This window comes from Scomber japonicus, chromosome 19, assembly GCF_027409825.1.
Source record: "Scomber japonicus isolate fScoJap1 chromosome 19, fScoJap1.pri, whole genome shotgun sequence".
Lineage (NCBI taxonomy): Eukaryota > Metazoa > Chordata > Actinopteri > Scombriformes > Scombridae > Scomber > Scomber japonicus.
The window spans coordinates 14635851-14758567 of record NC_070596.1 but is presented as its reverse complement, the minus strand read 5'-3'; the positions used below and the strand labels follow the sequence as shown (position 1 = coordinate 14758567).

General features: G+C 39.0%; 4 protein-coding genes across 6 annotated transcripts; 3 read left to right on the top strand and 1 right to left on the bottom strand.

Moving 5' to 3' along the window:
• Positions 1 to 7400: 7400 nt before the first annotated feature.
• On the top strand, positions 7401 to 12370 carry slc2a11l (solute carrier family 2 member 11, like). Of its 2 annotated transcripts, XM_053339973.1 has the most exons (13): positions 7401 to 7546; positions 7812 to 7910; positions 8050 to 8210; positions 8336 to 8460; positions 8679 to 8808; positions 9447 to 9595; positions 9722 to 9909; positions 10842 to 10952; positions 11198 to 11299; positions 11446 to 11521; positions 11622 to 11749; positions 11901 to 12128; positions 12166 to 12370. In XM_053339973.1, the coding sequence occupies exons 1-12, from the start codon at positions 7523 to 7525 to the stop codon at positions 12120 to 12122; spliced, it is 1515 nt and encodes a 504-aa protein (XP_053195948.1). In that variant the 5' UTR covers positions 7401 to 7522; the 3' UTR covers positions 12123 to 12128; positions 12166 to 12370. The 2 variants fall into 2 exon arrangements, with proteins under 2 accessions (XP_053195948.1, XP_053195947.1); XM_053339972.1 differs by having other exon boundaries at positions 11901 to 12370.
• A 707-nt stretch (positions 12371 to 13077) lies between these two features.
• On the top strand, positions 13078 to 20690 carry nt5c2l1 (5'-nucleotidase, cytosolic II, like 1). The gene is made up of 18 exons (XM_053339941.1): positions 13078 to 13227; positions 14436 to 14509; positions 14707 to 14824; positions 15191 to 15286; positions 16017 to 16108; positions 16279 to 16336; positions 16428 to 16521; positions 16660 to 16713; positions 16793 to 16876; positions 17008 to 17043; positions 17327 to 17434; positions 17530 to 17596; positions 18005 to 18175; positions 18263 to 18314; positions 18529 to 18589; positions 20042 to 20218; positions 20308 to 20386; positions 20488 to 20690. Exons 1-17 carry the CDS (start codon positions 13157 to 13159, stop codon positions 20377 to 20379), a joined length of 1485 nt encoding a protein of 494 aa, XP_053195916.1. The 5' UTR covers positions 13078 to 13156; the 3' UTR covers positions 20380 to 20386; positions 20488 to 20690.
• A 16038-nt stretch (positions 20691 to 36728) lies between these two features.
• On the bottom strand, positions 36729 to 66462 carry sppl3 (signal peptide peptidase 3). 2 transcript variants are annotated; one of them, XM_053340692.1, is made up of 11 exons: positions 66012 to 66462; positions 52207 to 52284; positions 49133 to 49239; positions 48904 to 49023; positions 48109 to 48187; positions 47118 to 47230; positions 44841 to 44947; positions 42977 to 43140; positions 42275 to 42462; positions 40239 to 40348; positions 36729 to 39838 (listed from the first exon to the last, which is right to left on the bottom strand). In XM_053340692.1, exons 1-11 carry the CDS (start codon positions 66035 to 66037, stop codon positions 39767 to 39769), a joined length of 1164 nt encoding a protein of 387 aa, XP_053196667.1. In that variant the 5' UTR covers positions 66038 to 66462; the 3' UTR covers positions 36729 to 39766. The 2 variants fall into 2 exon arrangements, with proteins under 2 accessions (XP_053196667.1, XP_053196668.1); XM_053340693.1 differs by having other exon boundaries at positions 49151 to 49239.
• Positions 66463 to 93064: 26602 nt separating this feature from the next.
• On the top strand, positions 93065 to 103503 carry gnaz (guanine nucleotide binding protein (G protein), alpha z polypeptide). The gene is made up of 2 exons (XM_053340694.1): positions 93065 to 93787; positions 103159 to 103503. Exons 1-2 carry the CDS (start codon positions 93065 to 93067, stop codon positions 103501 to 103503), a joined length of 1068 nt encoding a protein of 355 aa, XP_053196669.1.
• The last annotated feature ends 19214 nt before the right edge of the window (positions 103504 to 122717 follow it).

Sequence of the window (122717 nt, the reverse complement as noted above, 5' to 3'; positions counted from 1 at the left end):
AGCATGATTTATTTAGCTGAGTCATATAGACACTGGATACTTGACTTGAGTGAGAAACTTGCCCTCCAGCAGCATGTGGCACCTGTTTTCACTCCAGTTTCTCCTCTAGTGTCTCTGATACCTGAATCCAGAGGGCTTTTAGTTGTGTCACACCTGACAGAAGAGCCATTTGTGTTGAGCTGGAGATTTACTGGCAATCTGGTTTAAGTGCCACGCTCAAGGACATGGCAGCACGATAGACAACGCAGGGTTTTGACTCTCAAGTTTCAAGTTTATTTCCATGAGTTGGATGATATATTGCTGCTATGTTAGTTCATTTGGAAATATGTCATCAGGAATTTGCAGCCTAATTAGTCAGTCTGTCTTGTTAGATCATACACAAATGCTTTATGGACAGAAGACTCTGAGGATAAATGCATCATATAAAATGAGATGGTCACAGTGTGACACCAAAAGACGAGAAAAATGTGACTCCACAAAAACCTATTTTATAATTATTATTTTTATTTACATCAATACTGGCACTTTGAGGACAACTTTGAGAAGCTCTGTCTCTAAAATGTGTGTGCGTGTGTGTGTGTGTGTGTGCGTGTGCGTGTGCGTGTGCGTGTGAGAGAGAGAGAGAGAGAGAGAGAGAGAGAGAGAGAGAGAGAGAGAGAGAGATACTTTTGGAAAGGTGCAAATTCAAATGATGGTTACAAAAGTGTCTATTACTGACACACACTGATACTCTGTGAACACTGGTTTGTTTCACACAGAGTGGTCCTAGCTGAGGCGGTCGTTGGGGCCATGGTTCCAGGTGCCAGGGTTACTGGGTAATACTCTACCCGTAACCCTGGAACTTTTGAGTTCTAAACCTAACAGGACACAACACACAAAGTCTGGCATTTGCTACATTTCCTTCCTCTTTGATCTCTTCCATTCGTCCATCACATTACCCAGTTAGAGGTGAAAGTAGGCTTTTCCAGGCTCATTGTCATGTAGATAATTCCTCTTTAATAGTTATGTTTAGCTATGAGCTTTATATTAAAGGATCAGTTCACACTTCATGTCTCTAAACAACACTGATATGAATATATACTGTATACTAAAGAGCAATTGGTCACTTCAATAATTTTAATAAAGAGTTCACGTCCTTCCTCCAAATACAGTTGACCTTCCACGTGAAATGCATTTCAAACGTATATGGGGCTTTGGTTAAATTACTTGGTAACATCCCACAAGGGAGAAAGGAAGTTCATATTAAAGTCTGACAAAGATCAGATACAGTTTACCACACTTCATGTGCAGACATGAAAACGGGTCATGGGTGAAAAAGGTGAGAAGGATACGACCCCTCTAGGGAGGTTAGGGCTTGAAAGCATCAATCTGCATTTTGAGAGGAAATTCAAGCAGAACTACAACCCGACCCCGGCTAAGCGGCAGAAGACGGACGGACGGAGGACAGTACAGTTTGATGAAAGTGCAAAGATTAAAAGAAACATGTTCAATGTAAATTGAACACCAACACCAACACAACATACAACTAGTTTACTAGTGCACAAGTGTGGATGTAGTAGTTGTTGGAAACTCCTGTACTTGCACAGGATTCACACTGACTGATAAATTCAACACAAGACTCTCAGCACATGCAGTGTGAGTGTGTGTGTGTGTGTGTGTGTGTGTGTGTGTGTGTGTGTATTATCAAAACAGTCTACACTCAGATATGCAGAAACACTTCAAAGAATAGCAAACAACCTGTTTATAGAATCTCCACAATATCAAACATCCCAACAACAAATGTTTTCAGAGTCATAAAAAAAACACAATTCACATTAACACAACACACAACACACACACACACACACACACACACACACACACACACATTAGAGTAGCTCCCTTATGCAATGACCTTTTTCCTTTTTCCTAGCAAACTCCTCCAAAACAGGTCCAGGTAAAGTCCAGGTCTCTGACAGGTTCAGACTCTGTTGCCAGTAATGATAAAAAGGACTTCAGGCTCATTTTTTATTCTCCCCAAATGAGAAAATGAGCTCTCCCCCTCACAGTTTGTCACCGGCAACGTGAGGAACATCCTCAAAGCCACATAAACATTAGGGAAGACTAACTGCACTGGCCAAACTTCAATCTGGTTTTCAGCATGTTTGAGGGTGACTTGTCTGTTTCAGCCAACATGAAGCCCAGGATCGGAACTGCAGACACGTAAAACACGCTGTTCCGCCTACGGGACGGACCGGATGTTAGGAGGTAGCGACACGTTCTTCTGAATGTTTTAAACACCAACCCTTAAACATATATATTCATGCCGTACATTGTTAGAAAGCTTAGATTGCCCTGATTCAAGACCACTCATGAGTTATATGGTTGCTCACAGCCGTAATAGTATTAGCGGTTAGCTCGGCTAGCCCCTCAGCTAAAGTAAGCTAACAGCTATAATGCTACATACCTTCAAAGTCTTCCCTTTATCCACAACGATCATCTTATGACTCAGGACTTTCTGTACAGCTCGCCAAGTATCCATTCTGCTGAAATATGAAATCCGTTTCCAAAAAACCGGAATACTTTCCTCAATATGTCCATGTATTTAGTCCAACATGTAACGTAATACACGCGGAACAAACCATATACGGTCCGTTTACATCATTTCCTGACTCACGCGTGCATCTGTGGGACACGTGACTGTTTCATACGACACCACACACCAGCAAATCAGTGCTTAGGATGAGGCAGCACATGTCTCCAAAGCCAATGAGGACATGTATCCGACGACAACGTGGGTGACAATAGGTGCGTGTATTAATCGTCTATCTATGCTATTAATGAGGTGAGGTCCACTTACAAGAAGGAAAAAAACACCAAGTGACGGAGGCCTCTGGGTATTTTTTCTTCTTCTTGTCCTTTTTTCTCTCTTCCCAATTCAAGGCTCTCGTATATCTCCAAATCACAATCACTTGCCACTTGACCCCCCCCCCCAAAAAAAAAAAATCTCATCGGATCTGCATGATTCACGTAGGTCATCTATTTTGGTTTCAAAACGGCGAATTTCGCCGAAAGGTGAGTGATTTTCATGTCTGCATGTGAAACACAGTTCAAGACTGATTATAAAACTGAACTCTGGATTGAAAATGAATAACATTATGATCAATATTTTCAGCTCTAGAGAGATTCAAATGCAGATAACTAATCAGATTTTTAGTGAGCAAAAGGGCTTGGGAATGATCCACTCCAAAAAAAAAAAAATTCTGGTCCTGGTGGACCTTTTGGAATTTGGAGTTTGAGTTTCAAAGAGCTAAAAAGAAAACTTCAAGAAGAATTCTTAAGTAAGAAATAAGTCCTGTCCATATGCGTGTAATGGGAGAGTTTATACAGAAGTCATGATTTGTTTAATCTACATGGCTTTTATTTTATCTCTTCTAATCTACATTTGATATTTTAAATTAACTAGGACTTGTATTCCTGTCCAGTTGGGAACACTTAACCATTTTTCAGCAGAGAGGAAACGTTGTGAGGGAAACAGTTGATATAAGTCACCTTGCCTTGACTGGAGTTCACACTCACATAATGAGAATATAGTGAGTGTGTGCCTCAACCTGAAAAGCTTCTTGTAAAGTGAACCTGTGACTCATTCATTATTCATCGTGATCAAGCGTTACCATGACTCTCTGTCTACTTGGGAGGACCTTACGAGTTTGGCACGACTCCTTCAGTGTCTGTTTCTGCTGCCAAGTGTTTCTCTGATGGCCTGAAACAAACAGTCCAGCCTTTGAGAAACATGTAGTGTTTGATGAGAGACACAAGCTGAGAATATCAACTGTGCTACTGCCACCTCATGGCAAATTTTAAGTCGACACAACAGACTCTGAGAGTGATGGAGGGATGCTGTTTCTTGGCCAGTTTGGCTGATAATGTGCTTTACTGATTAGTCACAGCAATGGTTTTGGCATTAGGTTTGACAGGAAAAGTACTGACTAATTTAATTTTAATTAATTCATTGTCACATCCAAAAGAATTTGCTTGTTCATTTTGGTTCATAAGTTTTCACTTCTTCTTTCATCATCTTTCATGCAGAGCTTTGTCATACTGAAAGATAAAAACAACATAATAGAGTCAGTGCATGTTCATATATAGAAAATATGGCTTGATTGAGCATTATCCATCAGTTACTTCTACTTTTACTACATTGTGCTGGATATGAATATACTTTGGATAAAAAGTTTGCAGAAATTGTGTTTAACAAGACTTTATAAATGCCGGGATAATGATAAATGTCTTTATGATAATTGTAATGGGAAAATGAATAACAGCTCTAGTGAAAATGCTGAAGTAACATTTAGAATTTTTCTTGTCTGTCGTCTAGAAGAAAGAAGTTTGAAAGACTTTAGTGGGCTGACTTCATTAAAGGCATAATTTATTGTTGCACTTTCATTACGCGGGTGGGCTCTCAAGAGAGAGACTACAATAAGCAAGCTTACAGTCTACAGTCATTCAAGCCTTTGCAAGGCTGTGCTAAACGCCAACGGCAGGATGCTAACCCGCTGATGTTAGCTGATGTTTAGCGGATATAATATTTACCAGGGTTGCCATTTTAGTTAAGTCAGGTGATCATCAAAGTCAGGTTTCACCCCCTTGGGAAACCTACTTCACTACACAACACACACCCTCTGACCCCTTACCTTAACCATCTGCCTGGTTGTGTTATATAGATACTGTGAGTCTACAGATAGACCTACTAGCGGGACCCTGAATGTTTGTATGGAATATCATGACAATCCATCCAACTTTTGTTGAGATATTTCAGTCTGGATCAAAGTAGTGGACCAAACAACTGTCATCTTTAGAGCATCGTTGCTAGCATGGTAAAACAAACAATCAAAAAAAGGAACAGGGAGAGGTTGAGCCATTCAGACTTTTCAAAAACACCTTCAAAAACACAGCATGTATTCAGGCTGTAGCTTTATATTCTTGGGTTCACATTCTACACTTGCATGCGAATTACACATGGTCTTTTTACTCTGATTATGATAACTATTTTCTTTGTAAATGGATGTTTTGAAATGCCTTTAGTTTATATGGAAGAAATAAAAACAGACTTTTCTTGATGATCTGATGCAAAAACAATACAGCTCAGATATTTTACATGGTAACAAATTAAAGTGTACTATTAACATTTTTATTAACATGAATTTTTGATTAATTCTCATCTCAATTTTTAAGCATTAAATCTAAATTGTCCTGTATCATGTTGCCACATCAGCAGCCCCCTGATAGTAAACATTGGGAGTGATTTTTCACTAAAATGCTAATATAAGCTGTAGCTGTTGTGCAGCATTTAAGTGCTTTTTAATTCAAATTTGTATTTAAAGAGGAGCAAAATGTTATTAATCTCCACAGTCCTTACTGTATTATTTCTAGGTTACCATGATGTAAAGCAGTCCACCTTTCGGTAGGCACACTGGAGCATTGTGACGGGCAGGTGGCTTGAGCTGTAGCTGCTGATTTACAGAGAAGAGCATATACAACTCTGTGTTTTGCTCACAGTGGGTGGTCTGAAAATAGACTCCCAGCTGCTCAAAATAACTTCCATTCAACAATAAAGTTGATAAAGTTCAGCTGATTCACAGTTGTACAGCTGGTCTTTGTTTACACTGTTGTTACTGAGGAGACCTTTGTAAAATGTCTAGTGTTGGGAGTGTGATACAACTGGTGTCATTTTGTCCTGCATTAGATGGCTACATCTGCTTCATCTGAGGACAGAATTGTTTTTCAAAAGTAGGACAGGGGTTTTTATACTCTTTCCCCCTCCTCTCTCTGTTCTCAGTGGCTGTAAAACCAGTCATCCTTCTCATCCACCTTCATCAGATGCAGTATACTCCATAGTTTCCATTTATAATCAGTACCTAGCCACACTTTTTCCACCTCTGACACAGTAAAGCACATCTTTATATTCCTCTCTCAGATCTCAGCATCATAAATTTCCTCTCTTCCTCCTATATTGTTTCTCCCATTGTTACTCTGAAAGAACAGGGTAGCACTTTTTGGCTCATTCACCAGGGTGTCTTCCGTGCGCCTCATCAGATGACTGAAAGAATTCAACCAGCCGAGCACTTACACATCATTTACACAGTGAGCAAAAGTCAGTCTTAGAGTTTAATTAACCAAGAACATCCAAAAGTAAAAGACAATACACAATGGCTCCTTTGATGTAATGCTTCTTTCCTTTGACCTCCAAAGAAACAATCATATACATGACCACACTGTCTCTTACAAGCCTTTTTTAAATCCTTCTTTCTATCAGTACATATGTGGATGCCTCAGTGATCACTCATTATTTCAACAATATTGCACAGTGCAGAAGCATGGGTGCGGCATCATCCATTTTTATTTGAGTTTGCGTTACTCTTGTGTATAAATTGAAACAGATGGTATGTAAAATGGCTACGGTGCCTCTGTTTTTATGCAGTGTCAGCCATTATTGCTTGTGTCAAGCTGTAAATAGAGTCTCTCTGGCAGCTGCAAGGCTTTTCATCTCTGCAGGAGAAAGGAAACAGTCCTCCTGACAGCTTTTTAGAAGTTTCAGTCTCTCAGTGGTCTGTCTGTCTGGAGGGTGTCATCTGAAGCCGCCGCCTCCTGGAGATGATGCAAGACAAGCCATCACCAGCTCCTTCCTGGAGGTCAGCTGTGTGACATCTGCCTGACATAGAGTGATACTGTGGGGGGGGGGGGGGGGGGGGGGTTCTGAATCGAGTTTGTGTGTCTCATTAGAAGCAGGTTTAACTCTCATAGGCTGCACATGAAGGGACGTGTCTGATTGCAACGATTTGGTATCACACCAAATCCACCAACAGGTTTTCAGCTGGTGATGATGTGTGCACGGTTATCGGAAGAATTCAAGTGTTTTAGCACTATGAATCGGTCAACATAATGTATTTTCTCACTGTAGACAATAAACCAAAGAGGTCAGTTAACCAGTAAAAGGCTGTTGTAAGGGTTGGGGGGATTTCTTAGAATTTGTGAGGGATATTTTTCGTTGGACCTCTTTGTTCACACCTACTGTACAGAATGACAATCATTACAGATTAACAGTCCACAGGAGCTTCACTTCACATTTTGGAAGGTCTTTAAGAAGTCATGTAGCCTAAAATATTTAAATATGGATGCTTTATTTGCTTGATTGGAATATTAGAAAATAAAATATCCTCAGGAGTTTCAGGTTTTATGGGGAATTCACAGTCATGTTGGAGTTTTTTTTTCTTTTCCCTAAGCTTTCAAACAGATTGCAAGACAATAAATAACTTTTTTAGCACTGTCTGTCTGTCCAAAGTCTGTCAAATCATTGGGCAAATTCCTTAAGCAAACACAAATAGTATCCTGAGACATACACAAACAGACAAACTGTGGCATTTCCTCTTTGGCCTCAATAAAAAGTTAATCATTTCAGTGCAAAGTTACATGTCTGCAGCACTGTCTTAACATGTGAACCATTTGTACAGACTTCGCACATGAAAACAACAGAGCTCCAGCCATGCTACAATACCTAACACTCCTGGTAGGAAATATTTAAGATTATTTTGTGTCCACCTCACTTTTTTTTCTTTATAAATACAGTATGTGAATGCCAACTTTAGGAATAAATGATTGCTGTAGCCTGCAGAATCAAGATGAGTATTCAGCATTAATAATTTAACATATAGATGCTGACAAATGTAACCTTTAGAACATGTGATAATGAAGATGAATTTGTTGATCCAACATCTTTGATTTTAAGTAAAATATATTGTCATTAAAACAGTTCATATGCTAAATCTCTGCAGCTGGACTGTCCTGTTGTAATCGCTGCTATTTTTATCTCTGGCATCGGTGGGACATTTCAATATGGTTTCTGTATATCTGTGATGACCTCTCCCTCTCCTGTGAGTACAACTACTTCACAAATTCATGTTAAAATGTCAAAAACTTCTGAAGCCGTGCGAAAACAAAACATACATCATGATGGCATGAATGTATAGAAAATGAATATTGAATATTGAACTGTACTTGTGATACTTGCAGTTTATACAGGAGCTGGTGAACAAGACATGTGTGCAGAGATACAGACTCTCTTTGCAGCAGTGGCAGCTCTCTCTCATCTGGTCTTTCACTGTGTCCATTTTCTGCATTGGGGGATTACTTGGGGCACTGGTGGCTGGTCCACTGATCGCAAAATTCGGCAGGTCAGTGAACACAAACAGAAAAGTAACAATTAATTAAGCATCTTAAAAGAAAAGTAAAATAACAACCAATTTTTCAAAATGGCTTAAGACTCTAACATAGATGTCTCTTTTTCCCTATCCCACAGAAAAAAATGCCTTTTATTAAACAACTTTGTGGCTATAATTGGAGCTGTGTTGATGCTCTTGAGCAAAACAGCCATGTCCTTTGAGATGATCATGGTGGCACGATTACTTTATGGCATCAATGCAGGTGAATCTACTATATGAAGAAACTCATTTAATCTCTCTTTCTTCTTTAATATCCTCATAGATGGCTGCTCCATCACTCTTGGCTCCCCCATTTAACCCTACAGACAATCGATTTCTATTTGTGACTATAATATTTCAAAGTTCTTCAGGTCATTCATCATCCTGTTATTGATCATTATTGACTCTCAAAATGTATGATCCCCTTGTGTATGCCTCTAGGAGTCAGTCTCTCAGCTCATACACTGTACCTCGTCGAATGCACTCCCAAGAGGCTGCGAGGGATGGTGGGAGTGACCATCGCTACCTTCATCTCACTGGGGAAGTTCTCTGGTCAGCTGCTGGGGATCAGGTGAGGTGGCCAACGTCATAGATACTGTGCATAGAGTTAAGGAAAGAGTCAGGTGGTGCTGGGGTCAAATGACAGCTCACATGTGAACAGAGCTCTGTGGTGTCTTCTTTGTACATATGGGCAATATGGATTAAATCTTTAATCAAAATATATGTAACGCACCACAATATTTATACAAATGCAGTTCAAAGTGATTTACAATCAAAGAAATGATATCCACCAAGTGCTTCTCATCATAAAAGACATAATTGTAACATAGAAAAATGTACAAAAGATGAAAAAATAAAACACATTTAATAATATTTCATATATAAGATGAAATAAAGTGAAAATATTATACATAGAATGTGTACTTCAGTAGTGGCAATTTGAGAATTAGTAGCACCTATATGTCTCTGAAGCCATAAGCAAACAGAAACTCCCTTTTCCCAACGGACGCTTCTTCTACCACTGGTTAGTATTACTGATAAGAAATGATGACCCAAACTGCAAAAATAAGATCCTAGCTTTCATAAAACTTTACAACATTCATGATTTCAAACAAAACATTTTACCAGTTAGTGTTTGTCTGCGTGCCATGATATTATACTGTGAGTGCTACACTGCTGCATAAAGTTAACTTGATTTTGTCCTTGCAGTGAGTTACTTGGGACAGAGGACAGGTGGCCCTGGTTGCTTGGTTTCAACGGTTTCACTGCGTTACTTCAGCTCTTCACCCTGCCCTTCCTGCCAGAGTCTCCCAGTTTCCTGCTGCTCGACAGAGGAGACCGCCAGGCCTGTGAGAAAGGTGCGAGTATACATCTTTTGCTTCAGGGGATCCTCTGAACTTTCAAGTTTGTAATATTATGCTTGTTGTGATGTTCAGTGGTTTGATCACTCCTTAAATCTGCTGCATCTTCATGCTCTCCTATAGCTATAAAGAGGCTATGGGGCAACAAGGACTACAGCAAAGAGGTGGAGGAGATGTTGCAGGAGAAAGCTGCCCTGCAGAGTGTTCGCAGCCTCTCAGTGATAGAGCTGATTCAGAACCAAACAGTCCGCTGGCAGCTCCTCACTATCCTCGTTGCCTTCACCACGCTGCAGCTCTGTGGCATCAATGCCGTGAGTGATATGTCATACACTCAATGCTGTTCAGCAGTTTGGTGAAATGTTTACTGCACTTTGGGATGAAATGCATTTTTTTTTTTGCATAATTTGACATTTCACTTCTTTTTTTAGACAATGATGCACAAAATCAATAGTCAGCAAAAGGTCTGCAAAACATGAGACTTATTGATTGTGTCCAACTAGCTAAAGTGTTCAGTTTTGAGGCTTCAGCATCCACAGATGTGTCAATATATTATATTAGAAGTGTAGATACAAGTTATGAGAGCGTACACATGAAGGGCTGATTTTGGCCATATTGAGGCTGTAAATTTAATTATTTTGCATTACATAGTATTAATTTACTTTTGTAAACATTAAAGGCAAATAGATGTGCTGTAGTGGTGTGCTCAAAGAGAACGTTATAGTGTGTATACAAGAAACAGATACTGTTCCTCATGATGAGATAAAATCAGTTTAAATAAGCTAATTTTAGGCACATGTATTTCAGAGCAGGTACACATACATTAATACATAAATTTTGCTTTTTGAAAAGTTTTAGCAGTAGTAGAGTTTATTTAAATTCATCCCCAGGGGGCAATGAATGAGTTTTGATTGGTGATGTTTAATAACAGTCCAACACAAAAGGACCAACTAAGCTCCAGTTAGCATTAATGCATTTTCCTTAAAAGTCCCTCTTTCCAGTCAAATCAAACCAGACATTTAAACATACTGTTAAAATGATGAATGTATTTAATTTCAAAGAGAAAAAATAAAAACAATATCAACAATCCACTCCCTCTCCCTGCACTCAGACCTACCTTACATGCTATATTCAAAACTGTGCATGTACAGTAGGGCTTATATTTAAAAATGTCTTTAACTTTGTGGGTTTATGAATAGACATGTAATATGGCATGTCATCTCTATATTCAAATGCTTCTCTCCAGGTGTACTTTTATTCTTTTGATGTGTTTCGTGCGGCAGGAATCCAAGAGGGTCAGTTACGTTATGCTGCCTTGGGAACAGGGCTGTGTGAGCTGTTCACCTCTATAGCCTGTGTAAGTCCTGTTTCACTGATATCTAATCATCTTTTCTATGGCCTATTAGCATCAGTGAGTTTTGAGAATAATATACTTTACACATGCTCACACATTGTAAAAAAAAACATCATGCTTTCTTAAAATGTGCCCCCTTATAGTAATATGAACCATCAATGATGTCTGTCCCAATGCACAGTTATACCGCCCCCATGTGGTCGCATAATTCAGTGCAATCATTGCTTAATATCCTTTTGATTTTGCAGTTCATGTTAATTGAGACTACAGGCAAAAAGTTGCTGCTGTTCAGAGGATACATGGGAATGTCGGCTACGCTTGTTCTCCTCACCATCACCCTGTACCTGCAAGTGAGTCACCACACCCCCACCAGTTGCTGCTGCTGGAGGCATGTTGCTGCACATTTTGAGGCTTAAAACATGTCACATCTTGAGAGACAGTAACTCAAGCCACTCATAAACTCATGTATAACAGATATTTTTTTTGTTTTCCTCAGAGTCAAATCTCCTGGATGCCGTACTGCAGCATGGTCCTCATTTTCTTCTTCATAATATTTTTTGCCAGTGGACCTGGTATGTTAATCACTCCAGATCTTATCAGATATTTCAGTTTAAATAATATTCATTTTTTGAATGAATAGAGGTGATATCTCTATGTGTTCTTCACCCCCAGCTGGAGTTACAGCTCCTCTTCCAGGGGAAATGTTGACTCAGTCGTTCAAATCAGCTGGATACACCATAGCTTGCACCGTCAACTGGACAGGCCTGTTTGTGCTAGGGATGCTTTTCCCTGTCTTAGTGGTCAGTACATTATTATCTTTATCAGATTTCAAACTACAGGACAATAGACCAACAATATAGGTGACACTTTGGTGCAGATATTTATTTGGAATTAAATAAAATGCACCATTCAGACTGACTCACACATTTGTCTCAAACGCTTCCTTTCCAGGAGAATCTGGATTACTTTTGCTTTCTCCTATTCCTGTTTTTCTGCGCCACCTGTGGGCTGTATGTGTGGTTCAACGTCCCTGAGACCAAGAATCTGACAGCGCTGGAGATTGCTGCAGAGTTTCAGAGGATGCACTGCAAATCTGAAAAGTCACAGAGGGAACAATCCACTGAACAGACAGAGACACCTAACAGCATGGAACTATATGAGACCAAATTATGATATGTAGGCCTACAGATATATAAGCTGAAATACAGTACACTGGCAAACATGAGTTTATACCAGTTTATATCACACTGACAAGATTTAAAGTGTATTACTAGCTGAAAATATAAGATATAACTGATGTAGTCATACAGTTTAAATGTTTCACCGCTGCAACTGCATTTTGGTGTTTTGTAAGTCCACATGCACAACATGATAGCAACTATAAAGGTGTTTATGAAGTTAGTCTTGTGAATAATGCATTACTGCACCATGAGATTAATAAATGTTGCTTTACTGTATTTTATATTTACAATTTTTAATTTTTTTTATTTTTGCAATTTGAAGTTTGAATGTACGAATAATTACATGTGTGTGGTGTTATTTCAGTGGTAAATTTCTGTATATTAACTTTAAAATGTCCAAAGGCTTATATTGACTTCAGTGGACAGACATCCTTGTAGTTTAAGACAAATTTTAGTCACTGAAGGTTTCAGTGAGGCCTCGGGCTATACAGATACACATCACAACATGCACTATCCTGCTGCAGAAACTTCATGCTGCATGGAGGACCTCAAGTTGGGGTCACAGTGTTCATCTATTTTAAACTTGGAAACGTGACAGAAATACGCCTACAGTAGTGTAACTTTTTGGTAACGACACAAGTCAAATCAGTCATTTAAATATGTGACTGTTTTGTTTTGATGAGCTCTGGTGGGGATGACATCAGGGATCTCCTAATTACGCAGCCACGCCACATGTGTGCTGCCCTGATAACACAATCTGCACGCTCAAAGCTAAAGAACTCAGACAAACGCTCAAGGCAAGATGCGTGTGTCCTGCGGCCGTTTACGTCACTAACGAAGAGATTCAGGCTGCAAACAACAAACAACAGGAACAAAGGTCCTCCCCCACAAAATTTGAGTAAATTTGGCATTTTAAATGCGTGTCCGATGAGCGGCAGCCCAAAAAACTGCTGACTTGTAGACTGCAGAGCAGTTTTGTGATAACTTACAGGAGAGTTGGACATCAGCAGCCTTCGTTTACAGACAATGGACGCAATGGACACAGAATCCAGCCTCTCTTCTGATCAGCCCAAGGTGACGAGAGGCTTTAACCAAAAGTGAGTCAGTTTGTTTTAAGGTAATATTACAGACACACAAATATACTTCAAAATGTACAACAGCACGATGCTGCTGTGCTTCCAGCCTTAAATTCTTCACATAGTAAGAGTATGTGAAATTTTGTCATTTAATTTTTTTTTGAAAGAGCAAATAAGTATTTAATTTTTTTTACATTGTATGTGTAATTACTTCATCAGTCACAACACCAACTCCACTTTCTATATTAATTTATACATTTTTATTAACATATCATTATTTTAACTATGTTGACATAATAATTACAATGTAGGCAATATGTAATTAGCTATCAACTACCAGAACTGTCTGACACTCCTGACTTACCAGCTTTTATTGTCTGAAGGTTTTGCACCATGTCACTGAATATTTTAATCAGTAGCTCCCCTCAACAGTAAGCCTCCTGCATCAGACACACTCATCTCTCACCAGCTTTTATTTGCCAGAACGATCTCCAGGAGAAAGATCCTCAATGCTAAGCAGAAACACGCTTAAAAAAAATGAGCGCTTACAGGTAAATTATTTACAGCAACCCTATATGTGTGAACTGTCAGAGAGGGTTAAGCTTGGAAGAGTTGCAGATAGGCCTCACTGTCAGGGTGTCACTGATAAAGAGCATCTGGGGCATGTGACACAGGAAACCATGGACAGCTTACACCAGTGAATACTACAGTCTCTAAGAATTACATCATGGATGCTTTTTTTGGTTCCCTGGTAGTAATTGACAGTCATTTAAACAGAGATCGTTGAGATTGTGATAACAAGCCTGCACCCAGCTCGCTGAAGGCAGTTGGAGGGCAGGAAATGAGGAGGTGCCAAAAGATAGAAGAAGTTAACTGAGGTGTGAATTCAGGTAAAACTCCAGAGTTTGTGAAATGTTCAATAAAAGCAATAAATCTTGGCTTTACATCAAACAACAATAATAACAAAACATTCGCTTCACCCTAGATGACTTCTTCCCTCTAACCTAACATGAACATAACTTCTTGGTTGGACTGATGCAAACTAGCTGATAAGCAAAGATCTCAGTGTGTCATACAACATGCTTAACCTTAAGAAACCTCACTCAGACAATACACACACGTGGATTGTGCAACACATCAGCTCAGAGGTCTTGTACTCCAACATCTTTTGTTCTGCTGTAATGAGCCTGCAGACTTCAGCTGTGTCGCTGTATCGTTTTCGATCATAGGGTGTTCGTCAACAGAAGCCTGACACTGGAAAACATCAAATGCTATGGCTTCGACATGGACTACACGTTGGCAGGTACGACAAAAAGACCTTTGTGTGCCAACTACTGTCTCATCTTGAGGAGCCTATTTGTGCTGTCTGTTCATATATGTGACATATTATGGTTATCACTATATATTCTAGCTTCTGAACTTTTCTCCTGAACCAGCTACACCAGAATAACTGGCTGTATGCTAATGGTTTTCTGTGTGTGTATGTGTGTGTGTTTGTAGCTTATAAGTCTCCTGACTACGAGAGCTTGGGCTTTGAGCTGATAAGAGACAGACTGGTGTCTATTGGTTATCCTCATGAGCTTCTACGCTACAAGTATGACCAAAACTTCCCTACACGGTTAGTTCTTCACTCTGCAACTGAGGATCAATGCCACAATAAGGAAATCAATTAATCTGTTAACATTAAAATTGAAAGTTCAGATGTCGGATGTTTATGGGCAAGTTGTTTCAATAATTTAATAAGTTTTATCTGAAGATGTGAGGTATAACCCATTGAGATAAGCCATCTTGCTTCAAGGATGACCTCAGGCAAAAATAAATTTCTACTATGTGACAAAAATATTAGTTCTGTTAAGGGACGTTTAAAACAGTTCAGTACAAACACCAATGTTGCTTCACATTTGTCCTTTCCTTCCTTTGTATCTGCTTCAACTCTCAATTAATTTCATGTCTGAATAATCTCTTTTCCTTTTTTTACCCTCAGTGGTTTAGTGATTGATACCACATACGGGACTCTCCTGAAGGTGGATTCAAATGGGAATGTTTTGGTCTGTAGTCATGGCTTCCGCTTCCTCACAGGGTAAAGGACTTTTTAATTATATTTTTTTTAATTTTAAAGTGGTAGTTACACTTTTTTCGTGGCAAAAATCTTCAATCAGACATATGATTTAAGTAAATGAAATATTTCTGCAACCACTGGTTTTATGTCAAGAAAAAGAAATCAGAAGTCTATGATTCACCTTTTTTTCAGATATATTGAGTGCTGTACATTCAAATGATATTTATACTTTACTTTACTTAACTTACAAGTTAAACTGTTACAGTATCTTGGATCGACAGGAAGACAGTTTTGTTTCTATTCAGTGATTGATTGGAGAAAAAGTCAAGAAAACTAAAATTGCTCAACATTCAACTATTCACACACTGATAGCAGAGATTGCCATGTAAAGTGCTAAGCTGATCATCAGAAGATCTAAATTCACACGCACTTACGGCACATCCTTCAGGAGCAATTTGGGGTTCAGTATCTTGCCCAAGAACAATTTAACATGGAGAAGCTGGGGATCGAACCGCTGATCTTGTGATTAGTGGATTACCCGCTCTTCCTCCTGAGTCACAGCCAGTAACAATGACTGCAGCATGACAGTCACCTGAGATGAGCCGGCTGAATGGGGATGACTTGTTTGTGGATTATCACAAGATTTCACACAGTAATTAACATCCCTGAAATGTTAATGACTCTAAGTTATTGGAGTCTGTAAACTTGTATCTGGATCTGTAATACTCACCTGTATGATTGTGTTTCACAGGGAAGACATTCACAACTACTACCCCAACAAGTTCATTCAAAGAGATGACACCGACCGTTTCTATATTCTTAACACTCTCTTCAATCTTTCAGGTTAATATTTACTTTTACTTTTTGTTATTGACTATAATTTGTTTTCACAAAAGATTTCACAATTACCTTTATATATTTTAATACGTTTGTACTTTACTTATGTGAATTAACAATAAACATTCAGTTAAAACATATAATAACTATTCATTTTGTTTCCGTGCACTCTGCAGAGACTTATCTCTACGCCTGCCTTGTGGATTTCTTCACCTTATGCAGCAGATACAAAAAGTGAGCCATAATGTGATCATTCCTGTCTGCTCTTTTTTCTTCTCTTGAACAATTAACTTATTCTCTTTCTCTACTGCTCATTTTCTTCCAGCGCTCTGAAGGGTTACCATCACGGCGACTTGTTTATGTCTTACAGAAGCATGTTTCAGGATGTCCGGGATGCAATGGACTTTATTCACGACACGGTGAATTGACAAAATATTTCATATTCTGGCTCACTTTTTTATAAGATAAGAAATATTACAGATATGTGTCCATCTTGATTCAGGAACTTTGTCTGTACTGTGTAGTAACTGTTACACTCTTATGTGTGTGCTGTGTAGGGGATCCTGAAAGAACGGACAATAAAGAATTTGGATAAATACGTTGTTAAAGATGTGAGTATACACTGACAGGATTGTGTATAAAAATGTCTCTTAGCTTGAATTTTGAATAAATAAATTTTTTTCTTTACAGCCAAATATCAGTGTACTCCTGACTCGGATTGGAGAAGTGGCCAAAGTCTTTCTTGCCACCAACAGTGACTATACCTACACTGAGGTGAGCTTCCAAATTGACTTAACACTCAAACTCAATTTACATTTACATTTACAAATTACATGAAAATGAAGGAACACAACCATCAAAATGACCAATATTCTAAGAACTTGTTTCTTTCCTTCTTCATCGAGGCCATTATGAAATACCTGCTGGAAAGCGGCACTAAGGTAAGCCAATTATATTCAGAAAGTTTACACTGAAAACAAACAAAAATGATATTTACTTTCACACTTAATCAATTTCCCTCCTCATACTTTTCCAAGTATTTTAAATCCTGCTTTGTTTACACCAATGTATACTGGCTTGCAGTCTTTGTCTTCAGTGATGTGTCTTTCAGTACTTTACAGTCATGCGTAGATCAGTGGAGTAGTATGAAATGTTAGGTTGGACTATGTACGACTATGGTCCTTTAGGAGAGTCATGAGAACTTAAATTTATTCTTAATTCCAGTCTGGAAGTCCGAAAAAGTCCTGGCGCTCCTTCTTTGACCTTGTGGTTGTGGACACCAGGAAGCCACTGTTCTTTGGAGAGGGGACTGTGCTGAGACAAGTAGACACGGTATGAACATGTTACTGATACTGTTGTTTTAAATACTGATGTTGAATCACAGCATGTTTCACTCACATACAGTATGATATATTTTTGACATACAGGACACAGGGAAGCTTCGGATTGGGACTTACACAGGTGCCCTCCAACATAGTACAGTCTACTCTGGAGGTGAGATTCCTAGTTATGTCTTTTCTTTCAGACATTATTGCATTGTTTTTACAAATTATCACATAATATTTACTGAATTCATAAATAAGAACAGAACAAGAAGTTTAGAGGTTTAGGAGTAGCAACATTGCTCACTACTTTTACTATGATTAGGTTAAAGTAGTGTAACGTGTAGTCGCAACTGTGAAGAGTTTTGATCAGTTTAAAGAGTATAAATGTGTTATAATTACTGAAAAAAGAGAATGTCTATCTTGGTACAATTATTTTAGATATTAGGTGATTTTGATATGTGGGTTAGGGTTTAGGGTTAGGGTTAGTGATAGGACTGTACCTTAAGATTATGTAATAAAAAATGTAATAAAACCAATCTCTTCATCCCTTTTATTGTGAATCCATGTCTGGTTGCAGGATCCTCAGACATTATTCGTGATCTGCTGGAGGTCAAAGGTAAGGATATCCTGTATGTTGGAGACCACATCTTTGGCGACATCCTCAAATCTAAGAAATGTCAGGGCTGGAAGACATTCCTTGTTGTACCGGAGCTCACCAAGGAGCTGCAAGTGTGGGAGGAGAAGAAAAGTAAGAACAAGAGTTGATATCATCTTTCTGTTACTGTGGTTATTTTTGGTGGATTTTGAAGGTTTGAAGTCTGTCTTTGTTTTTCAGATTTGTTTGAGGAGCTAAAACGTCTTGATGTCATCTTAGCTGAGCTTTATAAGTGAGTCTGTGTACATCTGTACCTTTTTCTTACATTATGCTTATATGTAGTGTTTAAAAGCCCTTAGTACACAGTTAATTTGTTTATTCTAAAATATTTAAAATATAAATATCTGTCAAATGATTGATAGTTAAGTCATGAGTTATGAGTTAGTTTAACTAATGTACATGAAACAGTAAAGTGGTAATTGTTTTCTGTGTTTTGTGATCTGAAGACACATGGACAGCGGCAGTCGAGAGTGTCCTGACGTCAAGGCCATTCAGAGTAGAATGAAGGTGAGCTCTACTTTTTAAAGCATAGTTTCATGCTTTTTAAGAAGTTTTAAAGGGATGTATTAAAGACATTTTTGTTTGTATTATGAGGCTCTGGTATATCTTTGCATGATTTACAGTGAAAAATACAACAACAACAAAAAAAAAAAAATCCTTATTTTTTATTAAATTGACACATCCCGTTAGTTCAATCTTTGTCGGAAAAAGGATGTTTGAGCTGCTGTCTCTTTACAGTCCCCCTCCCCATGAGCCTGCTCTGTTCTGATTGGACAGCTACCTGAGGTGACGTAAGCAAACAGCAGTAGTAGAACTTCTTTTTGTCATTGTTTACTTAATCTGTCAACTCTCCTACATATGTTTGAGCCTGAATCATGAGGACGCAATCATGAGCATGAAGTAGAAGTAACAAGTAACAAAATGTTCAGAGTAGACTGAAGCTGTGGCATTTAACTTTCAGGCAGCAGTTTTACACACGTTCACCTCCATGTTTGGAAATGACAGAAAATCTAATCTAGATTTATCTAGAATCTAATCTAGACATCTAAGCAGGTAGCTCTTGGTCTGAGAAGTGAAGCCAATGCAGAAGTGCCTTAAACCTGCATTATCCCTAATGACCAGCAGAGGGTGACTCTACTGGCTCTAAAAAGAAGGCCATTTGTAATAAGGTTTATGGGAAAATTACTCTACTTTTCACTTGATTTATTACCCCAGTAACAGTTACCCAATGGGTTTATGGCCTCAATTGCTAGTTTCAAGTCTCCTTCAATTCAACATGATGTTCATTTTGAGTAAAATAGATGATAAAGCTTGGTATGCTTTAGGGCTACCTTGTGATTAGCAAATTGCTACCATAGTGTTGCATGAGGTGCTGTAGTTGGCCCCTGGGGAGCTCCTCCCTAGCTCCACACTCCCATCCAAATATGATCACCTCTCATCACCACTGAAAAAACAAAACAAGATGGCGATGGTTAATATGCCAAACTCAAGTCTTCAAAATGGGAGTCCACAAACCAATAGGGGATGTCACAGTGGCTACGTTCATTAATTTTATGCAGCAAAAAGCATGTTATGTCCCCTTAAAGTTAAGAAATGGAAGCATCAAATTGCGTTGCTGGGAACATTAAAATTCCTTTAGGACTTTAACACACAACTCATGAAGGTGATGGTTTGATTATCCTTTCAAAATCTACCTGTTTCTCTTCATGTTAATAGCTCATCAGTGCAAAGAGAACTTAAACAACATAAAATTATGGGACATATATGTAGGTCTTACTAGGAAGCTCTTGGTATGATGCCGAATGTGTTCATTGCACCAGAATAATAATGCAAAACTTTTAGAAAGCCATTTTGCAACAGAGAAAAAACACTAAGCTGAGGTGTTTCAGATTGTTGCCTTGTCTTAATTTAATCTGTACAGGCTTTTCTTGCTGATGTTTTGTTTGTGTGTTTCTGCAGGTGCTGACTTACAGAATGGACTTGTCCTATGGCCAGTTGGGCAGCCTCCTGCGCAGTGGCTCCAGACAGACGCTGTTTGCTAGCCAGCTGATGCGTTACGCAGATCTATACTCCTCCTCCTTTATCAACCTGCTGTACTACCCCCTCAATTATCTTTTCTTGGCTCCTCCAGTGCTGGTCAGTCCTCTCAGAAAAGAAATCTGTGTACTTTCATTGTTCATCACGACAGCCATTGTTCATCTTACTCTCACTGATAACTCTTTCAGATGCCCCACGAGGCGTTGTCTCAAAACACTGCTGAATTCGGTCCGAGAGAGTTCAACCATGCTATCAACTAAAACTAAGGTTGCATTATTATCATGATGAAATATTGAAACTGTACAGGATTTTTATTCTGAATTATAGAGTCACAGAATTAAATTATTCACATTTCTTCTTTCTTTCAGGAGTGCTAATGCAGGTGCCTGAGATGAGACAGAAGAAGACATGGCGATGCCTCAGAGAAATCTTCTAATGTGCTTCTACTTGTCATAGACAGTGACCTGTCTGCACCTGTGCAAATATGAAGGGTTTGTTACAGCCTTGATGTGCCTCCTTTACAACAAAATGTGAATTATTGCTCCACCTGCTGGATGCAAATTGCTGTGCCATGTTTTAAAAAAATATATAGAAAAAAGAAAGTATGTTTTGTGAGTGAGTGAGTGAGTTTTAGGATTCAAAGGAAAACAGATTCAGGCTTACTGTATATATGTGTGAAAATGTGTCTAAATCTGCTTTTACATGTGTATCACAGCTAAGAGTAGAGTCACATAGTATTAGTGGCTTTTTAGATTGTCCAGTAGATTACACAGTTTTCATAATGACTCTTTCATGACTCTTTCTTTTGTAGAATATAGCTATAATAATAACTGTTCACAGAGAGGTCTGTGAATCAGGCTAACATATTGATGTTGAATTTTCAAATTCTGCGAGCACCAAACTAAATTTTACTCTCCTCTATTTTCAACTAGAAGTACAAGGAATTACTTCTTAATGTCCATTTGTGTCGATTGGGTGACTTCACCCCTCAAGGTTTTCCATTTGCACTACATCTCTAATCCACTGGATGGCAATGAATCACCTCTGCAACTAACTCTCTGCAGCAAACAGATCACTGTGTGTGTGGCCAGAAATTAGCCCAGATAATGTTTTATTTATTGTCAAAACGTTTATTTACTTTCATTTTTACAAAAGAAGTAAGAACGGTGTTAACAGTTAAATATGTAGTCCGTTTTTTTTGGCTAATTTATTGATCACACATGGTATATACATCAGATCTGCTGATAGTCAGGGGCATGGTTTTGCATTGTCTCCTAATGCAACACATCTGATTTTGCACTTGCTATGGTTGCAACAGATGTCAATATCAGGAGTTTATCAGGATCTTCATTCATCAGCAAAAAGCATTTAAATAATCAACTCTAACATGTACTCATACAAAAAGAGAACCTGTTTTAGATAGTTACTAGAAACTATGTATCTCTCTCTTGTTCTTGTCTTGTTCAGACAAAGAGCTTTATCGAGACAGAGCTGGGAGGGAGATGGGCTCCTCCTCACTGTATGATAAGAGCTTTTCTTTTCATAGGAAATGATGGTCTTGAGGGGTTGAAATGTGCCACAGCAGTATGGTTTGTCTCCTACATGCCACTCAGGAGAAAACTTTCAGTCTACAGATCGTATTCATTGCTCATATAGCAGGTGTCTCATCTCTGATACTGATATCCACACAAAGGAAGAGATATAAAAGTGAGTAGAGGAGATGAAGATGAAATGTGTCACCGATCATTATGAAGCTTCCACTAATATTTAGAAACAGTATAAACTTTGGTGTTAAACCATGGGAAGGAAAACAGAATAAAATCTTATCTGCCAGATCAAGTATCTAAAAAGACTTTAAAGACGATCTGATATCTGTTCAAATAATTCAGGAACATTTGGACATATAAGCACATAAGAATCTATTATTTTCTGTGAGTGAAGTTTCATTTGATTTCAAGGCACTCACAGTGGGATGCTGCATTGTTTTAATCTCTCAAATTAAACTTGTGAGGCAAGAACAAATTAGGATACACCCACTTAATTTATTGGCACCACCTCCTTGTAAACACACACACACAACACACACACACACAGGTTTCCTAGATGATTTCATATCCTGTATTGGGGCTATTTCAGTCGATTTGGATTTCCTTCATCATTGTCTGCTTGTCACCTGGATTTATTGTTTCATTTGATTAAGATTTATTTTCTCAACCCTTGCTTAAATTCACAGCTTTTTTATCTCTGCTTCCTGCTATTTGATCTGGTGTTTTTATTTTATTTTCACCACACACATAAACTAACCATATCCTTTTCTGACATTTGATGTTTAACAAAACATGTATCTCCATCTTTAATTTGATATAATGCCTCTTTAAATAAACTTTTATTGTTTCTCTTTTATTTTTCATTGTATTAATGAATAACAGACAATGAATGATTGTGTCATCAGTAGCCAGACCTTCGATCCTGCACTGCAGCTCCTGTCCTTTGGATGGCATTAAACTGCCAATCTGCAGCAGACTTGACTGAAAAGAAAAAGCACATGTGGAGAAAAATGATCATCAGTCAGACTCTAACTGCTGCCTATTTGTGTGAAGCTAGTCAGGCTATTTATATTGGGGTTCTGAATCTTCCACAAATGCTTTTTTTTCTCTTTGCCTTTATGTCTTTTATTTGGGTGTTGAACCTTTGACAGGAGAGACCTGGAAATGGACTTTTGGTCACACACTTATCCTGACAAACATACACTCACATACACATACACAACTTTTTACACTCTATAACCCCCCCCCTCTTCTTCCCCCCAACACAATAAACACCATCATGCATTGTGATATAAGAGCTGTCCTCTCTCACAGAAGGACAAAGAGGTGTGGAGAGTATCAGTTTCTCCTAGCTGCTGTTTAAAGTTTCACCCATATGTCACACTGCAGAAATATCTGTTTAAATATTTGAATCAACTTTTTATCATGATATGAACACCGAGGAAGCGATAGGAAGTTGTTTAGGTTGTTTCTGAACATGATTTCAATTTGATTATATCACAAAAGATTTTTACAAAGGACATCACAGTGATACAAATCAACCCAAAAACTGTGTATTCCTGAGAGAGAAACTGTAGGCTCCATGTCAAAAATATATATCAGCTATCAAAGTAGAAAAAGGTGAAACACCATCAAAACATTCAGTATCTGTTAAGCTTCATATTTTATTAAAATGTCAGTGCTGATGCTTCGGCCGAGGCCTCCCTCTGTAACTTTTATAAAGGTGTTTGTATTTAAATGCAAAAGGCATACATTTTAACAGAAGACAGCGTTACACTTTGTTAACCTTAGACATGTATTTAAAAGCTGTTTCATCACATCAAACAGACATTTGATTTCATTTTTCCACAGTATTTGGTGACTTTGGAAACTTTGTCATTATAACATTGCCTGCACATCATGAGTTTACAAGAATTAATAAATGTTTTATGAGGTTATGGGATTTAAAAAAAGAGTATTATTACATTATTTGAGTGAAGCTTGTTTTTGAGTCAAAACTTGTATTTCTGATCTAACCCTATTTAATGAAGATGTTGGGTTAACGCAACAAAATCCACACCTCTACTGTACTATATTTGAAACAAGCAGTTTGGCAGTCTGGTAAAAGATCTATTCATTTTTTGAGATAAGAGTGAGATAAGGTTCTTGTTTATTTCACTTTATTGTATATTTTTTTATTGTATGTTTTCTCATTTTTAATCCACCAGACTGGCTTGCATCAAGGTGTCAGAATGGCTTTTTCAAGCCTATATCAGATTTTTACAACTTATAGCCCATCAACTGATTTCTTTTAATAATTATAGTTTTCTTTGTTTTAAAAATTGTTTTTACCAAGAAAAAAATAAGCAACAACTGAAAAGCTTAATTTAATTGTCTTTATTGAAAGAGAAGGTGACAGACAAATAAAATAGCTTTCTTTCATCAGAAACATTTTTATAAACCACAAAAAATGTGTGAATAAAACACAAATACATTTATATGTGTTTATTCCATGTTAATGTCACAGCTTTTCTTTTCTTTCCAACATTTTTCCAACAAATTCTTAAACAGTGATTATAAAAAAAAGCTTTTTCAGCAGGAGCATAATACAAACACACCCAGTCATGAGCAGTAAAAGGAAAAAAAACCCAAACCATTTATTTTATGTGTAGCAGTTAGAGTAAGTTGTGTTTGGTTGTATTTAATGAAATGCAGATGGCATTAACTCATTGGCTCGTATTCTGTGTAGTTTAATCTGCACTGTGGCTTCTCGGCCTCACATTAAAAGCTGCTCAAAAAAGCACCGCTGACATGTTGGGTTTCATTGCAGGATACTTGCTGCTCTATGCAGTCAGATAACTGCAGAAGCACCACCGTCCCCCATTCCACACATTCCAGGATTTCCCAGCAAGCATTGCAAGCAAGCCTAAACAAGTCACGTTCTTTACTCAGGGAGAATTTCACACAGTCAAGTGACTGAGGTCTCCTTTTGCTTCACAAATTCTACTTTCCCTTCTGTGTGCAATCACAAAAACACATTTTAACATTTGTGTCACCTCTCTTAAAATTCAAATCTAGTTTTTTCCCCCCAGCCAAACATATATGATAAAGCTTTACCAACAGTCACCACACTGGTGATTTCACCTGAAATATTGCGTTTCAGCAGGGTGTGTCCCAAAAAAAAGAAAAAGAAAAAAGAAGAAGCAAACACATTTCCTTTCTGTTTTTAATAATAACTTATGTCCTTGTGCAGCAGCTTGTAACAGCAACTGCACTGTGTTTAAACATTTCCACCCAGAGAAGTCTGCTGACAGTCATCAAAACAAACAAACCTCTTAACTGTCTCTTACTTTAGGGTTCAAACATGAGGCACACACCGGAGCTGTGACACCTAATGTCAACACAACTAGAAAGAGAGGAGAAGGCAAACGCGAGAGGGGGGGGGGGGGGCAGAAGGGCCTACATTCCTCCCAAACGTCCCCTTCCCCCCATCGACCTGCTACCATTGAGGATGCTCAAAAACACACATCAGCCTCTCCACCCTCCCCCTCCCTCTTTTTTTCCCCCCTCATCTGCTAATTTTACCATCAGCACATTGATACTGTGTCACAGTGTTTGGTGTGACGACAGAACAACACACAGGTAAAGAAGAAAAAAAACCCTGGCAGGTTGAGCCTCTTTGAAAAAAATGGATTTAACAAAGAATTCATTGACTGTTTAAACTAGAAAAGATAACAGAAATGTATTCATAATACATTTTTATTTTTGTAAACTTTCTGCCTTTGTTTCAATCCATTTGCTCTTTTGGTGTCTTTTAGGGCACAAGTGTTTCTACATGTTTCATAATTAGCCACTTTTTTCATGACATTAGCTGTGATGTAAATGAAAAGGTGGGGGAATGAGGATTTTCAATTAACTGTCAGACTAGATGGACAAAAATCTATATTATAGTTTTTCTTAAAAAATAATTATGTAAATTGTTTCCTTATTTCTGTAAAACTAAATAATACACCAATGTGACTGCACTTCCTATACTTTATATTTAGGTCATAAGAACTCATGTGGGCCTACAAATGTGGGTAAACTCTCTTCTGTAAATACAGTACTGGGTAAACAGTTTTAGGAGGACCTGCTCTCTCCGCCACCACCTGCTATCAGACATCAGTCCACTTCTACACAACCCCGGTTTGAAACGAGCCCTTTAGCACCAGTTAAGTGTGCGCTGAGGCCAAATGCTATGACAATACTATTGCACTGCTAGAATGGATGGTACAGTAGTGCAACATTGTCAAAGCAGCTGACCTCAGCATGTGTCAGCACGTGGACATGGGGACAGCCATTCTTCACTGCCAAACTCAAATTACATTTAAATAAGCAACAATGCTGTTTGTCTGGATGGACTGTTGGATGTTTAAAAAAAAGAAAAAAGAAAAAGTCGGGCAATGAAATGCTCAAATTAGAATTTATCTGATTCCTTTGATGTCTGACTGATAATGGCTGTTGAGTTTGGGCCATAAACTAAATACAAAGTTCATCTTTACACCTCTTTTTCCCTCCTATAAGTACAGACATACATACACACACACAATCACATTTACCCTCATAGCTCCATTTGCAGGTTAAGAGTTAAGGCAGTAAAGGGAGGTGTGGGTCTCTGTTTCATCAGCCAATGCCCTTTTAATATTGCACTGCTCATCTCAATGTCCAGTAGTGCAACAGAAAAAGGGCAGTGGACAACAACATGGACACCATCAGCCTCCACTGCACATACTGACTCAACTATTCACCTTTTTAACCCACAAAAAGATCACTAAAAGTACATTAACAGTCATAAAATCTGGGCTATAACCATGTGCTCCTTTATTCTAAAATCTGTCTCTAATAAAAACTGATATTAGAAAAAAATCAAGCAAACTGTATTATAAAGTTTATAAACTGTTAACATTGTAGTTTCTGCACAAAACCAGCCTTTTAAAGTGAGATTATTCAGTACTTATTGTTCATCTGTGGGAAACAAAAGTTAGGATATCACCGTTTTGACAAAATAACTTTTCTGATTAGTAGAGTTAAATGAACTTCCTAAATTAAATAGCATTGGTTACTCTCACCCTGGGAGAATGGGAATTTCCCAGCATGTGGGCCCATACCATTCTCTCCAGTGAATGACATGCATTCAAATTTTGGGGGAGAAATGGGAGGTTGGAGATAGAGGGGTGACACACTCCTAAAGCTTTAAGAGAGCTACAGGCTATTAAACCCACACATCTAAACTAACAAATGCATTCCAGTATTTTATCATTCTTTCTTTGATGTTCAATTAGAAAATAGACATAAGGAGGATCCAACGAAATTAATTGGCTTCTTTAAAAGAAAGAAAGACAAACTTTACACTAAAAAAGTTGCTTTGCTCCACTACAGATAAATTATTTAAGCTTAAACTGTAACAAATTCTACCATAAAAGCAAAGTAGCTCCTATAAGTTTGCACAATTACTGCGTTGTTACACAACATACAGAATCTATACCATTAAAGGAAAAGGACGCTGGAAATATCTCGAATACCGTGAAGCCTTTCTCAGGCCGGATCCATCCGATTATTCCGATTAAACACATCAAGGTGTTCTTGTTAAGGTTTTTTTTTTTTTTTTTTTTACCTGTTCTTGAAAGCTTTACGTTTTCTCCGCCATACATCTGTGTGAGCGGCCTATAGGCCTCCTTAACGTTACTGGGTCTGCTCTGCAAGCCATTCCTGCCAGCTCACAAGCCAACAGTACAATACTGACGACTTGTTAGATTGCACAACAGCCTATAGGCTGCACACGCACGCCAGCACCGTGAAAATGTCCCCCTCGGAGACCTATTACACTACGATAACAGCCCAATAAGGTGCAGGGCGCGTTTATCTCTCTGCAAGGCGTTAAATATCGTCCTGATCAAGTTTTGAAGCGAGCCTCCAGATGCGCAGCGCACGGGATTGACTCAACTCTTATTGGTGTTTTCCTCCCTTAAAGTCGCATAGGCCTAAAGAAACACTCAATCTTCGCATCTCGGCCTTTGCAACTTCCAAGTTTGCGCTCAGCTCCTGACAATTTACGCAAAATCGGGCTACAACTCACAGTGGACACCCCTCCACCACCACCACCACCTCCTCCTCCTCCTCCTCTCTCTCCACAACCACCTCCTCCTCCAAAATCATGAATAGTATCTAGCCAAGGGAGGGACAATCCGTTATAGGCAAGAAGAGAAGGGGAAAAAAGTTGTCCATAAAACAAAGAAAAGCAACCCCTCTCCACAAACCACACTTCACGGTCCGCCGCTTTGTGGATTCACGCCGTCGTTCCTAAAAGAAGAACCGGGAGCGAATAAAGATCAAATCTGCGCAGCTTGAAGATTGAGAAAAAAATCGCAAGTCTTCCATGCACAAGCACACGGCCTCGCAGATCCGGACTCCATCTTTGACTACTTGACATTCACAGCCTGCCGGAGCAAATTCCTCGTTTGCATGCCTCCCACTGATTGGCCTCTTCTTGCGCTAGTCTTTGCTATATGATGAGCCATTGGTTTGGTTTCGGCGTGTTCAACATTTCCAGCGCGCACGGGATTGGCTGCACGCGGGGAAGCGTCACAGCGCACAACGAATACCTGATTAAATGTGTCCCATTCACAAATTTCACATCATCTCTCCTCGCTGTATCTGGATACGTGATCACTAATTATTTTATGTACTTTTTGGCGCAAAACCCCTTTTGTGCAATCACAAAGAGGATTATAATTAGCCTTTAATTGGCCTCTGGAGGGACAGTAATGCTATTCATTAGTTCAAATACTGACTAAGTCTGGTTTATCCAAGCAGCACGCACCAGGCCTGCACTATTGATCACTTTTAAATAATCGATTTTTATATCAAATTAGACATAGATATAGCTCTTAATTCCGTTCTGTGCGCCTCTAATTGGAGACTTTAAGCAAACTTTTCTGAAAACTACAATGAAAGTAAAGTAATAAAAGCATAAAATAATCCTACATGTTCCTCAAATATCACCGTTTGGGACAGAATATGTGAAATGAGCATGTATCATGTAGTTTGAGAGGGATCAATTGTTGGATCAGATATGGTTGCGGGACTCGCACGCAGCTGGAGGCGGACCCAGTGGGCGCCTCGGCCCCTTGCGAAGCTTTGATTGACGCACAGAGAGGAGTAGCGGGCTGTGAAATTTGGCATTCCTGGCCAGAGGAGCTGAAATAATGGCATTATCCAGTGGGAGAGGGCCCACTTTTTACTCCCCACACACCCACCCGACCCCAGCCCACTCAGAAGGGATCTGATTGTGCAGCCAGTCGGCAAAAAAATGTTTGATGTAAGGCGGGGCATGATGGATCCGGTGAAGGTTTGGAGCAGTGATGCCCCCTCTAACTCTCTGAGAGGCTTTCCGGTGACTCTCCTCAAACTGGACAGAAAGTGTCCTGTCAGAGGTTCTCACACAGAAGTGAAGCTCATATCTGAAAGTGGACACATGGAGTCATTTTGTTGTTGATCTAATTATAACTTCTGATTTCATAACTCCTGCTAAACTAAGCTGAAGTATCCCTTTCCTTATTCTTTAACTAAACATAAAACAAATAGAGAAAACGCATGCATAACAATTTCCTGTTTAATTGATACAACAGTTTATTAATCTAAAATGTGAATATGATGATAATGTGATAAAAATACACTGATGATCATTATTTAGAAAAGAAGAGAATGAGGTGCTCTAATGTGGAAATAAAGTGAATTTAAATGTTGAATCTGAGTCAAATTAAAAGCAAGCAGTTGAGAGATTAAGTTCATTTGATCTCAGATTGAAATACAACAAATTAAAGAAGTATTTAAATTGAGGAAATGATTCAGTGTGAATTTAGGACTGGATTAAATATTTGAAATCTGATTTTAGAGAGACAAAAAAACAATCACTGTCTACTTCAACATGATTCCCAGTTTCATCATGAAACTACAAAATGTTTAACATGTGTTTAGAAGTTCTTTTTAAAGCAGAACTCTTTATTTTTGCTGCTTTTCCCTTCAACAGCACCTGTTTGTTTAAATCATCTCACTGTAGAAATAACACAGAAGGCTTTAAAACTACTGCTGTACCAAAAGATACTCAAAGATTTCACACCAGATTTTTACACTTAAAGTATCAATTCATTTATATGTTTGTATTTTTAACAAAAAACATCTAATCAATGCAAATAAAAGGATTATTCGCTTATGTGACAAAATTGTATTCACTGAATTAACAGAAATCCTGAAATCAGTCCTCAGTACTCTTATTTATTTTTGGTTTCTTGTGTGTCTTATCTTGTCTTTCTATTATTTTGTGTATTTAAGGATGTATTAAAACATGAAGTTCAATTGTTTTTAATTCCAATTTAATGTTTTCCATTCTTTAAATGAAGAAAAAACCCAATGAATTTCAATAACTAGAAATCAATTGATGGCAAAACATTGGAAATGATTAATTCTGAAAAGTCCAGAAATCCACCCTAGAAATACTCAAAAACTATTTACTATGATTATTTCAAATACATGTTTTCTAATTTAAATACCACATTTGGCTTTTTTTTAATGAACTTTCCTAAATTCAAACATACATCACAACTGTAACAATTTAGAAATAATCAAATAATCAACACAGTAATTGCAAAAGTTATGACATCAAGTGTATTTTCCTGTTGTTAAAAATGCAACTTGAGCTAAAACAGGCCTTTAATCTGAATATTTATTTATATAAGTAGTAATACAATTCCTACCATATCTGATCATGAAATACTGTAAGTGCTCTTTTAACACATTTCACGTGTATTCCTGTAGCATAAAGAACTCATTTTAAACTTCCAAGATCAGACAATTTCAACCAGTATATCTAAAATAAATTGTAATGAAGAGTTTAAACAATTATGGTTTGTAAAAGTGTTTCTGTTTGGTTGCATTTAAAGGTTTTTACAAATTAAAAAAACAAAGACAGCAGCAGCTCAGACATGTAGGTTTAATCTGTAGGAAAATATAGGAGGAGCTCTGCAGGTTTTTTTTTTTACATTTTTACTAAATGTGAGTGTTATGAAGTGTGCTTTGTTGGAAGTAGATGAGGTAAACAGATCAAAGAAAAACAGAGGCAAAAAAATAAATTATAAAATCAGTTTCATGTTTTGGAAAATCTTCTTAAAATGAGCCTGAGGGTTAAAGTGCCACAAACACTCACTCCCTGCAGCATGGTCTGACTTTAAACTGTGTGAGGTGTCATGGGGGCTGAGAAAAGCCTTTTAAACATGGGAGTTATTGTTCCCCCCTTTTTTTTCCAGCCTCCCATCCTCCGAAAATGTACCTCCTTTCTTCCTCTGCCCTTTAACCTCTCCCAACCCCCATCCCTCCATCTCACATCTCTCTTCAGATTTCCCCTCTCTCATCGGCCGGAGACCAAACAACCGTGATGGATTGTCATTGATAATTTCCCACCCAAGAGAGGGAGAGAGAGAGAGAGAGAGAGAAAAAAAAGGTTAATGGAGAAGTTTTGGCAGCGTGTGGATGTATGTGGGGGGTGGGAAATGCGTTTTCTGCTTCATCTTTTTCATGAAGGAGTGGTAGTAGTAGTAGTAGTAGTAGTAGACCCCACCTCGAGCACCAAGCCCCTTTGCACCATGTCTCTTCCAAACAGGGCTCCCCTCCCCTCTTCTCCTCTTCTCTCCTCTCCTCCTCCCCCTCTGCCTCCCTCTTGAAACAGATTCTATGGACTGCATGCATGACATTCCAGCTGTGTGGGTGGCACAGTCTTTTACAGCGTCTCCAACAGTACACAGGGCTCCTAAAGCACAACAGCAGAGGAACCTCGACCCAAGATCCATCTCCAGATCTTCGCTGAGGCGCTTGGGTGTGTTCTCGATTCTACCTGTGAGACTTACTTACAAATACTCATGTTTTGTTACTTAAGGGCTCAAAGGATGTGTAAGACAAGAAGCCACTGAACAGGATGTTTCTTTACTTCTTTGACTTTAAGCATAATGTCTGCAACATCTTTAAACACCTCCAAAAATATTAGTATAGTTTTGATACTTTATGACTTTTCCCAATTTCACAAGAATTGCTTAGAAATTGAACTGATGAGATGTTGCAGAAGTCTCAGAGCCCTCACATCTAAAAATAGTTATTTACAATAGATTTGAATATGGTCTTCATCTGTGATTGGTGTTGACAGTACAGTTCAAGCAGCACAACTCCTCCAAAATCCAAGCTAGTCTATTCGGATTTCTGTTATTGAGTTTTTATTAGAGTCTGTTTATAGTAGGTTTATTTAAAAAAACATACCGTACATCTCTTTGTCTGTTAATTACTTTTGTGGTAAATAACAGGAATATTGTTCATGCATATCACATACAACATATCAATCATGAAATAATTCCTTATTTGGTCAAACAGTAAAAAAAAGGGGTGATTAGATAGTTATGTCCCTATTTTGTCACGTTTCAAATGTGCAAAGGAAATTGTTGCCACTTCAATACCTTGCTACACACTAGTTTTAAATAAGGCCAGACGTCAAGAAAGTCAATTCAACCTTTAATTAAAGTGCATAGACAAAATTGTCGAAACTTACTTTACAAAAAAAAACCCAAAAATTAATTCAAACAGCAGCAGAACTAACACATTTAGTAGATTATTGATTTAAAGAATCGTAGAGAAAACGCTGAGGACAAAACCAAGAGAGTGCAAAGAGAGGATTCAAACACACAGAGTTAAACTGAACGGATGGTTACAATAAGTTATACATATAGGACAGAAAGGACAGGTGAGTTTTAAATCTGGACTTAAAGGTTTAAAAAGAAGGAGAAGGTCTGGTATAAGTTAGAAGATACCAAGAAGGAGAAGGAAAAATATTTTAAGCAAGAAAAGTGGTTCATTTCACTATTATAATTTCATTTTTACACATACATCAGTTTGGTCTGTGAGATTCCAGAAAATAAGCAACAGTAACAAAGATTAAAATGTGTCTTTTTGCAAAATCAAATTATGGAAATTGTTGAATTGTTGTATTAACCCTTCTGTTTTTAATCTTTTTTTTGCATTAGTTTAATCTTTAAACTGCTGTGTTTCTTACAGTGGACAGTGATAATTGAATTGATATTTTTGGCCACCATGTTCCTCCACCTATAGAAGACCCGAGAAGCAACCAATAAAAGAACTGAACAAACTCAACTTCCTCAAATCGACACACTTCCACTTCCACAACATCCGCCATTAAATCAATTAGTCATGATCCCAAAGGATCACTGCAGAAGTTTATTGAAGCTCTGAATGCTGATCTCCTGTTGGGAGACATTGATTTTTAACCACCGACGATAAACAACAAACCTCATAACTCACAGCTGCCCGATGAAGTGTACACCGAGATTGTTTTTCTCCCCACTTTCCATCGGGCGAGTGCATGAGCAGAGTCCAAAAGGATGAAGAAAAAAAAAAAACTCAACCCCATTAACTGAACTTCAGAGGAATTCCTCACTTTACATATGGAATGCACTTTAGGTCAAAGGGCAAAGGGCCAGAGGGGAATCCACCCGCGCCCAGGCAGGCAGGCCTTATTTAAACAAGCCTGGAATGCCTGGTTGGAAGAGAGCAGAAAAAGAAGGGGAAGGAACCTCTGCCATTAACATGAGCAGGGGCCACCGCCAGTAAATACCAGCACATTTTAAATTACCTGCACTGGCTGACTTCATGTGCTACTGACTCTGAAATTTATTATGAGCTTTTCCCACTTATATTCAATAGGGAATCTGGGAATAGATGTCTTCCACTTTAGTAAGAGGTAACATCAGTGTATGTGTTAAAATGTGTTGTGCAGGTACCTGTAAGTGCAGTCAACCTCTTAAAAATTATACTTTCCCCATTTTTCCTCTCATGTAGCTTTCAGGTTGAACAAATGCATTATGATTTGAGTCATATATATTCTTTAATGGCTTCTTCTACTCATTGATGTTTTTGTGAAGTTTATTTGAAGTGAAATATTCAAAAAGAAGAGCCTATGTCTTTTATGGCTGCACCAGTCCATAAAAATGGAAATATAATAGATCGTTTTATATAAAATATCCAACAAATTTACACCATGTTTGGTATATTTAGCAAATTTGGGATTGTCACTAAAATTTAGGATAATGGCATGAAGGTTTTAACAGTGTTTTGCTGCACGGCACAAATTTGTACTGTCTGATCCACTTTTTCTATTCATGGGATTTAATGGTAAAAAGCACACAGGAATAATGCAATTTCTTTGTTTATTTCATGTTCAGTTTCACATAATATTTGAAGAAATGTTCTCTACAATGTGAATCAAAAATGTTGCTCTTAAGTTGTTAATTGTGGAGTTCATATCCCTCTAAATTAAAGGCAAATAGATCATTCCTGCAGCAGTTTTGATGGCTAATTGCGGTTGCTCTATCACCTTCCCGCCTGTAATTTCAGGATCAATACTAGAGGACCCTATGAGCTCCTCTAAATACAAAACCCTGCATTCCAAGCGTGGGCCAACCTCTCCGTTTTTAGGACCATCTCGCCAGAATTTCCTACAAATGACATGCTACAATCCCCATGGCCGTGGTGGAATTCTGTTCACTTCAGGGCTTCAAAGCTGCAGAGGACTCGTTGGTCAGTCTGGCCAATAGGTGAAGAGGGGTGGACCCTGCCTGCCTTGACCTCACCGACCTTCCCCAACCCCAACCCCCTCCAACCATCCCACCCAGTGTCCTGCTCCTCATCCCCCCACCTTCCACCTCATCCATCCATCCAGCCAATGTGAGCAGCCAGTCAGTCACTAGGTCAGACTGTCTGTCTGTCTGTCTGTCTCTTGGAGTTTTTCTTTGCAATTATGAGCACAAAATATTGAAATTTGGAGTTGAAATTTTCCTCTGAGCACAAACCAAAGAACTCACCTAAGTTGAACTTCAACAAGAGGAAATAAACATCAAATTAAGATCAGCATTCATTTTTTTTCATTTAACTGGCTGCTCATTTTGCAGAGGAGCGTCCTTCTTTAGGCGTTTCTCCATTCCTGCCTCTGTTCATACACAAGCATTTATCCTACAGTTGTCATTCTAATACACCTATTGTCCACAGACCTGTTATCACTGAGCAACTGAAGTGGATCAGACAGACAAAAGCCTTCATATCCACTACAGACGAGTACAGCACAAACGCAGAGAGAAGAACTCAGCATTTCTGGATGGTATCCCCGTCCTGCAGCAGCATCTCTATAAACTCTTGACTCAGCGTCTTTGGTCTGTCATTGAGGCAGCCATTTTCCCATGAAGGCTCACGAGATCTCTCCCCGGTGCCCTGCAGGAACCAATTACCTCACTTTAATGAGAGCACGCCTTTCATTTCAGTTAACAGCCCGATCAAGGAATGATATCTGTCTTTTATTGTTCTGATTCTGCAATTTTATAAAGTGTCACTGCTCAAAAAAATGAACTTTACACAGTTGTGGTTTGTCTGCGTTCAGATACATTTAGCTGTTAAGACACAGCTATGATGTTTAAAGATGAATTATTTGGAAGATGAGTTTATAATATTGAATGTGATGTTTATACATGAAGTGAAAACATATTAAATGTGGTGTGATTGAGTCTAGAAACTACACCAGGCCTTTCATAACTCTGATTTCTCTGAAAGGGTTTTCAGATATTTGTACTGTGTCGCCACCTGCTGGAGAAGACTGAACACTGATTTATGCAAATTGCCAATTCAAAGCATCACCTTCCCAAACAGCATTTTAAGGCTGGTAGGTAATGTTTCTTGGCTTCTACAAATTCCAAAAAAGCACAATATTTCTCCTTAAGTGTTATACAAGAGAAAAACATGGTTCTAATTTCAAATGCCCGCAATCCTGGTTGATTTAAATGACATATTTACAATAAACACATTTATTTAACTTGTAATTATAAGTCAGCTCTGTGTGCGTGTGCTTAAAAAAAAGGAAAAAAAAGAAAGACTAAATTTCTTCTTAATAAACCAGACTTGACCCAGAGATTCCTTTTTGCAGTACATTTTGTGAAGTTTGGATATTATTTTTCTGGACACAAAATGTCTAATAAAATGTCACAGTACAAAAAATAAGAGTAAATGCCAATTTCAAACCACTTTAAAAGAGCCTACTAAGGGGGTATAAAATGGTACTTGAGAGTTAGTCAAAGTTTGTAGGAGCCACAGAAAAATTCTACTTACTATATACTGAATTTTTGGCAATTCTTTGAATATTATAGAGAGCAGTATAAAATCAAATACTCCTATTCTGTTGTTGTAGTCAGATGAAGACGTAGGTGTTGGGGAAAAGATGATGTAGAGTTCATGTAGCAAGTCATTTTCTACATGGGTACGTAAGAAGGAATTGCTGGGTTTAACTCACCAACTCGTTGTGTAACTGTAATATGTAACAAGTACTGACTTAAGGAAGTGCCCAAACATTTTCACAACACAATAACTGTTTCATTTTTACTGTTTAAGTTCAAAAATTAAAAAGGAAGTTAACCATTTGAAGAAAGGCTCATTTTAATGTCTGCTAACTGTTATTGTATCTTTCTTTTCATTTAAAAAAGGGTGCACACTTTTGTGAATAACAGTACCTTGTTACCAAATGAAACTGAAAAAAGATCCATTTATAACTGGATTACTGAATAACTGGAATTTTCTCACAGATAAAAAGGCAAAAGCATTTCCACAGTCTGAGATTCAGTTCACATGCTCTTCTATACATTTTCTTATGTTTGGGAGCAAAATAGCAATGCTGCTTGTGCTTGAGACATTTTTAAAACGGAAAGTCTTAACTACAAACTGCATTATGAGAAATGTGAGATCCAGCATTTTTGGAGATTTATGCTTACGAGAGATTAAAAAGTCAGGATATCTCAACCTCTGCTGCTTCCATTGTTCCTATTCTTTTAGAAAATCTGCATCTCATATGTCCCCCTAATGCTGTACCTCAAAGTACAATTCCGACTTACTGGAGAACCCTTTAAAAAAAAAAAAAAAAACACCAAATAAGCGTGGACACAGTGGCATTACAGTTAGAGTCATGTTTATTTACAGCAGAATCCTGAACGAGGAGGGAAAGAACGGGAGAGGGCAGAAGGGAGGGGGGTTAAAAGGAGACAAAGTGTTTTAGATTGAGCGCTTCAGGATTCATGTTTCACTACACAGTTCTTAAATTTATTTATTCACCATTTTTCTATACAGAATCCATTCAGCTGTAATGTCGATGCACCAACAGAGCTGGGATCCTCTGCTGGAGGGGAGAAGAGGTGGAAAGAAAATTTAAAAAAAAACTAAAGCACTAAAGAAAAAAAAATGTACAAAGGGGTAAAAAGAAATCCATTTTCTATAAAAAATGAAACTTTTTTTGTTGTTACCACCATGATCGTCATCATTTATATATGTATATATACACATATACGTATATATATGTATATAAATCTATGTATTTTCTCGCCATGTCCATGAAGAGGTGAAGGGAGTTTGTGGTTCCATTAAGTCCAAGTTTGGACGACAGGCAGGCTGGATGTCCCGACCTGTACTCAGGTCCTAAAATTCAGCCTTTGTGAATCAGTCAGAGCTGACCAATCGCAGTCTTTCTGACCTGACAAGTCCCACCTGCTGACACTGCTCTGTGTAGGCCAGCTCATAGGTCCAGTGCCTTGGTGTCGGCCAGCAGAGATTCAAAACTGCAGTAGCCCTGTTAATGCAGTCTGAGAAATGATACACTTTACACTTAACATGCACGTCCAGATAGTAAAAAACCAACAAAACAAAATTAAAAAGCCAGCAAACCGAGTCATCCGTACATCTCTCTGACTTCCTGCCGTGCGATCACTCATACTTCCAGTATACATTAGATATTAACTGACAAGCACCACAAAACAGTGGAAGGACAGAAGTAAATAAAAAAGACTAAGACTGTCAAGTACCAAATGATGACAGTAAAAACATACTATGGGTTAGCTTTAATTCCTAATTTCCATTTTTCAATTTCTGAAGGGCATAAAGTGATTTTCTCCCCTCCCTGGGTCCAAACAGACTGTTATTTGATCAGACACACACACACACACACACACACACACACACACACACACTTAATCATCCACTCAGACAACCTTCTATCTGTAATTACACATGACCACAGAACATCTTCATATCCTACTGACCCTCATCTTTTAGGCTTCGAGTTCAAAATTTCACAATAGTCAGGTCTTCATGGACTGAGGTGAAACACTGACATTTACAAAGTTCAGACGAAGTAAACATGTGCTGTTTGTTTCCATTGACTTTTGTCAAAATATATAAAAACTGATCTAATGTCATCGTGCTCAGACATTTGTGGACTCGTGAAAGATAAAAAGTTTTGTCTCTTACAATAATTTAGGGTGCACAACAGAAATTCAGTAGAAAACCCAGCTTGATGCATGACATGTTTCGTGATGAAAATAACACCTTAAAATTAATTCAACATTCATTTATTTGAAACCCCCCCCACCCCAAAAAAAACAAACACTGTGTACATTTTCACCTGTCTGCAAAAGACTGATAAAAAGATGAATTGACCCTTGTTGAAAATGTGTTTTCAGGTATTTACTTCACAAGATTAGACACAAACTGTTTCCATTAGACATATCATGTGTATCATGACAGTTTGATCCAACACACTCAGTGGTCAATGGAAACCTGACTATTGTCACTGTTTTCAACATGTTCATGATGTGAAATTAAAACCAGTTAAAACAAAACATCTGTTTCGCGCTCTCACACACACACACACACACACGCACGCACGCACATACACACTCACACACACACACACACTAGAGCAGGAAACTAACTTCTTCATCAACCAGCCATGATTTTTTTTGTTTTTATTTTTTCCAAAAGTCCTTTAGCTGCGTTTCCATCACCAGCTAATAAACTTTAGAAAACAACCTCCGAATGATGGATGATCGCTGATCAACTCGACACAATTGGCAGCCTAAACTTTTACCAAAGTTTGGCTGCTGGCTGGCTTTAGTTTCCCGCCCTAATCAACATGCTCCCGAACACAAATACAAACTCAAGATACCGCAAATACATGTGTACACATATATACAAATAGAAGCGCCCCCTTCAACATAAGGGGCGGTTTAACAATTTATAATGCATCATTTCTGTATATGCCAAGAATAAAACTTTTCTAAATAAAATACATAGTTATCTGTGAGGGTGGGGAATGGGAACAGCAGATGAACAGAGAGGAGGAGGGCGGGGGGCTCGCAGGGAGTGTCAGAAGAGGAGCGCTGGGGAGAAAACATGGTGGTGGGATGATGGACAGATGAAGAAAGCGGATGGGGGGAGACGGATGGAAGGGGGAAGACTCTTCTCCTTTTCTGTGCTGCTGTCGCTCTCGAGCACTGTCCTGTGCCTCTGCAACACTCCACCTCTTCTCTGTTTGTTGTTTAACTCGTTCCATAATAATAATATTAATAATAATAATAATAATAATAATGATAATAATAATGACCACGACAATGCTAAAAAAATATATATAAACCCCAGCCATGTCTCACAACCGTAAGTCCACAAAAAGGGGGGAGGCCTGGCTCTCGAGTTCATCTGAGTCGGTGACAAACAGGGATGCAATAGGAAATTAAAGACACAGAGAAAGAAGGAAAACGCAGAGAGAAGAGGCCTGACGAAATGCAACGGGCCGTGAGAGGGGAGTGGTAAATGAGAGCAACTATAGAAGAGAGCTGAAGAGGAGGGAAAAGGAAAAAAAAGAAGAGAGGGAGGGGATGTGGAACAAAAACAGCACAGGCAGGATGTGCTATAATGAAGAGGAAATAAACAGAAAAGAGGAAGCGGAGATGAAACGGGGAGGATGCAGGGACCAAAGATGAGTCGTGTTGGGGCGTTGTGATCCACACACTGGTGTCCTTCTGAGGGTTTTCACAGAAGATTGGCGGAAAGCATGAACAAGTGATGACAACATGGCCTCACTGTGAGTGCGCCCTCTCTCCTTCCCTCTTATTAAGGGTAAGGATCCGCAGTCCTCCCTGCACTGGTTGGTTATTCCCAGAGTGCATCATACCTCCAGGAAGCGGGAGCTGCTGGTCTTGGCGTGGAAGGGCTCGGACCACATGCGTCGCAAATCCCCCTGTGAACCACGAAATAATAAGAATCTCTCTCATTTATATTTGTGTGGATATTTTTTCATACTACTTGCTGTAAACTTTGTTTTTAGGTTTTTAAACTTAAACAACATACATACATACATACATATATAAATAAAATCATCAAGTAAATAACACCATTTGAAGCAAGAATCATATATACACTTTTATCTCTGGTGAAACAAAATGTAAAAAAATGTCTGGTTTATTTTTTACTGAGGAAATCGGATCAGTCGACCTTTTAAGAAAATAACTATTCAATAGTCCTTGGTTCAATTTTTCTTTACAATCGTAAAATTCAAGGAAACTGCTGAATTTTGCAAAACTGCCCAAACTGAACTTTCAATCTCTGGCAAATGAGTGTTTCGTGTGCTCTCAGTGTACCTTCAGGTAGGCCATAGTGAGCAGAGGCAGCAGGGTGAAGGGCACCAGGTAGAGCAGAGCTGGCTGAGCAGCACGATGGATCCTGGAGGCCACAGTGGCGGTCAGCAGACCTGAAGACACACATCAACCACATGTTAATGTTACAACAAAATACTGAAAAGAAACAGATGAGACACCTGAGATTCAACATCAATATTCTGAAAGATTATACCTAAAAATATGTTTAGATGCTTAAAAGTTTAGAAATTATTAGGGATGTTTGATATTGACTTTTCTGCCGATATCAGATATTCCGATATTGTCCAACTCTTAATTTCCAATACCAATATCACCCGATAACGATATATGCAGGCTTTTTACACCAAAACTGTTGGGTAACAACATAACTTATCTCCTATTGTGGGATTAACACATTATGCCTAATTTGATTGTGATGCCCCACTGGATGCATACATAAATGCAACATAGCTTTCCACATGTAAACACTGTCTGTGCAAAATAAGAGAACAACTTCAACTAGGGGTGTGACGAGATCTCGTGAGACGAAAACATGACGATATTTCTTGTCGGAGTGAATTTTGTCTCGCGAAGCTATAATTAAGGGGTACACACACACACAAAAAAAAGATGATCGGTTTTCTATCGCTCATTTGCACTTCACGTCTTCTTTTTATAATGTCACGTGTGGATCATTAACCTTGTTGCAGCTTCTACCTGCTGAGAAGATCTCAGTCAGATGTATGAGGAGGAGAGGAGCAGGTTGACCTCAGGTCTCTACACTGAGAGCCTGAGGTAGGAGGAGCGGAGGAATCTAGCGCACCTATGGAAGTCTAATGATGAGTCACACTACCAAATTATAACACAATTTATATGTTGTTCTACTTTTGTATTTATGTGATACAGGATTTGTGCAATTTACTTTTATTTCTGTGTTTTTTTTATTAGCAATATATTATAATATGTGATAATTGGATTCTTTATTTAATTTATATGTATATATTAGAAATATTAGAACTTTTTAGTATTTGTGATTATATCTAACATTTGTATGAGTTGTTATTTGCATAAATACCATTATTATCCATCTATAAAATGTCTAAATGGAGAAACCTTTTACAGTGCTGCATACTGCATGATAATTATATATTAAGAAAGTAGAACTAAAGTGATTCATTACAAGATGATTAGTTAAAACATTTCAATTCAATTTCCATTTTGTGGATTTCAAATAAAAGAAGTCATGTATTTCCTCATTGAAGTTTTCTTAAAATATAGTTAAAATCTCGTCTCGTCTCGATCTCGTGAACCCAATATCGTGTCTTGTCTCGTGAGCTGAGTGTATCGTCACACCCCTAACTTCAACTTAAGTTATGGAAAAAAGTGCCAACATGGCACTGCCATATTTATTATGCTGCTTTGCAGTCATTGCAAATTGCAAATGTACTATCCGTAGGTCACACTTGGAAATAGTTCCAAACCACAGACATAAGCCCCGTTTCTGGAGGCGGGACCTTTACAGGAACGTCCTCTCACTTGGTCCTCTCAGCTGTTGTGTCTCTGTCCTGCAGTGGAAACGGGGCTCATAGCAGAGTAGGACCCACAAAGGACCCACCGGACTCTGACGGTGACGTCACAGACACAACAAACATAACAGAGAAAATGACAACAAGGAGGTAAACCTTGTTTCTGGTTTGTGTGTTCGTGTACATGACGGTGGACGCTATGAACTATTTAGCCACGGTTAGCGACCCATGAGTCTAGCGTGTTGTTGTTGTTATGCGTCATCAAATCATCGCGCGCCGGTAAACGTCCCATGCTGCGTTCATGCAGACTCGGAAATGCTGAACAACAGAACAAAGATCGGTTATAAAAACCCAATACCGATACTTCCAGATATTCAATTTTTAAGTAAATATCGTAATATCGGCCCTCCGATATTATCAGACATCCAAAGAAACGATTCATCTAAAAAGCACCTCACACTGAAACAAAACACATCTTGATCTTTCACATCCGTCCATTGATTCCTTGCTTACCCACAAAGTATCCAATGAGAGTGCAGTGGAAATAGGAGACGCGCTGCATGCGTCCGGACATGTTAGGTCCTGGGACCTCCCCATTTGCTTGTTTCTTGTAGTTGTCATAGCGCAGGACGAAGCATAACAGCAGCCCCGGCATCACAATGTCTCCTATTCCCAGCATTGAGAAATGACTTCCTGTGGAACTGCAGGGAGAGGAAAAGATGAAGAATTGAGTTTGTAGCTAGTTTGTAGTGTACATCATGTATGTCATTTGTATTTTAATACTTATTACTGATGAGGAGTCAAATTTAAATTAATTTGAGATTATTTAGGGAGTTTTATAGACATAACTGACTTGTGTTGCATTAAATAAAAAGCAAAGATTGATCTTCTGCTGACCTTAAATATCTTCAATCAAATTTTATGACACATCAAACGTGGTCGCTCTGAACCAAAGAGCTGAACTGATTTGTAAGAGCCATGTCAATAGCTAAAGTGCTAAAAACTCAATTTGAGACACAGCAGACAGAGTGATGAAGTGAGCAGCTTCAATGACTTAATAAAAGGACGAGTTCAGAGTGGAAGTGAAAGCTCACGTTTCACAGCACAAATGCGCAGAAGGTCAAAAACCACACACAGTCATCCTTAACTGGTCTACACACACATACACACACATACACACACATACACACACCACATACACACACATACACACACCTGGGAAAGACCAGTTTGCCAGGTAAGGAGAGGCGTGGGACGTCACGACCCATCCCTGGCCCCAGGTGGAGCTTCCTGGACAGAACGTCTATGGGATTTTCAGCAGGTTGGGTGGCAACTTTGACCATCACATTACTATTGAAGATGTAGGCTGAGAAAAACACCTGGAGGGAAATGAAAAAGTACAATTGAGCCGGACAGGTTACTACTTATTTTATCTGAATAACTGCTGTATTCAATTTAAAATCCTTAGCAGAAAATCAGGAAAATCTTGTATTTTGAGAGGCTGTAAAATATTTGGTATTTAAATGTTTCTGCTGCTACTTGTTTATCTGATTTCACAATAAATTCACTCACTGCTTCAAACAACTTGTGTTCTCAAAGCATGTAACAAATAATTATTCATCTGATGTTTGTCTATTATAGCATCATTGTGATTATAAATGGTAAGTATCAGTTGAGAAATAACGTGCAAGGCAAAAAGTGTGTTAGAGGGTTGCTAGGCACCCGAAATGTAGATGGGTGCAATGAGTGCAAACAGAAAATGTACTGAATGGGGGAAGTTGGTGTTGTTTCATATCACAGTATAAGTGAAAACAAGTTATGACTGCAAAAACGCACCAGGATCCAAATAATCTGCCAAGCAGCCGAGACTTACTGCTGTCACAGATGATGAAGAGCTCAAACAGACGGTCAGAAAAATGCTAACCATAGAAAATAATTGCTGGGAACTGCTTCAAAGAGCCTACCGACAGAGTGTGAGTGTGTGACTGATAAACAAGATACACAAATGTGGGGATTTACACTCTGCTTTAATGGAAACATTTCACTTTTACTAGAGAAGAGGCCTCAAGGACGATTAATTGTATCTCTGGGAAAACTTTCCCAACAGGATGAGGGTGAAAGGGTTTTGTATTTTTCCAAAAATAGGTTCTGGAAAAGCAAGATTTTTTTTGTGAAAGGAAACCTCAGAGAAATCTGGCAGTTGTTACAACATGTGGATGAAGACGCTTGAATCTGGAGTTACCCACCTTTATTATTCTTTATTAAAATAATAGAGGCAACGTATTTTATGAATAAAACAGATAATACATATGAAGCGGCCATGTGCTCTAGATTCTCCATGGAGGGATACACAGATCAAGATGTAAACTGATCATTATTGTTCAATGGTTTCATTAAATGATGGAAAATACAAATCAATCATTCCTTGCATGTAAAAATGATCATTTATGAAATGCACTTTTGGTGTTATGTGACCGTTGCAAGAATATAGTCTAAACCTGCTCTATGTGAAAAGCCTTGATTTCGTTGATTTGCTGCTATATAAATAAAACTGAATAGAACTGAATTGCTTTTGTGCTGATCCAAAGTAGTGACAATGACAACTGAGACTAACCCTAACCCAAACCACAGCTAAAGCCACCAGTGGCAGAGAAATACAACAAGTTTTACAAGTTTTCTCAAAGGAAATGGTTTATCTAGGTTTGAGCTCAAGGAGACTGCTGCTGTCCTTTCTACTGTTATCTAATTCTTTGTTCTTGGCATATGATCTGATTAATTTTCTTGAATTTCCTGTTGTGGTTGTATTTTTGTAGGTAGTTCTCTTTAATTTGTTCAGCCACCGTGGTCATCCCAGCTATCAGTGCTAATAACCCACTTTCTTCCTAACAAGCTGCTGCTATAATGTGAAATGAATCACTTCCTCAGCAGCAAATAACTCAAGCTCACATGAAGGCCCACAGGTGTTAAAAACAAATGTGAAGGCTTTAATAAAGTAGAGGAATGTTATTAGTAGATGGGGGTTTTTTTGTAAGTCATGGCAGTGTGTGTGGTTGTCAGTGGTAATGCTGGCATTTCTTACCCAGAACACATCATAAATGAGCAGTCCTGACAGCAGCAGGCAAGACACCTTCAGACTGGGAAGCCGCACAAAGGCGATCATGGCGACACACAAGCCCATGGCTAAAGCTGCGAGGAGGAAATAAAACACATGATGGTTAAAAACACACTTCAACATTTAGCAGAGAAGAGTAGAAACAGCAACATGGGAATGGATTTTTAGCAAGTTCATTTAAGAAACATTAATTACTGCGGACACAGGGATAATTAACTAGACTATGATTACATTTCTCTGCTCATGTCCTACTTCACTTTTGGGTGCATGAGGTGTGGCCAGATAAGAGACAATATGGTGGAGATTGATATAGGAGCATGTTAGATTATACACTTTGTTTATTATAATGAATGTCTAGTGCAAAAAAAAGTGACATTATTTTACTGATTCCAAAGCAGGGACACAGAATCAAGGCTTCATGGAAAGACTTTATGATCTTTTTCATTCAATATGGATTCTTCAAAATCAGTTTTCCATTCAAATCAATTCTCAATTTAAGCTGCTACCAGTTTTATCCGTGTTTTTTTCATATTTGATTATTAAATGTTGCATTTTTCTCAGGGCTGCGTCATTCATGTCACAGAGGATGTCAGTAACGTATTTAAAATTACTGAAATTAACTGGATCACACACCCACACCCACACACACACTCCTCTGCTTTGTCAGTGTTTCACTACGACACCAACTGTGATGACGAGCAGTTAGCTTAAATGCCAGTTTTGTTTTCAACAGCCGTTGACCAACAATGAGAGACTATTCCTGCATTAGCATGCAGTGTGCTCCAGTAAAAGCCTGAAAATAGTGTTGCTAAAAGCTTCAGATTGTATGAGTCATGTCAAGTTCCTTCTTCCCCAGGAGAGGATTAAAGCTGAATTTTGTCCAGACTCTCGCCTTTATCGAATGGTATTTTTCCTACTGGCGTCACAGTTAGCAGCTACGCTTGCACTACGTCATCCCACAAATATTAATTCATTTTCACGAACAGACCAGTTCTTAAATCTTTTCACTGGCTTCAGGCACAGCACAGAATCAATTTCAAGATTCAAACTTAATTGTTTGGCTCCCCAAACATATTACTGACCTGCTCACTGACTGCAGTCCAACCAGACCCTACAGGTCAACTGGTTGTTATTGTTTAACTGCACCCAGAATAAGATCCAGGTCCTCACAGGGAGCTTTTAGTTACTTTGGTCCTGCTCTCTGAGACAAACTACCTGATGAGCTGAGATCAGTCACTACTGTGACTACAATTATAAGAAAACTTAAAACCTTTCGGTTTTCTAAGGCTTACAAAAAAACAATTTCTTATCTCAGTGTGTGTGGCTTGACAGATGATTTAGTATCACTACTATCATCAATATCATTATTATTAATGTATGTGTGTGTGTTTGATTTGTTGTTCATTTTTAATTGTTGTATTTCTGTATTTTTAAACATTGCTTTAAAACGATTTTAAAATGTTGATCAATTGCTTTTATGCTGATGTTAAGAAGTATATAAAAAGTGCTATGCAAATAAGATTGACTTGTCTAATAGTTGCCTACTTTCATGATTAAGGCTGTATTCAGACCAAATCGGGAAGTGCAGCTAAACACCGGTCCACTCATTCATTTGAACTGGGGGAGTGCGTTTTGACCAGCCTGTGGTGAGAACCCTGAGCCAAAGTCATCTTCTAGAGAACCACAACCCGACATCACGCTGCAGTGGCCAATCACAGTTGGCGATAAGACTGATCAGAACTGTAAAGTTCTGCCACGTGGGAGGACATAGATGTTACTAGGAGGACAGGAGGGTATTTCTCTTCGTCAGGTAACGTTCAACGTAAAGTTAGACTGTGCTGTCAGCTTACAGACTCATTTTAAAATGATCAGAGAATCAGAGAGTGTGCAGCTGTGGTCAAGCAAGCTAGAGAGTGAATGAAGAGAGGGAACAGTGGTGGTGAGAAAACCTGTGAATCAGATCAATAAACATCATTTTCTGATTGCTTCACAGCGTTTACGTTCTAGAGCACAATCACGCCCAACACCTCTGCTCAACCTTGTAGTGGTCCATCGCATCACCTGATTTGGTCTGAATACGGCCTGAGAGACCATTCTGGACATATTTTTCAACATTTCTAGTTATTGTAACGTAAGTAATGTGAACCACAAACAATTGAGAGGAATTTCATTATGAGCACTGAACTCTGGTGAGTTAAAAACATGCAGACACACTGACACAACAGTCATGACAGAGTGACGCACCGTCCATGAGAAGCCAGTGTCCAGTCAGCACCCAGATGAGCACCAACATAACCGAGAGGGAGAAGGACAGGAGCTCTGCCAGAGTAAAACGCCCACAGCAGCCAAACGAAATCCTGCAATAAGACACAGCAGAGATGCAGTGATTAAAATCACTCAGAATAATCAGAAGAAAAGTGACACATATGAGCAAACATTTCTGGGTTGGTATACAGTATATTTTAGAAAAGATGCTCAGAAGTAGTGAGTACAGCCTTCATTTGAAAGCATGTCAAGATACAAAATAACAAACAGGGCAGAAAGGGGTATTTGGGTTGGAGGTGGGGTTATTACTGGCTCTATAAAGCAGACAAAGGTTTACTGAAACAGGATAGTAATCTGTAACTAGAGAGGAAGTGTACAACATAGTTATTGAGTAAGTGGGTTGCGTTGTCAGTGATTACTTGTGCTTTATTATTGTGACTGTGTCCAGACACCTGAGCTGAATGACTTTCAAATGGACACAATCCAAAGCATTGAACATGGCAAACAGCTTTCAGCTTCATTGGACGAAATAAATTACATCAGTTCAAAAAACAAACTCTTTTCATTTATTAAATGTGCTGCAGCTTTCAACTACGTAACCTGTAACATCATCCAACAAACATAAAACAAGCTACTCTGCTCAGTCTTACGGATAAAAAAAGAAAAGAAAAATTAAGTTAAAGTTAAAGGGCAATTTCAGCCAAAGCACAAGATACATTTTCCACTTACCCCTGATGGAAATGAGCCATGCAGATAGCTTATATTATATATAAGTTATAATTATATAAATATAATTTTCAAACTCAAGTGAAATCCACATTTTACTGAGACTTAACCATTATTCAACAATTCTGCTAGGCTGAATCACAGAGCGTAATTAACATTTACTCAAAGACACACAGAACAGCATGCAGCAATTTGACCAACAGACAGGATTTAAAGACACAAAGAATCCACATGACTTCCTTACTTGTTCTGTGGGGAGCAGGGTCTGGTCAGATACTGGCACATTGGCAACAAGAGGAATGCAAATGCAATTGTTGCAAGAACTGAGGACAAGAACAAAGAATTACAGTTAGACCAAAAGTCTAATACTGTCAGCTTTAATGGGGCAGCTAATGATCTTTACAGTTTCAATAACCAATGCAGAAAAGAGGCCTTCTCCCCAGTGTGCAACTGTCAGAAAGACTAAGGGCGGAACTAAGTTCATTATTGTTGTTTACCTCCTGTTTGTTTAATGTGTTGCACCCTATGAAGTCTGCTAATATCATATTTTCCTAATGTGTGTTCATGAAAGAAAAGTAAGTTATTTTATTGTGTGCTTATTTTGCTGTGACACGTTTATTGATTAATATAACTTTGAATATATTTCAGAGTAATATCGCTTATTAGCAATTTACATGATAACATTAAGCCACTGCATTTTCCTATACATAACAATGTTACGTTCTTAGTGCTATAGTAGCAATACATTCATTCTGTAATTAGTGATGCACTATTACATCGCTATGAGTCCCTCTGATGTATATTGACATCTAGTAATGTTTACTGAATAATTATGGCTGACAAGATATCCTGCTCTTAATTTGTTTACATAAATGCTGCATATAGTGAATCTCATGTAGGCCATTTGTTGTGTTTGTTTACAGACCACATCCACTCATCCATATGTCACCTGCATCTTTTGCTGACGGAGAATGATTGTTAAATATTCAAACCAGTCCCTGACTCTTGTTTTCCTGTTGTGTTGAAGAGCGATAGTTACCTGCTGTGCAGATGGTGAAGACCACCTGAACTGAGTCAAAGAAGAAGAACATGACAAGCAGAGATACAGAGGCTCCTATGGGTAGGAACAGTGCTTGTGTGGAGTCTATAGTCTGAATACCTGCAAAACAAGACAGACATTAACAAATACTTCAAAGTAATGGCTTTAAAGACGCCAGTAGAAGTAAAAATAGATGAGTGAAAAAATGCTTAGTAAATTTAAGACTTGCCATGTGAGTAACACTCACTGTTGTTTGTGTTGCTGTTATTGAAAGACCCCGTCGTGGGGTTACCATCTTTATCCTTCTCCTGGTTCTCACAATCCATGTTTAATGACCTGCAGGGAGGGAGGGAAGAGAGAGGAGGAGGGAGCAGAGAGCAGAGGAGTGTGTTGGGTATTGGACTCAGGTATCATTAATCAGAATCTCAAAAGCATGCAGGCTGTTGATGTGATGTATTGAGCTTAAAAATACAACCGGATTTTGTCGGTGACTGCGTTATAGACAAAGACTTCTGACCTGTCGCATTGTTTTATTTCTTTAAAGAAGCTTGCTAAAACTTTTCTTTCTTTTAAGTGTTGAATTGAGTTGAAATAATTTATGCACAAAGGGAATAAACATCTAGAAAACTTCATTTGGGTGAAATGGTGAAAAAAAAGGCTAAATTTGCAGAGTGCTGGAGGTCTGTGAACTTCAGCTGAACTGTGGCAATACACTGAAACCTCAAAGCGTCTCAGTCATGTCAGCCCACACAATATTTCCATTTAGTTGCAGCTTTTTTCCCTCTACGACATCAACAGTGCTGAACACGGTCATAAAATTGGTCATAAAAATAAAATATGTTCATAAAAAGTAAGGTGACATGCATATTTCCATCTTAAAGACTTTATTCATACATTTTGACATGTCACAGAGGGAGAAGCACAGGTGTAAATAATAAAGTTAATTAGGCTGAATTCCATTAAGTTGCCAGTAATATGAGTGCTGGCTCACTGTTACTGGGAAACTTGGACTACACTTGGACTACATCCACACTAATATGTTTTCATTTCAAATCTGCAAATTAAAATGAAAGCGTTCTCTGTCCACACGAGTGCTTCAGTACCGTTTCAGGAATAATCTCCGTCCGTACTAATATGTCTGAATACACATATCACATGACCACCCCTGTACACTGGGCATGCGCGTGCAGGGGTAAACAGGAAGCAGATTGTCTACTCTGTGGTTGGTTGCTTAGCTGCAGAAAATACTACAGAGGAAGAACAGCAACAGTGAAAAGTAAGACCAGAGATTTATTAGTTTGGTCCGACAACCAGGAATTATTAACACATACAGTATAAAGGTGGAAAACAGAGAAGTCTCTGTTTAACACAATAACAGAGTTTTCAAACTGAAACGGGGTCAGAAGCCTTTTCATAAGTCTGTTTTAAGGGTTTGAAGATGCCGTAGTGTGGACGCTAGATGTAAGTGTAGCAAAAATTGGGCATTTTAAATGAATGTAGCCTTGAATGGAACAGAGCCATTGTTTATAGTATTAGTAACACCTGTGCTTTTCCTGCTATTAAAGCGCCAAAATATCTGCTACTGGAAAGGCCTGTGACTGGTGATGTCTTGTTTAAAGTGCAAAGATGAGAATCCTTCAACATCACGCTGTAAATGATTTTATCTCCTGACAGCAGCAGCCTCAGACTAGAATGAACTCCACCCAACAACCATAATGCACCCCGGGCAGCACTGGTGGGTTTTCTCCTGCTATCATACAGTTTGCCTGCATCATGAAGTGAGGACAGAGCATCATACTGGAACTGGCCTCTCTACCTCTTAATATGTGGTTGACAGATCTGTGTCAACAGATACAGGTACAGTTTTCCTAAGAGGGAGACACTTGATTGATTATGTATCTTAATCAATAATAAATGGATGCAAAACATCAATTCAGCCTGAGAATAAATCTCCATTGAGCCATTTACCTGCTAATGAGGCTCCTCTAAAACAAATGCTTTTTGGCCAATTTCCTAATGCAATTCAATCCATCAAAACACCATTAGATGAGGGGCTGCAGATTTTTTTGGTGCACATAATGCACTAAAATCACGTTACACTCACTGTTCACAGGGTTCAATTGGGCTGTGAGAGTGCTCAACACTGCTGAAACAAGTATTTATTTCTCCTATTTACCAGAAGATGTACATTTTTACCAGACTGAACCCTAGGAAATTGTAAATAAATCAAATGAATGATTTTCACGTATTTTCAATAACATACTTTAGGTTCATAAATTCTTGGAGCTTTGGACCAAAATGCAAAATTGTGACTTGATACTAGGGCTGCACGATTTGGTGAAAAAGTCATATCACGATTATTATGGAAAATACTGCGATTACGATATGATAAACAAAATGGTACCATGAGTGCATAATTATTGATGATTTTGAGAATCTAACTTACCAATAGAAAGGTGAAGTTAACGTCCATTGATTAAGCTCAACAACTTGTTAATGCAGTTATCTGTTGTAATAACGACCTGACGCTCCTCACACATGCAGATAAGCCCAAGGCTATTTTATCACTGGTGTGCTAACAGAGTACAGGGGCATCATGTCTTTTGCCAAGGAGTATGTTATGGACTTGGGTTGCATTTTGTTTTGTTGACAGTCATCAGTCTTAAGTTGTCTCTTTATTAGTTAGCGCTTTAACTGAGATGCATTCATATTTTTCTCTGTGCTGTTTAAGCTGCTGATATAAATTTGTTGTGTTGCTGCGTGACGAAGAGACTTTAATTACAGATGTTTTACAGAGTACCTGTTTCTGCCCAATGTCACTGAACTTGAATCCAATGTACCTCCATAACAGAGGTCGCTTTTTCTTTTCCAGTTCAGCGTTGGCTGTTTCATTATCATCCTTTTCCACCTGGTCTGTGGTCTGCACACTGGCAAGTCATGTGACCATGCACTCTACACGCTTCACTGACTACACAGAGACTGAGAGCAGTCTCTGAAGTATCTCCGCTCATGGCGTGTAGATGAACAAACGTTTTCACGCACACATTTAAATTGAATTAAATTTAAAATGTCTCTTTTGCGGTTAAAAGTCTGTTTTGCGGTTTTTAATTGCACAAGCTGATTAATCATGCAGCACGACTTGATACTATAGGGCCAAAGCTTATTATTATTATGGGATAGGAGAGCCTGCTGTATAAACTATTATTTAAGAAATGATGCTTTAGGCTGTAGGTCTTGTTTATGTGACAAGCCAGATGTGTTCTGCACATCACTGCCCACTATCCTGGACAGATGATTACTCACCTGAAGCTGCCATAGACGATGAGAAGGATAGAAATGAGGAAGGTGGACACCTGGCTGGAGTCAACTAGGGAGTATGCCCTGAAGAGAGAGAGAGAGAAATACAAACATGACATTAGTGCCAAAAAAGTAGCAATTCATTCAAAATGCAATTCATTCTTTGTTTAATACTGGTGACACAAGTTTCCATTTCCATCTAATGATACCATATTGCTGATTCATGACAAGCTGAAGTGAGTGAAAAACACATTTTTTGTTTGATTTCAAAGCCAATCTGATACGATCAGATTTCCTGTTATCTCTCAGATCATATTTTTTATTTTTCTGCACGTTTCTCTGACTGGAATTGCTGCACTCACGTATTTTAACCTAAAAATGTTTAACTGAGGAAAACTGCACAAATATCCCTTTACTGGAGTATAAAGGTTGTTCTCTTTCTTCTTATTCCACTCCATAATCCATTCAGCTGAAGAGTGCACAGCCACAGAAGCATACAAACCATCACACCGAAATCAAAATCCACAGTTTTGTACCACTATGTTGTGGAAAATGACAACAAATGGAGAGAAGTATTCACCTGTGATTTCAATCTCACATTGGTTGGGGTAGTTTTATCACCACCAATTTGAATCTCTGCAGACACAAAAGTCACATCTCCCCTCACAAAGTAGACAGCGAAAAGCACATTGACAACCACAACTGATAATTCGGGGGGAGTGCAAATTTCAAGAAATCTCAAAATGTACAAGCGTGTATACAACCTTAAGTGTTAAGAAACCGAGAAGTATATCCTCATTATATAATCAGCACAGTTCAATACATCCCAATAATCTACATTATGAAGTCTGAAGGATTTAAAAATCTCCCTTGTTGACCATCTAAGAGAAAACCTAATATATAATGTGAGAAACATTTGAAATACTGAATCACTGCACAACATACTGATTATGCCTCCTTCATAAAACACTGCTGTGTAGCAGAGAGTTGAACATCGGCTCTTTTAATTACACACAACAAAGCGAGAAGAAATGAGGGGTGAAACAGTTCGATAGTAAAAATTAGAATTGCAAATTTTCTTGTGTTTAAAAAAAACCACAGAGGACAAACAAGTTATTGATTATGGAAATCAATAAGGCAAATGTGATCTATAAAGGTCACAACTGTGGTAAGGTAGTGATCTTCTGAGACTATTGATTCAAATTGGGAGCAATATTATTCTGTGCAATACGCTACATTTTGAAGCACTTTTTGTGATTTTGTGTTGTCGTGTAGGTTTTGTTTTTCTGTGCTCATTAAGTATTGTTGTATATGTACAGATGCACCTGGCACTTTTAGCCCAAGACAAATAAGTTCGTCTAAAACAACCGAAAACAACCATCACATTTCTTTAAATTTAGAGGACAGACATAAACCAACATAAGAAAAGCTGAAATTTCAACATACATATTATAACAACATCTGAGCAATGCGGCTGCCAAGACCGAAAATAGAAACTATAATGTTACTACAGGACATTCCTGCAAAAAGATCTTTCTTTTTTTTTTTTTTTACTATCTAGCATTGCAAATAAACACTTAGCTTATGTTGTTAAATGGTGAGTGTAGACTGAACCCACTACTGAAATGATGCCACTGGAGTAACACAGCAGACTGAATCTTCCCTGTAAAACATCTAAATACCCCTTGGCCTATATTCTCTTGTGCTATCTGTACATGTTATTGTGTTTTGTAAAAAAGGCTAGACAAATTTAAGAGGAGCTGATCAAGGACAACATAATGAAAGTCTTTGTGTTCAGGGTTGCTGTTTAAAAGTAGCTGTACACCTCATTTTATACTGAATATTGAATGAAGAAAGATGAACTGCGCTGTCTCGATGAAGGACGAGTATGACTGAAAAATGTTCCACGTGGAGCTCCTGAGAGGTTTGAATCCTACAATTTCAGCATAAAGCAGCAGTGTCTGTGTTTCAGACAAATGTGTCTAGTTTGCAGACCGATGCTACAGCTGAGCACCAAATTGTTCCCATATCAGTGATCTGGGGCCTTCACATAGTCTAGACTTGACATGCGACCTTATAATGCAAGCCTTTTTTTTTCTGGGGAAAACACATAGCTGTTACTGTGAGGAGCCACCTTCAGTTGAGAGGTGCAGATTTGACCCCAATCCTGACCCGCCTGTCTCCTGTCAAACTCTCTGGCCATGGGAGAGGAATGCAGCCTGGAGTTACAAAAACATGCTCTGTCCCCAATAATGTCCTCATCATCAATGCTCTACATGAAGTGCTGCCATCTTTAACTGCATTTAAGTTCCCCCAAATTTCATGAGTGTGTTAAAATGCACCAATGCATCTAACACTGAAATCTATTAGCGATCAGCATATCAATCTCTTTGGCTAATTAGTTTTATTATCTCCAGCAGGCATAAGCTTAGAGGAGATTAAGCGTTTGATTGTGTGTGTGTGTGTGTGTGTGTGTGTGTGTGTGTGTGTGTATCTGTCGTGTGTGTGTATCTGTCCGCAGCTAATCTTGCATACTATTGGACACATCAGCCTCATATTTTTTGTCCACATTTGTAACTCTGAGCTCACAGACCTGTTGTGGCTGAGGTGATTCACAATAGAGCTGGGCAATATGGACAGAATCAAATGTTGCAGTGCTTTCACAAAATATTTACACAATTATATTTTTTGATCAATAATCATCAGTAATGTGGATATAATGACTAAATGGATAAAGGCAGATAATAGAAAAGTCTGTTAAGTTCAGAAAATTATATCAATTTACTGCAATGCAGCCTTTAAAAGCAGGAAAAGACAACATTTATGCTATATCCCGATATGAAAAATCTAAGACAATATCTATAAAATATCACAATATCGATATAATATTGATATATTGCCCAGCCCTAATTCACAATTTTTGAAAAACATATTTTATAATACCATTCCTAATGAGCCTATCATAAAACCTTTGTAATTTCTGCTACTACAGCATCAGGCTAAAAACGAGGTTTACCTAGTCTGTTTGCAGCCCACATTTGAGCTAAAACTGACATCTATGGAAAGTTTTGGTTTAATCTTGAACCAGAGCATCTGCAGATAATTTCTAAAACAGATATGTTATGAGCCACCAAAGTTCAGCACCATACAAGATTAAAAATATTTTATTATCTTCAACACCATCTTGACAGTGAAGGAAACACACCTGGCTGAGTGCTCTCTTCTTGTTCAACATACTACACAGATGCTCTTCATTTTGTCTTTCAGTGGTACGAAATCAACTGTGGACTGCATCTAAAATCACTTCCTATAATCTATCTACTGCACTACATTTACCCACCACCATTTTTAGAGTGTCTGAATCCTCTGTAATGCTCTCAAAAAAAAAAAAAAAAGCCTGCATGGCATCACATTTTTTGACAATCCAATGTCGATGTGTCGCATGTGATGAATGCAAAACATGACTGGCTTTGATTATGCCAAAAGTTAATGATTCATTACGCTGGGCCAATATTTGCTTATTGGAGAGATATTGTAGCAACATGTACGCTGATAAGTAATAGTAACACACCTTTACATTCTCTTGAACAAGAAAGTGTGTCCAAACTGGGGCTGTAGCAGGTGCTTGTACATTAATGGAGGGGAAACACAGCTATGGTATATAGACATATGTGGCAACACACAGGAAGCAAAGATGAAACATTGTCATGAACAGAGCCTGCTAACTGACTGAATGACATTTAATAGGGCACATGTTAAAATGAAGACTAGAAAAGCCAAAAAACAAAACAAATAACCACAGACAGCAACTCAATTCTTACTTGGTTATTGTGGAACAAATGCATTGCAAACACAAGTCAGTCAAAAATACAGTTGGCATGATACATGTTGCAAATGCTTATCTACATTAACCATATGTTGCTGATACATCCCCACTTAGCCAGGGCTGCACCACCAACATACAGTTAATATAAATAAAAAAATAAATATAAAAGACTGTATTTCAAATTTTAGCTCGTGTTGGCAAAACTTAATCACTTAAATCTTTGTGTTTAGTGTAATATATTGATAAGAATAGATTTGAATGTCTATGTAATCACTAGTATAGCTAAGATATAAATCCACAAAATATTTATGAAAAGAAAGTTATAATACATTAATACAAAGCGTGGCTATAGAGCATGCCCATAGAGGGTAACATGTTATCACCATCGTGGTGTGAACAGGACTTGTAAGGTAATAGATTCATTCACGCTGATAAGATACACTAAGAATGTACTAAAGGTAAAATATTATTTGTCGAGTGGCCTGGCGCTGCAACTGAAATCGGTGCCATTCTGCTGGCGTTCGCTGAATACTGTTTCAGTTTAGGATCTCTGGGCTGCATTACAAGTTTTCTTCTGAGTAAAACAGCCCTTACATAAAAAGACTCAGTGCTTCAAATCATTATTCACTCTGATGTACATATGACACAGGAATTCACAGGCTTCATTGTGATGTTGAGGGTGGGGGGTGGGGGGGCAAGAATCTCCTGTCTCTTTCATTCATTCAGTAGTAGGGGAATGACTACAGGGAGTGTATAAGGGGAGGGGTAACATGTAGTTCACTGTGGAAACAGGACACCAGGACAATGCTGCATCTTGTATCTTTTCTCTGTTCTTGTTTGTCCAATGCAGGTCTCTGCTTAATGACTGAAAAACACACTATGAAGGCATCATCTTTACACATGCGTCAATGGGGCCGGGGTATACTTGACCCAAGATGTAGGTCATAATAAATACCTAACATTGTAACCAATCTAAATATGACACCCTGCTCAGGTGAGTTTCTTGTTTGACCTAAATGTGTTAAATGTGTTACCAACAGTTTGACTTCAAGTGTTCAGAAAATGATTAAGACACTGACCTTGTTCTTCCACACACACACACACACACACACACACACACACCACACACACATGATGTCACTGCCCCACTGTCAACACATAGACAGCTAGTTGAATCTACCACGGACCTAATTCATATTCTAGTATCGAACTGGTCCGTCTGAATTCTGCGCACAGAAGCCTGTAGAACATGGGTGCGATAGATGAATGGAACATTTAAAAACAAAATACAATCCCGGACTGTTGAGGGCTGGACGGCCGCCCAAAGTGCCATAAGACGTCCTTGTTCACTGACAGACAGACTAGGTTTTCAAATAACACAATTCAAATACTGACTTCCATCCAACTGCATGCATGACTTGACCACTAAGGGCTAGGTCACTGAGCGACAATGAAGACTTTTGCAAACGCTGCCTCTGCCTGTGAGGCGTGGCTGTTTGAGAGTCCAAGCATTATTACTCGGGCCCGTGCGTGTACACACATGCAGACACATCTCTCCAAATGTGAAATGTGAGCCCCTAGCACAGAGCTATCTATCACACATGTATTTATGTTGTATTTACTTGTGCTGTAGTGTACACCAGCTTACACAGGGTGGGGTTGCCCCTGGACCTCCAAGTGGGAATTAACATTTATCTCTCTGTCTCCACCTCTGATCCAATTATGGATTTAATGGGCTAAATCCCTCAGGAACAAGGATGTAATTTTTGATCAACTGTGACCTTTTTGCCTCCATTAAAAATAAGTACACCTCCCCTGCGTAGCTGCTCTGGTGTGTGTTTACACCCTTCTGAGGCATTTCTTTTTATTTGTTTGTATTAGAGCTGATAAGGGATAGACGCAGAAAAGATTGACGTGGAGAGCATGTGAGGTCCTGGATGGGGTTTGTCCACAATGTTACATTAACACGGTCCACGTCTATGCTCAGAGTCACAATGACACCCTGCAGCACCATGTTTTTAGACTCTTTTTTTAAGGGGGGGGGGTCTTCACCAGCTACTGGTCACACTTATCAAGAGTGAGGTCCAGATCTAATCACTTTATACATTTTCTCAGAGCAGATTAACACCATCAGCTTCAAAATTCAAGACGGGTTGGACTATTGTCTCTCTAAATGAATTGAAGGGATTTAGGCCTTTACGTTCTGAAGGCTAATCTTTGGACACAGGCAACAGGTGCTTCAGTAATCCGTAAGATTCAAACAGGTCATTGTGTGCTCTAATGCTGATACTGCAGTATTAGTTGTGTTGATAGTCATACTATAATATCAGGATAATCGTGCAGGTGGGACAGTGTTTACTATAATTTTGTTCTTACTACATTAATCTAATGCTGCTGAACACTAGATATTACTGATAGTTCAGTAAACAGTAGTTAACATTTTAAACATCCTTGGCTTCATGGGTTGTGGGGATGATTTGTTGATTAGTCAGCGTCTAGAAGGCAGAGCTTAACTCAGATTTACATTGCAGATAGTCTAAATAATAGGATTTTTGGATTAGATCTTAATAAAAGAAAAGCATTCCAGATGTAGAATGACATTTAAACAAAAAAAGAAAGACATTAATAAAAAATAAAAAGACACTTGTAGATGCAGTCGATACAAATATGCAGCCAATGTTCGGTATACATTTCCTTATTATCATCCTTAAGTTTTTATTTGATAGTTACATTAAATGCGCACATTGAAATTTAAACCTTTAACAAACTTTTAAAACGATTGTGATCTAGAAACTTGTGTGGTATCAGAGAATAAATACCTTTATTAAGATATATTTAAGAGACAACAGAAGAAAAATAATCAAATCTCTTCTTGTTGTTGGCAAATACTTAACTAATTACTTCAGCATATTTCCATTAGCTAACTATATAACACAACTTCAGATGAACAAACAAACAAAACACACAACTTCAGCCACATTTGTGAGAACCACAATAAACTGAACATTTTTCATGCTGCAGTGATGTTTGTAGAAGTTAGCTTCAATAAACCGTGATAAAAACACTGAGCAAAACTGCTTAAGTGCTCAGTTTATGCTTACGTCTCCACACATGGGCAGTGATACCTACAAATCATTCTTCCATATCAGCAGAATTAACTGTGAAACATTTGTGTTAAATAAGTTATTTAATGATCAGTCAAATTACTGGAAATGAATCCATTGTGGTGAACAGTTAAATATTCAAGTCATACCACAAAAAGACACTGCTGGTTGCAACTTCCTGTGTGTAATTGACACATTGTATAATAAAAGCTGTGAACCAAGAATAACCTCATGTCTACAAAACACTGGATATCACTAAGCCACTTTTTTTACTTTTGATTTGATATACAGGGTTGATGTTGCATTAACACACGAAAACAAGGTTAGTAGACAGCCTACATCTACACTCATGATCAAAAATCTCATAAAATGTTTGGTTGACAGGTATAAATGTTATACCAATACAAGCTGAGGAGTATCAGGCCCAAACTGAGCTGAGAGCTGGATCATAAAGCCGGGCGACGCCTTTGTTCACATGTTTTATAGAGAAGTGTTATCTTCTACTTTACTTCTATGATTCCTTGCTTGTCTTTTAGGACCTTGCAAGTAATATCTCCTTATTGGATTCTGATATACATGATTATACTCGAGCTAGCCCGGTACTATAACTCGCCATGCAAAGGATGGCCTTTGCTTCACGGTAAAGGGATGAGAGAAGCTCGTACTCTGGAGAGGTCAGCAGTCTCCTGGTAGTCATTTCATGTTATTCTTCAGGAGAGAATTTAAATTTGACACTTCTGTAAACAGACAAGTTTGCATTCCCATCTTAATGACCCCAAGCATTGCTCTATTACCGCACCACTCAGAAAAACTACAGTTGTGGTGTCGCTTGACCACAGCACACCAGTAATTATTCAGGAATAACGTACACCAGATTTACCATTCATTGTTGCCATGATTGGTATGCTCCCCACTACCCTCCCTTGCCACATCAAAAAAGTCAAGTCTTTCTGAATCGTACTCTAAACCCTCCTCGGACATCTGTTATGTGCACTTGCCACATCCCCCGAAGACAATATAGATTGGCTGTTCAACAGTACATTCACTGTAGATGCTACAACATACCACAGGCACACAGCAATTTGGGCAAAAACAATGGCCTCAGCAAAAGAATTACGCAGATTGAGGGCAATATTTTATGGTGTTTCCCTGTGACTGCAAACTTTGGCAAAACTTAATGGTTAAAGACATGTTTTCACTCCTTTTATTAGCTAGTTAAAGTTATGCCAGATACAAAGATAGACAGAAAAATGCCACACTGATTTTGACACATGCCTTTTCAGACACGAAAAATTAAATACTATTGGACACAATGCACAGGTCTGCTCTCACCTAATGTGTCTGTGTGACTGTGTATCGCTGTGTGTACCTCAAGGAGACACAATTTCACCTCAAATGTGATTGTGAGAAAGCTCTGAATTACCAAGTGTGCATTGTGACACAAAACTGAAAGTGAGGAAGAGAAACTAGGAGGGAACAACTTCAGTGACACAGATGTGTACCAGTGTGGTGATAACAAAGTCACGTATGAGTGGACCGCAATCAAGACGGCAAATTTACCAGCTGCTGTTAAAAGTGGCTTCAAGATACGACTTGTCAGCTTAGAAACAAGACAACCTCAGGGTTTATATTAGCAAGCTGGCTATCGCAAGGCTAAACAGGGCTTGTTGCTGTTTGCTCATTAGCAGTTTATCCGGTACAGTACGGACAGCAACTAGATAACTAATTACACACAAAAGAACATGCAAATGTGTTAGGCTTTACACGATCAGGATTTTTGGGGCCGATCACCGATCCGATCGCATCTTCTTTGTCCACGCTCCATTTCTTAAATTCGGCATGCTCCTCCTCGTGTTCCCTATCCAGGTAAATTTGTGGTGTTGAAACATTTTGCAGATGCTTCCCTGAGGTACTTTAGTGTTGCACAGATTGCAAATAGCTTGTGTTTTATCTGTCTGCCCACACCACCGACATGTTTGTTTGAATCATAGACTGTATCCGACAGCTAATGATTCAAGATTCAAAAAACTTTATTGTCCGTCACATCGTGACAGGGCTCGGATTCAAACAAACATGTCGGTGGTGTGGAACTTCTTCGGAGTAAATGAGACAGATAAAACACAAGCCATCTGCAATATATGCAACGGGAGCATCTGCAAAAAGTTTCAACATGACGAAATTGATCGGATCGGGGAATTAAGACATTACAGCCGATCTCACTAATTGCATAAAATGCAAAATATCAGCGTAAAGCCTAAAATGTGTAAACACTGCTGAGCACAGCAGCCTATGCAAAGCCTGTATACACGTCATTATAGGTCTGTGTCTTCAAAAGACCTTTAAAGTCCATGTAAAGTAAGAATAAATATGTGTTCTGAGTTTGACATACCACAGATAAGTGTGTTGTTAACCACCCTGCCAAATTTGAATGATTAAAAAAAAAATCGCCAAATATATGAAATTAGGCTTCAAAGTTGTGTAAAACTCAGCGTTTTTCTCTGCTACCAAACGCTGTGAGAGTGCCCGCCGAGTCCGCTGAAACCACGACCCCTACCAAGTGTCACCTGTCAATCAAAGTCACCACCTCTACCCGAAACTTGGACGCTACGTCTGAGAGCTTTCTGCTGCTAGCTCGGCGGCTAACTCAGCTAACTGGCTAACTGTAGACTGACTTTTTAGAAATATTTATGACCTATTTAATGTGTTTAGAAGAAAATGTCTGAATTCACTTCACACGGTCTTTAATCAAATACATATACAGTTAAAGTGAGATCCCGCACAGAGCACTTTCGAAATTGAGCCACTCATCTTCACATTTGATGAGCTCTGTGCAAGATCTCGCGCGACCACATGGTATTTCAGTGATAGCGCGAGATTTCAACAATGTCTACAGCTTTAGCACTAGCAGCAGAGTAAAAGCCATAAGGTATGTGTTATTTTAATAAACTCCTGGTGTACTTACAAATGTTCCAATGCATGGATTTATGGGTAAAGACCCTTTTTGTACTACACTACTGTAGAAGTTTGATAACAATCCAGGCATTATTAGTGGGTTAATTTACGAGATACACTGTTGGTTCCATTAGCGCCAGTACTAAGCCATTCGGCTGATAGCTCTAAATCCACTAATTTGAGGCAGTGTTTAGATAGACGTAATGGTGCATATGACACTAGGTCGAAATTACGCCAAACCATCGCTTTAAGTATTATTGACACCTGTTGTTGCTTTATGTAATGTAAATTGTTTTGTTTTTTTCAAATGCTCATTAAAACTATGCAGAGGTAACAACTCCATTGATGTCTGCTCTCAAACTAATGGGAGTTGGGATTGTATTCAGGGTACGAAATTATCATCTGCCAAGCGCCAAATGCAGGTAGGATTTCTGTTTGGTGAGTAAATCTTGGAAGGCTATCTGCCTCACTGGTAGATAAATGTTTGAACCAAAAATATTTATGCAATAAAATATCTACCAAGATGGCCCGAAGGAAATTACTATCATTTGTCCATATTCAGTGTAGACACTCGCACCATACTATGTGTTTTTTACAAGCGTCTAAACAATACCGCAAAACTGCAGGAGTGCTTAAAGTAGTGTGAAGTGAAGGAGCGCCAGCCACATACTGTCTTGAGCGCTCCAAGCTTTGCACACATGTGATATGACACCGTCATACGGAACATGGGGTACTTGACATCGCAGTTCTCTACTAAACTGTCACTTGCCGCCAGTCTGCTGCTAGCTACTGTTAATCAAATATCTGTTATGTGGCGACATTTACAAGGACTAAGTATATGTGACACATAAAAGAAAATAATTTCGGTCAGTAAAAAATATGCTAGGCTGGTCGATTTTCTCATCTGACGGCCCCCCTTTGGCAGGTGAGTCAAAAATTTATTTTGGACAGTGGTTGCATCCAGCGGTTCAGGATGTGATGTATGGAGTTTGTCTAGCTGCTCCTTTCCTGCTGAACATTGCCAGAGGTGAGGGAAGAATAACAAAAACAGACAAAACGGGCAGAAATAACACTTCCAAATATGTTTACTGAAGGTGGACTGATTTGTGCTACAAGGTCAGCCTGACTTAAAGCTGCAATATGTAGGCTACATTTAAAATACAGAAAATACGGCAGGGCATCAAGTGTAATTTTGGTGAAACAACACTGTCAACCTAACAGAAGCAACACCATCCACATTTTTCAACCAGGCCAAAGCAGTGTTTCCATAAACTCCAGCATACACACAGAATAAAATAATATGCTTTCAGCCTTGTCTTACAGCCTGCACATTTAGAAAAGCACATACTTGCTCACAGCATCATGACTCACCTTAAAAAGATTGAAATTTACGGGAAAATATTAAGGAGCAACTAGTCACATGATACTGCTATAAAATTGCAGGTGCCTGTACGTTAAGGTGTCAGCACAAAAACCTGTGTGAAAATTCACACAAAAACAGTTGTGAGTGAGTTGAGTGAGTGAATGAAAGCAAATGTAATTTTTCAGTTTGATTGCAAAATAAAAATGTTGCCAAAGTACACAAAACAGCTCTGATTCAGCTTTAAAATCCCTGCTTTTAGTCATTATTAAATATTTGAAGTTCCTCAGTGATATTTAGGCAATTTTCTACGCAATAACTGCGCAATGTCTTTTGTGCTTAGCTTGCATATTAACACAAGCAGCTGCACACTCAAATTTCATTCAAATAGGATTAAAAAAAAAAAAACTAGGTTGGGGTTAGGCAATTTTAAAGGAAAAAAACAACAGTTTGGAAAATATGTTCACTGTCCTAACAAGCAGTCAAACAATTTATCTTAATTGAATGTCTATATACTCAATGCTAAGAATGGTCCAAGCCTACCTAGCACAACACAAACGATTGGATGATGAAGGCTTACAGGGCTATAAGACGACTCTGATGCTGCTGGAAGATGTTTTCTTTTTGTTTTTATCATTTATAGTCACAGATCACATGTCCATACCAAGTCTAAATGAAGTGCATTTAAGTTTTTGTGTCCAAAGAGATTGTTTCCTGTAACAGACTTCCATCAACTTGGCACGAGCAGTTTGATTTCATGCTAACTATGATCACAATTGTCCTGGTTTACATCCTTTCCTATCAACAAGCTTAGTTATCATGACGCATGACAAACATTTGATTACTACCCCCCCCGCCCCCCCAAGAAAATATTTTCATATGAATAGGACTTTGCTTATGCTTTATAATTCCTCTTTGTCATTAGAAAATATATCCCTGTAAAGAGGTATTGCCTCAGAGAAGATCAGATTATATTTAGATCAACTCTGTTGTGGATTTTAGACATAGCCCTCTTTACTCAAATTTGTATTTCAAAACAAACAAATACATGTGGACATCTGGTGATCTCCATCACCTATTACTCCAAATGAACTAATTTGCAATGTATTACAATGTAAGCAGTCACCGGATCACTGTCTTTCAGTGTCCACCTCAGACAATCCACTGAGCCTCACTAAAAAAGGTAAAACTACTAAAAAGTCAACTTTACTAAGCTACTTTTAACTACATTAATTTAAAAGGAGAACAGGAAGGAAACATCAAAACCTACTAGACACATTTCCTAAACAATGGTTATCTGATTAAAATCACAGATTATGCTACTATGTGTTTTCTGCATGCTTAATATTCATAAATACAAAGTAAATCATAAGAGTTCCTAACCTTACAGAATACAGGCCCAATTCGAGATAAAAAAAAACAAATGAACTGCTGTATCAGTATACCAGATTAATTAGATTAAGTTAATGTGTGAATTAACTATAGTGATTAAAGAAACTTTGGTTTAATCCTACATTTAAATATTTTTTTCAATGGTTGGCCTTCTTCTCCCTAAATGTACAGCTTTGTGACAAAATGTTAATTAAAACCATAATGACACAAAGCCACTTAGCTGGCCAAATTAAAACACAGCATTTCCTCCAATGAAGCCAGTCTACTCTCTGAGAGCCATTTATGCGGAAAATTCACACAAAACGAGGATGCTATTCTAAAAAAAACAACAACCAAAAAAGGCTCATTAAAGACACTCAGCCAGTGTTGCTGGGATCAAACAAGCATAATTTAGCTCACATTAATTAGCTAGGCCTCAACAAAGTCAGGTCAGTTTCATTCATGGGGACAACGCATTTCAGTGATCACATCTGCTCTTGTCTGGTTTCGTTTCAACACACCAAGCACTAACATGCACCTATAACGTTAACCTGGCGTCTGCAATGATGATTTAACGATGACTTATGACAACCTGTCGTGTGTCATAATGCCAAACTCAACCTGTAACTGGCATTTTAGGAGCATGACTGCGATGCCAGTGAGCTAGCTTAGCTCCACGGCAGAGCCTTTGTTATTGTGTGCAGCAGCGGCTCGACGATGAATGCTAGCCATCTTAAATCAGCTAACGCTAATTTGTTGGCACAGCTAACCTCCACTTATCAGCATGACGCCGTCATGCAACGTTGTTCTCAATGTGGACAATTACTGCGTTTTTCTCACAAAATAAGGTGTTGATAATATGAACGTAAGAATTAATTACCACCTAGCTAGCCCAATAAGCTTAACACGGTTAGCACAGCATCAGCTGGTGAGGCTGATTAGCCGCTGCTAGCTGAAGATAGCTGTTAGCATGATCAGAGCTGCAGGGGGGTGGGGGATACTGTCTGAGTGACATTTTGCTCTCTAGACTGTGTTAAATGCACCAGAAACGTCGACATGGAAAGCACAGTGTGTCTGTGAATTGTCTTACATTTACATTAATTGTTTTAGCGCCCTATATGAAGCAGACTTGTCAGTAGCAGCAGCTAACGTTTGGTAGCCGCTGCTGGTCGGTAGCGCGATGTCTGTACGCACTCACCAGGATGAGTAGCCCTGCTCCGCCATATCGCCGAAAACAGTGGGCTCCGCGACAGATTCAGGTCCCAGTGACAACCCGTTGGGACCTCGGGAGACGTTTTCTGCTTTTCCTTCACAATCCGACGTCCTAGCAGTTACTTTTAGGTGACAACATGGTGACACATCCCGGCGGCGGCGGTAGCTAGTAACCACCAGCTGAATATCTTGCAATTGAAATGGGAATGATGGTCTGCTATCGTTAGGTGGACAAGACAAAGCACCCCGAGAAAAAAAACACTGATGTTATTTTCGTCGGTGTTTGCAAATGTCCTGCCGTCACCCCAGCCGAGAAGGCTCGGTCTTCCAACGATGCTACACCCACTGTAAATCCATATTCAGCACGATGTGTCCAGTATACAGTCGGATATTCCTCAGGTCTGCACCCCTAGCTGTTATGGAAGACGTTCAGCTTTGTTTTCTATGGCGAGTGTCGCGGGGACGCGCACAGTCGCCCTGATGTAGAGGTTTACAAGTAGGACGCGCGCCGAAACGCTTCTGTGCACTGAAAATGCTTGCAACCGCTTCTCTATTATAACATGTATGTTATGTAGGCTGTGAAAATGATTCATTCATTCACTGCCAAATTATTTCATGTAATTACGACACCGAATTTTAAGTATTGACGAAATACTGAAAAAAAATCCCACAAAATTTGATTCATTTAATTTATAGTTACATTGACCATACAAATAAATTTTTGGTCTTTTTAGATATCTACAACCAAAGATTTATTGATGAATAGACCTAAGGGCCTCACCCAAAAAAGGTGGTTTGTGTACAATTTGTAATATGTCATTTTAAATGAGTCAATTTCAGACACTGGATGATGAAATGGGGATTTCATCATCATTTGCTGGCAGTGAAACACAGTAAGACACCATTAAGACAAAAAAAGTAAATAGAAAGTATTATTGTATTGCAATAAGTCAATCAATTAAAATCAAATATGTTGAGCCTGCTGACAAAAGATGCTGAATCCAACTGCTGGATATCTTTCCTCTCTGATGGAAATAAACTCTACAGCAGCCAGGACTATGGATATGATGGATAGAAAGGTAAACAAGTGTTCCAGTGCTGCCAGAGCAGAACCCTCATTAGTCTGGTAATTGCAGAAATTGTTAGATTGAGCAAATGGGACTAATTTTTCTATTTGGGACACACACACCAAGTTAAGATAAATGTAAAATGTTGGAAAACCTGTTATGTATAATTTTGGATTACTGGTTATTCCAGTTTACCCCTTCTCTCTTGCACTTCAAAAGCTTTCATTGAGAGTTCTTTTTGCCAAGCACTGTTATTGCATTTATAAACACGTAACAAACATCAGAGGAAAGACCTGTCCTAATTGTGAACATAATGTACATAAGACCAATTATCATCCTGTTTCATGACACTTTGATCAGCTGTGCCTACAAATTTATGTAAAATAATTATACAAACATCATTCCTCTCTTAGACCAGTTGAACTGAACCCCCATTGGCACCCCGTGAGGCTACACTACAACCCATAATAGTTTTTAGCCATGCTAGCACTGTTTCTTCAGGGATGACAATGTCAGTTGTGAAGTTGATCGTTCAACCGCTTTTAGTCCAGACTTAAATATATCAACAATATGACATTTACCATGAAATTAGGTTCAGACATTCGTGGTCCCAGGAGGGTAGATGGTGATGGCTTCTCCTCTAGTTTCAGTATGAGGTTGACATTTGTGGTTTTGAGTGAAACATCTCAACAGCAGTTGGACTGATTTCCAGTCCAACTGGTAAGATCAAATACCTGAAAATGTGCTAAGTGAATTAATTGGTAGTCTGTCATGTTTGAGTTTGGTGTTTGTTGTCTTAAAAAGGACAGGTCAGAGGGGTCCACATAACATTAGGATTCATTCTCAAAGTACTATGAAAATCTACAGAAAATTTCAGCCTTTTTGTTTTATTTTCTTATAGGTGACAATTTAACCTGGGGTGGGATTAAATTATAGTGTCCAAAGAAATGCTGTATGGGCCTCATGGATGTGGTCGATAAATCTGCCAACTAGCTTTGAATGTTTATTATGTTCATATATGTTGGTGTGATAGTGAACAATAGGATACATTCTCATTGACTAAAGGGTTGGTCAGGGGGAGATTTTGACCTAACAGTAACATTGGACGAAAGGTCATGTCAACGAAATCATTTTGAGCCATCCACTTGAGGCTTTGAATATGGTATTCATGCATAATTTCATGGAACTCCGACTCGTAGATTGAAATATATTTTTTGAGTGTTGGATGAATGAATACACAGCTGCTACTTACTACTTACTTTGGTGTGGTAAATAAAGCTGTGACATAGTGCAAATCAAAAGAAGCCTTATGTTGCAGTGATGCATGCTTGACAGAAGTGGAGCATGAGCCCATATGGGGTTGGTCAAAATGACATAGTTAAGGCTACTAAGGCCAGACACCAAAAAAAGCACAGCTGCGTCGCATATGGAAACAAAGTTGGCACTTGACCTGACATGAGCTTTGTGAGAATATACCCTCATTCCACAATATTTACTGAGATTTGTGACATAAATGTGGAGAGATTTGTAAAAATGCTGCAAATCATGCGTGATCATTTTCCTTTTTGTTTGATCTAAATTGACCATTATATGTAAGATCTTTTTGTATAATACACTAGTCTCGTCACACATATACATGACTGTGGGCATAAAACTGCAAAGATGTTATAGTAATTAACCATCAGTCTAACTGACAATGAAAAATCTGTTTTTTTATTTATTCTATTACTCTATATTAAATATACGTATTAAACTAATATAAATATTTGTACACACCATTTTAAGTCCAGTAGAATAAACAATTGTGGTTGACAATAGAAGACTTTCCTATTAGGGCTTAACTGATGCCAGATGAGACAGTGTCTTTCCTGTAGATGGAGATGGCATTAGGGTTTAGAAGGGGTCAACAGGATTTCCTCTAGCCAAAGAGTGCAGGGATTACAAAAGTATCCAAAGAGCTGTGTTTCTTACAGATTACACACAATCTGTCCACAACAACAGAGCCACAAATTCACAAGATACAGGAGCAGAAGTAAGCAAAAGTTTTTCAAGAACAGTGATGGTTTTTGTGTAGCATCCATCAACCTGCACTCAAAAAAGTGCTAACTGATGTTAGTGACAGTTTAGCCTTCCACGTCTGAAAATATGGCTTCCTGTAGTTTTTGTACACTCTGTTGCACACTCAGTTTAAAAACTCTCTATGCCATATCAAATCATTATTGACTTCAGGTGGAGAGATTTCCTCATTTCATCAGGAGATGCAAAAAGGCTTGTTCAGAAAAAGAAGATGGCCCCTTGTGTGGCATTAGAAAAATTACATATATATTGCGAAACTAACATTTAAACATTTAAGGAAATACGGGATTCTTTAGTACAGTTTCTTAAAAGGGAAGAAACTGAACTTATATTGGCAGAAATGGATCATTATGATCCCTAAGAAGAAAAAAAATCATGTACAGAGATGTAAATAGATCCCCACCCCCCTCTCCCCTGAGATATTGTATATTTTCTTCAAGAAATATGTGTGTATGCGTATATGTACATGGTTATGTGTATGTGTGTGCTTTGATATGTTGTGTTTCTTTTGTTTTTGTCCTTATCTTGTCCTTTGTCTTTCTTATCTAGTGTTTATATATTAGTTGATTTCTTGCTGGTATGAATTTTGTATTGTTTTGTTTGGAGGAGTCTGAGAGGAGGGTTGGTATGAGTGGGGTTAACGGGATGATATAGTTTAGGCTGTACTGTATTTGTATAACTTTTATGGTTCATTCATTCATTTCTCTGCCACATATCTCTTTATGTTCAAAATAATTAAAAAATATTCTAAAAAATGAAGAGCATGAGACATCTTCTGAGACGTCTTCTACACTGAGCTGTTCTAAACAGGAATTAACTACTAGCTAACCTGCTGCCCACCAGCAACATTCAGTAAGCCAATGGACAGCTAAATGTTCTTTGATTTTGTAATAGCAAGTGCCACAAAAGTAGTACTACTTAAGACATCACAGAACCTCTAAATTGTGTAATTTAGTGCACGAGATAACCATGTTGTTTCGGATATTTTAAGAACTGGATTAAAAGCTCTGAGAGGAGCATAGGCCTCTAATACTGTAGGTATATCTGTGGAAAGTGTTTGGGTGTATTCTTAGAAGTCAAAACTTTAGAAAAAAAGGAATATCAAAAATGCCAGCAGGGACTATTCATTCATATTCATTGCAACTGCCGCCACATATCTCTGCTGGATCCAAAAGCAGTTCATAGAAGTAGTTGAGCAGATACGCAGCTACACAAAATTGGAAGCTACAAATTAGATTTCACTGGTGGTTTAAGCATCAGCTGATCTCAACCGAGTACTGAAGACTGAGGGTAAGCAGCTGAAAAACAAATTCACTCTTCTGACTCCCACCATGTCTTCGACTATGACTTCAATTTGTGTACAAAGAATATTAAGGGTTACTGTAGATCATGATTAGGGATGTTTAGAAAGTATTAGAAAGTATTATTATCCTTTCTTGTGTTATAGTTACATAAATGTCTTTCCTTGACTCAGTAAGGGATTTCTGGAATGCATGTGATGACATATTTTAAAAGCTTGGTTGTGCACAAATGTCATATTGATGTCAGTTATATAACAATTACAGAAAGGTTCTGCCTATAATGTAAATAACAAATAAATGAGGTGTAGACAAGGGCAAATAAGCTGAGTCACTGCTTTGTATTAAATTCACTAAAGATAAGCATGGGGTGTAGCCATCAATGAGTAAATGAACGATTGACCTAAAAATCAGTCATCGTGCATTGGCAGTGTAGTACATAAGCTTGGTCACTAGATGTCAGTATTTATTTTGAGAACAACACAGGGGACATGCACACCAGAGCCAACAATGCAAGAGCAGACACTTGTGAAAAATGAAAAATCATTTATATTCATTACCAGGTTTATTCAGGTATTTCCACTTAGTGGAAATGTATTCACCTCTTGCTATATTTCCATGTTAAAGTACGTATTCATTGTCCATCCTATCCATTGCTCAGTGAGGTCCTGTTTTGATAATTTGATGAGGCTGATAAAAGTCAAGGTATGCAAAGATTCTCAATGATAAAACTTATAATATGGAAATATTTATAATATTTATTACATATTGATTTAATGTTAGCAAGTGGCATAGTAGCATGCACTTACTTTTAGGGTTATATTTTTTGTGGAGGACTTATGAAGGGATGGTGGTGGGATGCAAGAGGCTTTTGTTTCTGGTTTTAGACTGAAATAATGTGGGCATTACTTCTATGAAAGGTTTAGCTGCTACATGTTTATCTAGGCTCACACGAGGAGTATATTTATCTACTTTCATGCGTGCATACTATAAGTGTGTTGCAAATGTCACAGGAAATACACACACCTTATTTTCACATTTTATACTCAAGGATAATGATAGCGGTGATATTATCGCAAAAGATAGCCTTAACTGTCTTTAGTGGAAGAATGGAGCTCATATCACATATCAGAGGTTGCACATCCTGTACACAGACCAGCCCTGCTAAATGCTCCATTTCTCTAGCTGATTTAAAGCACCTGATTACACTTCTGAACTGATTAAATGTGGAGACTGAGTACACTGTCAGTATTGTTGTAGATCTGCAGAGAGCTCCAACCTCCAGGTCATGTGGTTGTGAGAAGGAAAAACCTTTATGTACTATTTCTGTTGGTTCTGCAAGGCTGTATGCTCTGTGAATTACTCTTTAAAAGGATCCTAATCTGACAATGTGGTATAACCTTTCCACTCAGATTACAATCTGCGCACACTGTGTGTTTTGGTGGGAATGAATCATTAAAAGAATGCAGTGATTAATTAATTAGCTATTCCAATACTTACTAGTGTTGCTGTCATAACTTTTTATCACTGTTGTACCTTATAGCACTCATTCCAAGTCAGTAATGGCCTTTTTTAATTTTACAAAAGTTGGTTCCTTTAAACAAAGCAGTGAAAGTGAAAGCAGCAGGTGTGTTCTTATTGCATTGCAGTGGCCACTCCAAACATATCCTCAGGGCCGGATGTTCAGACTAAAATGTGGGTTTGAAGCAGAAATCGCTTTGGCAGAACACTGTTTATGGGTTTGTTTCCTGTTAGATACTCTGTGCAAAGCAAACCTTTGAGGAAGTCTAATTTTCCTACTGCTTTGTGCCACAAGTTTGCCAGGTGTATTGTGACATGCCTCCCACTCATGCAGGTATTATCCCTGGCTGTAGATCACAACAACAAAACACCAGTGACACAGATTCCATGCTTGCTGTCAAGGACACTACTGACAAAAGCAGAAGCGACTTTCACTTCTCTGTACCGTACCCCATTCTCAGCCGCAAATGGCTTTACACTGGCCTCTTTTCCCATAGCAAATAGTAGTTTGAGCCTATCCAAAAGAAAAGTAGTCATAACAGATAAACAGTCTTATATGGTGACTGTTGCTTGGTAAGTTTTAAAAAAAGAAACTCATGTTGCAGTGTGTAGTTGGCAGTTGAGACAGGAACTCTGCAGCCTCTCTTACCCCTTCCTCTCAAGCAGAGTCAGGGGTGAATGCCTGTTTGAAGCTCTCTCCCTGGGCTCCAGGGTTCTGTGGGATCCGGGTGTGCTGACACTGTTAGCACGCCTGATATGAGAGCCTGATCAAAGCTAGCTCATTCTGCCTGACCGATTTCCACAGGATTAAGGATTAGGGAGACAGGAAGCTGGGAGAGGCACAGAGACAATCTGGGAGAGACAAAAAGGGATGGTGAGGGTTATGGAGAGTGAAAGGGATGGAGAAATGTTGAAGGAGATGGAGGGGTCATAACGCACTGGCAGGGAACATCTTGAGAAACAAAAGACAGGAAATAAGGGCATGTCAGTGCAGCAATTTACAAAACAAAGAAATCAATACATCAATAAGTAGACCACAAAGATCACATTAAATAGAACAATATAAAATGCTTTGCTGACAGTGAATTAAAGGCAGTCTTTCAGCTAGAACACGTCTCACCAGATCTTGTGGGAGCTCAGACAGTAAAAGCTCAGTCACCTCTAGGACCAGGCTGTGCTGCAGCTTGTGTTAAGTCTGATACTGTGTGTAGCCAGGAGGCAAAACCTGCTGTGCTTTAATAGTGAAATCTTGAAATCAATTCTAAGACTAACAGGCAACCAGTGTGGATCAGCTTAATGGGGGGTAAAATGATTCTTTGGTCTTAATTTGGCAAACAGCCTCGCTGCTGCAGTTTTACAAACAGGAATCTGATTTAAACAAGAATGGAGGAAACTACAGAGCTTTAAATGTAAAATGAAGAAGTGGATCATTTTTCTTACAGTCCTAATAATAAAGATGTTATTTTGAAAGTAGCTTTCACCTGAAGGAAGTGAAGACTGAGCTGCTGTTTGACTTTTATCATCGATGCAGACATCAAATTCAAAGGTCACATCATGATATCACAATCATGAAAAATATTCTAGTCATGTCTAAAGGGCCTTTAATTGCTACGGGAAAGCTTTTCAAGAGAGTAACTGGTTGTTATTTGGCCTTATCATCATCAAAATCACCCTCATCATCACCTATACCTACCTATCAGCAACTTGACTGATATTTACTTTGTATTTATATCAGCCAATTTGACGTGCAATGATGCAGGAGAGGACAAAGATTGAAATCTTTTCAAATGCATCCAAACATGCATCACTGTAATTCTTGTCAGTGTTTATTGTCACATGTTTGACATTTGAAGGTGAAATGTCAACAACAGCTGTTGAGGCTAAATGGAAACACTGACCTATTTCACGACCAAAATGTTCACTTTTTACGTGATGTCTCATCTGAACTGACTCTTTCTTTGTGTTTTGTTCTGTGTCATGTTGACTGCCAGTTGTTTAAATTTGATTGGTTCAGACATCCCAGTGAGGGGTTTTGGTGGTTTAGTGGCAGGTGTTTTACAATTTGCTATTGTTGTATTGTCTGTTGTTTCTGGTAATTCATCTGTTTCATTTTTGAGATGTCCAAACAGTTCAATCTGTGTTGACATTGAAACTGAGAGCTGATACATTTCTGCAGAATTAAGTGACTCTTAAAGAGGAAGGGACTGTTTGTTAAGATGAGTGGCTTTTCAAAGATTATAAGTATACGTCGAATGGACATAAAGAGATGCGATGAGAGGGAAAGTGACGGAGAAAGAATGAGGACAATACACCACCTGCCTGCCTTACTGGATTAAAAGGGCCGGATGACAGGTCAGGCAGAGGCAAAGTTGTTCACCCCCACCAGATGTGCTCTTCCACTGGCCTATAGCCGATTAATTATCTCACAGTTCATGACACTGGGGTTGGTGTGCAGGCAATTACATTATACTACACACCCTGAGCAACCTGATCTGGGGATTTTTTCCTGCTAGACATTGTGTGCTTGTATATGTGCGTCTGTGTTAGGAGGAAGGGTGGATTCTCTTTACACACTGGTGGCATCCATAATGACAAAGCGATAATTCACATCATGCTCCGGTAAGACAATCATTATGTTTCTGTTTGTTCACGCATGTGTTTTTGGTGGCTGCAGTCAAGCAAAACGCTTTTTAAATTTTTTTTTTATCTTCCCAGAGATTAACAAGAAGTGGAAGAAACACATAAAAAGAACCACCCATTCACACCCTGTGGCATGCTGCCTCATTTGCCTGAGCTTCTATCAATTCTTGGTTATAGCCAATAGCAATAAAGGAAGTGGTCCCACTGTCACAGAAACAGTTGGCACGGAAACAGCACATTACACCATCGTCCAATCCCCCTCCCATTCCTTTGTCGTCATTTCTCTCCTCCCCTCCCTTCCTCTCCTCTCCTCTCTGGTGCCCTCCTCTTCTCTCTCTCCCTATCTTGTATGTTTTTTCAGTCATCAATGAAATCACAACCAATCCTGCTGCTGGCCTGTCTGCGAGCACACAATATCTCAAGAAACACATCTACACATTATATCACCTTTATTCTAGCCCATAGGGTTCAGTTGCCTTAATAGTCAATGTATATCTTATCATCATAACATGAAATAAAGATACACTGGATGCTGTAGCTCCTCCATCAAAGCCTGTTTCTCTCTCTCTCTCTCTCTCTCTCTCTCTCTCTCTCTCTCTCTCTCTCTCTCTCTCTCTCTCTCTCTCTCTCACTCTCATGATTTAATCCTGACCATTTCCCCCTTCTCTCTCTATCCCAGCTGACTCCTCCCTCCATTTCTGTCCTGCACTCCCTCTCTCTGCCTCTCTGTCTCTGACACACTCAAACACACACACACATATATACACGCCCTCCACCCCCATCGCTGCAGTGTCTCAACTGCCTTGGAGCAAACAAGAGAGGATATAGAACACAGACGTTAATAAGACAGAGAAAGAGGGACACAGAAAGAGAGAGAGAGATGTACATGTGTTGTGTGACCCTGTGAATATGAGGAAGATATGAAGATGAATCAGCAGGACTAAAGGTGGATTGCTCAGAGCCTTTCTCTCCCTGCAAGGGCTTGTCTGCAGTATCCTTTGTAAATGGATGCTGGCTTGTGAACACGGTAAGCCTGACTACTCTCAAACAGACACACAGCTTCTTCTTTCCTTTTTTTTTGTAAACACAAGGCTAGCCTGCTTTGGATACAGAGAAGAAGCAAGACGCTATTTCATGATATGATATGATGATATCTGTGGGGTTCGAGTGTGTTTTCCTGGTAAAATGGGGAAGGTGATGTTCAGAGATGGCACCAAGGCAGGCAGCTTGTCCAGTCCCCTCCTCCACCCTGCTAGCTCTGTGCCAACAGACTGTGCTATCTTATGCTTGCTTATATTTGACTCATCATCTCCCCAGAGCATCCTCGATACTTATAGAGCGCTTTTATCTGAATGCAGTGCTTAGTTCATTTAATTACTGTTTGTAGAACAAGTGATGCATCAACGATGCGTGTGTGTGTGTGTGTGTGTGTGTGTGTGTGTGTGTGTGTGTGTGTGTGTGTGTCTGTGTGTGTGTATGTGTGTGTATGTGTGTGTGTGTGTGTGTTTGAATGTATATCTCTGTGCTCTGTTCAGGCCATAAGCTACAAAATGGGAAGAGGTAGATGAGAGAGTAAAAGCAGCATCACACACAATCAGGTGTTCAGTACTTAGTGCTGGCTTTACGAGACATTGAATGTGAATGTGCAGTGGGAGGTGTACAAATCCTACTGCGCTTGGCTCTGCAGGCACTGGGATAAGCGGGCAAATTGTGGCCCGACAGCGGCACAGGAACGTTGTAGGATTTGCCAGTAAAGCTTTCTGTCTGCTATTCTATGGGGAAATTTACATCGACACTGATTAATAATTTAAAACTGGATTCATTTGTGTCCAGCTGTTTATGTGTGTTTATGATTGTAAATCTTAACGGGGAGGGAGGCAAAGAGACAGAGAGAGAGAGAGAGAGAGAGAGAGGGAGACAGAGAGGAGCACGTTCATTACTCAGCAGGCAAAACAAGATGATTTGTGACATTTTCTGTCTCAACAATCTGATATTTTTTAACAGGGTATTATTGTAGTTTTTTTCAATGGGGGTTGGGATCAGTTGTGTAGCATCAGGAGAGCATGTGTATTTGTGTGTACTCTATGTGTGTTTGTGGTACATGCCTGAGAGAGAGAGAGAGAGAGAGAGAGAGAGAGAGAGAGAGAGAGAGAGAGAGAGAGAAAACCAGTGCAGGGAGGGGTCGAGGGGCTAGGGGGGTTTAACAGTAGGGAGGCAGATGGGGCAGAGGGGCGGAGGTTGATGCGGTAGAGAGCAAGAGAGAGAAAGAGGGAAAGAGAAGATTTGGAACAGATTGGATGAAAAAGAGGGGGAAAAGACCGTGATGATAATTTCACGGTGGTAGAAAGACAGCGCTTTTCGGAGCATGTGACACAGAAAGAATGCTGGATGTGTCTGTGATAGTTCCACCGGCAGCAGCTCATACAGAGGCCCTCAGACATCAGCGAATCAGGGCAAAAATGGTGGATTAATCTAACAATGCCTTGATATCTTCAGTGCTACTGATTCCAAAATGAATCAGGAATATCACATTGATACTTTTGCTGACCCCCCTTTAATGTTGCCTGGTTAGGCGTTGTGAGAAAAAGCAAAACTGGATCAGAATATTGATTGCTGTCATAGTGTGATGCTGATGGATTGCAATAAACCTCTATGGGTAGCTGTGTACATGTTTAACATTTAAGGATTCAGATGGAGTCATTTTTGCAACATACAAGCCATTTTTCAGATTTTTTTTTTTCAGTATGAGAAACTTGTCATTGTGTCACTATGATGCAACTATTTCATTTACTTCCTGTCATGTTAACACCAGTGACAAATCAAATTAATAGTAGGTGACTAAAAACCGTATAAATGGATAAAGCATTTTGATGTTAGTAAAATCTTTGCAGTACTGGTTTCATTAAATATTTAAGAAGTCTGAGTTGTGATTTAAGGAGGTAAGAAAAGCCTGCAGATTCCTAATTTTTCATGATACCATCACAAGAGAAGATGCAGGTCATGTTGCTGCTATGTCAGTTACTGAGGGGTGCACGGCAGTAAATGTTGTGCATGCATACAATATTTTCGGGGATGCAGACAGGTAAGGGGTAAAAAAGGTGAGAACAAACCAGCCACAACTACAGTGTCCAGGGATATATTTGCTTTATATGCTCATTTATAGTTGCTTTAAAGTATATTTGCATTTGCCTGACAACTAATTCTAACAGCCATAATGGGGTAAAACAACCCTACGTAAAACACTAAAAACAGACGTGGGAGCTGAATACATCAACAAGACAAAAACAATATGGCAACAACAAGATCAAAAAGTATGTTGGAAATCTGCTTATAGTAACTTCTTTATTATCATTCTTTCACTATCTGGTATTTAATTGGTAAAATTCATAAAAGGCTTATATCTAGTCTACATGCATAATTAAAAATGCTAGCGCAAATTCAAACATTTGTCTTTGTTAACTATAACTGAAATAAAACAATAACAAAAAAACAATGGTATTACCATAATACATAATAAATAAAGGTGTCTGTTATTGCTCCTAATCCTACCTAATCTTACCTGTATCCTGGTGTGAGGTTTGAGGGGAAAAAAGCAGTACCATGGAAACCACTGACTTAGCACTTGTAGAAATCGAACAGTTTGTCATTTTACTGTTGTTTATTGTTTTGATGTAGTCATAGTCACTCAGTAGACACCCTTCAAGATGTGCCTTAGAGGTTCTTGGGGTCTACATGAGTACAAGGATCCAAACCACATAATTGGAATTCTGTGCTCCAAACCGATTATTTGTATTGCAGAAGTTAAAATGAACCAATTCTCTTCAGATCTGCACAAATGACGTAGGTGACTTATTTTGATCTCAAAATGGTGAATTTCGCTGAAAGGTGAGGAGTTTGCATCACTGATTTAGCAGAGTGTCTTTGATAATCCTCTCAATATCAACCACTACAGTCTCAGTCTCTGGTTGGACACCATTAGAAGACTAACCCAGATCACATTGACTATGACAAAAGCTAATCAGACCTGCAAGCTGCACTAACATCTGATTCCTTTTTCATTTCAGCTGTAAAATTCTCACTTCTGCTCTGTGGCATGTGATGAAATGAGTGTCCAAAGCATGGACGATGAGGTCTAGTGTGAAACATATAGGCTAATCACATGCTTACCTAATGTTGTTGGGACACACACAAACACGCACTGAAAAATGTTGCCATAATTTTCAGAATATTTGATCATAATGTCATCAGAAATAGTACTGCTCCTATTATTGTGATGAGGTATTTTTAAATACAAATACACAACCCTCAACATGAAATTTTAAATCAGAATACACATCACATAAATGAGGCACAAGGCCTCATCTGCACAGCAAAAATGCTTTTTTTTTGTGTTTTTGCTGAAACGGTAGTATGCAGTGTGCTGCCACTCAAGTGACCTTTCTGCATATAAAAATGGGAGCAATAGTGTGACAAAACCTATGTTGAGTTGACCTCCTTCCACCTCTTTTGTTACTTGCTACATCCACTCCACTGCGTGACATAATGGCAGGGGACAGCAGGGGCAGACTTGGTTTTAAAGTGACAGTGGCTGTTGAGGTGGCTGCTCATGCACTGAGGAGTCCAATGTCACTGTCCAGTGCACTTTCAGCCATCTTTAACTATGTAGGTGAGCACACCACTGATTTGGACAATTAAACTCAGCTCTATTACAATTTAGCATCGAGAGGGCCAACTGTAGTTCCCTTAGCAGTCCACTTAATAAAATGATTAATCTAAGATGTCATTTATGTCCTGGGGAGGGAGCAGCAGAATTATCACATTTGCAAGCATTCACATGAAAATTTGATCTTTAACAGCATGCACAGGCAATGAAATATCCTACGAATCCACAGAGGGAATATGTGTCCTTATAAGTCCAGGTCTCTCAGTTGCTTTGTCACTCTGTATTTTCAGACAGGGCAATGCTCTGATTCAGCTGGCTCAGCGTTTGTGTTTGTTTTGGGTCTTTAAGCCTTGCCAGGTACTGGGACAAAGTGTCATCTCCACACAAACGGCTGTAAGACACTGTTTGGCAGCCAGTTCTCTCAGAAAGGCTGATGTAAGTAGACAGGACTAATAAATGACTTAGAGCCTTTAGAAATTTGGCTTGAAATAGTAAAAATGCATAGGTGATAGAAGATGAGTGTCTCATTTAGCATCCACAAAATACTGTGAAAAATAACCTTCATAAGTATTAGAAAACCTCGTTAAAGAAACTCAGCTCATTTTGCTGTTTAGACCATTTCTCAAGACTGCGTAGGTGCGGCAGATCACATTTTGATTGACATCTCCCTTGCTATTGGTAGGTACTGCAAGTTGGGCGGTGCTTGGTGTTGGCTCAGCCTTTTTCAACATGGTGGCCAGGTCAAAAACATTCTCATATTACAGCTAAACATTACACTAAAATATATTTCTGAAAACATTTGAGGCAAGAAATAAGCAATGCAGTAACAGAATCTTGACCGTTGGATCTTCTGATATGAATCTGATATTTGCTCAGCACTCCCTAGATTGACAGTTGGATCTGAGGTTTGTGAGCCATTTGTGAGCTATGTGTTCAGTAGCTGCTTTCTCTGTGTTTCAGAATACATTGCTGAGAACATGAAGTGAGGGGTGAGAAATGCAAAATGATTGATTCATGGAATTAATTGCATCATTTTTGTAATAAAGCATAACCACGCCCAATCCAAACCTAATATCAGGAACGTTTATGAACACCTAACTGATAATATTTAAAATTTGGATCAAAACTAATCTCTAACGCTAATGTGCATAAGACCCTAAATTACATGTTTAGAAGACTGTGGTGGATTTGGGTTTCCAGTGGGTTTTAACAGTAAAGCATCCTCGAGGAACGCTGTTGAATCAAACACAATCTCAGGGTGGGGCTCAGTGAATGAGTAAGGATTAAGTTATCTTTTGGTGTTACATAAAACAACATCAGCTCAATTCATCCCTCTCTTTCTCTTTGCCCTCCTTTCTAATCTATGCTGGTAGTCACACACAGGAGCCTGTCTGTTTTCCTGAGGCAGGCGAGTAAGAGGGCCTTACTTCCAGCACTCAAATCTGAGAGGGCAGAGCAGAGGGGACTAACAGAGCAACTTTGTGTTCCATTGCACACACATAACAGCGGTCATATGACAACAAGGAGGTGGTAGAGAAAGAGGGAGGGGAGGAGGGGAGAAGGGAGGGGGGATGATGATGAGGGAGTGCTATGGCCTGCTACGCACTGGTGAGGGAGATTGGTCTGTACTGAAAGAAATAAAAGGGGGTATGTGTGTACATGCATGCATGGATGCACGTACATGACTGCATGCATTTTGTGATATTGCTGCAGGCTTTTGGGACACAACCAAAAATAAAGCAGAACAATTAGCTTGTTTTGATAAGGGTGTGCAGGTCTGCAGTTTCAAGAAAATACTTGATTTATCAAGTAACTGATATACATCACCACATCCTACATATCTGCTTTTACCGTTACATGTTCACACTAAATAGATTATGATATTGTTTTCGCTGTGGTATTTTAGACAAGTCAATTCTGGTTTCCAGTCATATTTCCGGTCTTTAACATGCAGAATAATTATCCGTGTTTGAACAGGTGACACTTTCTCATAATTTGTCTCGTATCTCTTCTCTCCCCACACATTCACCCTGTGAACACATCACAAACTGCCCTGGCATTGTTATGTGTTAAAGGCTTGCGAAAAAAGCAAAAAACATAGATTAAAAGATAGATTTAGCTTTATTGGAAGGTGATTTCATCATTAGTTTTCTGCAGGTGCAACCCCCCCCCACAGCAATAAAATATCCTGTAGGTAATTTATTGTACTGATCATCTTTATGGTGTTGATCAGATGGCTGTTATATTGTTGCACTGACAGCAGAATGAGACAGTTTTCCTTTTCCTGTTCTAGTTATCAAATCACCAACGGCAGATAATGTCTGCGGGTTGTACAAGGCTGAAAGTGTCCGTTACCCACAATTTCCTTCTGTTGCAGAAAGCATTTATCTTATCTGTCATTACTCAAATGAATATTACACTGGAGTGTGTGTCTGAAAGCAGATTAGAATGCTTACAGCACTAACCTGAATTGTGTTGATCTACGTGATATACACTACTGTGAGAGTTCTTTTTACAAAAGCAGAAAAATATCTGTTAACTATGCACCAGCAGCAAAATATATAGCGGCCAGACATCCGGAGGCTCACACGTATGCTCGCACACACACACACACACACACACACACACACACACACACACACACACGAGACTCTAGTGTCCACCTTGTGCCATCTTATCCCTTCACATCAGACAGCCTACCCATAGCTCAGCTTGTGCACAAACATGCCATTGTCACTAGCTGGCCTTGTGACTCAGTGTGACCCGCTGGATTGGAGAAGGGGGAACACAGCCATCGAGATCAGGAACGTTAAACACAGCATTATCACGAAAAAGCATCTAGCATACAGAGACCCCCATCACTCCCCTTACCCCCAACACACCCCCCAACAACCCCCTACCCCGTCTCCACCCTCTAAACAGCCCACTGTTATGGAGGAGTAGAAGGGAGAACACTGCCCATCATTGTTTTCCATAATGAATGAGTAGTGTCCTCACATGTGTACAGTATACAGGCATCTTTCTCTGAAGTCTGCATTCAGAACAGCATAACAGGAAGTGATAACACGAAATGTTGAACAAACAATTGTGAGAACTAAATTTTGACAGACTATTCAGTTTACTGATTACAATGGATTTAGCATCAACTCCCACATAATTTGGTACATTTATAATGAATATATCACTGGGTAATATGTTTTCATGCATGTTATAGGACATATGTGATAAACTAAAACACTGTTGAGCAGACATGGAGCAACATTAACAATCATTTAGAGTTGTGTTTCTGTCAAATGTTCTGCACCAAGTCTGGAGATAAATATCTTGCTGTTTAGTTGCTTAGTATTCAACTTTTCTCTCTAGCTAGTTGTTAACTTTGGCTGTCCACCATTTAGTGGTGTACTGATGAGAGTCTCTGTAACTCAAATGTACGGTCCATGTGTGGGCACAAAACCAGAAATAATGAGTGAAAAGACACCAAAACGCTCAGCTGGGCTGTAGACTTGGATTATAATTCTCCCTGATTTGAGCACAATGAGCAACTTTTTCCACACAGGTCAAAGAATCAATTCATTTTGATTCAATACAAATATCAAGAAAGATTGATTAAAGTAGGTTTAGATCATTTTCACTTAGGTACAGAACAGATCTTTTAGAAGTTTCGGAGTTCATCGACTAGCTTGTTTTATTACTAATATTGACAGCTTTACTCTAGGCACAAATCTTTTGAATTTATTATATGTATACCTCATGAGCTCTAATATAATAATGACAATAATAACAATATACAGTAAATGGCATCAATTTTAATGACTGAACAAGAGAGCACTGAGTGGCTGCAGATTAATTTACCCATAAGAATCACCTCAGTGCTTCACTGCTTGTCAAAAGAATCCTGGGTAACCCGTTAGATACAGTACAGTGTCATCTGACACATTTTGAACCAAAGCTGCAATCTGCCATTAGAGGCTGTCAGACACCTCCACCCGGGAGTCATCTGGTAAAGAAATCCCAAGTGTGCAGTTGCTGACAGGCTCATTCTTGAGACTCTTTGACAGTCCATTTAAATCTGTCTTCAGTACATGTGGTCAACTAGCTATCCTTGTTCTTGCTTGCTCGGTTTTCACTCTACAGTGCAATCAATTCTCAGGAAAAGATGACATAAAGGTAGTCATTGTTAGTGTGAGATTATGGACTGGATTATTATGAGAAAGTGACATATTTACGCAGCTGTATAACGATCAGAAGGTAAATGTTGCATAAAGTATTGAGAATGGTGCTTAGTATCGCTCTGCGTGCAACCTATATCTCATATGATTCTGACGTAGAACGGGACGAACACAAAGCTCTGACTCATCACGGAGAAGCAGGCCTTCAACATTGGAGTACTTCATTTAGTCCGTTCCACTGAGCAAAGCATGCATTTTGCTTTTTACTAGCAACAAGACACACTGTATGTTTTTTCAGGAGCATCACATGATGTAGTGTTATGTACAGGATCTGTATAAGCAACTGGCATTGGGGTGACATTGATCTACCATTCTGCTGCTAGAAGCATGAAATTGACTGTCTGCTTTTTGTCCCAGATTCCATAATGTTATAGCTGCAGCATATCTAGTGTATGAATTGCACTGAAAAGCCATTCAGTGGAGTGCTGTACAGATCACACACCCATAACTCACAGTTTCCGTCTATCCTTCGGCAAGTCAGAAATCTCTCCATTAACACATCTATGTTGAGGATCTCTGTTGATAGGCTGTATTTTCTTTATAACTTCTACTGTTTCATTTTGCATGTGATTCAGTACTCATTACAGTAAAGAGTTACTGCCAATTCATGCTAATCCCACTCTCTGTCTTTGGCTTTTAGAACTGGAACGAAACCTCTAACACGTTTACTGCTATTACTAATCAGCTCCAAATGTCATTACCCGTTTCTGCTTAGTGACCCTCTAGTGATACAGTACAGTAAATATGCTGATAAGATGTTAAAGGACAACATCCCTATTTTATTTGTTTACGGCCCCCTCCAATTTAAGGGTGGTGAAAGGATTTTGACAGATTAAGATTATGATCACTGAAGTAACCTGTTCCATCTTATCAGGAAGTCTTATCTTGTATTAGCTGAGAAATGTAAGAATTCTTGGAAACCTCGCCTGACTGGTAACATCTCCAGCAGTCCTTCCAGGAGCTCTAGCAGAACTGATTTACTGTAAGACTCTTCTCTGAGGCAGTAGGCCTGCTGTATGCAGAATGCAGTTGGGGTAACTGAGAGTACACAAAGAAGGAAGTATGATTAAAAAGCATACTTATATGAAAAAAGTAAGATTGGGTTATATAACTTTTTTCTCCTGGCTATTTTGTCAGTAGTGCTGTCTGTAAAGTATTTTCTTTGTTTCCACAAGGCCTATTTTATTATATATATATTTTTCTTATTTCAGAGTCACATAACCCACTTAAAGCTTAGAATGGACTAAGAAGTTTTAACGCTAGGCCATCAACTTTTTGAAGAGATGAAAAATGTCCTTGCTGGTCTGGATCATACCGACAGCCCTTCAAAAAGCTGCAATAATCAAGAATTATATACAGAGGTGACTTTATGGATTTTTGAGAATATTTCGGTGAGATTTATACAATATAACCCTCCTTTTAATTTAAGAAAAACAGTCAACTTAAAATGACTGTGTATACTGTTCCATCTATTTCAATTCTCCATAATTACCCTACACTCTGTCAAACTGGTCAATATTGACACTGACAACCAATCATAATACAATGACTCACCAGTTTATGAGGTATGTTTTTACCTAATGCAATTCAATACAATAACTTTGTAATAAATTCTTAATCTGTCAAATTTATTTTTAACAATATAATTAACTTTTGTTGACACTGTCACTGAGAATCTGATTCAAATCTCATTGTCATTTTCTCAGCTATATGCTATGTTGCTGATATAAAGTCTTTACCAAAATATATGAAACATGTCTCATACACTAAACATATCGATATATAGTGTTAAATTAGTAAAGGAACATCTGTCAGTGGCCATTATCATGTACACACATTGTAGCTATTACGACATACAGTATAATTCCAACAGATTTCCTTCATATGGGTATCTACCTTGCACCAACATTTTCTTGGCATCTCAAACTAGAGTAGCTAAAAGTGAGTTTGAGCTTTAAAGACTTGATTTGAGTCATGTGTAGCCCATCAACCACAAATATGTTGTGGTCCACGGTATTTAGCATAATACTGCAAAGATTGAAACCTCATGTTTTCAATCTAAAATTACAAGAGTGAAAGTAAAATACAAGATTTTTTGGACTTTTACGTACGTAAGCCTGTAATCTCTCGCTTTCAGAAGATATTACCGACCCGGTCTGTCCATTTTATGATAGCCTGACAACAATTATTGTCATTTTGCTCCTAATTCTGTTGGTTTTATGTATTTCGAAACATGAAATTGTTTCAGGATTTTTTTTGCACATGAATCTATTAGTTGAACCATTTGTTTCAGTTTTCAGTCACTAAGCAATAAAGAATGTTTTTGTGGGGTTTGATTTCTTTCAGAATATTCAAATTGAATATTGGAAGTTATGGGGATATTTATGGTTGCAATGCTTCACTGAGGAGGCAAGAACAGCTAGAACATATCTGCTCCTGATTAAATATTTACAAACCTCCTGTGATTACAGCCTCGAGACTATGATTGCTTTGTCAATGACCAACCATGCAGCACTAATATATATCAATATTCAATATTTTACCCTCACAAAGACATAATTTTGTAATATATTTTATAGGTGGCACACTGAAATGAAACTTAGATCTGCACTTTTAAAAGGAGTGCTGTCTGTGTGTTTACCATTTTTGCAGTTGCAGATGGTATATTCATAGTGTGTGTTTCAACTGTCAACAATGTCATTCCCACAGTTTAAAATTCCCATCCCTTTCAAAGAAATGCTAACGTCCGTGGAAATCTCATTAAACTTCCAGCAGGTGTGTAGCGCCGACGTGCCGCTGTGACCCCAACCGTTTCATCAGCAACGGTTTTCACACACTGTGAATGTCACCCTGAACTATAGGGTCAGATTACAGGTGAAAAAAATTCACTTACGTGCTTTTTTTTTTTTAACATTTAATTTCATCATCACAGTCATGATGTTTCTCTTTAAGTTTTCAGTCTGTTTTTCTATGTTACATTTCAAATCACTGCCCTGTGTGGGAAAGATGCCAACAATCATGTCAACCTGAAAGAGGATTAGTCTGCCCTGACATCCGTTTACCACATTTTCAGTTATATATGCCTTCATTTGGATATTAAAACCTTCCATGCATTCATTTTTCCATTGTTATGCACTGCTGGTCAAATCCCTCCTCCTTTTTTTTTTTTTTTTTTTTTTACTTTAGTACAACTCAGCTCTGTCTATAGTAAACAGTCTCATCTGTGACCTTGTGGCTGTATAAGTTGTGGAAGACAATAGTAGTTAAAGGAAGCATGCATACTGATCAACCCGCTAATGCATTGCTTATTCACAGCCTCTGTGGCAATACATAAATTAATAATGCCCCTCCAGTAGAGCCTCTTGTCTCGCTTAGATGCCTTCTTTGCTCGGCTGTGCAACTTTCGGTCTTTTTTTAAATTTACTGTATTACTAAAGCATATCCTGGCTGATTTCTATACAGCATTTAGTTACTTACAGCGCAAATCATATTTAATCCATCCAGAACTGAAAACTCACATATTAGTCTTTACAACCATCACAGACCCAAAGGTTTGATCACAGTTTCACTCTAACTGCTTAATCTTGACACAATAGCAGGATTTAGTACAGATCTGGGGATTAGCTAGTGTTTCACTCGTGGGGTTTTGGATAATATTGTAAAAATCACTTTGGTATATTCCAGTAAGACTCTGATAGTGTACATAGATATTGACCAGACAGTCTAAGTCTTTCAATAACCTCTTTTTGTCATGTAGCCAGGGGAAAACTAGTCAGATGCAGGAAACAACCTTCCAGCTACTAAAACAGCTGCCTTTGAATGCATAAGCACTGTGCAGCTGATCGTTAGGCATGTGAGCAGTTTTTTCCCCTATATGTTAGTTAGCTGGAGGGACTCTTAGCTGCTGAAATGCTCCTTTATTTAATGCCTCCATCATTTAGATCAGCAAGGCTGTGATAACATTACACTTTTCATAAGTATTTATTTCTTTTTAATTCTTAATTTTTATTTGAACAGGGACAGTGCGCAATAAAACATTAACCCTGCAAATGGTCTGTACTTATATAGCCTATATATAGTCTTTACAACCACTTCACACACATTCATACACTGATGGCAGGGGATACCACACAGGGTGCCTGCTCATCAGGGAGAATTTAAGGATTAATTTTCATTCACACACCGTTGGCGCAGCAATGGGAGCAATTTAGGGCTAAGTGTCTTGCCCAGGAATCAAACCGCCAATCTTCTAATTTCCAATTGCACCGGGTTTTAGCAAGTTGCTATTTTCCACCTGTAGACCCTGGGCAGGTTGATGGAACATACTTGTGAAAAAGTTGTGAAAAATTGCAATTACAAAATTATAAATACACACATTCCCACATCATTAAAACAATTTGACCCCTACCCGCCAACTTTTATAAATATGCACCCCCCCCCCCCAAGCAAACACACACACACACACACAAATGTCTACAAATTTTGTTTGACGTGAAAATGTTATGTCACATGTAATCAACTCTATTGGAAGAATGTTCCATTGATTTATGGAAACATAAGAAAAAGATGAAGTCCTACGTTTAGGGACACTGCACTCTCCCCTTGTAACTGATGCATTTATATATATGAATCTATTTATAACACAGTACAAGGCCTGTTGCGAAAATGCATAAATGATGGAGACACACAAAATTCAGTAGGCCTGCTAACCCATAGGGCATATGGATATGAATTACTGTACGGCCATCAAAGAGTCACATTTCCTTAGCACCATACTGCTCTGAATAGTCACACTTAAATTGGCCATACATGTGCCTTTCTATATAATCCTAATTAGGATAATGAATGTAACAGCAGCAATGTTTTCAGTCACACAGGTGCCAATCCCCAGGTTGCCTTTCAACAGTCCTTAGTCTGCTTGCTGTGATAATTGGGCTATTTTCTTGCTCAAGTTAGTTGCAGTGTAAATGGGTACTGGTTAAGTTGTTCATAAATGGAAATATGATTGCTTTCTGTTCCCCCGCTGAAGACAACACTTTATTTATGACACAGATGTTGTGAAGTGCAATATCCCTCCTGCTGCCTGTCCACAGCAGGTTTATTCGAAGTGGAACATCTCATCTGATCCCTCGTGAAATGCAAGCCCGCTGACCACAGCACTGACACACACACCTGCATGCCTCATTCATAAACCATTGTAAGATGACTAAAAGCACACCTGTGCCTTTCACCTGTCTTTTAGCGTCATGCACTTTTGCTTTTCATTCATAAAAGTAAGGCATTTCTCTGCATATGTTCTTCTTTACCTCTGACACACCTGAGCACAAGCTGGCCTCCGACACGTCCATCAATCCCATTACATCAAAGCGCCAAAGCATCATCTGGTTTTCCATATTCTTCTACTGGCATCATAGGTGGTTTAATTTAATTTGATTTAAATCATGTGTCTTCAGTAGCGCAGGGGAATTAATTTCACACCAACACATAATGGATTTAACATGCTTGTGTGACTTTTTCAATTGGCTGCTATGAGATAAAATTGAATGTTATGTGCTTTTACAATGGCTGTACTGACCTGAAAAAATCTGGTTTATTGTCACGATGTGTTCACTGAGCCTCCAAACAGATGAGACCACACCAGCCAACTTATCTTTATTTCCTATTTTTTAAAGTTGTATTTTAAGTGTTTTTTTAATAAAATTGTTATGACACTTCATTACTCACTACCTAAACGAAATAAACTCATTTCTCATCCCCTCATGTATTAAGTGGCTACAAACCCCAAAATCCACATTATTTAAATACACGTACTGCCTGCATGCGTTTAATTAGTTTGATATTTCTATCTGTGTGTGTGTGTGTGTGTGTGTGTGTGTGTGTGCGTGTGTGTCTTTGTGTTCAGTTTATCTAAACTATTACAATATTTGTAAATAGTGTTGTGCATTTTTCTTTTACAAAATGTTGTACCTGAGCAGTAACATTGAGCCTCTGATGGATTAAATCACCACTCAATCTAATGTGATTGACCCTAATTTTAATAGCATTTTTGTGCACTCACCAGCCGCCGCAGGAAAACAAATTTTATACAATAGAAACACATGTACTCATCTCTAATAAAGAGCGTGATTGTAATTATTTGCAGCATGGTAAATTAATAATAGCAGGTAAGCACCTGGGAGAGTGATGGTGGGAGAGCAGAGAGGCCGTGTGCAGCAGGAGCTGTGAAGGAAAGGCAGCCGAATGACATGATTCGGTCTCATCTTGCCTATCAGATTACCTCAGTTCTCATGATACATCAAGATGCTGGCCTCTCTCCATGGCCCCCATAGCTCTGCCTCCACTCACTTACTCTTAAAGTGACATGCCTTGTCTTCGTACCAGAGCCACCTGTGTGATAGATGGTGAGATTTTTTGTTTTGTTGGATTTACATTGTCATTAACTCTATTGTCAGTGATTTTATATATGAGCCAGGAATCAATTTGTTGTTGCTTGCATTCAGGGCCATTTCAACTTTAAATTAAACTAATTTGTTATTTTTTTAAAAAGTAAGTAAGCATGTTTTCCTTCTGTAGGCGCTTTCTTAATTATTTTTTGTTTATTTTTTGTTTAAACTTTCCAGGCATTTCATCCTGCTGTGTTATGCTCTAGTTGTTAGGATATAAGTAAGCAACAGACTGCTTCTTTCTATGTAGTGTAATAGCATTGGGAATATTATTAATAAGAATTTAATGTGATAATAATATACACTGATTTTGCACTGCCGGCACACTACTTCCTTAGCAATTATCTAAAGTGGCGTAACTTCAAAAAGTGCGGAAATGCAAGTGCTGCATATTTTTTGAAAGAGCAAATTGAGAAGACTTCACACGCAGCTTTAATGTGTTTCATAGGCTCTCAAAATCAGTGATGTGCATTAACCAGTTTGGCTGGCTATGCCATTTTGAGAGGGTAGTCAGGTGCCTGAAGCCAGGAAACAATGCTCTCCACTCTGTTTGTGTTGTGATGCTTTGTTATGGCTTTGTTCTGCTCTGTTTGTCCTCTCGGTCTTTTGAAGAGTGGACCTCACTCACCGAGCTCTGACAAATGCTCTCTCTCTCTCTCTCTCTCTCTCCCTCTCTCTCTCCCTCTCTCTCTCTCTCTCTCTCTCTCTCTCTCTCTCTCTCTCTCTCTCTCTCTCCCTCTCTGTCTCTCTCTGACAGGTCTGCAGAGTATAGTTTCGCCAACAAAACTAGGCCACAGTATGATTTCACATTTGTTACTCAGCCAATCGCATGCAGTCTGTTTCAATGTGCATCTATTTATCACAGAATCCCACAGGCGTTCACTGCACCAAATTTCTTTTGCTTTAAATGCATCACATACTTTAAGACAGTATTTCATTGATTTTCCAGAACTTGTAAGAATTCAGTATTTGTTTTAATAATATAAGTGCTCCCTTCTGAAGAACTGATATACCAAGGCAGGAGGAGAAACCAAATATTCCCAGATATATTTTTATTCTGTTTCTGATCACAGCGTAGCATCTAAAGGATATCAACACAGATGTCTGGTTAAGGAGAAGGGGCTTTACAGCGGTATGAAAGCATGAGAGGCACCTGCTGGCTCGAGCCTGTTATTTTCCACTGAGATAGTAAATAAGCATTTCACCTGATGTTGTTTTGTTGTACAGCTCAGAGAGAACGGTAGACCAAAAAGAGGATGGCCAGAAACACTGGGTTGTAGTGTGAAGAGTGGAAGATGCTATTGGTTACAAGGATACACATTTATCTTGTTTATTCTGCTTTGGTTTCCTTTCAAATTGTGGAGTTTGTTTTCCTAAGCCTCTTTCTATGCGTATGTTTGACCTTGATTGTGTATGTAATGACTGTATGTGTGTGTGCGGTGGTGTTGAAAGGATAGGCGTGGTCAGCTGAGATCTACTTTGGCTCAGTCTATGGTAACACAGGACTGCAGATGGAGAGAGTTGGGGTGTGTGACTGTTGGCAGCAGAAGACTGTGCACACAGAATAACTGTAGCATGGCAATGGTTGAATGGGAAGCGTGCAGGATTATATGCATAGGACTTTATATGCTGTCATTACCAGTTAGTCAATTCCCATTTGACGAAGAAAGGTAAATATGACATTTGGTATGTTTTGCAATAGTTCAATAGTTACGCTTATTCGTTTCTAAAGTGATGTCATGTCTGTGGTCATGTAGAGCCAGGAGGCAATTAGCCTAGCTTAGCGTAAAAAGTGGAAACAGGAACAAACAGCTAACCTGGCTCTCTCCAGATTTAAAACACCTACCAGCACCTCGGAAGCTCACTAATTAAAACACTGTATCTTGTTTGTTTAATCTGTACACAAATAGAGGTGCAAATGAAATGAAAATATGTTGTGCAAAGTTCCTCCAGCTATACAGAGGGTTGTTAGATTCAGTTGGTCAGCACAGGTTTTGGTATAGGTCTTTATACAGACGCAATAGTAACACGGGTGGGGTCTATTTAGGTATGCATTTATGTTATATTGTAATGGTAATTGTAATTGGTTGTATTTATTTCAACATGGACCCCAGGAAGAGTAGCAGTTGCCTGGGTAACAGCTAATGGGGATCCAAATGAACTAAACTAAGCTAAACACCAGGCAACCTCACTGTGGCATCAATATTCAAGGAAGTGACTATACCTAGTATTGTTAGCCAGGCTAGCTGTTTTCCCTTGCTTCCAGTCTTTATGCTAAGGTAGGCTAATTCCCTTCCTGGCCTCAGGTCCATACTTACTGCACACATGAAAGTGGTATCATTCTTCTCATCCCACTCTTAAAGTAAAAGCAAAATGGTATGTTTTCCCAATGTTGAACTATTCCTTTTGACATACAGATTAATGATGGGACTGTCTTGAAACTGTTATTCATTTCTCTCTTCTGTCTTATGTGTTGGCAGGCTAAGAGGCCTTCACTTGTCTGGGAGACATCACGCCACAGAGGAAACAGAAAAGAATTTATCAGGAAGATTGAGCAAACCAGGCCAAATATCGAACTGAAGTGGATGGTTGCAGTAGCCAAACAAGGGCGACGCACCACAAGAGCCATGTGGGAGGAGAGTGAGGGGGTTTTCCTATTCGCACTCATCAAGCCCAAACACTTTCTCTGCTGACATACGCTGAACATTCCTCAGCCTTCCTCCAGAGCTCTTCCTCAGGGGGAGCCCCTGCTATGAACCCCAGCTCCCTTGGCTTCAGCAGGCAGTCCAACCTCAGTGCCAGGCGCTGTGTGGGCATCCCACAAGTCTGGGTTCTGCTCACACAGGACTCACAGACTGCCCCTGAACAAAAAGAATGAAATACTCCTGAGTCACTCCTCTGCGAGGTGGCTCTCCTGTCTAGTGTTAAATTTAGCTGTTGTGAAGTTTTGTCTGCCTTTTCCCCAAAAAGCCCCTACCTTTAGTGAAAACCCTCTCCACCAACTCTTCCACCTGCTCCCTTTCTGTCACCACTTCATTATAATTTGCTTTCCCATCAAGCAGCAGCACGAGTTCCTTTGTGCTTACCACGTGGTGGAGGACCATGGGATGCCGTCAGAGCTCGGAGGAGAAGGAAGCGGCGCGGCGCTCGCGGAGGATTGACCGGCACTTGCGCTCAGAGAGTCAGCGGCAGCGGCGTGAGATCAAGCTATTGTTGCTGGGCACCAGCAACTCTGGCAAGAGCACCATTGTCAAACAGATGAAGATTATTCACAGTGGAGGCTTCAACCTGGAGGCCTGCAAGGAGTACAAGCCCCTCATCCTGTACAATGCCATTGACTCGCTCACACGCATCATCCGTGCCCTCACCACCCTTAAGATCGACTTTCACAATGCTGATCGTGCTTATGATGCTGTGCAGCTCTTTGCCCTCACAGGGCCAGCTGAGAGCAAGGGAGAGATCACTCTAGAGTTGCAGGGGGTCATGAAACGTCTGTGGGCTGACTCAGGGGTCCAGGAGTGCTTTCAACGATCCAATGAGTACCACTTAGAGGACAACACTGCCTACTACCTGAATGACCTGGACCGCATCTCTGCACTTGAGTATATCCCCACTGTAGAGGACATCCTACGATCCCGCGACATGACCACCGGCATTGTAGAGAACAAATTCACCTTCAAGGAGCTCACCTTCAAGATGGTAGATGTGGGTGGGCAGCGTTCAGAGAGAAAGAAGTGGATCCACTGTTTCGAGGGCGTGACTGCAATCATTTTCTGTGTCGAGTTAAGTGGCTATGACCTCAAACTCTACGAGGACAACCAGACGGTAAGAAAAGTCTGTTTTAAAGAGCCCACACACTTATATTTCATATTTTCACACACAGTTTATGTATGCATATGCACACTAACACTAACATGTTTAAGGAGGACAAGGCAGATATCAACCTAACTGGCCTAACTGTCTTATCATGCTTTATTACACATTTGTGAGAAGGCGTGCACAATTTATTTCCTACCACTGGATTAGATCATATAAGTGGTGAGAATATGTCTCCTTGTGAGACAGACAACATTACTAATGCAGTTACTTTCAAACATGAGCTGTCCAAAGGGCAAGACACAAGATACATTTAAAAATATATTTTAAAATATTCACCATATGCAGAGAGGTATCAATTCTACCAAACAAGAAAATCATATGATATACAACTTTTACACAAGCAGCACTTAAAGTGATTTTGTAAGTGGTTGTGAGAACACAAACCTGTTCTGCAGTGTCATTTCCTCCCTGTACATCCCCATCTTCAATACAACCATGCTGTGGTTACACATATAAAGGGGTTACAATTTCCTTGGTTAGCATGTTTTCTTTCAAGATTGTGGTTGTTTGAAAGTAATTAGGGGTACTTTCGAAATCACTTTTGGAAACTGTATGTAATAGTTTGTTATTTAAGGAAAGAGGTTTTATTCCAACATCAAAGATTAGGAGTTAAATATATAATTGTTTTCCCAGGTTTGCATTGCATAAATCTAGTATGTCCACCTTTTTCATTTTTTAATTACTTATGTTTAGTTTCAAGTATTATCTAATAAATGATAGCAGCTTGCTCAACACATGGACATGGAGCTGTCTAATGGAGACAAGTTGGTGGAAACAAGTGCACAGCTTTTAACTCACTGATAGATTCCTTAACCACCAAGCTGCTGAACAGCTTATCACTTCAAGTAAGAAAACAAAAAGGCTTGAACAAATACGCACAGAGTAAAGTTCATTTTTGACCTTGGAAACAGTAGTCTGGCAAATCTTGACTCAAGGTTCACAAATTTAGGCCAGAGGTTGTATGTGTGAGTGTGATTTTTTCTGTTGGAGAGCAGTCTCTTTGATTTGGAGGATTGGTAATGGAAGAAAGCTAGAAGCCCTACCACTCTTTATTTGGTAGCTATTCATTATGATATAGAGTAACTGTTGATCTGGTGTATTGTATTAATGTACTGAGCAGCTATTTTACCAACAATGTTTGTCTTCTTCTGTAATTTTCACATTGCAACAAGCTTTTAATAGCCATCCTTTTATTCTCATCCTAAATGATATGACTAAATGACATATTGTAATTCCTCTACAATCCATTCAGTTTTGTTTAATAAACAATTTGGAAGGCCTTATCCAAATTTTATGGTCCTTATCCAAAGTTCTTTAGCTGGGGGCATGAGCAAACTGATTCTTGTAGAAATGTATGAAATGCATTCACTCTGCCTTAATGTAGTAATAAACAAAGCTATTTTAAATCTGTCTGAATGAAGAGAGTGGACGATATTGGCTATCTTTTCTCCATGGTTTTGGAATTTGAATGATTTCCTATCCATTGCATGACCATTTCCTTATCTGAGTGTTTTGGAATGGTTGGGTAGTTATTGCTTGTTTATCTGCCTTTTTGATAATGGAAGGTCAACATAGATACTATTTTACTGTCTTGGTCTAGATCAGTTATGAGGGGTCAGCTATTTTCTGTTTCCACAGGCATTACATTATTTCCCGGAGATGCTACAGTTTCCATGTTCACCTTCATGTCTTTAAACAGTCTTGATAAGAAATAACTCCTGCAAAGAGGAAACTTTGTCATTCCTGTAACTGAACTGGCCTGATAATTCATGGCTTACCCGGATAAAACAGGGTGTACACTGTGCCAGGTTGGAACATGAAATCAATTAGTTGTATAGGTTAAAAATAAAGTCTGAGGAGAAAAATGCAGTGTGGTGTTAATTGAGTTCACAGAATAAAGTGTGAGGTTGTACCTGTGAGAATTAGCAGATTGTGAAGGCACGGTGTAGCACGGGGAGTTCACAGGTGCCACGGAAAAAAAACAACTTTTATGATTTGCACATAGGAGAGGAAGAACAAAGCAAGGGTTCAAAATTATCAGAAAGAAAGACATTCTGACATTAGAGCAGCCGTCCTGCTTGAATGTCACAATGTGCATTGTCAAAGAGGCATGCAGCACACTGGTGCAAAGTGCGCAATGCAAGATGCTAAACGCTGATATTTTATGTGGTTGGTTTTCAAGCTAAGCAAAAAATCTATTTGAACACAATCACAGAGTTTCATCTGTTTAACTTGTAAAAATCCATGTTTAACTTAAATAAGATAAGAAAACATCAGTATATACTGACAGTAATGCTCACTGTGACTTTCAGTGACCAGTCAGTGACATGCTGCATGATGTGATTCAGATGAAAATCTTTCAGAAACCCTGCTTGTGTTCCCCTTAACTGCACTCACACAGATTCATCAAACTGAACAAGACCAGCTGATACATTCTGTTCATCTTATTACATGTATGTATTACACATGCTCAGTTTTGTTGTTCATCATACGATTAATGCTGCACCCATGAAGACATTCATTTTCTTGCATTGCATCTAACCCATTTAACCTTTTCAGTATGAGGGCTTTTAGAGCATATCCCTGCATGCAAGCAACGAGAGGGCAGGCTTATCATTTCACCATCTTTCTGTGAGGTGGCAATGCTAACTACTGTGACAGCATACACCTGACAGTATACCATGTATGACTCAACCAGTGGTCGTGTGTTTCTAAATGGTTACAGTCAAAGTTGCATGACTCTGATTTTCTATATTGTTCTTACTGTCAACCAATCTCATGTGCAGAACCAAACCAACAATTAATAGATCCTGCTTGCTTGCATCCAAAACCTGATATATCACATTCTTCTGTTCCACAGACTGTTGTTGTTGTCTAAAAACTATGAATATGTCAATGAGCCACACTGTTGTACTGGGTGACATGTAGATATCCTTAAATGATAGCCATGGGCAAGTTAGTAGTTAAACTGCCAAAGCTGTGTGCCAACAATTTTATTTGGCTAAAACACTTTTCCATGGTCTACCATCTATTGGTCCCCTTCAACTGTACATTGTTAGAAAAGCTTCACATAAGCTTACGATGCCTGTGGTTAAATTAGCATCAAATCCAGAATGCTGGAAAAATGATCATTTTGTAGGTGAAACCAGAAGTTTAGTAAGCTATACCTTATGTAATTACCTATTTCATAGATGGTCTTGTTGCCTGTATGTCCCCATTTTCTTATACATACTGTACTTTTCGGTACAAGAATGATTGTATGTATGCACAATATTTAATGGATGAATAGAGCATAAATACAGCAGAAATTTGCAGAAGTGTGTGAGATCTCAGGGCTTGTTTAAATATAACCTACAGGGAAGATCCACGCACATATTTTAAACTGAATATGTTGCAGTAGTGATGCACTAGCATACAAATGGTGGCCATACAAGAAATGAGACAACACCCTCATAAATCTATAGGACCATCTGGCAGACAGCATAATGCAATAGCAACTTTAAATGTCACTATCACTTATCACCTTATCTTAATGTTACTGGATTGAGTGCAGGTATGTCTCTCTTGTTCCTTCGTCATCTACAGAAGGCTCTAAAGTGCATTCCTGCATCTTGGAGCTGCCCGCCTCTATAACAACTGTCAACTGACACAACACTGCTGAGCGGCTGTTACCTAACACACAGTCTAGCCTTTACATGCTCAATACATCTGCAATGTGAGAAAGAGGAGAATGTTTGCATCTGTGTCTCTGGTTACAAATCACATACCAGCTGATGGATATAACTGCAGTGAAACCCAATTTGATTTCTATTAAGTTGGATCATGCATTAGTTATGATTAAGGTCAGCACAATGTGAGGGTGATGGATGGGTTAGTTAAGCTGACGCCCAATGAGATGCAAAAAAGATGATTAATTATCCTGACAAGCTACTCTAAAAGAGAAAATAAACATAAAATATGTGCAAAAAATACTATTAGCTAACACACAGACACTTGTGCAGATAGTAAAAAGCTAACATGTTCCAAACAAAGACAAGGCAGCAGGCCGAAGGCATCGAGTTCATAACAGAATATTAGGCAGGCTGATCTCAGGGGAAATTTTTCTAAGAAAATGATGTCATGTCATATTTTCATCTTATCAGTAAGAAAAGAAGACAGCTCTGCAGATTTTTGATAAAGAGTAAAACATTTGACTACTTTATTGACTCAGTATAGGCTGACTTGATCATTCCTATACTCTCAAACACCTACTAAAAGGCCATCATTTTTTTACTTATTAGGTATTACTAGACACAAGATTTAACAGCTGGAGGCACTGTGAATGCATGACCTATGCAAAGGAAGTACATGGATTGGTTCTAACCTCTCATGAAGTAACGTCATCTCCTCTTAACTCAATTAGCACTAAAGCTGCTATACAGTTTATATAATTATTGCTAATTACTGATGCTTTTACAATTAAATGGTAAGGGGAGCTGTGATTTTAATTAGTTTTAACTGTCTTGCAGTAGAGGTCATTTCCCTCCAGCATCAGTAATGTTCACTCTTTTTCTTAGTGAAAACACTGTCTTCTGGTAAAGAGACCTGAACCCAGATAAAGTACTTGATGTAAAACAAAACTGTGAGACATGAAACAATCCTTTAGCACATCACAGTCACTGACTCAAATTTACTGACCAAAGGTGACTCATCAATTTCAGTTCGAGTGCAACTCTGACTCATCTTCTTAGTCTAAGTTGCAAGTGCTGCATGTCTGTGAATCAATGCAATGTAATGCTTGATGATGAGCATGTATTTGAATAGAGGCTCTGTGATTTATGTCTTATCTGATGGAAAACAATAATGCAGGACTGATTGTGGAAGTTAAATCACACAGTCAGAGATGGTGAAGCAAAGCTTGGTGTTAGTTGAAGAATTCAGTTCCAATTTTGAGAAATGTGTCAATTTTTATGTGCATACCTAAACTGTATGATGGTCTGGGACTAATGGCTCTGGAAAACAGTCTGCATACATATCCAAAAGTGTTTTAGGTGCTTTGTAGGTCCTCATTAGAGGAAAGGGTGTTGTTTTTATAATGATGGCTTGTTGTATCCAGTGTTCATCTTAGTGATATTAACCTCCAAAGCTTCATTCAATGTCACACAAGCAGAAAACAAAGTTCATCTGACTGGAACAACACCAGTTCAGTTTTTATGCGCCAGCTCACACAAGACAGAAAATACACCATAATAATTACAGTACAACATTTACCCATCAACCCATTCCCTGATGTATTTTCCCTGTCCCATCCCTGTCTTCATAATGAATCAGTTGCCATGGTTACTGTTACTTAGCAACAGGCCAGTCAAATGCTCCTAATCCTGTGCTGTTGACAGTGAGCTGTGACTAGGGAAGGAAAGGGGAGAGGAAGGGAGGGGGAGTTGTACAGCAAACAGCAGCACTGGAGAGAATAGATATGAGGTGTATGAATGCATGCATGTATCGTGCGCCTGTGTGTGCTATGAATGTGTAGTACAATTGTATATGTATAGGCTGAGCAACTGCAGTGAATTCTGTGCATATGTGAGGTGAAAATAAATAGAGTAGATTAGGGGTTAGCAGTTGTTTGAGCTTGTGTTAGTCAAACATCAAGGCAAACACTGACTGCAGTGTCAACCCTATTTCTATAGTTTCAATTATTTTATTAATCTCTCAAACAGGAATTAATGACCTGTCACATGAAAGAGGACTGGAAATTAATTCATGTAACATGCTTCATACTTTTATGTCAAAGGTTGTCATGTGCACCTTTCTTATTTAGAAAATTACACATGAACTACACTAAATGTAAAATGACATTTTCCCTGAACAGTGACTTTCTCTAAATCACACTGGCCGTCCCTTCACAAAAACACAGGCAGGTGTCAGACTGCTACATGTATTCAGGAATATTCTCCCTCGCTCAGCTGCAGAATCTTAACCGGCTAATGGGTTATCAAAAGCATTACTATCATGTAATTGATTTGCTTCATATGACATGATGGTGTTTTGAGAAACAGCTTTCCAGGAAACGGAATTAGACTGTTCAAGGACACACAAAGCAAAAAAATCATATCATGCTTTCCCCCCCAGTAATTTCCTTACATGGCTGTACACACTCATGTTGGTTTCAATGTTTCCCTGTTTACATAGCTATTGTAATACTAAATAGCAATAACAATGTACTGTTGTGTGCAAGTGTATTGACTGAATGTTGAGTGTTACAAGAATGTTCCACGGTCACCTCCACTTCACAGTCTGAAGGTTTAATGCTACTCACATATATTAAGTTAGCCCATCCATACTAGTCTCTCTTTATGTCATCATAGTATAACAAGGCATTTTCGGACGATGGAAATTGTATTACTCACATCATAACTAGACAAATATATAAATTAGTTTAGTTAGTTTATATGTGGTAAATGAAACGTGATTCAGATGACAATTGAGCACAAGAAACTGACATACAGCTGCAATGTGTTTGTTTGTTTCCATGTTTTAACCCAGCAGTGTTGCTGCCCACAGTAACAGAGACATTAGTAATTAAAAGCAGGGGGGGAAGGAAAGGGAGCAGCCTGAATAATGTAATTCTCAGGTATGGCAGAAAAAACATTGCGACATAAAAATCATCTGGGTAGATAAGTGCAGAACGCTCCTTCTTGTAAGGTAGTGACATTTAAAATGAACCCTAATGAATTACGATGGGTGGCTGCACGCTTAAGTGATTTGTATTTATGGGAAACAAAGCAATGACACTGGGATGAACTTCCTCATTAATACTTTAGCTTAATTAAGGCCTACGCCTCTGGAGTACTCTGACAGGAGGAGGTGAAGGGGAAACCAGTGTGTGTGGGTACGCATGTGTGTGTGTGTGTGTGTGTGTGTGTGTGTGTGTGTGTGTGTGTGTGTGTGTGTGTGTGTGCGTATCTGTGTGACAGTGGGTGTTTGAAGCAAAGGAAGGGGGTCTTCATGCTTTAGTGCTCCTGGGTGCTGCTCTCCCCCCTCCTCTTCCCACTCCCCATTAAGAATCTCTTACTGTACGAGCACTGTGGAGGCCAGGTGAAGACACCAGAGACTCCCTAGGCTGTCTCTTGTCCTACTCTCTTAGCAGCAGCTCTTGTTTTGACACCCTGGAAAGAGTAGGACTGAGGTCAAACAGTATGTCAAACTTTGTGTAATGCAGTGTGTTTATGGGCCAGCCTCAGTCCCCAGGGATACATACCCTATACAGAAAGGAAAGCTTATGTTTCAATCTGATCGGGTAACATGTGAGAGAATGGAAGTGGAAAGCAAGACATATGGCTAAAAATGGAACGAGCCGTTTTAACCCTTCAGTGAAACACTGGGGAATCTGCAGACACATTCTTATGCAATTTGTGTTGAAGTAAACCTCATTTGTTCTTTTCTCAGTGGTGTCTCTGTTTCGCTGTTTAAATAATTAGCACATATCTTTTGTCTTTTTCACAATATTTGAGGTTCAACAGACATCAGTTTACTTCCATTTTGTTGTGGGGAACATTTTTTTTCCTTTACAGATGTATTGATTTCGTGCTGCTCTGTCAAATTTGACAAACTCCCTGGAAAAACTTTCTTCTATTGAAAGCCAATGCTGTTATGTATTGTAACTAATGTATATTAAGGTATTATTCTCAAGTGTAAGTATTTTAATACTCCCATGATAATTTATTATAAAGAGGCAGCTTTTGTGGATATAAATAATCCAACATGTTTCTTTTTTCTTTTTAACCTTGCTGCTGTAAAAGCATTTTTTTTAGCTGAATCTAAGGGTTACATGCAACTTTGGGTTTCTCATAACTGTAGTTTTTTCATCATTATCCAAAAATAGTGCACTTACACCACTGAATAATCAGGGTTTACTTTGAATCTGCACTATGATTGTCTAATCCTTCGCTATTCCCCTCGGTGTCTTTTTTTCATGCCATGCAGATCTTGTGATTTGCTCAGAGCATCATGTTGTTTCTGTAACCTTTTAAACAACAGTCTTCCATCTGACAACCTCCCAGTCACAAGCTACTGGCCAGTCGCCACATGCCAGCAGCTGCCATGAACAGATCAACTTTCTTTTTCTTTCTTTTCTCTTATACATTAAACGTCGCATGGGCACACACTATGGGGGAGCATGCACAGATTTTCCTCTTCTGTACCAAAACCAATTAGCCAACCAACTAATTTACTGCAACACAAACAAATATTTTAAATCATTTTTTAATTTCCATTTTGAAAGATATGTTTTATAGTGTCCTGTCTTGTATATATAGGGAGCACATGCAGGTAAACTGAACAATAAAAAACACATTTGAGTTATGGCACAGTGTTTAACTTGTGGTTTAATGCTGATGATACCAGTCACACTGTTCATATTTTTGTTGCTGATGCAAGTCTTGCTGCTACTCATCTGTGCTCTCCTCTTACTGCATCTTATGACTAACTCATTTGACATGGAAGCCATCAGCGATTTCCCTTATAGAGTCTGTAAATTCCTTCAGACTTTTACTTAAGCCTACAGGAATTATGGAAAGAAAGGTGACACCTGATGTGGCTGTAAATGACAATGCACCAACTTTTCAGAGAAGAGATCAGATATTTATTTAAATTAAGTAAAATTAAGATTTTAAGCATCTAAATTAATAATTATTTTTTCTATATTATTACATATATAGACATATGATTCTATTATGACAGATTCTACCGTAAACAGCCTGTCAACACACAGTCTCTGTTGACTTGTACATGATCCATCCAAAATTTCAGTGATAACAATTACTGTAATATTTACAATTATACTTCCTAACAGAATGAGATGCTTCTGTAATAATTAAATAAAATTCCTTTCTGTGTGACTGATTACTTCACATTTTTTGGCTTGGAGAAAATAAGTGGTGATAAAAAAGGAATTCGCTGTTTTAGGGGAGAATGTGAGAGTTCAAACGCAGGCCTTCATCTGTCTGGGTCTCAAGTCTGTTGACATAACAAATAAGACATACCTTTTGGCTAGTCAACTGGATTTCTGTGACATGTGCTACATGACTTTGGACCTCTCTTATGTCATTGTCTTCATTCCCATCCTAATATCTTGCTGTGATCTTACATCCTACAATTTTCTCTCTATCGTTGTGCCAAATCACATGGTCTTGCTTGTGCAAATGAGGTCTGATTGTATTATAAATTAGATTGATTTGGGCTGTTTCCTCAAAGTAAATACTACATTTTCTTAGCTGTGAAATCCTCTTGGTCTGATCATCTTTTTTTATTCCCTTTTTCTCTCCACATCGACACAGAGCCGCATGGCCGAGAGCTTACGTCTGTTTGACTCCATCTGCAACAACAACTGGTTCACCAATACGTCGCTCATCCTCTTCCTCAACAAGAAGGACCTGTTGGCTGAGAAGATCAAACGCATTCCTCTGACAGTGTGCTTCCCTGACTACAAAGGTCAGAACACCTATGAGGAAGCAGCTGTCTATGTACAACGGCAGTTTGAGGACCTCAACCGCAACAAGGAGACCAAGGAGATATATTCGCACTTCACCTGTGCCACTGACACCAGCAACATCCAGTTTGTGTTCGACGCTGTCACGGACGTGATCATCCAGAACAATCTCAAGTACATTGGGCTGTGCTAGGACCTGACGTTGGGTTGGGTTGGGTTGGGGGGTGGGGGGAGGTGGGTAAAGCGGGCTGCTTGGCAGCAGTTGGCCCGCCATCAGGCTGGATAAACAAAAGGCATGTCAGTCTGCCTGATGGTTTATCTCTTTGAAGAGGTGCAACAGAAAACTGCAAAGCAAATGAGGTAGTGAGATAGTCAGGGATGGATGATTCAGCTGTTTCAGTTGAAACAACAGAGCTGATGGTCAAGATTGGATTTTTACCCAATGTGTTTGCACTGAATATGAGTATGCAGAGACACTCAAACACACACACACACACACACACACAGGCACACACACAAGCACACACACACACACACACATACACACACACACACACACATACACACAGACACACACACACACACACTCACACATACACACACACACACACATGGACACACATCCTTATGTTTGCTCACACACAAGATCTTTGGATCAACAGTCAAGCCCTTGTTTGACAAGACAACACTGGAAATTTTAGACAGCTACCCCTACCTGCCTGCCAAACCTGAGACTGAGTAGTAGGTCTTTACTGGTGGTTTTTGGTTACTTTTGTCTCCTTTATTTTGTTTGCCTGAGAAAATTAATGCTGCTTTACAAGAAGAATTTTGACAAAAAAAAAAATCGATGTTCTCGTTTTGGATTTTCACCCTAACAATGGTAAATAGTGAGTGCACCGGATGAGACATAGGGAGAGCCTGTATTTCTGGGAAGAAAAAAAAAACATTGTCAGTCGACATGATGTCACAGGGTTTCTGCCTAAAAAAGAGGAAACTGCCACAGTCTAAAACTGAAGTGAAATATGTTTTCTACACACTATTTCTGTTTTTCCCCAACTTACTCTCTAATGTTGTTCTTTTCCTCTCTTTCCTTTATCTTTTTTGTGCTTTAAAAAAAAAAAGATTATGTCTCTCAAACCTGCTTTTTATAGCAGGTCAATGACTTATAATACCAGGAGAGTGTTATGTTTGGTAGAGTCAAAAGTATTCTTTATGATCATTCCAGTTTCCAGCAAGAGACGACAAAAACAGTGCCAAGATCAGTTTGTAAATAAAACCAGATCCCATCGATTCTGTTAATTTTTTGTTCTGTTTTGTTTTTATGGACAAATACATTAAAACATGCATGATTTTGTTACTTTGGGATACTAATATATTTTCTTTGGGATTATGTTCCTCTTTTCTTAGGTTTAAATAATATATTCCCAAAAATATATATAAAAGTCAAACACTGTGTACGATTGTACAGTTGTCAGAGAGGAATCTATTGAAAAAGTTATATCAATATATAACAGTGATGATAATGTTATGATGATAAAAAAAAAAGATGATGATGATAGTGGTGATGATGATTGCAATGATGAGAAGGAAAACCTCACTTGAAAGCTAGCATGAGATGAGATAGTGGATCAAAGGAGAACAAGACTGTAGAAAAATATAAAAACGAAGAAACAAACCGGGAACGTTCAAGCTTCCTTGCATTATCTAAGTGGAAATTGTAAACAGTGAGTCAGTATGATGTGTAAATATACTGTAAGGTACACTCTTTGTTCAAGCAAATGAAAATAAAGGTTGAGTTGGGATACTGTACGTGAGATAAAGAGAGAGCGAGAGAAAGAGAAGGAGGAAAACCCCACTCCGCTCCTCCTCTTACCCTTTCTTTTCAGTTACGAGAGCGCAAACAACTCAGCTAAGGGCTTCAGGCTTGACTTTACGGGATGTCCACTTCGACAAAAGACAAAACAATTTAAAAAGAAATATAAAAAGGATAATAACTATGAATAAAACAACTTATGCAAATTTTTCATGGTGTAGTAAATGTGTTTTTGGGTGCTCGTGTCATAAGTGCTTACAATGTGATTGGGATGGGAATGTTCGTAGACGATGGACTCCTGTTGCCATAAACATTGCCATGATCTGTCTTATTCTTTCATGATAAAGCTGCACCAAATGATTTGCAGCTTGAAATAGAACAATGTCCGAAATCATTGCTTCTATCCACAGTTTTCAAAATCACGACATAAAAAGTGTTTGTCCCCGGTATACAATGTAGCTGCTGGGGCAAGAATAATTCGGAATTAAATTACTGACTGAATCTGTACAACCCCTATGTGTGATGTACAGAGTCTCCTCTAATTAGTGTATAGACCCCAACTGACCCCAAATTCCTGCTGATGGGTCTGTCATAGTCCCCACATACATGGGGTTTCCTTTTGTTTGCTTATTTGCATTTTTCAGTCTTTAAACAGTTTAATCGCACATTTATCATACAGATTACTTTTGTTTTATGCAATATTTATGCAATGAAGTTTTGGCAAACCTCAAGCACTGCATAAAAAGTGAGTAGGTGTTATGAACGTGTTTGAAATATTTGTTTTTTTCAGAGGAGAAAAGTAACATGATGATGTTTCTAACCACCAGGCCAGCCTGTTACCATTCTGTTATATTCATGGGTTATGAATATTTTTAACATGTAAATACAGTAATAAGGCTTTCAGTACATCAGACATTTACCATTACAGTACCGTGTGGCTGATGATTTTTTTTCCCATGTTTTTTTTTTTTTTTTTAGCTTTATTTACATCACTGTGTGAAAAACGTCTTGAAGTCACAGAGGTATGCTTTTGTGGATTGATTTAAGCAACAGTGGGAGTTTGTTTGAGAGATGAACATAAATAAAAAATCCACTGCTGAGAAGGGAGAGTTCTGCTGAAATCATGCCTTGTGACTGTCATGTTGTAGGAGTTGTTGCCAATAATAATAATAATAAAAAAAAGACTAAGTTACAGGATGGGAAAATAGCTGGTAAAACAAAATAAAAAAGGAGATATAATCTCTGTTTAATTATTCATATAAATCAGAAAGTAACTTTAAGTAAGATTTTGAGAACAAACTGGTGAGCAGTGAGGACAGGGGTTTTTGTCAAGACTGTTTTGTCACAAAGTGGTGCTGAGCCATAACAACCATAAACTGATAACAGTGGAAATTTACTATCTGGGAGAAAATTCACACATGGGTCAATTAACGAAAATACAAGGAATGAACACAAACTGTAAATGCAGAGATTATCTTCACTCAGAGTTAAATGATTAGATAAATCAGTAGATAATCCGGCCAACACTGTATCTCCCATGACATTCAATTCCCAATTTAAACAGGGCAAAACTATAATCATGTAATTTAACTGGATTATATATTAGTAACAGTATTTACTATGAACAGTGTATTATACAAAGATCAGAAGAAAATGTGAACAAGCCTTTCACTGAAAACCATTGAAGTGAAGCTGTAAACTTGTAGAAGGACATCTTCCAGACACGCTGTGCATACAGTATGTAAGGCTCACAGAATCACATTAAACTGTGACCAAGTACAATAAATGCAGAGAAGTTCATACATGTGACACTGAAAAGAAGACAATATACAGTTTCATATATAATATTTACACATATAGTAAAAGTCAAAATGCATAAGGACAACATCTACTATGAAGACTAATAATTCACATTAAGCAATGCAGCAGACCAACAAGTCCTCCAAATTAAACAACCACATAGGTTGTTTGTACCACACTCTCCAAAATGACTCAGTGAAGGCGGGTAAAGGAATAAGACTGAGGCTGCTGCCAGGATTATGAGGAACATGCAGAAAACAGAAACCAAATTTACAAAAATAATTTTGTGTATTTTTTGGTGCAGAAATGGTCAACTTTTGGGATGGCTTTAGTAAAAAATCATGGGTGACATCGTATTTAACAGGGTTCGCGAGATGTAACATTGTGCAAAAAAGGAAAAAAAGGTGAACAGACACAACCAAACTGCAAACAATGAGATGTGATAAGATACAGAGAAACTGAGTGTGAAGGAAATAAAACACAAAATACAAAGATATCTCCGGGTGTATAGTGTCCTACAGGTGACAGGATTGTTCCATGTTCACTTAAACGATAAATATCAGTAAATTACCACCAGATTCATAAGCATGGATTGGTAAAAGGCTTGTCTAGCTTCAGTCTGTGATAATATATCTCAAAGAGGTTGCTGTAATGAATGTAATTTTGGAAACGTCAGAGGAGCTTTGTCCATAGATGTAAGATTTAAGCTGGGGCCAACATCAGATTTATCATCAGTATCAAGACATCCAATATCTAATAAGGAAAAGGGATTGAGGGCATTTTTAAATTATGTAAGTAGTTCACAAACAACTGTAGGCACAAATAGAAATTCTTGGCCCTATGATGACAGTTCTGAAACAATAAATATCTATAATCTCTGGCATGTTCCACCGCGCCTGTCTATTTCTAGTCCTCCTGAATCATTAAGACATTTAAAAAGAGAATAAATATGTCTGCTCATGTCACTAGCCTCTGAGCATGTTGTTCAACATTTGCACGCCTCTCTATTCCTCTCTATAAGAGCCCTTCTAAAGTGGTTTCCTCACACCATCACCTTTAGGTATATATTCTGATTTCTCTGCCTCCTCATGTCCTCAGTTCCCCTCCCTGGACCTTCTCCCCTCTCCTCAAATATTTTGTGTCTCCTCCCACTTGCTCCTTGGCTGTAAACTGCCTGGTGACTCAAATGGCAGTTGGGAGAAAATTCCAAAAGTCTGTTTTTCGTGAAGGAGTTTTAGGAACTCATCTCCTCTCGCTCTGCCTCTATCTGCTTGCAAATCTGCCATTTACGGGCTTTACGTTCCAGCCCTTTGCCTCTGACCCACAGAAGCTTGTCTCTATCCTCTCCTCTCATCTCAGCACTGCTCCCCTTACTCCTCCCTCTGTTCACTTTACAAAAAGAGTGATGACAGCTGAGGCTCATCCTCCAGGCTGCCCTCTGGTCACTGTCTCCTCCTCTGACCCCTCTAACATGAGCTTAATGTCTCCCTTAACCCATCCTAAATGAAGTCCAAAAAAAAATTCCCATGAGCAGACTTAACTTCTGCCCTCTTGAACCCACTCCCTTCTCTCTCTCCCGGACGGTTGCTGCTGATCTGCTCTACTTCCTGACTGATATTATCAACCCCTCCCTGACATCTGGCTGTGAACCATCTGTCTTCGAGTCAGTTAGAGCCACTGTTCTCCACACAAAACCGTCCCTTGACCCGACTGACATCCATTATATAATGTTGTCGAGCCTTTCTTTGATTCTCTCTGCTATCGCTTAGTGTAGTTTTATCTATCTAGAAACTGGACTTGTTAGATACAGGTCCAGTTGCAGCCAGGCCAATGAAAGACACACACACACACACACACACACACACATACACACACACACACACACACAGACACACACACACAGACACACACACACACACACACACACACACACACACACACACACACACACACAGTGATGCCTTGAGCAAAATGCTAACAATAGCATGCTAACATGCTCATAAAATGCTGTAGCTAAGCTGGTATAATGTTTACCATACAGTTCAGTGTGTTAGCATTTAGTAATTATATTATTATCACTTATCACAAAGAACATATGGTACATAATTACTGATAGGAATGTCCTTAGTTTTGAAAAAATGATTTGATTTTGGGCATGTTGGTGGCACTAGATGAAAGGTCTGGGGAACTCCAAAGTTATTCAAATTCACTCTACATGAATGTGAACTTATTGCTGATGCTCTACAAAATGTTAGGGGACCAATCATTAAAGTGGGTAGAATTAACTGTTTGGGAACCATGAATGTCCACACACAATTTCATGGCTAAATGTATTTTGTAAAGTGGTGGAAGGAGTGACCAGTGGATCAACTGACAGACTGACATTACCAACCCTAAGGCTAAAAATATGTAACAATCCACAGGAAAGCATCCTAGTAGTCATCTAATGAGGATAAACACCTAAAATCAATGTACTTTGAAAGACATCTGGATTCATGACACCACAAGATCATGCTACATGTAATGTGCTTGTGCCCGAACCATCAGTGGTTCATGCCATTCAGCATCCACTGAGCATTTTGTGTGATCTTGTGATATAACGAATACAGTAACCTCGTTAGGTAAGACAGTGATGAACAAAGATGGACAGATGGTTCATCCAATCACCTGGCAAGCATTTTTTGACTGCAAACTGCAACTGAAATGGTCGCATCGGTTTATTGTTGCCTCCTGGTGGTATATGTGCATGAATGTTACAATCTCAGAGATATATGTTGTGCAGATATAATTTCTTTACCAACTCGAAGCCCTCTCTGCAGTCTCTGTCGTCATTTTGTTAGCCCTCATTTTGTGCCAGCTGAATATGCCAGAAGACTGCAAGCCCCGCAGTGCGACTGGCCAGTGAACACTCTACAGCCTTCTTCTATGGGCAAATACATAGAACATAACATCTTAATCAACCTCTCAGAAAATGGCTCTTGATCTGATGTGAGCCTCCTCTGTATACAGCAGTACAATGTGTGGCCTAGCAAGAGAACTGCAGTTGTGTCCAAGAATTTGTTGCGCTGCTCTGAGGAGCAAAACCAAACCAGCCCTCCATGATGAAGCCTGGATGTACTGAAAACAAAGGCTTATCTTACCAAGCCTTTAGTGATGCTTAAAGCCTTGATCTCTGTGCTTTTGGGCATAAAAACATGTGCCAACATTCCTCTGCTGAAGCAAAGGGTATGAATGTGACTGATATTTAACTCAGCAGTAGAGGTTAGGTGGAATGGCATGCCAATATAGACTGAATCATACAAATGAAGCTTAGCTAAAGTTCAGTCAGGAAGACTCTAAAACATACAGGCATCGGGAGTAATTTTCCTGCCTTCTTTCACGCACACTCTTCTTGTTCCTAGTTTGTCATGTCCAAGGGGCGTGATCTTAATTGAGTTGTCAGTCAGCTGTCAATCTCGGCAACCAATAGCCTTAGCCTATGATCTCATCGTGGTCTGTTTAAATATGCCTCTCTCTCTCTGCTTCAGTTCTGCCACCAACTCCCCATCTCTGCCATTCGCCATTTTCAATTCTGCCATCTTCTCATATAGACTCATCAGCAATCACCACCACCAGGCGCCAGAGACTTTGTACATTTACTAAGACTTTGTTCTCTCATAAATTCACAATAAATATCTTTCTATCACTTGTCTCTCCTGATTGAAATAAGTTAGGGCTCAGTCACACCGGTATTTATACATTTCAGACCGAAATCAATTCATTTAAATTGAATCCCTACTATCAGTGGATTCACTTGCAAGTTTTTTCAACCTTCAAAACATAGACTTGTGCCATTCAGCATCACTTATTTTATGACGACACGCAAATTTCCTGGGGCCAATTTCTGGTATGAGCGGGCACTTAGACTTAGGAGCTCACTTGAGATGTTAACAACTGAGTAAGGTTAGAAAAGGAAACCAACAGAAAACTAGTTGTATACCATCATGTACAAGTTGCAGTGTTTTTTAGGAAAAATCAAATCAGTCTCTTCATTAACAGGACTCCGTTCTTTACACTAGGGTTGCAACTAACAATTACTTTCATTCTCAATTGTTCTGTCGTTTATTTTCTTGATTAATCAATTACTCGTTTGTACGGAAACGTATTGCTGCCACACAAGAAAAAAAAACGGATCAGTATCATGTTATAACGTGATAGTTTCTTGTAATAACATAAAACTTTTCATATTATAATGTGATAGTTTCTTGTTATAACATAAAACTTCATATTATTTTATGTTATAACAAGAAACTATCACATTATATCGTGAAAAGTTTTATGTTTTATGTTATGATACTGATCCGTTTTTTTTTCTGGTGTGGCAGCAATACAGTGCTGTACGTTTGGTCTATAAAATATCTGTAAATATTTAAGAACAGCCATTAAAATTCCCCACAGCTGAAGTTGACATCTTCAAATGTCTTAACCCATAACCAAAAGACATTCAGATTACTATCATGAATGACAAAGAAAAGTATAAAATTTGCACATTTGAGAAGAGTGAGGTAGCAAATGTTTGTTTGTATTAAAATAGTGGCCAACTATTCAATTAATCAGTTAATGACTTATATTTGCATTAATTAATATTCTAAATTTTCCCTATAATAAAGACCAACACTTGAAAACCAAGAGAAGCAAATACATAAACTAACATGCTCAGGCCTGAGTCCAACCTCAGTGCCATCTGCTGTGTTGAACTAGACTATATATAAAGGACAGACTGTCCACATAGACAAAGAGGCTCAAAGTGTGTTTGTAGTCACACCAACACACCCAATATGGGCAATAGTAACACTAATCGCTGGAATGCTAGAGCACTACTGTACTGCTTTGTCATACTGGAATCAACTAAATATCAGATAAGGTAATACTGTGTCAGTGTTATGCAGAAGTCGTAGTAGATAATGGGTTCAGAAATACCACCTAGTGTGTACTGAAAACTAATACATTGTTTTCTGTTGTTACCTTTGGTCAAGTTATGTGTCAGTCAGTGTAGGACAGCATGGCATGTGCCTGTTCAGCTTATTCAGGAGGTGAAGCTGAGGCTTACTCTTTCTTGTAGTGATGGCTATACAAATGAAAAGCACCTACTGTAACATCCATCAGGTCTCATGATGCCTGCACTTTGAGTCCAGTCTGCTCTTTGTTAAGCAAAGGCTGTAAAAAGCCATGCCTTGGCACAGTAATTTTATGAACAGCTTGCTCTCTAGTGAATTGCAATACTTCTCCAGCTCTAAGAACTGTGGAGAAACAACGTGTTGTCTGTTCATATTTCCTAAATGCTAGCTATGTAATTGCCATAATTTGTGGCTAGTCAGTGGCAATTACTGTACCTCCTAACACTTTTTAGGTGTGTGGATGTTGGCCAAATGGCCTGCAGTCATTATTAGGGTGAGTAGAAATATACTGACTCCACCTGTCATTTGCTGTGCTTTGTAATATTCACAAAGACACACACTGTATTTACCTTATTGACAGCACTTGAGGCTCTGAGCTTTATTTGTCACATCACTTTTACATGACCCAGATTTACTGTGGTCCTCTAGTAAATCATTTTCATGACTGACTGACATATTGACATGCATGTGCATAAAATCACTGGCCTGCTCTTGTAACCCTTCTGCAGCACAGGGACTGGTTAAGGTTGCGAGGCAAAAGTTATTCTGCATCAATCACAGATTTCCTGGTAGATATTATAACACTCTTTTAGTTGTTGCATTTCTAGAAACTGTGTGGGCCATCCAGATGAAGACCTGACCTCCTTCTTCTTGATCTAACTTTACTATCACTTTTTGTTTGGTTAATACAGCTTTAACAACTGAATCAATGCATCACTCCACAGAATAAATCTGGTGTTGCTCTATACTTTCCTTATCATCAACAAACAAATGAAGACAACCATCACAGAGTATACTTTCTCACTTCCCTATCCAAGACCACTGATTCCTACTGAAAAAATGGCGTACAAATATATAGTTTTAATATAAAATCATTAAAAAGGAGAGTTGAGCACTTTATTCATCAAATGTTACTCTAGCAGGAGTAAAGAGTGAAATCGTTGTGGACTATTTTATATTTATTAGTTTATTTAGTTAAACAGTTGATACTTCTCCAGGTTCACCAGTTCAATGTCATAAGACTGCTACAAGAGAAGACACAGCTCTTACACAATTTAATTGTAATTCTGATCAAGAAAGAAGATAATTTAAATTATTGTATTGTTTCTGCACTGCAGTGTTTCCAAAATGTCATAGTTTAAGAGGGATGAGGTATACTACCCCTGTTTCCAGAACTGGCAGGAATGTTACTTGAACCACAGGACCTCTCTCTGGTCAACTATATTTAACATTAGCAATCAAAATTCTTCATATTCTTTCCTGAACAGGGTGACCAGAATAAAAATCTCATGTCCAGGTGAATATAATCAGTTCTGAATAGTTTCTTTTTGATAAATAACTAACCCATATAAATCCTAATTTTCATCCACGTCATAAACACAGCTGCAACCATTTCCCAATTTGTCTTCTATTTATCTCCATTTCCATGGTGACCTTCCATTTCGTGACCCCACTTAAAGACATGATTCAGTTCCAGGCTCTGTAAGTCTTTTCGTTGTCATATGTTCCATTACTTCACAAAGATCACAAAGATGCGATTTCAGAAGAGCAGTCCACCTATAATTAATAGCCTTACTGGCTTCCAAATTCTGGGCAATCTGCCCTCCTGCCACACTTTATTACACCAGTCTAAAAATGGCTCTAATGCTTTATCACTAACATGATCTAACCCGACCTTTTTTAACACTGAAGTCTTGATTTATCCTCTTGTAATAATAATAATAATAAAAAATGCATTCATTGCAGACTCCCACTTGAAACAAATAAACGTTCTATACTTATTGCCTCCCATCATTTCTTTCTTATTTTGACATATTCACATGGATTATCTGGTAGAGCTGAAAAAAAAAGAAACAGATTTTCCGATGCTTAATATTTCACAACATAACTTTAAATGTCAAAATCAGATCTGTGCTTCCTACTGTATATGCCCTGAAACGCAGCCTTTAATAATATTAAAGGCTGCGTTTCTGGGCATATACTAATTGTTATTATATTATAAAATTATATTGTATGTTATCTTGAAAACATGTTACGTTTTTGTTTGTTATTTTATATTTTTCAAAAGTCCAATTCAAATCTTCATTAGAAATTCACTCTCTTGAAGCTAATCTCCAGGTAGATCTTTAAAAACATTCTGTCTTTTTCCCCCCAATAATTTCATAAATTGTTTTCTATTTTCCTTTGAAGACCTGAGTAGCAAACATCAGAGAGCAAACATTTATGGGTATATTCTTTTACTGGAATTTTACTACCAAAGATGAACGTCACTACGAACAACACTTATAAAAGAGAACTGCAAAAATTCAGCATTGCACTCAGTATTGTCAGTCTTACAGTGGACTTTTTGAGACTGTCTCAAAATTGATGCACCAGAACCAGCAATATCGTAGCTTTTTTAATGTATGGATTCCTTTTTTATTTTGAAAAAATATGGCACCTACATTACCCACAATGCAACTCAACTATGGACAGTTCAGTTAGAGATTCTGGTATGTTAAGACAGTAGGCTATAGGCTAAAGTAGCCTTGAGCTGCTAGCCTAAAGTAGAGATTCAGAGTGGGATGCTGATGTCTTGCAACCTCACTTCTTTTTAACTCCACACCCCCATATTTTCTGCTGATAAATTTACCAGACACACAGCTCCCTCTGGAGCAACAAAGGGCTTTATATAACTTTTTCACATATGTAGTTGCACTCCATATGACCTGTAAACAGCCTTTGATGTGTAAAATCAGAGCAGTTCCCCTTTAACTAAAGTTTTGAAGTATCTTACCAATGAATTTCCATTTTGAGCAACTTCATACTTCTTCCGTATGTGCTACACTCATCCATCCATCCATCCATCCTCTAAACTGTTTATTCTGTTCAGGGTCATAGGGAGCCTGAAGCTTCCTAAGCATATATTAGGGAGAAGGCACTGGACTCAACCTGTTCATCATTTCCCTCTAGATCACTGAAAACTTTCTCTAAGCTACAATATCTACTGGTAAGCACCTTAATTACTTCCATATTCAGTATTATCACTTGTCCTCTTCCCACCACAGCCTAATTATACAAATTCTGATCCACAACTAGCCCACCCACATCTCCAATGCTCCCTGCATACCCCTCCCAAGTAAAAGATTAAACACAAAATTAACAAAATTCACAGTTGCTATTCTAATGATCTTTTGCAAATGTCAATATATGTCAATAGTATTTTTTGAAATGTAATTTTCAAGGTAATTTAGTCACCTGTAAAGGAGAGGCTACAGATCAATAAATTCATTATTTAATCTTTTTAATTACTTTTTCAGGGAAACATGCTAAACATATGGATTTGTTTCTTTTCTTTGTCTTTCTTTCTGTGATAGAAAACTGAACATTGTTGATTTTTGGACTGTGTGCCAGACAAAAGAAACAATATGAAGACGTCACATTGAATTAAAATTGATAATAGTGACATTTTTCACAATTTTCTGAATTTATGGATTATAGGCGTTTTTTTATGGCTGGATTACCAACAAGACAAAGTGAACTACTGTGCTGGGGTCTCAGGTCCCCGGGGACCACAAAAGCCCCAGGAAGGTTCACAGTGTGCCACCTGGTTTGTTGTAATATAACTAATTACAAATAAGCCTTTTTCACAGCAGACATTTTGATATATCTTGGTAGGAAGAGAACAGGTGTAAGTAATAAATGAATGACAGCTCCATTCCTTATTGTGCGTGCTTGCTCAACATCCTGGCCTTTGGGGATCGCCATCGTTAAGACAATGTTAACAGAATTAGTTCCAGCTGTGCTCTTCCTTCCTTTGTGCTATGACAAGTAAAATAAGTTAAAAAAAAGGCCAATTCAGTGAGAATGGCTTCTGTATTAACACCTAATTTTAACATTAACTGATACATGTCAAATACATGGCACATGTGGTGCTAAAGGAGCAGTGATTAGAGGACCTGATTGGGTTCTTCGGCTCTGGAAAACTTAAACTGCCATGTAAAGTCTGCTCTGATAGGTGATCTTCTGTTGTGATTTGACGCAAATTTTAAAAAATTGACTTGACCTGAACTGACATTGGTACTTGGTGAGAGGAAACATAGTCAATCCACAGAAGATTGGAGGAATGAGAGGGGACCAGGTTCGCTGGTTGACAGACCCCTCCCTGAGCTACTACCTTATCGTGGTGGAGGGGTTTGCGTGTCCTAATGACCCCAAGAGCTCAGTTGTCAGGGGCTGTATGCCCCTGGAAGGCGCGGACCCTGGCGGTCCGACCCTCGGCTGCAGAAGCTAGCTCTAGGGACGTGGAACGTCACCTCTCTGGTGTGGAAGGAGCCTGAGCTGGTGCACGAGGTTGAGAAGTTCTGGCTAGATATAGTCGGCCTCACCTCGACGCACAGCAAGGGCTCTGGAACCAGTTTTCTCGAGAGGCGTTGGACTCTCGTCCACTCTGTAGTTGCCGATGGTGAGAGGTGCTGGGCAGGGGTGGCAATACTTATTGCCCCCCGGCTTGGTGCCTGTATGTTGGAGTTTACCCCAGTGGATGAAAGGGTAGTCTCCCTCTGCCTTCGGGTGGGGGGACGGATCCTGACTGTTGTATGTGCCTATGGTCCGAACAACAGTTCAGAGTATCCACCCTTTCTGGACTCCTTGGAGGGGGTGCTGGAATGTACTCCCTCTGGGGATTCCCTCGTTCTGCTGGGGGACTTCAACGCTCACGTCGGCAGCGACAGTGAGACCTGAAAGGTTGTGATTGGGAGGAACGGCCCCCCCTATCTGAACCTGAGGGTTAGGGTTAGGGTTAGGGTTAGGGTTAAGCATGTTCAAGCATAAGGGTGTCCACATGTGCACTTGGCACCAGGACACCCTAGGCTGCAGTTTGATGATTGACTTTGTAGTCGTGAGTGTAGCCCGAGTGTCCAAGACTTGGCCGCAAGTCTTGGACACTCGGGCCACCTGGTGGTGAGTTGGCTCCGATGGTGGGGGAGGATGCCGGTCAGATGCCCAAACCTATTGTGAGGGTCTGCTGGGAACGTCTGGCAGAGTCTACTGTCAGAGAGAGTTTCAACTCCCACCTGCGGGAGAGCTTCGACCATGTACCGGGGGATGTGGGGGACATTGAGTGGGCCATGTTCCGTGCCTCCATTGTCAAGGCGTCCGACCGGTGCTGTGGCTGTAAGGTGGTCGATGCCTGTCGCGGTGGCAATCCCCGAACCCGCTGGTGGACACTGGCGGTGAGGGATGCCATCAAGCTGAAGAAGCAGTCCTATAGGGCCTTTTTGGCCTATGGGAGTCTGGAGGCAGCTGGCAGGAGGGTGTGTTCCAACTACAGGGGGATCACACTCCTCCCTGGTAAGGTCTATTCGGGGGTACTGGAGAGGAGGGTCCGTCGGATAGTCGAACCTCGGATTCAGGAGGAGCAATGTGGTTTTCGTCCGGGTCGTGGAACTGTGGACCTACACCCTCTGCAGGATCCTTGAGGGTGCATGGGAGTTTGCTCAACCAGTCCACATGTGTTTTGTGGACTTAGAGAAGGCATTTGACCTTAAGAGCTTGGTCTGCATAGCCGGTAAGAAGTCGGACTCGTTTCCAGTGGGGGTTGGACTCCGCCAGGGCTGCTCTTTGTCACTGATCCTATTCATAACCTTTATGGACAGGACCCCCTCAGGGCGTTGAGGGGGTCAGGATTGGGTCACTGCTTTTTGCGGATGATGTAGTCCTGTTGGCTTCATCAGACTGTGACCTCCAACTTTCACTGGATCAATTCGCTGCCGAGTGTGAAACAGCCGGGATGAGAATCAGCACCTCCAAATCCAAGTCCATGGTCCTCAACCGGAAAAGGGTGGAGTGCACTCTACGGGTTGGGGATGAGATCCTGCCCCAAGTGGAGGAGGTCAAGTACCTTGGGGTCTTGTTCACGAGTGAGGAAAGGATGGAGTGGGAGATCGACAGGCGGATCGGTGCGGCATCTGCAGTATTGCAGGCTCTGCACAGATCCGTCGTGGTGAAGAGGAAGCTGAGCTGAAAGGCAAAGCTCTCAATTTACCAGTCGACAGTGGGTAGTGACCGAAAGAACAAGATCGCGGTACAAGCGGCCGAAATGAGTTTCCTCCGTAGGGTGGCTAGGCTCTCCCTTAGAGATAGAGTGAGAACCTCGGTCATCCAGGAAGAGCTCGGAGTAGACCCGCTGCTCCTCCGTGTTGAGAGGAGCCAGATGAGGTGGCTCGGGCATCAAGTTAGGATGCCTCCCGGACGCCTCCCTGGTGAGGTGTTCAGGGCACGTCTCACCGGTATGAGACCCCGGGGAAGACCCAGGACACGCTGGAGAGACTATGTCTCTCGGCTGGCCTGGGAACGCCTCAGGATCCCCCCGGAAGAGCTGGACGAAGTGGCTGGGGACAGGGAAGTCTGGGTTTCCCTGCTTAGGCTGCTGCCCCCGCGACCCGACCCCGGATAAGCGGCAAGAAGATGGATGGATGGATGGATGGCATATTGACAGAGGAGACTCTATTATGAAACACATAGTCGCCTTTTCATGATAATTTATATATACCCTGGTTGTTACAGAAAGACAACTGTTATGAATGTGTACATAATTGAAATCATAACAGAAAGTAAGTGCAACCAAGCATTCAGAGCACATTGAATTTAGGGTGCTAGGCTCAACGAACTATTCACCATTCATGTGTGATCCATATTGTAACATCTAGTTCAGGTTGCTATAGTGGAGGTTATATTTCACTAATGGGGGAAATTCCCCAGCAATAATCTGTAAACGGATCAGGAGAAGAGTTAAAGTGGAAGGTGAAAAACAAGTTTGGGTACATACTGTATGTTTTAGGCCCAAGAAGCCTTGATTTAAAAGGTTGTTTCAGACACCTTGAAGATAACTGTCAAATGAGGTGATATTTCCCCCAAAAAAGAAAGCTTTGTTCGTGCTTTAAAAGAAGCGGTCAAAGTAAAAGTTCCTGAAATTTAGAGAAGTGAAACTGATTTAAGATAGTGTTGTTAACAGACTAGATCAGGGTGATTTTGGCTGATGATGAAGCAGTAAATGGTGTTCTAACTATGATGGAGAGCTTTCCTTTTCTGTTGCTTGCAACGTGGAATCAAATGACGTACAGTAGGACCCTTGCTTTAACCTGTTTTGCAGGGTATGTTACTCTGCTCTCTATTGGAGTTTGGAGAGTTACTGAGATACATAATAAAGCAAAGTCATTGTTATAAGTTTTCAATAAAGTATAAGCTAAAGCTCACCCTTCTGTTGCTAGTACATGCATGTTAATTGCATCACTCCTGGCTCAACACATCAGTCTTTCAGTCACTCATTTGTGGGCTTTTCTATCAGGTTATTTTTTGGAAGTAACTAGTGTTGTTATGGAAACAAAAATAATCTCTTACATTTAGCATTAGAAACTTTTGACACTTGGAGGATATGTTGCATGTTTCTGACCACCTAACAGTGGACTCTCTTTGTTATTTCTGCATAAAGATGTTGGGCAGCATTTTCAACCACTTTCTACTCACAGGGAATTCATTCCTTCATAGCAACAAAACAGAAGCCAGCAAAGAAAATCCCTGTAAATTAACATGAACTTTTCTGGACCCTCTTGGGACTAATTAGCAAGCAGACTACAGCCAGACAGATAGAAACTTGGTACCCTAACAACATTAAAGCTACAATCTCTTCAAGTGCAATCTCACCCCATCTGTTGTTGAGGTACATGCTATCAAATATAACACAATTCACAACTCTTACAGGCAGTTTCCAGAAAGAACTGTGCACAAATGATGTGAATTTGATGCACAGGTAAGCCTATAAATAATGTGCATGTGCCATAAAATCATTTAAGATATTCAGGATATCTGACTTACTTTCTCTGATGCTGAATCGCTGCTCAACAATACAGAATGGCCTCTGCTATTTAAACATACATATGACACATGTAATGAATCGAGACTTGGATATGCTGCACATAAATATAGTGCCAAACTAAGTATTTCTTGTGATGTTATCTCATTTTTGTGCTACCAGAGCTCTTACAGTATCTTCACACCTTAAAATCAGTGACGCACCATTCCTGCAGTGCTGTACTACTGTGCCATCTTGTGGAGACCGTGTTCCTTAAAAAGTTCCTCATATGGCCTTAAAATACTGAAACAGAAAAAGTGACTTTTTTCATATTTCTCTCCTTGTGCAGTGCAGACAACACCAGGAAAGGTCACATTTGTAATACAATCCCATTTTTGTCTGATGATCTCTTCCAGCTTTTTGTCAATTTGAGATTTTACTGGATTGAGATTGAGCTCTTTCTTACTCTTCTCTTTCCTCTCCTCTAATGACTACTGCAGGGCACATGTGCAAATTCCAGATGATCATCCTGAAGTGCTCCCTTTACTCTTTTCTTTACCCTGTATGTAATCAACATCTCTATGGGTGAAAACCCTTCAATCTTTTTCATGACTTGTGGTTACAATGCCCCTCTGTTAGGACATGGAACCGTGCCCAGACATTGTGTCGTGATTACAACTCTTGAATTACTGTACATGAGTTATGTTGACCTACAACCAAACTCTACTCTGTACTGTTCACTGATCACACAGTAGATACATCATGTAATTTAGCCACTCTATTGATACGTATCAGCCTACTTGGAAGATGAGCCTTCTTAAACAGGATGTGAATTATAAGATTTATCTCTACTTTTTCCTTTGATTTTTTTCTCTTTTTACAGAAAATGGTGAACTCACATCCAGACTTAAATTGACAGTAGGTACTCATGTCCAGCTGCAGATTATGAGATAGTTATTTTAGTTCATCCAGAGGTGGAATAAAATATTTAATTTAATTTATTCAAGTATTATTGTGTAAATAAGCAAATGGATTATAAAACCACATGTGCAACCCAACCATGACTATTTTATGATTTAACCAGACAGTCAAAAAAAAGAAAAACAAAATTGTCATTCTAATGTCACCCATGTGGTTTGTGGAATGCCGTTTTGATGCTTCGTATTTAGCTGTTTGATTGTTGCCATCTTTTATTTTTGGAGCCAAAAATTTGGACAAGAGGGTGGGGCTGACCCTAGCACTAGCTGCTAGCTTGGTTAAGACGGTGCATTTACATTCTATGGTTAACTGTGATAATGCTAACACTAGCAATTCGAAAAAAAATCTAACCTAAAACCATTACAACAAATTGTACTCACCAGAAAACTAAACATCCAACTCCTTAGTTTCTTTAAGTGCCACGAAATTCTGAGTCTAAAGTTTCTTTTTAGATGAAAAAAATGTTACAATAAACTATCATGATCTGAAACCACACTATGAAATAGCAACAGTTACATATACACTTGGTGAATCTCAGGTTACACCATGGTTATGTTACATTATCAATATTGTTGCCATGGTAGCGACCTGTCAATCACAAGTTCGCCAAGCCCTAAAGCACACCCTACTTTGTGATCTGTTTTACTCTATGGGAGTGTAATTTATAAAATGAAAACCATGCTGGATTAGAGTAGACTTTAAATTAGCTATTGAAAACACACATTCATCAGGAAAGTGAAAAACAAGGTCATCTGTTCATAGACCTCCATACAATCAGTCTTTTTTGTAACTGGTGGAGTCAACCCCTGCTGGCCATTGGAAATTATGTTTGGCTGCCATTTATTAGTTGTATACCGATAATTGATGGAAATTCTTGTAGTCATAGTGTGGAACAAGTTCATGCACCAGGTGCTTAACACCTGAACAGGTCATCACCAGAGGTGTCACCAATGTCAAGAATAATGTCAATGTTGACCCTGTTCTGTGAAATAACCATACAGTATAAGCATTTCCCCTTTGTTTTAGTTGTGTGTGTATGTTTTACTGTACTTTGTAAAAAGCTAAGATGTGATATTGGCCTATTCTGGTCATATTCAAGTGGAGACTTGAAACTTCCATCCCGGTTAACATGTTAATTGCATTATTTTTCGTGAATTTGTTTCAATGCATAGGTTATTTTGAATAGCCCTCTGGGATGCTCATGTAATGGTGGTGGTATGCTTGGACTTTCAAAATTTGGGAGCTGAATGCACATCACTACATTCAAAAATTATCAAACCAACAAATAGGCAAACTTGTGAAAAAAATCATCTCAGCTTGATACTCTGAATAGGTTACTGTTATAATAAAACCACAACATGGACAAAGCACTGTGTGTAGCATTCACTACTGGTGCTAAGTCATGAGATAAATACTGTCCATATACAGTCTTGCAGGCCAGGCCTGCGGGTGTATTTAAATGACTGAGTCCATGGGCCCCTCTGCCAGAATTTCCTGAATGATATGGATATGTAGACACAAGGAGAACCTCATAAGACACAAGTGTGCTTGTGTTGACCACAGGAGATTCAATCGCTGCTCTGTTTTCCAAAGACAAATGCAATTTTTTCCGTCATTTTTACATAGGCTGCTACTAGTGTATGGGCAATGAACTAATCAGCAGTGTTTGTTTGTGGTCTCGCTACCCTGGGACGCAATCGACTCTGTGGTGTGTTTGTGTTTTAAACACCTGCCAACTATCGTGAGGATTATTATGCTCAGATTTCAATTTGGGTGAACACAGAAGTAAAATGAGGCACACAAAATCTAAAACATCAGAAAAAGTCTGG

What these genes read in the sequence shown, in the direction of transcription:
- slc2a11l (XM_053339973.1), top strand. Translation starts at nt 7,523, where the DNA reads ATGCTACAATACCTAACACTCCTG. An exon ending in AGCTCTGTGGCATCAATGCC is followed by an intron (nt 9,910 to 10,841) that starts GTGAGTGATATG and finishes GCTTCTCTCCAG; the next exon opens with GTGTACTTTTATTCTTTTGA. An exon ending in TGCTTTTCCCTGTCTTAGTG is followed by an intron (nt 11,750 to 11,900) that starts GTCAGTACATTA and finishes CTTCCTTTCCAG; the next exon opens with GAGAATCTGGATTACTTTTG.
- nt5c2l1 (XM_053339941.1), top strand. Translation starts at nt 13,157, where the DNA reads ATGGACGCAATGGACACAGAATCCAGCCTCTCTTCTGATCAGCCCAAG. An exon ending in TGGACTTTATTCACGACACG is followed by an intron (nt 16,522 to 16,659) that starts GTGAATTGACAA and finishes TGTGCTGTGTAG; the next exon opens with GGGATCCTGAAAGAACGGAC. An exon ending in TAGTACAGTCTACTCTGGAG is followed by an intron (nt 17,597 to 18,004) that starts GTGAGATTCCTA and finishes GTCTGGTTGCAG; the next exon opens with GATCCTCAGACATTATTCGT.
- sppl3 (XM_053340692.1), bottom strand. Translation starts at nt 66,037, where the DNA reads ATGGCGGAGCAGGGCTACTCATCCTG. An exon ending in ACACTGGCTTCTCATGGACG is followed by an intron (nt 44,948 to 47,117) that starts GTGCGTCACTCT and finishes TCCTCCTCGCAG; the next exon opens with CTTTAGCCATGGGCTTGTGT. An exon ending in TCATTTATGATGTGTTCTGG is followed by an intron (nt 43,141 to 44,840) that starts GTAAGAAATGCC and finishes ATTTCCCTCCAG; the next exon opens with GTGTTTTTCTCAGCCTACAT.
- gnaz (XM_053340694.1), top strand. Translation starts at nt 93,065, where the DNA reads ATGGGATGCCGTCAGAGCTCGGAGGAGAAGGAAGCGGCGCGGCGCTCG. An exon ending in TCTACGAGGACAACCAGACG is followed by an intron (nt 93,788 to 103,158) that starts GTAAGAAAAGTC and finishes ACATCGACACAG; the next exon opens with AGCCGCATGGCCGAGAGCTT.